At 32.4% G+C, this 144,179-nt stretch overlaps 10 protein-coding genes, 1 long non-coding RNA gene and 1 pseudogene across 18 annotated transcripts in view; 6 read left to right on the forward strand and 6 right to left on the reverse strand.

Moving 5' to 3' along the window:
• Positions 1–28,958: 28,958 nt before the first annotated feature.
• Positions 28,959–31,390, reverse strand: LOC114423513 (purine permease 21-like). Its single transcript, XM_028390301.1, has 2 exons — positions 31,123–31,390; positions 28,959–30,286 (listed from the first exon to the last, which is right to left on the reverse strand). Exons 1-2 carry the CDS (start codon positions 31,211–31,213, stop codon positions 29,130–29,132), a joined length of 1,248 nt encoding a protein of 415 aa, XP_028246102.1. The 5' UTR covers positions 31,214–31,390; the 3' UTR covers positions 28,959–29,129.
• A 5,773-nt stretch (positions 31,391–37,163) lies between these two features.
• LOC114423514 lies at positions 37,164–40,763 on the reverse strand. Of its 2 annotated transcripts, none has more exons than XR_003668848.1 (5): positions 39,825–40,763; positions 39,599–39,733; positions 39,058–39,159; positions 37,785–38,077; positions 37,164–37,527 (listed from the first exon to the last, which is right to left on the reverse strand). It is a non-coding gene; the product is annotated as an uncharacterized LOC114423514 (long non-coding RNA). The 2 variants fall into 2 exon arrangements; XR_003668847.1 differs by having other exon boundaries at positions 39,599–39,736; positions 39,825–40,761.
• A 4,007-nt stretch (positions 40,764–44,770) lies between these two features.
• On the forward strand, positions 44,771–45,946 carry LOC114423925. The gene has a single exon (XM_028390836.1). The coding sequence runs from the start codon at positions 44,836–44,838 to the stop codon at positions 45,619–45,621; it is 786 nt and encodes a 261-aa protein (XP_028246637.1). The 5' UTR covers positions 44,771–44,835; the 3' UTR covers positions 45,622–45,946.
• A 2,513-nt stretch (positions 45,947–48,459) lies between these two features.
• LOC114424224 lies at positions 48,460–51,247 on the forward strand (annotated as a pseudogene).
• A 1,141-nt stretch (positions 51,248–52,388) lies between these two features.
• LOC114424225 lies at positions 52,389–55,304 on the reverse strand. Its single transcript, XM_028391076.1, has 3 exons — positions 55,288–55,304; positions 54,116–54,569; positions 52,389–52,685 (listed from the first exon to the last, which is right to left on the reverse strand). The coding sequence occupies exons 1-3, from the start codon at positions 55,302–55,304 to the stop codon at positions 52,656–52,658; spliced, it is 501 nt and encodes a 166-aa protein (XP_028246877.1). The 3' UTR covers positions 52,389–52,655.
• A 10,689-nt stretch (positions 55,305–65,993) lies between these two features.
• Positions 65,994–74,525, reverse strand: LOC114423515 (disease resistance protein RPM1-like). Its single transcript, XM_028390302.1, has 5 exons — positions 74,027–74,525; positions 71,984–72,108; positions 66,783–69,026; positions 66,439–66,479; positions 65,994–66,329 (listed from the first exon to the last, which is right to left on the reverse strand). Exons 1-3 carry the CDS (start codon positions 74,464–74,466, stop codon positions 66,811–66,813), a joined length of 2,781 nt encoding a protein of 926 aa, XP_028246103.1. The 5' UTR covers positions 74,467–74,525; the 3' UTR covers positions 65,994–66,329; positions 66,439–66,479; positions 66,783–66,810.
• Positions 74,526–80,058: 5,533 nt separating this feature from the next.
• On the forward strand, positions 80,059–81,719 carry LOC114423517. The gene has a single exon (XM_028390303.1). The coding sequence runs from the start codon at positions 80,704–80,706 to the stop codon at positions 81,553–81,555; it is 852 nt and encodes a 283-aa protein (XP_028246104.1). The 5' UTR covers positions 80,059–80,703; the 3' UTR covers positions 81,556–81,719.
• A 3,359-nt stretch (positions 81,720–85,078) lies between these two features.
• LOC114423519 (AT-rich interactive domain-containing protein 4B-like) lies at positions 85,079–94,857 on the forward strand. 2 transcript variants are annotated; one of them, XM_028390311.1, is made up of 12 exons: positions 85,079–85,203; positions 87,459–88,562; positions 88,656–88,689; positions 89,608–89,687; positions 89,909–89,968; positions 90,140–90,250; positions 90,337–90,417; positions 90,542–90,622; positions 92,899–93,352; positions 93,603–93,712; positions 94,037–94,067; positions 94,385–94,857. In XM_028390311.1, the coding sequence occupies exons 2-12, from the start codon at positions 87,537–87,539 to the stop codon at positions 94,543–94,545; spliced, it is 2,229 nt and encodes a 742-aa protein (XP_028246112.1). In that variant the 5' UTR covers positions 85,079–85,203; positions 87,459–87,536; the 3' UTR covers positions 94,546–94,857. The 2 variants fall into 2 exon arrangements, with proteins under 2 accessions (XP_028246112.1, XP_028246113.1); XM_028390312.1 differs by having other exon boundaries at positions 93,606–93,712.
• Positions 94,858–100,379: 5,522 nt separating this feature from the next.
• On the forward strand, positions 100,380–116,236 carry LOC114423518 (DNA ligase 1-like). 6 transcript variants are annotated; one of them, XM_028390306.1, is made up of 13 exons: positions 100,386–100,513; positions 109,049–109,186; positions 109,331–110,468; positions 110,562–110,595; positions 111,549–111,628; positions 111,862–111,921; positions 112,059–112,169; positions 112,256–112,336; positions 112,455–112,535; positions 113,072–113,696; positions 113,949–114,058; positions 115,078–115,108; positions 115,747–116,236. In XM_028390306.1, the coding sequence occupies exons 3-13, from the start codon at positions 109,419–109,421 to the stop codon at positions 115,908–115,910; spliced, it is 2,427 nt and encodes an 808-aa protein (XP_028246107.1). In that variant the 5' UTR covers positions 100,386–100,513; positions 109,049–109,186; positions 109,331–109,418; the 3' UTR covers positions 115,911–116,236. The 6 variants fall into 6 exon arrangements, with proteins under 6 accessions (XP_028246106.1, XP_028246110.1, XP_028246111.1 ...); XM_028390307.1 differs by having other exon boundaries at positions 100,407–100,513; positions 109,076–109,186; XM_028390308.1 differs by lacking the exon at positions 109,049–109,186 and adding an exon at positions 108,286–108,342 and having other exon boundaries at positions 100,410–100,513.
• Positions 116,237–122,052: 5,816 nt separating this feature from the next.
• On the forward strand, positions 122,053–123,880 carry LOC114423521 (nuclear transcription factor Y subunit B-3-like). Its single transcript, XM_028390313.1, has 2 exons — positions 122,053–122,697; positions 122,846–123,880. The coding sequence occupies exon 2, from the start codon at positions 122,872–122,874 to the stop codon at positions 123,436–123,438; it is 567 nt and encodes a 188-aa protein (XP_028246114.1). The 5' UTR covers positions 122,053–122,697; positions 122,846–122,871; the 3' UTR covers positions 123,439–123,880.
• Positions 123,881–125,911: 2,031 nt separating this feature from the next.
• Positions 125,912–131,700, reverse strand: LOC114423522 (cleavage and polyadenylation specificity factor subunit CG7185-like). The gene is made up of 2 exons (XM_028390314.1): positions 129,241–131,700; positions 125,912–126,483 (listed from the first exon to the last, which is right to left on the reverse strand). Exon 1 carries the CDS (start codon positions 131,539–131,541, stop codon positions 129,430–129,432), a length of 2,112 nt encoding a protein of 703 aa, XP_028246115.1. The 5' UTR covers positions 131,542–131,700; the 3' UTR covers positions 125,912–126,483; positions 129,241–129,429.
• An 8,517-nt stretch (positions 131,701–140,217) lies between these two features.
• LOC114423523 (cleavage and polyadenylation specificity factor subunit CG7185-like) overlaps positions 140,218–144,179 on the reverse strand; it is a 6,163-nt gene continuing 2,201 nt past the window's right edge. Inside the window, exons 2-3 of the mRNA XM_028390315.1 lie at positions 143,850–144,179; positions 140,218–140,766 (exon numbers count right to left, since the gene is read on the reverse strand). The exon at positions 143,850–144,179 is cut by the window's right edge and continues 1,956 nt beyond it. Coding sequence (XP_028246116.1) covers positions 144,037–144,179 — 143 coding nt within the window. The 3' untranslated portion in view covers positions 140,218–140,766; positions 143,850–144,036. The remainder of the gene's footprint in view (positions 140,767–143,849) is intronic.

A 144,179-nucleotide genomic window follows, 5' to 3' on the forward strand; every position in this document is an offset into this window, starting at 1 on the left:
CTCATAGGTGTGAAAAACCTCCCAAGTCATATCGCTCACTACAGAACCAAAAAAGTTTCCAAAAAAGCTTTCACCTTTAGACACATGATAATTACAAGACCTGCTTACACAAGAATAGCTGAAATGTGTATGAGCCCCTAAGGCGTTAACATCTAGATCAGAAAGAGTATTAACCCCCTCTACAACCACTCTCACCAACCGAGGGTTGAAATATCCGTTGTGTCTTTCAGCAGTGAGCTCCATGTGAAGGCGTACGGGATGATCATGGCACAAAGTGTCTGCCAGTCTCAGTAGCACCTTTTCTGGTCTCACGCTCAAACGGAAAATGCTAAACTTTGATTTATCACTCACAGGAGTGTATTTCAGAGCTGTCTCTTGAGGAAATTCCTCACTTGACCATTTGTAACGCTCAGCCTCGAGATCACTGTATGTACCACCCATGTTGGATTGCCACACTCACGGATATTACATTATCAGGGGGACTAATAAGGGCTATAAATATGGCTAGCTAGCTTGTTGCTTGCAAGAGAATACTCATTATTCATCCAGCTTTTCATAAGATGATACGGAAAGAGCATTGATATTTGGACATCCCAATATTTTAGTCACCTCATTAATATTCACACTTTTTGTTTATTTCTATCCTTCTGTTTTCTTTTTTCTTGATCACTGTGTTAATACGAAATAGTTTCCATTAGAAGCCATCATCCATCTTTTGTTGGGATCCTTCCTTAATTGGAGAGGTTCTAGAAAATTCTGGAGCTTTTTGGAAAAGTGTAAAATTTTCTAGAACGTCCTGGAGAACTCTAGAGTAGTCTAAAACTCTCTAGAAGCTTGTGAAAGAATGTGGAAACCTCTAGAATATTCTAGAGATGTGTGGAACCTTCTGGAATCTTATGGAAGGATATGAAAAAGAGTAGAAGAGTGTAGAGACTCCTAGAATGTGTGGAGCATTCTAGAGAATTAATCTCCACCCTAGGATACAAGTAATCTCCACCATTCATTGTGGAGGTGGAGTAGTATAAATAAGGGTAGGAGCCTTCATTCCTATCCATCCAAGACAAAGAGTGAATCCACTTCTTAGAGTGAGAAAGAGCCTCTTTGAGAGAGAAGATAAATAGTTTGGGAAGTCTCTATCCTCAAGCTTGAGTGAGTCAATTTTGTAAACACATCCTTGTAATCCTATTATCACTTTGTATAGTGAAAGAATCTCCATATTAGAGAATTATAATCGTGTGCTCCCATTACTACCTTTAATTACTAAGTGTCTATCTTAACTTCACGAAGCGGGAAAGTCCAAGTTTTCCCAACATCTTTTATTGGGAATTACAAGGTAAATTGCTCTTAGGGGATTTCTTTTAATCAAGGTTTGATTTGAAATATTTTGCAAAGGGTTTTGTGTGAGTCTTTTATCGAGGTAAATGACGAAACACAGTGAAAATGGTGACTTACACCTATACACTCCCCTGAGTAAAACGCTCACATAAAACAGATTCACTTCTCAAAATGTTTCAAAACAAACCCTCACTGATAATTAGTTTTAAAAAAAAACCCTGAGATCAATTTGCCGGAATCACAAGCATACACGAAAAAAGTAATTTTCTCTTAATAATATTTAATATCCAAATATTAAGATTCAAAATTTAAATCACTTGACTAAAGGATATACACCGTTGTTACTTTTATCAACCGTTATTAATTCTTTCTCTTCTTGTTACATCCAATATTTACATTTATCACTTTTCTTTGTTATCTCTCTCTTATGTGGGGTTAAAAAAAAAGAATTCTCCATAAGGAAAAGATAGTTCGGTACCCCCATATATATCTCCACCAGTGACGGATCTAGGGGGCAAGGAGGGGTCTTGCCTCCCCTCTCAAGATCCTCTATGCTTATATGAGGAAAAAACGAAGAAAAAAAATATAAATATTACATACTTGCTAAATTTTTTTCTACCAATCAATTTTATCTTTAGTTTTACATATAAAATTAATAATAAATATTTTATTAAATTTATTATTTATTAAAATTTGATATTTAAATAATTATATAAAAAGAATTTAATATCTTTAATATACTTCTGAATCCGTCCTTGATGTCCACTGACATTTATCTTTTTCTCACTTATTTTTTTCATCTTTATCATATCATATTTAGCTTTTTTCTGTATGCAGTATTTAAATTTTTCTCTTTCTCTCTCACGCAGGGTTTAAATAGGCTGTTTGGGAGATAAAGAACAAATTTGTAAGGAAAATCATTTTTGAATAATAAATGGGTATTATATATGAACATCTCAATATTACACACACAAAACATGCATGTTATTTCTTTCCATTCACTTTTTTTATTAGATTATATCACTTATCATCCATATAAGTTTTTTATTTTTTATTTTTTTAGGTGTCAACTAGAATACGATTCTCTCCCATGAAAAGCCTGATCAAATTAATATCATATTCTCAACATTTTTTTCTCTAAACATCCACTTTAAAATGAAAACATTATTTTAATCAAATTTATTAAAGAATTAAAATCTAATAGTAATATGACGTCTGCAAAGAATCCATTTCTGGTGTCAGCTAATATAATGCACCATTTGGCAGAACAAAAAAGTTGTCTCTGTCATATATATATATATATATATAGAGAGAGAGAGAGAGAGAAACCGAAATAATAATAAAAAACAATAAAGAGATAACACTGGTAGAGATAAATTTTCCATGCATAAGGAAAGTGCTTTAGTATCACATCTGCATGTATTTTTCAGGGAGTTGGGTTTCGACATATGTGGGTTTGATTTTTAATTTTTCTGGTTGTTATGTAAGTGGGACACCATTTATTTGTTTGTGCATGGGTATTGTAATGAAATGGGGGTGAGTTTAATGGAAGTCACTGTTAGCCTTTTGTGCAGTTTGCTTATTGATGGGCATCTATGTATTGGGGTTATACTTTATTTATGCCATTTCAATATATTGCATTAATAATGTGTAACCTCTATTTCAGATGGGTGATCCTTCAATATTTATATATTACACTTGGGATCTCTAGTGCCGTATTTATTTATATAAATACATATATTTGCAGACCAAAAAAAAATCGCATCTGTATTTTGTACCAAGTGGCACAATGATACAAAGGTATGCATATAATATGATCGATGAGAGATCGGATCAATTATAATAATTAATAATGAAAATTACAACCCAAAAGTTTACGCAACAGTGGCATTTGGAAATATGCGTGCATTACAACTTGGCAACTTGACTTTTTAGTCTATATATGAGCATTCTTCCAGATTGCAAGAACACTGTTTCTAACACTACAATGTTCAGAAAAATTAAATATTTTATTTCAGATGATTGAGTGCATATATTAACCATTTGTATTCGAGAAACACAATTTTCTTCGGCTAAAAAACAAAATTGACTTTTCTGGTTCAAGAAAAACGACAAATGGGAGACAAAATTGGAACTGGCATCCTCCCCAGCAGCGTTTTGTCTCCAGCCTTCTCCTACTCTTTTGCAAGCCATTGGATGAATTAATCGAATGGTTAAGGTTGAATTAAAGATACAAGATTTTGAGTATAACATTCTCTCCGGCATGTTTAGGAGAAACATCGAACTATGGTCGTGCAGTTTTATAAGTTTAATTAGTTGATTAATTTAAAATAAGTTCTACTCTATCTCTTTTTAAGTTTGCATTTTATTTTTCAAAATTTTAGAAAATAATTTTTTTCTTGGGTACTTCAAATAAAAAAATACTACATTTAAGATATTAAAAACTTCAAATATTCTAATTTTGATGTAGTGTTTTTAACCCTTGATTTTAAATTATTTTTTATTAATAACATAAAAATGTATTCTAATTACAAATCATCCTTAATGTGATTTATTTTTCTTAATGATATATTAAACAAAAAATATTATTTTTTAACCACCTATAAAAATGTTTGTATTTTAATATGTCAAATGTTGTATTTCCCCCCTACATATTTAAAATTTATAGTTTAAAGTATTGAAGTTAACTACATCATATTTAAAATTTTGAAATTCTTACTATGAAATCCTCTATTTCGACATACTTATAATTAAAAATAGCATATAAAAATATGAAATTTTATTCAAATCACTTAAATAAATTCACGTGAATAAAATGATCTAATTCACTTCACTGTTATCAAATAAAACTTATTAAAAACATTTATGACTCAAAACAAGACCGTCCAAGTTTAAAAAGAGCTCAAGTTAAACAACAAAATAAAATAAAGTAAAATATATGTTTGGAACATCATACAATTAAAATAGAAATTATGTCCCAATATCACATCCTATCAAAGCATGATATCTATGTGTTTCTAACACGAGGTTCTTTACAGTCATCCACTTAGTCATCTGCTTCCACGAACACAAGGTTCGAGATCATCACAAGATCCAAACACAAAAACATATAAGGAGTGAGTTATCACATTTTAAAATAAAATACAGAAAAACAAAGATATAATCAAAATACATTATAGAAATATTTATAACACAACTCAACTTAATACAATTCATGTCACTTCACCACTTTATCATTTAAAATTCATTTTTCAATCACCAATCACATTACACATGAATCACCACTCGAGTCAAGACGTAACAACACTCAACAATTTCATAATAAACAATTCACAGGCGTTATGTAATAATTATACTAAGACTCAAACTTGTATGCAATGTGGTACCATGTCAGTGAAAAACCACATTGAGACGCTTAGGAATACATAACAAGACATACCACACAATGGGTGTGTCAGGTCACTCTCACTAAGTAAAATCATAAGGTAACCAATCAGGATCATTCAGTTTTGCGAGAATTTTCCAACTATATGGGATTAACATAAGCTTAAAGAAGCACTTAAATCTAGTGTATTTATCTCAAGGCCTAGACTTCGAAAAATTCATTAGGGTGTCACCTTCCTGATTCATGTCCAACCCCTAAAACAACTTTTGCATGCAGACACTGCTCATGAATTATAAAATACCCACAACCTCATACTTGTTCTCAAACACATTTAACACATTGTGCTATAATTTAACACTTAAAGTTCATAACTTAGAACCCTACATATTTCTTTTAATGCTTCACGCATAAACACTTTTCTCAAGATAATCACCAGTTGGGTTATTGTATAATTCATAATTCATAACACAAGTATTATTACATCAAGTATTAATCACACACTTTATTCACAATCATATCTCATGTCCACAATTTAACATCTCACAATGTCACAATCTACCATCACATGTTTATGTGTATCTCATAAATTAACACATGTTCAACTTTACACTTATACTCAATCTGAATAATAATGTTATCTCATAATTTATCATCTATTCAATTTATCACTTATTCACAAATTCAATCACAGTTTCATGATCCCAATATAAAAATTTATCATGCTAATCTAGTAAATTTTATTCAAAATATAAATAAATTATACAAAAATGTTTCTCCCAACATGGGGAATAAAACCCCTCAAATAATTTCACATAATCATATCAAAATCAAAGAAACAAAAAAGCATAAGTCAAAAATACGAAAACACCAAGAGCACTCAATTTTATCAACCAATTCGCATAAGGGCATCAATTGACATGTCAAATATAATAATCTCATAATTATAATCGTAAAGGAAAAATTATAATTCAACAAATGTCCTAAAATAAAATCCAATTTAATCTTCTAAGGATCTCTGCACATGTTCATTCTAACTCCAATTGCGATAAACTCATCCTTTACCTGTATGCAAGCTTACGTGTGTAGTTCGATAGTGATAGCAACGCCTCTAGCAGTTTCCTAAGATTCCTTAAGTTTTTCCTCTGAATGCTCTATTAGGGTTTTCAAATGTTAGAGAGAAGGAGAAAGAATTGAAGCCTCCATCAAGGAATGTTTCTCTCACCACTGACATTATTCTGCAAATCCCAACGGCAGTGATGTGCGAAAATAAGTTCCTAATTCGGTGTTCAAATTTCACGACGATCTAACAGTTAATAAGTTTGAGAATGTAGTTTTACTGAGGTAGGTTTGAATATATGCGAAAAAAAGAAGGATTTTGAGAGAGGAAATTTGAGAGGAAGAGAGAGCGTAGAGATGTAATGTATCGTAAATGTAAAATTGACATAATATGTCTCTATTTATAGTTAGGATACTCTAGTCTATTATTTACTCATTTTTCTTTATTTATTATTTTATAAAAAAAGAATTATATTTTACTCTCTATCAAATGAATAAATAAAACATCTTTTTTATTTTCTAAGAACACATATTTATTTTATTTACTTTAAAACTATTATTTTAATTAATAAAATTATTCTTTCTTATTTATTTAATTACAAAAACTTTATTATTTTCCTAAAACTCTATTAATTTTTAAATAAAATTCTTTTTTTTATGAAAAATGAGGTGTTACATTTACAATCTTAAATGTTGTATTTTTTTATAAAATATTTTTTATTTTCATTTATTTAAAGTGCCTAAGAGAAAAACAAGTTATTTGTTTTTATCTTTTTGAAAAAGAAAATTATACAAACTTAAAAATAGAGAACATAATTGTATTCTCAAAATCTGATAACTCTAATCTCAACCATTGGATTCATCCAATGGCTTACCAAAGTGCAAGAGAGGACTGGAGACAAAACATTGTGGGAGAGATTAGTGTTCAATTATTAGACAAATGGAGAAAGTATCTACACCACTTAGGGTATGTTTGTCTCTCTGTTTCAAATAGGTGTTTGTAGAAAACAAAAGTATTCATATCCTTTTTTTTTTTGTGTTCAGTTTGTATTAGTCCGTTAGATTTTGTCTCAAAATTCATGTACAGTAAGTTATATATATATATATATATATATATATGATCCTTTAAAAAAAATTAATAAAAGTTAACACACACCATGAACCAAGGGAGCATAACTTTATTACTTTTATATGTAATTTTAAAATGAATAAATATCTGTCATGATTGAAATTACGGCGGGATGGAGTCGAACCTCAGTATATTGGAAAAATTGAAAAAAAGTTAAATCCTTTTTTTAAATTTGAATAAATTACGTTACTCACTAAATTATTTTTTAGGATAGTAGTAGCCAAAAATCATTGAAGAATAACTTACTTTTAAATAGTTAAAAAAATAGGAAAAAAAATTTGTTGAGACAAAGACTATAATTTTAAAAGCAAATTATGATAAACATTTAGTATATCTTGATAACTAATTCGCCTTCCTAAGATTTACATAGCATGCTGGTCTGGATTCGTGCACTAAGATTGAAAGCACCTTAAAATCTTACCATGGTAACAATTAAAAACAAATATAAGACGATAAAAATAAAGAGATCGAATATAAGAAAATTTTGATAGAAAGATAGAATGTTTGTTGATGTGTTTCAAAATTTAAATTGTCAATCTTGTATATAGAGTTTAAGTTTGAGCCATTGACAAAGATTAATAAATTCATTTGATTATAAACTATAATTATTCATAACTTTTATAATAATAATAATAATAATAGTAATAATAATAATAATAATAATAATAAAAGAAAAACTATTTTAAAAAAATAATTCTCAAATATTTTATCTTAAAAAATTAAAAAATGAAATAATTGTAAAAAATATTACAAAAGAATAAAATATTTATTAAAATATAACAGTAATAGATAAAACTTATTATTTACATGGTTTGATTTTTAATTTAGTCTTCAAATTATTTTAAAATATTTAATTTGATGTCTAAATTTTTAAAAGATTTAATTTGATTTTTATTTTTTAAAATTACATTAATTAAGTCATTTCCATGAAATTAAGATTATAGCGTCAAATTACAAATTTAGGAAATTTTTGTTTACGATAACAGTATTTAGGTGTCACTATATTTATTATTAATTTCAATAAAACAAAAGGCATGATAATAGCCTGCATCTTGTACATCATAAACTTCCCCAAACATCCCAGCAGCTACAGAAACAAAAACATGAAACAACAACTCATTAAGTATCCTTTTCAACAAAAGAAAAAGGAAAGGTAAAACAAAGAATTCAACAATTATCCCATCTACGCTTGCTTATCAAAGGAAATAACTGGTTAACAACATCAATCACCATTCGATATATACAAACCCTACAATGAAACTCCGTAACTTTTAGTGCCTTAAAATTAAATCTTGAACCCTGCATCAATTAATCACCATGCACATCAGCCAACGTTTTAGTTCGTGCCTTTAGCAGCTTCGTAATTCATAACAATACTGCAATTTTGGTATTTAGAGCCATTACCGTTACCATGAAAATTTCCATCTGTATTAACAATGACTCTCGCTCCTTGCCCAGAAGCTTCTTCAGTGCTACCGTTCCCTTTCCCTTCATGTTGGGTTTTTGTAACAAGACTTAGGGTATACGAGTGAAGAACCTCCCAAGTAATTTTCTTATTCACAGAACCAATGTTTCCACTGATCATGTCTTCGTGCTCTCTTTCAGCAGTAGTGACCTCCAAGTTAAGTGGACGATCATGGCATGAAGAAGAGTCTACGAGACTCGATTCAGCTGGACTGACCCTTGAAGGACGATCATCTGAACTGCATATGTTACCCATGTAGGACGTGTGTATTTGTATTCTTCTAAGACGATTTTTCGAACTAACGACGTGAAAAGTGCGTTGTAAAAGCTTCTTTTTCTAGTGTTGTAATTATCATACACTCATGGATGCACGATCGGGTTTAAATATAGCTATACCTACAAAGCGTCTAGAATATTCATCGTGGATATTTTTGAGAAATAGTAATAAGGAAAAATAATTGTTGACTATTCTTCTTCTATAAAACTCACCAAACCATCGCGTGCATTTCCTTGTTGGACTTTTCTAATGCCAATCATAAGGTTTTCTTTTTTCATCGTATATCTGAAGCTTTCATGTCGGCTCAATTACTTAATTCAATAAAATTAAGAAAAATAATTAATTTAATTGATAATAATAAATTATCTTAAATTTATATTTTTTAAATAATCTTTATTATTAATATTTATATTTCTTCTAATGAGTTGTTTGTATATTTATTTTTAAGGAGAAATATTTCTAATATAAAAATAATTAATATAAGTATTATAAATTAAATCTTATAAAAAAATATCATATTAAACTTGGGTCTTATATAGGAATGGAAGAAATACATAATAATAATATTTTTCACCTCCCAACAAGAATATTTTTACTTTAAATTTTTTGCTAATGTCTTAAAAATACTAATTAATATTTATCAAATTATACTATAATATTATCTAAGAATCAGACTCAAAATTAAGCACGTATTACCAACTCATTACAACTATTGAATTGCACCGACAATTATAATTTTTTTTTCTACAAACAACAATTAGAATGTTGTTACTATTGGGTAGGAATGACAATTACAATGTTTAAGCACATGACCTACTTGAATGCAATGCATTAAATGCATTGTGGTCATAAATGCATCTAGGTAGCAGAATTTATGATCACACTTACATACTCAACCGTTTAAGCACATCCCACCATTTAATTTAACGTGCACATGCTACTACTTCTACAGTATTTTTTAATATATGTCGTTTAAGGTTTATTTTCAAAAGCTAAGTAGAGTGTTTGATTTGACTGTTTTTTGTTTTCATTTTTACTTGAAAACAGAAAATGGTGATGAAAATATATTTGTTTAAATTTTTGAAAATATTTTCAGTGAAAATGAAAATAAAAAACTATCAGAAAATAAAAATAATAAAATTTCGTTTTCAATATTTTAAGTTGAAAATAAGAAATTTTGGGTAAAATGAAAATGTGATGATAAGAAATATAATTTTAAATAAATTTAAAAATACAAAAAAAAATAAGAAGTCAATATATTATAAATTTTCAGTGTTTTTATTTCCTAAAAACAGAAAATAAGAAGTCAAACCAAACATATTTTTAGAATTCTAATTTTTTAAAAATAAAAACAATTTTCACAAAATAAAAACAAAAAATAAAAATACAAACCAAACGCATCCTAAAATTTTCATTAAACTTTTGATTTTGAATGAATTTGTAAATTCATTTCCTATTGTATGCGAGCTATTTTTTTCTCTCCGCTGTATACATTCATTCCCCCTGAGCATTGATTGCTCCTATTGCAATAAAATTCACTCATGGTTTCTCTCTCTCTTGAAATATATTACTCACTGTTTTTGGTGTAGAGAAAGGGTGGCTGGCCAAATAAATGCTGGAACTTTTTTCAACATATCCACCCACTTGACCAATAGATAATCAATCAACCCTTAAACTTTTCAATTATTTATTATTTAATTTTATAAAAAAAAATGCATCAAACAATTAATGGAAATAATAGTATAGTTGAAAATGTTACATGTTTACTCTGATTTCATATATAAGAAAAAAAACCACAATTTTTTTCTTAAATATAAAAAAAATTAATTAATTTTACCATTTTATAATGAATATTTTTTTTAAATAGTAAAAAAATATTATCTAAAATATTTTAAGGATAAAAAATAAAATAAATATATTTTATAAGCACTAAAAGAAAAAAAAAAGTTACAAAAACAAAAATGAAAAAAATTTAAAATTACAAGGATGAAAATATATATTTAAGTCTTTTAAAAATATATAAATATTTTATAAATAAATATTTAAATTTATATATAAAGAAGATGAAACTTAAAATTGTAAAAATAAATGGGTGGAAAAAGAAAAAAATAAAGATCAAATCACACAAATAAACAAAAATACGTACATACACTCAAAGCTCTTAATTATACAGCTGGAGAAGAAACGTTGACATTCAACTATTGTAGAAGTACACTAGAAAATGATGGTATGAGTAATTAAAATGTTAAAAATAATACTATAATCAATAATAAAATATAAGAAATCTAAAGAAAAGATGAAGATATACAGCAAGCATAAGAGAGAGACCTAATATCTGATACTCAACAAGTTCAACTTTTCCCAAAATTATTTTGTTAAGAAATTGTAAACTACCTTGGAACTTTTTTTTCTTGGGAACAAAAGATCCAGTACCACCTTGATCACTGTTGGAACACACACTCTTCCTCACTCAATTGCAAGAGATGCAATTCACTCCCTCACACATTCACTCATGTATCACTCACTGTTTTCTAAGCATAGAATTGCACAAAATTGCACACACACTAAGAATAGCAGTAGAGACTGAAAATGAGAGAATGAAAACAACCCTTTATTAAGATGTATGATTTCCCTTTTATACAAGCAAAACAAAGTAACAACCCTTTGTAATAATTCATGGTCATAACATTTTTGAAATTTTGTAACGCTCATCAGTTTTGAAAGCCATTTTTGAATGGTTGTTAATGGATGATAATGGCCAATAAAGAATTGTAACAGCCAATAATGAGTGGTAATGGCTGATAAATGCATTCTTGATGGTAGAATGCCTATATAAGCACATGAATTTGGTCCCTGAGCTCATCCCTTCGAATTCAGTCTTATACACCATCTAGAGAGTGGAAGAGAGAGAGCTTGGAAGAACCAAAACAAGAAACTCTTCATAGCAATGGCTGGAGGTATGTTTTGATCTATAATTTCCGCATTTTATTAATAACCTGTGTTTTTTTGTAGTTTGTAATATCACAGGTTAAAAGAGATTTGTTCTAACATTTGGTATCAGAGCAAGAATTGCCTCTGCCTTGTCCATTTTCGTTTTTCGGTATTTTCCGATTTGATTTTGTTTATGGTATGAAGGGCCTTGTTTCTTAAAAAATAAAATTAGAAATATGTATTTCGTTTGATTTCCTTAATTTTGGCTTTTGAATCGTGAAAAATGGTGTCCGAATGAATGAAAAACGAACGGGTCTGCGTATGGGTCGGGTTTGACCCGCTAAAGGTTGAAGATGATGAACAGTGTTTTAAAAAAAAAAAAAAAAAAAAAAAAAAAATCCTACGTTTTGTACTAGCTAGATGTCGAACCCTTAACTCCGAGAACACTAATGTATGTGCAGACCACTAAACCAGTAAGGCTTTTTTGATATGTTGTTGTTTTTAATACGTTATATACACATTGTGCTTTACAGTTTTTTGAATTTTGATTTAATTTATGCATGAATATATTCTAGAACATTTTATTCTATGCATATATATATGAAATCAAATGCATAATATTATATTTCAATTATAAAATTATATGAGAATCTTATTCATAATTATATTGTATCTTGATTTTGAAATGCAAAATACTATTTATTCTCATATAATAAATTTTTATGTCTAAGTGATCTTTATGATTTTGATTAATTATGGATTAGCCACAGCATCTATATTTGATTAAGATTATATATTAAGTTGGTTAAAGATCATATAAGGAATTAGACATAATATTGTAATTAATTATACTTATATAATGAATTTTATCTCACAAGAATTTTTATTATATCTGTATAATTAATTGGGATAAAATGACGTATTATTTTTCATGATTTACCCACAGGCATCATGATGTATGTATAATTTGTCGATTTTATCATAAAGTAAAAATTTACGATAGAAATTAAATTATTTTCATATTGTACCCGTAAAGCATGAATATTAAGCAAATAATTTGATTATTCTATCATAAGGTTTAATTGTTTCTTATTGAATTAAAAATTTAGCCCACAGGCAATTTTTATGTCACAAGATTCAATTTTATGGTATGTTTACATTGGTAAAAGATACAATTAAGATTAGTATGCCTCAAATTTTGACATAAGCCTTTGAATTTTGCAGCTTCTCAAACTATTAATTTTTCTGATATTCAATGTGATGTTCCCGAACTCAAAGGAGATAATTATAAGATATGGAAGGAGAGAATTCTTTTACAATTGGGGTGGATGGACATAGATTATGCTATAAGGAAAGACGAACCACCTGCAATCACAAATGAAAGTAGCCCAGCTGACGTTGCGCTATATGAGCGGTGGGAACGATCCAACCGGCTCAGCGTGATGTTCATTAAGACTAAAATCTCGGCTGGGATACGTGGTTCTGTTGACCAGCATGAAAAGGTCCGAGACTTGCTTAAGGCCATTGATGACCAGTTCATCACTTCAGATAAGACTTTAGCAAGCACCTTGATCATGAAGTTTTCTTCTCTTCGGCTCACCAGTGTGAAAGGTGTGCGTGAGTACATCATGAAAATGCGAGATATTTCAGCTCAACTTAAGAAACTAGAGGTTGATATGTCTGAGTCCTTCCTAGTGCATTTCATTTTGAACACCCTTCCGCATGAATATGGGCCATTTAAGATTTCCTACAACACACATAAAGATAAATGGTCTATCAATGAATTAATGACCATGTGTGTTCAGGAAGAAGAAAGGCTTGTAATGGAGATGGGTGAGAGTGCACTACTGACTACTGCTTATGGGAAGAACAAAGCAATTAAGTCTCAAGCTTATCAGAAGGGGAATGGTAAAATACCACCTCAAGCTGATATTAAGAAGGTGGCAAAGTGTTTCTTTTGCAAGAAGAAGGGACACATGAAAAAGAATTGCCCCGGATTCCAGAAATGGCTTGAGAAGAAAGGTAAATCAATCTCATTAGTATGTTATGAATCTAATATGGTTAGTGTTAATATTAACACCTGGTGGATTGATTCTGGATCTACTATTCATATTGCAAATTCTTTACAGGGTATGCAAAACCTAAGGAAACCAGTGGGAAGTGAGCAAAGCATTTTATCAGGCAATAAGCTAGGCTCACATGTGGAGGCCATTGGAACTTGCATTTTGACTTTAAGTAGTGGCTTTATTTTAAAATTAGAAAGGACTTTTTATGTACCAAGTTTTTCCCGAAACTTGATTTCTATTTCAAGGCTTGTACCGTTTGGATATTCCTTTAATTTCAAAGACACATCATTTGAGTTATTTTATAATTCTGAATGTGTTGGGAATGGTATATTGTCTGATGGTCTTTATCTTCTTGGTTTACAAAATAATGCCACTTATAGTTCTATGCATGTTCAAACTGGTATTAAAAGGTGTAATATTAATGAGAATTCCTCTATGTTATGGCACCGGAGATTAGGACATATCTCCATTGAGAGGATTAAAAGGTTAGTGAAAGATGGGGTACTCAATACTCTAGATTTTGCTGACTTTAAGACTTGTATGGACTGCGTTAAGGGTAAGCAGACCAACATGTCTAAGAAAGGTGCTAATAGGAGTTCAAGCATATTAGAAATAATTCATACTGATATTTGTTGTCCAGATATGGATGCACATGGTCAGAAATATTTTATCACCTTTATAGATGATTATTCACGATATATGAATGTTTATTTGCTTCATAACAAATACGAAGCATTGGATGCCTTCAAAGTCTTTAAGGCTGAAGTTGAGAACCAATGTGGCAAGCAAATAAAAATAGTGAGATCAGATAGAGGTGGAGAATACTATGGCAGGTATACTGAGAATGGACAAGCACCTGGTCCCTTTGCAAAGTTCCTTCAAGAACATGGGATTGTTGCCCAATACACTATGCCTGGTTCTCCGAATCAGAATGGTGTGGCAGAAAGAAGGAACCGAACATTATTGGACATGGTGCGGAGTATGCTTAGCAACTCCAATCTTCCTAAATCCTTGTGGGCTGAAGCACTAAAGACGGCAGCGTATATATTAAATCGTGTTCCAACCAAGGCTGTCCCAAAGACACCTTTTGAGTTATTTAAAGGTTGGAAACCGAGTTTGAAACATATGCGCGTTTGGGGTTGTCCGTCTGAGGTGAGAATATATAACCCACAAGAGAAGAAACTTGACCCGAGGACCATTAGTGGGTATTTCATTGGATATGCCGAAAGGTCTAAAGGTTATAGGTTTTATTGTCCACATCATATTACTAGGATTGTGGAATCAAGAAATGCCAAATTTATTGAAAATGATTTGATCAGTGGGAGTGATCAATTGAGGGACTTAGGTTCTGAAATTGATTATATAGAATCTCAACCTTCCACGTCAAATGAAAGATTGGTTGTAATTCATACCCCTCAAGTTCAAAGGGATGATGAACAACACATGATTGGCATTCCACAAACTGTTGTTGATAATCCAGTAGATCAAGTTGATCATCAAATTCATGAAAATGATGAACAACCAGTTGAACAACATGATCCCCAAGAAAATGTTGATGCAACATTAAGGAGGTCTACTAGAGTAAGAAAATCAGCTATTCCTAGTGATTATATTGTATATTTGCAAGAATCTGACTATAATATTGGAGCTGAAAATGATCCTGAAACTTTTGATCAAGCCATGAGTTGTAAAGAGTCAAATTTATGGTATGATGCCATGAAGGATGAGATGAGTTCCATGCAGAGTAACAAAGTTTGGAACCTTGTAGAGTTGCCTAATGGGGCGAAGGCCATTGGATGTAAATGGGTCTTTAAGACCAAAAAGGATTCATTAGGCAACATTGAGAGATACAAGGCAAGACTTGTTGCTAAGGGATTTACTCAAAAGGAAGGAATAGATTACAAAGAGACTTTTTCTCCAGTATCTAAGAAAGATTCACTTCGTATAATCTTGGCATTAGTTGCTCATTTTGACCTTGAATTGCAACAAATGGATGTGAAAACAGCTTTTCTTAATGGTGATTTAGAGGAGGAGGTTTATATGAAACAACCTGAAGGTTTCTCCTCTAATAGTGGTGAGCATTTGGTTTGCAAGCTTAATAAATCTATATATGGTTTAAAACAAGCTTCCCGTCAGTGGTACCTTAAGTTTCATGGGATAATTTCTTCATTTGGTTTTGATGAAAACCCCATGGATCAATGCATATACCACAAGGTTAGTGGGAGTAAAATATGCTTTCTTGTTTTATATGTAGATGATATTTTACTTGCAGCCAATGATCGGGGTTTGCTACATGAGGTGAAACAATTTCTCTCTAAGAATTTTGACATGAAGGATATGGGTGATGCATCTTATGTCATCGGCATTAAGATTCATAGAGATAGATCTCGAGGTATTTTGGGTCTATCACAGGAAACCTATATTAACAAAATTCTAGAGAGATTTCGGATGAAAGATTGTTCACCAAGTGTTGCTCCCATTGTGAAGGGTGATAGGTTTAATTTGAACCAATGTCCAAAGAATGACTTTGAGAGGGAACAAATGAAAAACATTCCTTATGCTTCAGTTGTTGGAAGCCTCATGTATGCTCAAGTATGCACAAGGCCTGACATTGCTTTTGCAGTTGGAATGTTAGGAAGATATCAGAGTAATCCAGGTATTGACCACTGGAGAGCTGCTAAGAAAGTGTTGAGGTACCTTCAAGGGACCAAAGATTACATGCTTATGTATAGACAGACAGACAATCTAGATGCGATTGGTTATTCAGACTCAGACTTTGCTGGTTGTGTTGACTCTCGTAGATCAACATCTGGGTACATTTTCATGATGGCTGGTGGAGCTATTTCATGGAGGAGTGTTAAGCAGTCTTTGACTGCTACTTCTACCATGGAAGCTGAGTTTGTCTCTTGTTTTGAGGCTACATCACATGGTGTATGGCTTAAAAGTTTCATTTCTGGGCTGAAGATAATTGATACTATTTCAAGGCCTTTAAGAATTTTTTGCGATAACTCAGCTGCTGTCTTTATGGCTAAGAATAACAAAAGTGGAAGTCGAAGTAAGCACATCGACATTAAGTACTTAGCCATTAGAGAAAGAGTAAAAGACAAGAAAGTGGTCATTGAGCATATAAGCACTGAGTTGATGATCGCTGATCCTTTAACTAAAGGCATGCCACCGTTTAAATTTAAGGATCATGTAGAAAGAATGGGACTTGGTTCCAATTTATGATTGTATACATATATGTAAAAATTGAAACTTTTATATTATGATATTTTCTCATATTTTGGTGCACATTGATTTATTTGAGAAAAATTATGTTTTGGACCAAGAATAAACATTGGGTTTATTCATGAAGTTTTATTACCACTTTAAGTATACTGCTTGGGAAATTGAGTATATTGTAATACATAGATGATATTACTCGTTATAAGAGGAACTATCACTATGATTCATATATTCATTTCTTAAGAAGATTGAGCATTAAGTCAAAATGTTTGGACCAAGTGGGAGAATGTAATAATTCATGGTCATAACATTTTTGAAATTTTGTAACGCTCATCAGTTTTGAAAGCCATTTTTGAATGGTTGTTAATGGATGATAATGGCCAATAAAGAATTGTAACAGCCAATAATGAGTGGTAATGGCTGATAAATGCATTCTTGATGGTAGAATGCCTATATAAGCACATGAATTTGGTCCCTGAGCTCATCCCTTCGAATTCAGTCTTATACACCATCTAGAGAGTGGAAGAGAGAGAGCTTGGAAGAACCAAAACAAGAAACTCTTCATAGCAATGGCTGGAGGTATGTTTTGATCTATAATTTCCGCATTTTATTAATAACCTGTGTTTTTTTGTAGTTTGTAATATCACAGGTTAAAAGAGATTTGTTCTAACACCCTTCACTCTTAGGCTAGCACTTATAACAGAATTTTAAAATTCTGTTACTCTCTCTTATATACAAAGCCAAAACAGAATTAAACTCTCACACCCTCCCTTAATTCTGATCTCCTAAGTCCATCAAGTCAATTCTGTCCCTTAACATTTTAAACCTCTCCCCTTTGAGGGGTTTGGTTAAAATATCAGCAAGTTGATCAAATGTGCAGCAGTACTCCACTTTCAATTTCTCTTTGTTCACTTGATCCCTAAGATAGTGAAACCTTGTTTCTATGTGTTTGCTTTTACCATGAGAGGTTGGATTCTTTGACAGGCTTATAGCTGACTTATTATCCACAAAAAGCTTCACTCCATCACTCTCCTTGATTTTTAATTCCTGTAGTAATGTGTACAACCAGATAGCTTGACAAGCACTCATTGCAGCTACAACATACTCAGCTTCACATGTTGATAGAGCCACTGTGGATTGCTTCTTAGAACACCACGATATTGGTGCTGCACCATACATGAATATGTAACCTGTAGTACTCTTTCTGTCATCTCTGTCTCCTCCCCAATCTGCATCAGTATATCCCATCAATTCCTCTGAGTTGCTATTGTCTTTATTTGGAAATAAAATTCCAGCATTGATGGTCCCTTTTATGAACCTTAGAATCCTCTTGGCAGCTAGGAGATGAGGAATTCTGGGTCCTTTCATATATCTACTTACCAGTCCAACAGCAAATTCCAAATCAGGTCTTGAATGACACAAGTACCTGAGAGAACCAACAATATGTTTGAACTCAGTTGCATCGACTTTGTCTTCCTTGCCCTCCTTTTCAAGTACAAGACCTGCCTCCGTTGGTGTTGCTGCTGAATTACATTCAACCATGTTGAATCTCTTCAATATTTCTGTTGCATACTTGCTCTGGTGCATCAAAATACCTCTCTCAGTCTTCTTGAATTCAAATCCAAGGAAATAGGATAGAATCCCCATATCAGTCATTTAAAACTCACTCGTCAATTCCCTTTTCAGTTCTGCTATCTCACTTTCATTACCACCAGTGATCAACAAATCATCCACATAGAGGCATATAATAATGATATTACCTACTGATTTGGATCTTACATAGACTCCAAACTCACAGCTACACTTATCAAAGCCAATTTTCATCATAAAACTGTCAATTTTCTTGTTCCAAGCTCTTGGGGCTTGCTTAAGTCCATAAAGAGCTTTTCTCAACCTGAGAACCTTTGACTCTTGGCCAGCTATAGAGAATCCAGGTGGCTGAGTCACATAGACCTCCTCATCAAGAGGACCATTTAAGAAAGCATACTTCACATCTAGTTGGTGCATTGTCCAATTCTTTAGGCTAGTAATTGCTACTACTGTTCTAATAGTCTCAATTCTAGCAACTGGTGCAAACACCTCTCTGTAGTCAATCCCAGCTTTCTGTAAAAATCCTCTAGCCACAAGTCTAGCTTTATACTTGACCACCTTGCCTTCTGGATTTGTCTTAATCTTATAGATCCACTTCACATCAATGGGCTTCTTTGATTTTGGTTGAGATACCAGCTCCCACACTTGATTTTTCTCAATAGATTTAAGCTCTTCTGTCATAGCTTCAACCCACCTTTGATCAGTCATAGCATCTTCAAAGTTTATTGGTTCTGCTTCAGAAAACAGAGCAAAATGTACAAGATTCCCATCTGCACTTACATCAGCATCAGACAACATCTCAAAACCTTGAAATCTAGCTGGTTTGGATGCATTTCTCTGGGGTCTCACTTCTCTTTGAGTGGTATTACCATTCCCTTCACTTGTTTCTTCCTCTTCTGACCTTATCATTATTGAAGGTCTCTTCATTTCAGTATTCTGCTCCCAGTTCCAGCTTCTAGATTCATCAAATACCACATCCCTACTGATTATTATCTGCTTACTCTTCGGATCAAACAGCTTATAGCCTCCAGTTGAGTGATATCCGAGTAAGATCATTTGTTCACCTTTATCATCTAGCTTCCTTCTTAACTGATCTGGGATATGCCTAAAACAAAGTGATCCAAAGATTCTAAAATGGCTCACATTTGGTTTAGCACCACTCCAAGCTTCTTCAGGTGTTATTCCTTCCAATCTCTTTGAAGGGCTCCTATTCAAAATGAAGACAGCTGTAGACACTGCCTCTCCCCACAAGTACTTGGGCAAACTCTTGCCTTTCAACATGCTCATTACCATATTCATTATGGTTCTATTTTTTCTTTCTGCAGCTCCATTATGTTGAGGTGTGTAGGGAGGAGTCACTTCATGAATTATGCCTTCTTGATCACAAAATTTCTTGAAATTCTGTAGAAACATATTCACCACCACCATCTGTTCTCAATATCTTGATCAATGAGCCACTTTGCTTTTCTGCCATATTTTTGAACTTCTCAAAGACTTCAAAGACATCACTCTTCCTTCTTATTAGGTAAACCCATACTTTTCTAGTCAATTCATCAATAAAGGATATGAAGTATTTGTTTCCACCCAGAGATTCAGTTTGCATAGGGCCACACACATCAGAGTAAATCACCTCAAGTTTCTCTTTTGCCCTGATTGGTACATTTTGTTTGAAAGTGCTTCTTGATTGCTTACACTATAAACAACCATCACATACTTCACTAGGAGGCTTGATCTGAGGCAAACCCATCACCATTTCTCTTGAGTTTAGCTTAATCAGATCTCTAAAATTTAAATGGCCAAATCTGTAATGCCATAATCACTCTTCACTGTTTACTGTAGTAGTAAAACACTTTTGTTCTATCACATCAATCTCAATTTTGAATGTTCTATTTTTTGAAAGAGGGGACTTCAAAATGAGCTTGTGATTTCTGTCAAACACTCTCAACATCTTGTTTTCAAGCTTAGTCATAAAGCCCTTTTTCTAATAATTGACCTAAGCTGAGTAGATTACTTTTCATACCTGGTACAAAGAGTACATCAGTGATGCAAGACTGACCTCCATCCTTTGTTTTGATAAGGACCTTCCCAATTCCTTCAGCAGTCAAGATTCTATCATCAGCAAATTTGACTTGGCTCTTCACAGATTGATCAAGGTTGAGAAACCACTCTCTTCTTCCTGTCATATGAGTGGAGCAACCTGTGTCTAGGTACCAACAATTATCACTTGCCCCTTCAATTTGAGTAGTTACCATTAGCAGTACCTGTTCAGTGTCATCATCTTCTTCCTGAGCCAATTTTGCATCATCACCTTTAGGTTCTCTTTTGTTATTGGGTTTGCTGTAACACTCATCAGCAAAATGCCCAAACTTTTGACAGTTAAAGCATTGAATACTTCTTTTGTCAAACTTCTTTCTATTTGAAGAGTTTTGGGAATTGGATTCCCCTCCTTTCTTGTGGTCTTTATCACTGTTCTGATTTCCCCTCCATTTATTGCTCTTCCCTTCAGTTTTGTCTTTCTTCCATCTATCACCATGCTTCTTTGGATTAGACCGTGCTTGCAAGGCTTGTTCACTTTTCTTCTCATTTATCCTTTCATTCATTCTCTGTTCATGAGATTCCAAAGATCCCTGCAATTCCTCTAGGCTAAGCTCTTCAAGATTTTTGGATTCCTCGATGGCTACCACAATATGGTCAAACTTGGGTGGCATGGTTCTAAGCACTTTCTCTACAACTGATTGCACAATTATCTTTTCTCCATAGCCCTTCATTGAATTCACCACTGTCTGCACTTTTGTGATGTACTCAGCAACTGATTCATTCTTTTCCATTTGTAGTAGTTCATATTGTCTCCTTAGAGTTTGCAGCTTGATCTTCTTGGTTTTTGTGGCTCCATCATGAGATTTCTGCAGAATGTCCCATGCTTCTTTGGAGGTTTGAGCCATTGCTATCTTTTCAAAGTTAGCAGCATCTACACTTTGGTGCAAAATGAAAAGTGCCTTGCAATCTTTCTTTTCTTTTTCTCTATCAGCAGCCTTTTGTTCCTCTGTTGCTCTCTCTCCCACAGGTATATAACCTTCTTCTACGAACTCCCAAACCCCTTGAAATCGCATCACCACCCTGATCTGAATCTTTCAATTTTCATAGTTCTTTCCTGTGAGAACTGGTAGATTTGCAAGAATTGAGCCAGATAATGCAGCCATCAAAGAACTCCTTCAAGAACACCTCCAAGAACCTTTCTTTAGCGATTCTTGCCCCTTCTATCGAAACCAATGCTCTAGATACCAATTGTTGGAACACACACTGTTCCTCACTCAATTGCAAGAGATGCAATTCACTCCCTCACACATTCACTCATGTATCACTCACTGTTTTCTAAGCATAGAATTGCACAGAATTGCACACACACTAAGAATAGCACTAGAGACTGAAAATGATTGAATGAAAACAACCCTTTATTAAGATGTATGATTTCCCTTTTATACAAGCAAAACAAAGTAACAACCCTTCACTCTTAGGCTAGCACTTATAACAGAATTTTAAAATTCTGTTACTCTCTCTTATATACAAAGCCAAAACAGAATTAAACTCTCACAATCAACACAAACATTACTATCACCTTGATCATTGCTGCCATTACCTTGAGAGCTGTTGGCACCACCATAGCGATCGCCGTCGCCACAACCGTCGGCAGCCACAACTTGCCCAGCTTCGTGCCTGTACCAGCTCCGTGGTGATTCATAAGAAAAATGCAAATGCAATTTTTGTACATGGAGCCATTACCATTAACACGAAAATATCCACCTGTATTAGCAATGATTCTCTCCCTCTCAATTGCATTAACAATAGATAGCTTTTGGGGACTTTCCATTGACCTTGCCTAGTATCGGTGAACGCTGAAACTGTAGATTGTTTTAGCAAACCCTAATTCAAAACCTATCGCAATGAAAAGAGCCTCTACACACTTCGCCCCAAGTCGTTTCACTTCATCACGTTATTTCAATTCTTTCAGAGAACCAATCTTTCCACTTTTACGCGTTAGGGCGTTATTTCAATTCTTTCACAGAATCAATCTTTCCACTTTTACGCGTTATTGCCTGACAAATAAAAAAAGATTTCCTTCCACGAAGATACCTGAAATGCTCTGTGCCGTACGTGAACCTTGTTCAAAAGTGTCATCTACACCGGGAGCTTCAACTAAATCTTTACTTGTAAGCATAATAAAATTTAATACATAAATCTAATGTGTAATATAAAAATACATATTTAATATTTTGAAGTTGTAATGTAAACACAAGATTGATAATAATAAAAACAATATTAAAATAAGTGTTTAAAAATTAGTGGAAATTAAATTTCTTTCTTCTTTCTCTAGAACTTTCCTCTTGAAAAAAAATTAATTCTTTTACTCTTGATTATTATTTTTCTCAACTAAATTTGACAACTACCCATAAATAAAGGAGAAAAATCATCTACACAATTATTGCAAATCAAAATTGATTTAGATTATAATCATTTACTTAAGCATAAATGTATGTGAACTCTCTTAACTAAAGAGAAAATTAGTGGTCAAATAATATATATATATATATATATATATATAATACTATTGCATACAAAATGGGCATTAAAGATCCACCATGCACAAATAAGTCAATAAATTGAGTCTGGAGAGTGGCAATATGAGGCCGCTGAGAATTCAAAGCAATTAAATTTGGAAGCACTTTTTTATTATAGTTGAAGAGAAAAATCTCTATTTTTTTACTCGGAAGTAGAAGAAAATTTATATGAGAAGTTTCCTATTAAAAATATAATCGATTTCTTTTTGTATAACTCATTTTTCTTTTTCTTTGAGGTTTGGGGTAGTAGGAGATACACATCTATGAATTGAAAGATTTGAATGATTTACTCTTTAATCAATTATTAGAATAAATAGATTTTCAAATTTTGTATTTGATAAGATGGAAATGCTTATTATTAAATGACAAAGATATACAAAGAAAAGGGGATCCAAATTTCCCATCCATCAATAAAGTGAGGGCATTCAGGATCTTCCCCACCCCTCTTTCCATTCTTCCTTCCCCTCTCACTCCCGCTCCCTAAGAAGGGGCCCCTCTCTCTGATAAGGAAAGGAAGGAAAGGGAAGAATCTCCATTTTATGACAAATCCGGTCCGATGGCTGTTCTCCACTAACCACTTACATAAATAATAATATAAGGATTTATGCTTCATAATAAAGTCATCAATCAATATCATATCACGATTCACAAAAATACTTCTAAAAACTCAAATTCTTGATCAATGGAGAAATCATATCATAATTTTCATTCAGTAATTAAGATACCAATGTGAATGATTGGTTCATTCCATTTTCATATATAAATGGGTTGAGAACATTAGCTGTATATATGTGAAATTAATATTAAATACTGATATAGGTCTGACCCTAAATAGCATTTGACTATCAAATATGTACGACCATACACAATTAAAGCCATCCCAGCCAGACTATCTATCATTCCCTTCAACTTCGGAAGTTATTAATTGCACTAAGGATTCATAGAGAACTGATGCTACTTCATAGAACAACTAGAACAGGTACGTACATGTTTTCTATACATAAAAAGAAATAACATTTTCGGGGGAAAAAAAAACAGAGCAGCTACGTTTTAGTTCGTGCCTTTACCAGCTTCGTATTTCATAACAATATTGCAATCTTTGTAATTAGAGCCATTACCATGACCATGAAAACTCCCGCTATTAAAAACATTGACTCTCTCACCTTGTTGTTGGAAAAGGATATATTCTTTTCCTGCAAACTCACTCTTAACAAAAGCACAAAAAGCCTTTTTTGGTTTTCCACTAACCTTGCACTGAATCAGTGAAGAACCTTCAGATTGTTTCAGCAAACCCTCTCTCAAAACCTGACCCTCGCACTTAAAAGGGCCTCTAAACTTGGCCCTAAGTCCTGTCACTTTATCACACTCAATGTTCACATAATATCTAACATGGGTTGTGAGACTTACGTTATAGGAGTGAAGAACCTCCCACGTAATCATTTGAGAACCAACGCTAACATTTCCACCTTTACGCATGACAGCAAAAAAGCAAGATTTCGTTCCACAAATATGGTCGAAATGCGCCTCGGTATCGCGAACTGTTTGTTCAGAAGTAATGCCATCTGCAACAACTCTCACAAGCCCTAAGTTGAATGATCCGTTGTTGTCTCTTTCAGCAGTGAGCTCCATGTGAAGTGATCGCACTGGATGATCATTGCACAAAGCGTCTGCGAGACTCAATAGAGCCCTTTCTGGATTGATGCTCAAACGAATAATGCTGAACTTAGATTTATCATTGAGGGAAGTGTATATGAGAGCGAACTTCTCAGGAAATTTCGCACTTGACCATTTGTAAAGGTCAATACTGCATGTATTACCCATGTTGATGGGTAGCTAGCTATACACTCCTGGATGCACGATCAGGGGTATAAAATAGAGCTAGCTTAGACACTATCCATCATATCACCGGACATAATCTAACTCTGATACCATGTTAAATTTCATCTTAAAATCAATTGACATTAAGTAAAGTTGTCCAATAGATATATAAGTTGCACTCGAAGGATTGAGACAATCAATGTGAAACTTAGAGTATTTTTCAATAAGGTCATGTAAAATTAAGAGGACGGGGGTTAATAGTGTAGTTGTGGAAATAAATAATAATTTGACAGAATGAGCAAATAATTTTTAAATAGTGTTACTTTGGGAATTTTGTTTTCTATTTTTGTCCCAAAAATATTCAGGTACAAAAAATCCAAGGTTGTTAGTTGTTGCACCAACTTGCGTAAATGCATGGTGATCATAAATGCATCCGCGTAGCTTGAAGCCAATGGAGCATAATTTGACCCTTTGTATAAAATTAATAGCCAAATTATGATCTGATTGTTATACAGTTATACTCAACTGTTTAAGCACATCACATTTAATCTAACGCGCATATGCTATTGGCCTTGCTCTAGCAGGTAGAACTTAGAAGTAGATTCATGTCGGTTGGTAAAAGTTAAATCAAGCAGCAAAACAACACTCCATTCCTTAACTATATGCTATTGCCAATACAGCTTGCACAGTTTTTTGATATAAACGTAAGTAATTTTTAATGGAATTTGAGTCCAGTAAGAAAATATATAGGCGATAAAGTTTTTTCTTACATACACTTCAACGACTTCTATTTAAACTGAATGAACCAACTTCGCGTCAATCGATCTCACTGATTATCTCCTCACTGATTATCTATATAACTTGCACAGTTGCACTCTGCACCAGTGGAACAAATAGCAGCACTGGCATTTTATTTTTCTTAGGCATTAAGTTCAGTGGTAATAAAATTTGTCTAGATTTTGTGTCAAGAAAAAATTGTCTAGATTTTTTTTTTATCAAAAACAATTAAAAGAACAATTGTCTAGATTTCAACTCTAGATCCCATTCTTTACAACGTCGTGCATGCCCAAATTATAGAAGTCTCTTTTGGCTACTGGTTGGTTGTGGTTGTGTGAGTGAGTCAAGGAGGAATAAATTTGGAAAGGGACCAACTTTTAAAGGATTAAATTAACAGAATATTTTATAATTAAATCAGTTTACAAGTTTGGCAGATTTCACTCTTTGAGTAGGTCGGAGGATTGCTAAATATATTTTAATTTGTTTGAAGGAAATAATAATTAATTCTCTTATGCATCAAGTCTTTTTGTGGTTACCCCTAATTTTTAGTTGAAGCTTCACCACTACAGAATAGACATGAATGGGTTACAAAAATAGAGAGCCAGTAAATTAACTTCAAGGGAGACAACTATTCTTACTAAATGTGTGTTGAGAAAAGAGATGTTATCATGGAGCTTCTGCAGAAAAAAGTTGAGGAAAACGCAGGGATATTCTCAAAGCTAATTCATACATTTTTTTTATTAGCAAATGTTAGTTTATTAATTTTTATTAGTAAAAAATTCAAACTCATGACTTGTGTCCCTTCCTCCTCCTTTCACTTTTTATCATTAAACTAATCTTATATCTCTACTAATTCATACCCTTATATCACCAATTATCCGGTGGTACAGATTTTTGTCAATTGGTGATTCTTTTGTCTCTATTTTATTAATAGAAAAAATGTGAAAACTAAGGTATGACAATGTGGGCATTATAACGGAAAGAAGATTTCAATTCCTTTAGAAACAAAATAAATATCAAATTAATAAGAATAAAGTTATACTCAACTACAAAACAAAAATAAGTTTCATTAATGGTTATGTCCATCACTTACTCAACCAAAACTTGTGTATTTTTTTTTGCTCAACTACACAATGGAAACTTGTTTATATACGTTGTTTAGTGGTTATACACAACAAAAACCTATTTCTGTTGCAATGGGCATTTCAGTCACTATGATCAATTACAACATTCAGGGGCACCATTAGCAATTGGGAGGGTTCCAATAGCAAAGCCCAACGGTTGCTTGCTAATTGGGAGGGCATTTCTTTTTGTATGACAAAATTGAATATATGTTGTCCAGTATCAATACTTGTATGATGAAATTCACTATATGAGTGTAATGAAATAAAATTAAGGTAAAGTTCTAATACCTTCGACATACCAAAAAAGGTTAAAGAGAGAAAATAAATGAAAAGGATTTAGAGAACAATGGAGATTGGGTATAGAGAATAGGGTGTTTTTGGTATTAAGGATATTTATGATAATAGAAATTAAAAGAAAAAGAAAAGGGAGGCATATCATAAAAGAGGGAGTGTATATATCAAAAGTGCTTTCAATGAAAATCTAGAGAATTAAGCCCGTAAAAATTGAAAACATGTTCGTACATTGTTAGGGGATTTGAATTTTGCACTTCCATATGTTCCCATATGTGCATCCTGCACTCCTTATTTTTGTTTGAAAATATTAAACTACTCTTTTTCAATCTCAACATCTTTTTCTTTGTGCAAATTACTCCCGCGACGACAACTTCTTCTCTTGCGCCCAAAACATGGTGTTTTCTACTATTATGGAATATCTTTTCCGGAAGCTATTCCAAAAATTAATTTTTTACTATTATGGAACACCTATTCCAAAAATTAATTTTTTACTATTATGGAACACCTATTCCAAAAGGCAGAAGAACAAGAGTCGTGACTTGTGAGGAGGGTGTCGAGGGAAGGAGGTAGTGCAGGACAAGGAGGAGTCGTCGCAGGAAGAATAAAAGTTGTCATGGGATGGAGAGGAGTCGTCACTGGTGGAAGCTGCTATTGCGGATTGAATGGTTTCTGAATGAGAAAGGTGTTAGGGTTGAGAATGGAGATACTAACTCATTCAAGGTAGTTTAATATTTCAAACTAAAATAAGGGGTGCATGATACACGAGGGCAAGATTCAAATCCTTCATTGATGATAAGTTAAATACAAAGGCTAGACCTAAGAAATGACTTTGTACGTCCTAGAGATTGGGCCGTTAATATAGTTGAGGCCTAAAATATTTTAGGATATAGTATTTTTTGATCATTTTTTTAAGATATAGTATAAGATGAATATATAAAATAGATAATGATTAAAAATAAAAATATGATTAAAATAATTAATTTATAAATAAAGAATTATAATTGTTTAAAAATTAAAATTATACTTTTAAATATATTTTTATCAGTAAAATAAAATTAAAATCTATATAAAAATATCATATACATATATTCATTTTTTTCATTTTATATTTTTCAGTTACTTTAATAAATAATTTTACCAAGTACTTGTGATTTAATAAGTTGGTTTAACAATTTTCAGCTACCCATTACAAGTTTTCAATAATTAGGTACAAATTTTCAGCTATCAATTAATTTTCAACTAGCTTTTCAAATAATTTTTACATAGCCGAAATTAGAACAAAAATGCTCATTATTATATAGAATATAATGGTATAATCATTTATTCAGTTATCCTAATAGTATATAGCTTTTTTTATTGGTGCAAAAAATAGTTATCAATTGATGACTAATTTTTGTAAAAAAAATATTTATCCTTCTTTTTTAGTAGCTCTCTTCTAATTACTTTTCTTCTTTTTTCCTCTCTATAAGATTCCAGCATAAAACCTTACTCGGATCATCTGCACATTGTTTGTTTTTTTTTAAAAAAAAATTATAGCCACATTGGTTAGGATTATATAGTTTACAAAAGTCAAAACATTATTTTTTGGACTTGCACAAACTGGTGGGTCCAGTCCATATCTAGTTAAAATATAAGTTCACCTGTTGAGAATTGAATTTAATTAGTATTTCAGGACATATGGTAAGGAGAATGGTTAGGCTTGGAGAAAGGACAAATAATCGGGGTGTAAGATTTCTATAAAATCTATCTTACTTGACCAATAGTTAAGACATATATTGAAGGAGAGTATTATAACTTTATAATAGAAGAATTGACATGGTTGAAGAATATAACTGGTTAGTTGACCTGCAATCTCAAATTCAATGGCAAGGTTGACATGGAAATTTCACAGCCTGCGAGCCAGATTTTATATTATAAATATAAATATAAATTGACAGACAAGATTGATGCTAAAAGTTCAATTACTAACATATGCATGTATGTAAAAGTGTTGTAAATTTGTAATACAAATATCAAATTGATAACTTAAAAGCCCACGTAACTCATCTATGAACCTCTTCTATAGGTGAAGAAGCTTTTGGAACATGACTAGTAGTGTTTCTGTTTTCGGACTTTGTATCATCCAAGTACTGTTGATACACATATGATACAATGCCCCAAATAGCTAACACCATAGAGATACCCTTAATGCCATCCATTTTGTCATGAAAGAACAACACTGCCAACATTGGAACAATAGGCACTCCCAAAGCGCTTATGGCATTAGAGAAGAGTGAAGAAACCTCACTAATAAGCCCCAAACAACCAATAGTAAAGACTTGCCAAAGTATGGCAGTGAAAGTGAGGTTCAACAAATATGAAGCCTTTCCCAACTCATACCCCTTCATTTCATCCTTCAAACCACTCCATTCTCCACTAGCAAAAAGTCCTACTAAGGTAACAAGGGTAGCTACAAGGGAAGGGTATAATATCATATCCAAGATCACTTTGAAAGTTTCTCTTTTTATGACCTTCTTGAACACAAGCTGTGTGATGGAAAGCCATAGTCCATACCCTGCAGATGCACCAACTGTGCATATGAATCCAATCACATACTTTTTCTTGGAGATTTTTGTGGAATCTGAATCATCGTCATCATCTGATGATGACTCATTTTGAAACACAAGGAGGGTTGAAGAAATGGTGAGAAGGACTAGAGAGTTGATTATGTAAGGTGTGAACTTGAGTGAGTTGAGGAAGTAGGAGAAGAAAGCATTGAAAGCCAATTGGGATGAGCAAATGAGTGAATAGGTAGAGACAGGAAGGTACCATAGTCCAACTGAATATAAATAACAATCTAATGCCACAAGTAGGCCAATTGAGACATAGATAAATGATAGCATTGAAACTGATGGTTGTTTTGGATGAATGCTATTATTTGTGGTGAGATTTTTGGGTGCTAAAAAGAAGTAAACAGGAAGCTGAATTGGGAAACCAGCAAGTTGAACAAGTGTTCCCATCCATTTGCTTTTTCCTCCCTTTTCATAGTACAATCTTCCGAGGAGTACTGCTGCTGATGCACACACCAACACAAGTGAAGAATGGATGGCTACTCTGAGCCAACGGTAGTATCTTTTTTTGTTACTCATTATTGACTCATTCATTGGACCACCAAAACTATTGTCCTCCAAGGAATTTGTTTCTTTGGCTCCGCTAGGTTCTGCAAAAAAAAAAAAAACAAAAAAAAACAACAACAAATGATTGATCATTATATCAACTTATAGATAACATGTCATTGATTGGACAAAGCTGTTATGTATACTTTCTGATATGTTTCAAAAGAACTCACTTGCTTGGAAGCAGAGTCATGTTTTCCTTTTATATGTAACTCATTTTCCTCTTATATTATTATTGTTGTTGTTTAGAAGTATCAGGGTGCTTGGGTTTGATGCTTCACCAGTTCACATTCACAAGAACTGTGCCTTGACATTCCCATAATGGTAAAGCAGAGATATAATAATATAATTGGAAGTCTTGCAACTCTATCCTGAAGCTAAGAGTCTCTTTATTACTATTAGAAAACATTTTTGTTTACTGTCTTCATGGATAATTACAAAATTATTACTTTTTCCTGTTTAGAAAGATTTGGGGTATAAAAAAAGTGGGGACAGAATTGCATATAGTAATTATTTATAAATAAAAAAATTGAAACCAAACAGTCCTCTTAGTATAATCAAAACTAAAAGTCACACCAAACAACAGATATTATTCCTTAACTTTTGTTTGTTTTAGGGAGTATTATATTCATACAACTCAGAAACTAGACCTCTACCAAAAAAAAAAGAATCCATCATCTGTACAAGCTGAGCTCAGCCAAGGTGGCTTCACTGTGGTTGGTCACATAGATTATCACAGAACCAAGGTTTTATGAAGTAACTGTAGGAATTAGGAAAGACAAGTAGACATGAACTTTTGCTCTTAAGACTGTGAGTCTTATAATTTCTAACAGAATTAAACTTTTTGTTTATGAATATAAAAGATGAAAAGTTGACTTACCAATTTTGCTAAGTTGCACTTCTTGAGGTTCTCCCATGTGGATGGTGAAACAAGTCTCAGGGGAGAGTTGCGGTTCTTGAGTTTCTCCCATGTGGAATGTGTTTTGAGAGGAGGGGACAATTGAAGAAGAGGGAATTGGAGATGGAGTTAATGAGAAGGGTCGCTGGAAAATGCAATTGAATCATATAATATACATGTTTAAATGTTCTCTATAAAATGAGAAATTGTAGCTGACGTATATGTCCTCCTAGAGTTTGCCTTAATTACACTTGGTACCTCTATGTTTGCAGGCCTACACACAGTGACACTCCTTATACTCAAATTTGCCTTGACTAATGGTTGTGTGATGTGTGAACACTGAACATGACATGCCACTTTTTACCCTGTGTTAAAAATGACAAAAACAAACCAGGGGTGTGTTCAACGTGGTGGTGACTAGGTCAACAGAGGAAGATGGTCATGGGTTCAATGGTTCATATGCTTTTCAATGATTAGGTACTAGGTAGCTTGAAATCTCATGGATCTATAATCTTGACTAATTTCTATATATGTGTAACATTTGATTAATTTTTAATTTATGAAAAATTAATATTTAACTATATGTCAAGTGGAGATTAATATATAGGAATTACATAGCCTCACATCATGAAATAATTTCTCATTTTGGAGTGATAGGAGGTTGGTGCGGTGGTGGAAGAAGATATTTTCTGGTTGTTGTTCTATAAATTCATTAATGGAGATAACAAGCACATATGAAATCAGGAGGATATGCCAGTCATTTAATATATTGTGGAAAATATATTGACTTATAGTGGGGAATATTTGCTATAGTGGGATGACAATGTAACAGGGTAACTATCGGATAATAAATACACGAGCCTATAATTCTCAAAACAACAGTACTTACAAGGTGCAATTTTTTTTTTCTTCCTCTTTTAATCAGCAAAAAATTTCATTAAGGGAGACAACATAGATACAAGATATACCTACTCTGATACAAACAAAACCAGAATCACAACACCACTAATCACAGTACATGTTATGATTTTCTCCACCCCATCCCAACTATCCAAACGAATGAACACTGCATTCAAATTAAAGTAGATTTTCTTTTAATTTTTATTAGTTATTTTTTTGTAATTAAAAAAATGAGAATATGAATTGTAAATGTATTTTATTAATCATTTAAACATTTTAAAGTTAAGAGAGAAATAAAATAAATACCATTTGCTATTAATTACAATTGAATTCATACCACTTTAGTATTGGTAGATTATATGCACGTTCTTTTTGCTTATTATTTTAATATCGTTTTAGAAAATTAACCCAACGAATAGCAACACTAAGACTAAAACACTTTTTGATGTATGCATTAGTCTAAAGTCTGTACATTATACTACTAATGTTTTTTAAGGTTCCAGTGCTTTATTGTTATCTAATTATCTAATAATGATGATGAAAACATTAAAACAGATACATTTATATACAGTGATATTTTTCCCTCGAAATAAGGTATTCACATAGTCAAAAGTCAAAAAATCAATGCTCAAGACATAAAAATTATCAAACTAATTTTTATTTTTTCCAACAACTTTTTTTTATACATACACTCATCAGATGTGAAAACAAAACCTTTGTTAACATATTTAAATAATTTACTTATCTATCAATTATGTTCAAATTTATTCATATATACAATGAAAGTAATTGACAAATACTGAATTCAAATTATCAAATTAATTTTGTACCAAAAAAAAGTATCAAATTAATTTCACATTTATAATAATTAACTTAATGCATATATAATGGTATATCTTTATCACTCAAGAAAACAAACTTGAACATAAATTAATTCTAGTAAAGTTTTTGTAGGAGTGTATAAAGGTTGAATTTGGCTTACATATTTTGATTTGGGTCAGGTCGATCAAGTTGGTGCATTTTTCTTGTAAAACTCAAACCTAACCAACATGGTTAATGATGGGTCAAGTTAGATCTATAGGGTCTAATAAATTAAATATTGTTTAAAATTTCCTAGAAATATTTTTAATATATATATATATATATATAATAATTAAAAAATGTCATGTCAACAGCTTGCATCATTGGATTCATAGGTTTAAAAATAAACAATCTCCACTCAAATTGGAGGTCATCATATTTGAACAAGTCTAGTTTGATTTGGATAATATCAAAATTCAATTTCTTTTTTAATATTAACATAGTGGAAGCCCAAAAAATTACATTAAGACTATCCTATGAAAGATAATCCCTAAAGAATCCAAAAAAACAACTGGCTAATAAAAGTCGGAAGTTGCTATACATCAAGAAAGGCAAAAACACCCGTTTGGGGTCCTTTTTCAAATTATTTATCAAAAGGGGGTTGTTTTTAAACTATTTATCAAGGGGGTCTGTTTTTATTTGCATTGCCCCAGAGGCAGGAGCGCAATTCAACAGGGAGCTGACATGTGGCATTGAAGTGTTGTGCTAAAAGCTTTGCGCAATGGGTTGCTACAACTGCAGTGACGCAACCACCTTTGGACAGACTATGTCGACATGTGTTGCTACAGCTGCAGTGGCACAACCACTTTGATTTTATTTTTTCTAGATCTTCACACTCAATTTCATCAAAGGAAATTAAGACATCTCATAATTTAGAATTCAACCTAAAAATAAGCAAGATGTGGTAAAAAAATTACTTAAAACTTAAATACTATCAGATAATTATATTGTAACTTCAATGCATTAATTACTTGTTGAAATTCTCTTGATTTTAAGTGAAATGAATAATATGTACACTAATATCATCTAACTACGTACACTAATAATTCTGTGACTGGATCATAATTTTTTTTGTCACTATTTTCTTAATTATTCAATCAATATTTGTTTTTAAAAAAATCAAATCATTGAATGCTACTTTCCTACTATTCGTGTAGAGGTTGTTCGTGCTAAATAGCAGCATTCATATTGTTAATGTGGAATGAATATCCATTAGTTTAATCAATTAGTAATTTTCAATCTAAATTTCATTTTACAAAAGATACATGTGCGAAGCATAGAAGAAAAATAGAGATTTCAATTTTCAAAGTGCAAGAAAAGTTACATGGTTGCACCACTGCAATTGTAACAACCCATTACGCAAAGTCTTTTGACACAACAGCTCAATATAACATGTCAACTCCATGTTAACTTGTGCTCCTGCCTTTGACGCAATGCAAATAAAAATAAACTCCCTCAATAAATAGTTTGAAAACAATCCTCTTTTAATAAATAATTTAAAAAAGGACCCCAAACCATCCTTTTGCCCATCAAGAAATCTTCCTACATCTCATGCGAAGCATTAACTAATCCGGACAAGCACATTAGTCTCCCTATAGATATGAATAAAATCAGGTCAAGTCATACATCAACTCAATTTATTTAGGTCAGGTGGGGTCGAATTGAATTGATAGATTACTTAAACTCATGAACAATCCTGTAATTTTGTGTAGTCCATGACCATCAAAGTCAACAATCAAATCAAGGTTAAAACTAATGCCAACCAATATTTTAAAAAGAGATATCCACGCTGATTTTCATGTAATGAAATCCATCAAACGATCCATGAATTTAAAACGAGTGATCTTAAGAGGCTACGCTTTATCAATCAACCATCCAATAAATTCCATTCGCTTTATTTGCCACATCGATGGATTTCATAATAAGGCTTCGTCATACATTCGTATAATATATGTATGTTTACATTTGCCAAGAATTTTTTGCTCTTTATGAAATATACTATATATCCATCCTTAAAAGTTAATTCGAACTTCTTCTTTTTTTAATTAAAGTGCACACACCATAAAGCGAATAGTCAAATAGGATAGCCAGCATTCAATTATAGTTAGAAAAGGGACAAATATTTTATCGGCTAAAAAGACCTAAACTGCATGCGTGTTAATTTTGTATGACATTTTTTAATGCATGTGTCATCTTCTGAATTGGACCCTCCCCACATGCACTATAGTATCATATCATTGAAATTTACATTAATCACGATGCAAGTTGTGGTGTTGTTGTTATCAGACGATTACTACGGAAGTTAATTGGGTGCGTGTCTCCCTCGTCATTTATGGTAGGAGGGACATCAAATTGATCTTGTAAATTTTTTGGAGATCAATTTAGATTTTTGAAATGTAAATTTAATTATGTCAATGTATAAACAATGTTATCTTTTAAATATTAAAAGACCAAATTAATGTGAAAAGATGGAAGACTCGAATGATTTGTTGTTCTGGCTACAAAGAAACCAATGTCATACCTTAATCACTACTAAAAAAAAATGTCATACATTAACGTCTAATTAGTGGATCGTTGGACATTAATTTCTAGTTTGCTACCGTTGTTATAAATACTATTCAATCCACACTTTGTTTTATAGGTTTGAAAACTGAAAGTCATAGTAATAATAGACAAGTTATAATTAGCTATTGGAGGTACTAATTCAAAATGCAAATGTAGCAAAAAATTAAGACTTTTATTTTTGTATCGGCAAAAGACAAATTATATTAAAACGCACCAGAGGTGCTAAAGTATTTGCAGCTGGAAAAAAAGATAGCAGCTCAAAGAGATTGGAAAAAACGAGGCCAAGGTCTAGGGAGTGACAGTATCCCTATTCCTACAGCCATGCAAAGTATATATTATCTGTAAATAGTGTATGTACTATCTGTACAAAAAGATTATTGTGGTCTAATTACAATTTATTGTGAATGGGTTTAATAATAATTATTTTAAAATTATATCTATTATATTTTTTTATTAGTCGATAATGTAAAAAATAATGATGTGTGCAAATGTTATGCTTCCAACTTCAAATTTAAATATTTGTATCATTAAATATATTTTTTTAAAAAGAAATGACAATTTAAAGTGTGTCTTTTCATTTATTTACACAAAGAAGTGATAATTATTTCTCACAATAAATCAAAATATAAAATTATAGGACTACACATATGTGAGTGACTCAATAAAGATATAATAGTAAATGATCTGATAAGTCCAGCAATAATCATTAAAATAGATTCTGATATTATGTTTCAAGATTTGAACAGATATGTTCATCTTTTCAAAATGGTGTTGTTGCTTTGCACCCTTTGCCTTTGAGACTTTGGGTTTGTTGGCCCTGTTTGTTTGCAGTGTTAGAAAATTAAAAATAAGCTAAATAAATGGTAAAATAAGGTGGAATTAATTTACACTTTTATATTTTACTTTAATTTAAAACTTTCATCTTAATTTACTTTGATTTCATTTTCATCTACCAAACACTCTATTAAAGTTAAAAGAGTTCACAAAATTTTAGCTATGAAGTGTTTTTTATTTTCTGATTTCTTGCATCTTGCTTTGGAGTTTTAGACTTTTAGGTTTAAAATTATGTATTTTTGTGATCATGAGAAGGCGATGGCATGTAGGGTCAATATATAAGGGCCGTCGATGGTACGGTGTTTTTAAGATTTTTAAATTTTATAATTGAATTGCTGTGTTAACTTCAAGAAAGACGTGTGAGAAACCATTTCAATTGTTCATCAGGGAAACAGACAAACGCACAAGAGAAATGGATAAGTCTGGGATATGTTTTATTTTTTGAGAACTTTCTTTTGTCGGATTCATTTCAATCAATTAAAATCAGTGTACTTTGGAAGATAGGATTCATTGAATGGAAAAAAAATTGATTTGATTATTTTAGTTTTTTATTATTTCATTGGTTTGATACTAAAATCAAATTCAATTTCAATCAATTTTATTCTGATTAGATTAGATTTGATTTTGAAAAAGCATCTAAAAATATTAGAATAAATAACAAAATCTACAAATTCATCCAATGAATTGCAATGAAGCTAAGTTCTATTCTCTTCTCCTACTCTCGAGGAAGTACAATTATTATTTTTTATCTAGTTCAGTGATATCTCTCTCCAGAAGCAACCACGCTGCCTTTGTTTTTGCATTCTCATGACTCATTTGGAAACATTGTCAACAAAAGAAGCCATCAACCAGAAAAATTATCAATCTACAGAATGCTATATATTGGCAGAATTTCATCATGGTATTATTAGTGAAGAAATAAACTGCCTCAACAAACAAAAATCTCTGTCACATCCAAGGTCTAATGGAGCATTTGAAGCTTGCAACATCTAGCATAGACTCATTATACATGCACAAATCAACACATCAAATAGATGTGACACTCAAGGAAAAATTTATCATTACAAGTTACAACATTTATCAACCACTCAGACCAGTCTCACACTACTTTTATCATAAGAACAAAAATAAAAATGCAACCACAAATATAATTCCCACATCCATTAATCCTAACAATCCTCACACTATATCTACCTCCAAGTGTCGAACCATCCTAGAAGAGGGGAACTGAAAAAATAAGGGGGGTTTAACATATAAGGTTTGTTCCTTTGAGCGAAAAGAAATTGAATTTGAAATGAAAATTTTAAATTAAAATAGAATTTAAAAAATAGATCCCACGTCATTTTACTAAATAAAAATAAAAAATATTTTCACCTGTGAACTTAATAAATAGGCCTGACAAGTCTATATAAAGTTGGCAAAAATCCAACTTTAGAAGGGTGGTAACTTGTAAAGCTTAAAAAGCACAAAACATTAAATGTTACCTCTCATATCCTTAGAACACGTAATGAATTGAGCTGGAATCTCACATCACTGGTCTTATATTTGCCGGACGTACTACTACGGGTAACAACTTCACATAGATAGAAAATGAAGGAGGCAATGCAATTTTTGCGAGTACTTAATGTCACAGCAATAAAGGCAAACATGAATTCATAGTTGAACAGATATTAATGCCATGGCTTGATAGGGACACAACTCTCTGGTTGAAGGCAACCTTCCAAAACACGGACACTTTAAGAACTTTTCCTGGATTTCTATTTAGCTTTGGAAGGTCCTGCCAAGTAAGGTGAACAAAAAAAGAATATCCTGTTATAAAAACATCTGAAAGTGAAGCAACACTACAATCTGGTAGTATATAGAAAATAACAAGATTAAATAAGAATCTATTCGAGTAAGTTTCTCTATTAGTACTTCTACGAAAATAAATTAAGAAGAAAAAAAATATTCTCCACAAGTTAAAATGAACTCTCCATTATCTAATTTATAGATATCTTTTCAACTTTTAGAGAAATTATGTGTGAAAAATTCTATAAATTAACTAATGAATAGCTCAATATAACTTATGGAAAAACTCATTTTCTTTTACTGTTCTTATTTTTTTCTCTTAGAAGTAGTTTTAGAAAAATGCATCCAAACAGACCCTAAGCAACACTATTTTGCAAGCATAGCTATCAATCCCAAATAGCAAGCAGTGCAGAAGGGCAAACCCTAAAACAACTATGGTGAGACTGCAGGGAGCAAGATGGCCGATATACTGAAGTTTTCGGGTACAAATTAAATAATTTGTACTGCACATATATTAATGCTCAAACTCAAAACTAAAGACATGTTCATAATTAACAGAGAACAGATTACTGAACAATGCATTTTGAAGGGACAAAAGGGATTTTGAGGAACAATGCAGTTATGCATTTCAATTAACAGAGAACGTGACATGATTTAAAAACTGTACAGCAAAGGGCCTTGGCATGGTTGACTATTCTGACTGTAAGTTAATCATCATATATTTGAGATTTAAGTAAAATTACGACTCATTAATGCATTAGAATCCTTTGTCCTTTATTATTTACAGTGTACTATTTGCTTTATCATTTCCCCCAGAAAATTAAGTTCATGTCATGTTCATGCACAAAAAATTCAAGGTCTTAACTCAATGACATGACTTCTTAATACTAATTTTAATGAAGCCCCACACAACAATAGAATATAAGACTGATAATTTGAGAGGTAACAGGAACATCAACTCAACCCTACTCTGAAATGCTTCCCATCCTGGTACTTGGTAGCAGGTCTTGATAGCCTGCTATATCTTATTCAATGCTTGGTATCCAGCCTATCTAAAACGGGGTTTACAAGCTGCAGAAATTAACAAAAGCAAGAACATATGAATATTCATAATAAGAATAATATGTATCCATTCAGTAAATGGAGAAGCAAGATCATGATACCATATCTTGTCTTGTTCATCAGTATACACAACAATTTCATAAACCTGAGCTAGATTTTCCAGGAAAGCATCAATACCAAGTCTCTTAAATGTTTGTCAGCCTGTATGTCTCGCTTTACATATTATATATTAAAATATAAAATACCCCAGCATTATCCACATAAATCTCTAACAAACAATCACAAGCAAACCAGTTAAAAACTTGAGTGACATAAAGTGTACAGAGAAAGTTGTTACTGAAAAAATATGAGTATATGACATTAAGAAATATAATTTTTTATTAAGATCTTTCACTTTTTCTCTATAAAAAAGTACATGGCATGACACAACTCATAGTTGGAGCCTTACCGTCCAGATATAGTGAATCAATCTCTCATTGAGATCTAAATCAAGTGTAGAAACATGTTGCTCCTGAGGAAGCAAATCTGGAAGGAGCTTGTCTGAGATTGGTTCAGTATAACTCGAAAATGAAGCAAGAGCAAACTACTAAAATAAAGGTAGAAAATAGATTAATAAGCAAAACAGATGTGAAACCAAAAGCCATAAAACACAAAGTTTGCACACAGCCACACACCTGAATTTGTTCTTCAATTAACCTTCTCACGTCACATTATCACACATATCTCACACTTGCAATTTTCACAAAATCAACTTGTAAGGTGAGAATTACTCCTCATCTATATAATTTATTTCGACACTATCTTTATTCGATGTGAGACTTTAATATGTCTCATTTTTCTCATGACTATCTGTTATGTGGGACTTTCAACACACCCCTCTATCTAGGTATCTATCTAGGTATGATCACACTTTGATTGACTAATTATATTACAAAGTATTTGTTGTAGGTAAGACTTAACAATTGACGTTTTCTAGGTGGAACCCCTACATTGTGGTGTCTTTATAGAACTACAGTGGATGAATAAAATAAAAAAGAACATCACACTTATCCACAAAGAGGGCCATTTCCCACCATAACCACAAATAATAAATATAGAAGCCATCCAAATGACCAACTCATCCATCCCTTCATATAACAATAATACTCCAAGGAAATAGAAAAGGATCTCAGAAAGACAAGAGGACTGATGAATTATTTAAAGGAGCAGAAAAATCAATACAAGACTAGTAGTGTACATAATATAGCTCAGGGAATCAACCTGTCGTTGATGTAGAGTATAGCAAACCTTGAAATTTCATAACATATAAAGATGTCAACATACCAATGTAGGGTCCTACAAAAATAGAGGCTGAAGAAGAAATTGTAACATATCATATCAACAAGGGGTAGAATCCAATAGAAAACTAAGAAAAAGTACAGGAGCTGAAGATGAGAGATCCTAATCTAACAACAGGACGGTATTAGAACTTTACTAAAATCATCCAGACATCCACCATAAGGTTAGTTCTTAAATTCTATATAGCAATGGGTAAGCTTAAAATGCAATCTAACAAACTAAAGCCATAAACAATGGTTAGACACTCTCAAGTCTGAATTACATTTTTTCTCCAAAATCCTTAGGAGCAAGACAAACTATATGCTGCCCAATTGGAGATAAAAGGTGGGTTGGATGACTAAGAAAGAAATGAAAGAGGAAAAAGATTCCGTGTTTGATCCTCCTACTAACAAAATCATCATTCTAACAAACTAAGATTTGCCGACATAATTTTAGCCGATTACCACATTTTAACACCAACAGCATTTTCAAGTAGCAAAATAATAGAACCTTATAAGATTCCATAATGAGATCCCAGTTAAAAAGGACAACTTGAGAAGAAAAAAAGACAGAAAAATTCTCAAAACGAGACCCCAAATGAAAGATTGCCAAAAGTAACAGCATAAATTTTGACATTCTATTCATGTCATATGCTCAAATTCAGAGAGACAGAAGAAAAATCAACGTTTTGTGACTTTCATGAACAAAACTTATAAACATTAAACACCCATATCATTGGGATTAAAATTTTAAAGAGTTGGCGTAACGGTCCAAGGTTCTGTTTCGTTCACATCGGTGAGAATAATGTGAGAAACCATGTCCGATTCTCGCCAAGTGCAAAAAAAATTTGGATCAACAATAGTCACGAATCAAAAACGAAATTAATCTCTCACACAAGGAGTTAAATGACACACATAACCTCTAACCCCAAAAAAAAAAGTTAACAAAAGCAAAAGATAGAAACAAAGAATTAGGATAGATTGAATGTCACGGAAAATTCAAAGTACTAGTACTCATATCAAGCGCAGTAGCTCCATCACCTGCACTGTACTTTGTCATTTATTTCATCCAAACTATAGTCTGCAAAATAAGCTCCAAATAATTTACCGAATAGAACCAGTGCACATTAAAATAAATCTCCATTTTTAATCAATTAAAACACAACTTGATTTGATAGCAATGTTAATCATAAAAAAATCTTCAGTCATTTCCAAGTCAATCTGATTCAGTAGCAACACCAAGCATATCAGCAAATATTAAAAAAAATCATTTTAAGACAATTTGAATCTTTTTTAGAACCAATCCAAAGCATATAAAATCGTTGCTCCGAATTTTTTAAAAAAAAATTAAAGCATACATGGAATTGTGGAGTGAAAGAGTGCATTAGAGTACGTCAGCAATTCTCTATATATACATTCCAAAAATATTTCTGTTTTTAACCATTTGCAAATCAACTTTCCATAGCAACACTAAAGACACAGATAGACTTCTTTATAAGTACTTATCCTAATGAATTAAGCTTCTTGGGCAAACTAAAATCAACTTATTCACTTAACTTTTACAGAAATTGAAATACATAAGTTGATTTTAACATGCGGAAATTTGACTTAAATATGTTTTTTATATTTGAGAAATATGTCGATTACTACCTAAAATTTATTTTTTTTCATTTAAGTACTTGAAAAAAAAATTGTTTTAAGGTACTACATGTTGTTAGTCTCATTCTATTAAATCAAAACGTAACAATGATGTGTCAATAATTAAGCTTAATAACATATACTTCATCTGTCACGTCATCATTTAATCAAATAAGACTGATACGTTGAAACATAAAACATTTTCAGGTATTTAGATGGAAAAATGAATTTTAGATAGTAATTTAAAAATATTTATTTTTCATATATGAAAAAACATATTTAAGTAAGAAAATTTAATTAATTTTTTTTTCTTATAAATTCTTACTTGAAGCAGAAGTTTATTATCCAAACAGGGCATAAGAACACTTTAAAAATTAAACATTTCCAACTCAATATTATAATGCTTGTTATTCAATTATTAAACTTAGAATTTGCTTTTGTTTTTTTTAAATTATATGGTTTAAAATTTTTTTTGAGGATGTAAATTTGATAATATAATAATATTTTCATATTTGTTATCATTTTTCTTCATGTTCTTAAAAGTAGTAATATATTGTTTTCTTTCTTTTTTATTTTTTATTTTAAAATATCTCTATTAGTATTAAAATGTAGTTAAATATATTTTTAACGTAATTCACAAATAATTTTTTAAAAATATCATTCTTTTATAATACAATATTACTCACACCAAGATCATTTCTAGTGATATTTTATTATTATTTTAAAATTCTTTTGTTTCAGTTACTTCGTCTTTTTTGTAATAAGGAGGTATTTGATATTTTTATTTCTTCTTTTTTCATCAAGTGTTCATTTTGAATAAAGTGATACATCTAATTTTGAATTTATACCAAAGTGGAGAATCGAATCTCATTAAGAAATCTAAGTGCCAAATCATTTATTTCTGATCATTTAAGCAACTCTTCTATGGTACAATTTTAAAAGGTTAATCAAATAAGTGTCAAATTACTAAACAAATGTCTTATAACATGGTTGTGCACTTGAAAATAAAAAATAAAAAATCACACATGAAATTATGACATGAATTTCTTAATAATTTGATGAAAATTCAAACATGCATTAAAACTCTGTCACATTCTCTTACATAAGTGGGTGGTTGATTTCAACTTCGGTCAATTAAAGAAATAGTAGTGACATTTATTATTTCGGATTACATCTTAGGATAGGTCCAATCCAATGGACTTGATCATAAAATGGGCTTCGCTGCCTAGTAAACCACACGTCAAATCCAAACCAGTTAAAAGTTTAACCGATGTCGTAAAATTTACATCGGTTAAACTTTTAACCAGTGCCATATGTTATTTTTGCGTTACTATAGTTTCATTTTATAGGGAACAATGTATCCCTAAACTTCGAGTATTAATTTAGGGGTTTTATCCTTAAGTAATTTTCTAAAATTTAGCCAAATTGATTTGATAGTGTTCAATTTCACTGGTTTCTATTTATTTTGCTTACTGTTCCAAAACAATCTTGAGTTTGTTTAAAATGGAATAGATAGGAACGCAACAAGATGATAGCTGGGCATTGATAACATGATAAATAAAGCCTGCGTGTACTCTTCTTTTCTTGCTGCAGTTACAACGTTTTGGTTAGGTATGGTGGAAAAAGAACATGATGAGGAACACCCGTTGCCACGATGTAAAGTGTGCATTACTTGGAATGTTGCTGCTGTGACAAACTGACAATAGGGTTAACAAATAACTAGCTTAGTTGCTGCTCAATTCCAAGGTAATCATGATAAGACTAACAGAAAAGAGTACCATATATCATTTTGTTATTATTATAGTAGCTTACATCTAAAGGCTCTCCGGTTCTAACATAACCAACCAAATTAGCAATGTCGCTTGGATTAATTCCTAAGCAAAATCCATTCATAGCTTTTTCACCTGCAGCATCAGAACTTTTAATCCTTAAAATAATTTGTCTGGTGGATATATATATATATATATATATATATATATATATATATATATATATATATATATATATATATATAGTTTGACTGTTGTGCCCCTGCACGCATGAATCCGACAATTGCATATTGAGCTATTGATTTGAATAAATTGTGTATACACTAATAATATACAAAAAAATATAACATTATTTAATTATAAGTTATTCTATATTATTAAATTTGATAACAATTATTTTAAAAATTATATCAATAATAATTTTTTATCAGTGCATAATGTGAAATATTTTACTCTAAAACTCATTAATCTTTAACTCTATTTAGGACTAGTGTGGAGTAGCATTGGATTGAAGGTGGCTTCCTTTTTCTCTTTCCTCCTCCAAGTCACTTCGATTTTGTCCTCTAACCCTCCACATGAAAGCCACTTTGGCATGTCAAGCTCAAAACTAGTGAACATGAATAACCCTTTGCCGATTTATGTGACAAATAGTAACTTCAAAATTGGCCATGTCCCATTGAAGTACCCATCATCATTTATTACAAAAGCCCTGAATAGAAGGTAAGTTTTGGGAGTTGGGATAACATCCAACTTATGCCACCTGCCATCATAATAATTTGCCAACCATGGGTATTTTTGGAAATTTAAAAAAAAACACTACAGTGATGTACCTATTCCCTAGTCCCAAGCATTATATAAGAGAGGCCCTCATGGCCTTAACACACAAACATTCCCATCTCATAACAACCTCCATTCAGAAACTCTCATTAGTTAGTTCCACTTCTTCCATTCTACATCGAAGTATGGATCATATTAAATCCCACAAAATAGAAGCTTTGATTCAAAGCACAAAATCCCACAACTACCTAATTAAGCTTATCCAATTGTTGGTCCCATTATCTTTATTTTCTTTCTTCGTTTCTCCATCTTCCTTGCTTGCTTTCCTCTACCACTTCAACCTCTACTTCTCTACATTTTCTTTGCAGCTATTTACTCACACCATAGACAAGAATTGCATGTTTCTCCTATGCAATGGACTCCTTGTATTTGTTGGCATAACAAGATCTTTATCTGGGTCTAGTGGTGTTGCTGAAAGTGAATCTTCTTCTAAGTATGTTGAAGATGGATCACAATCTCCATACTCAGATGTTGAGGCTAATGAGGCAATAATATTGGAGGAGAAGGAAGTCATAGAGAAAATTCATGAGCCTCATGGACAGAATACAGAAGCAGAACATGCAATAGAAATCAAGTACTCTAGTGAAGAAGGAGAAGAAGAAAGCATTGGAAACATAATTTTGGAAGGTGAAGAACAAGAAAAAGAAAAAGAGAATAAAGAATCAGTTTTGAAAGATGATAAGGAACCAGAAGGAGAAACTGCATCATTTGGGGCTGGAGAAGAAGACAAGGAGTCAGAAATTGATGAGTTTCTGATTGGAGAAAGTGTTGAAGAGGAAGAAGTTGTAGAAGAACCAAACTGGGTGTTAAGTACTGAGGAGTTGAACAGAAAATTTGATGACTTCATTAGAAAGATGAAGGAAGATTTGAGGATTGAAGCTCAAAGACAATTACTCATGGTTTGTTTTTGATTAGATACAATCATGATATTTTTCATATACCTTTTAATTTTTATTTTTATCTTATGATTTCGAGGCCTAGTCGTTAGCCCCCTCCCCTCTACTTTTCTAGTATTATAGTTGTATTCCATAAAATTTGTGGACTTACACCCTCCAAGATGAGGAGGGCACTTTAGAGTAACATTATAGAATTGTAATTATTAATGAGAAAACAGTGTAAGATTCTGTAGAATACAAACAGTCAAGTTTTTTTTTTTTTTTCCCATGCCACTACACGTTCAAGCGTTCAGTTAAAGGAAGATTCAGCTAATTTTTTAAGAAATATTTTTTTCAAACATGTTAGAATTTTGTACTCCTTATTTGTATCTATTCCTTTAGAGGATGAAAGTCTCAATAATAGAAATCATTTCTCTGTCTTTCTAACTTGTTCATAATCAAGGTTGTAAAGCAGGGTCTTGCTTTGAAATTTTGGAACTTTAGTTAAAACAATTAGAAAACTTTTTTATAGTCATTTTAATTTAAAATTAATTACATTTAATCACTTAATATTTTTTAATCATATTGGTCCTTTTTATAAGAATCAAATTAGAGACTTATTTTTTTTTTCATCATGACATTAACATAGAATATCAACCAATTTTAGTGATGACTAATCTTCTTTGGAAAATCTTGTTGCTACCTTTAATAAAATCTCTTATTCCAATCACGTTTTTATTTTTTATTCACAAAACTCAAATTTGAGATTTTACTTAAAGAAATTAAGTTTATTATCACTTGAACTAATGAGTTATTGGTAACTAAGTTTGATTTTATAAGAACTAATATAGAATATTTTCGTATTAATTAGTTTTTTTATAATAAAAAATACCTTTGATTATTGAGTTATTTTTTGAGTTCTATAACTAGTAGATACAAATAGATTAATGTCTTATGTTCTTTAAGAGTGTAGCAATGAAGAATTTTAAAGATATTTTATCCTCTGGTTTCAACCCAAAATTTGGTTTGAATTCTTGGTTAAAAAAAACTAAGTTGGGTTTCATTAATAAAGGGATAGGGGAAAAAAGCAACGAAGTTTCAATAATTTTAATCCCATCTAATTTGTTCATTAAAAAGAGGTTAATGTTGGATGTGGGAAAAGCTTTGCCGGTGAATGGGTTATTTATTTTTGCTGAGTCCTAATTATATAATTATTTTCCATTATATTTGGGTAGCGATAAATATGTAAAAGAAAATATATATTGATAAAGATTTTTTTTCCAAAATAAACAATTAAAACAATAAATATAATAATGATAAGAGAGATTAAAAGAATTAAATTCGATAAAATCATTTTAAAAAAGAATAAGAGTATTTTTTTGTAGCGTTGAGGATAATCTTGAAAAAAAAACATATAAATTTAGAAAAACTTAATATTATTAACTGAATTAATTAATTTTCTTAATTTTTTTGAATTCGTTAATTGAGTTCTATAAAAGAACCAAAGAGAATAAATAACTTGTTGGGTCTCAAAATGACTACGTACATTGCTAATTCATTTAATTATATATAAATGGGAGAACAGGTTACTAATATAATATATTTTCAACAATTAAAAAAGACTTAGTATTGGAGTATAATATAAATGGGAGAATTAAGTATCAAGAAGTATTATTTTTTATTCAAAAAAACAGATTCTATTAATTTAATTAGTATGCATCAACTGTATAAACTGTGTTTATAAGAAAAACTATGTTTATAAGAATTTATCCACGACCAATGATCACTATGTCAATAACGTAAATTCCTTTCAAAGAAATGTCAATAACGTAAATCAAACATGGGGATCATTTTGAAGCAGAAATCGTTTATATTGACTTTTCTTGGTGCATATTATAGCAACCATTTATTGCATAAGTTAGCAACACTCACTCGGCTGCCATGCATCACAGCAGAAATGATGGGAGTATTTGGCAAATTTATTTCTATGGTAATACCTATAATTGGTAGGTTGGATTGAAGGTTCTAGTTTTGATTCTTTTGTTTATCAAAAGAAATAACTATTCTAAAAACACACCATTTTGTTTTCCGAAAGTGGAAAGTATTTTCATATTAACTTTTAAAATTAAGAAAATTCAATATAATTAAGTTCTTATATAAGATGTTAGACTCTAAATTTAATTATGTAGTTATTTTACTTGTTAAAGGTATGTTAATATTATAACTCAAATTACATGATTTTTTAAATTTTAAACTAAAATGATTCGCATATTACACTTTTAAGAATTCTATTTTAATTTTTTTTTACTTTCATAGATTAATTGTAATATCATCATACACTTTCAGAACTAAAACTATATTTTACCTTTAGTTAAATGTAAATAAGTGATTTAGTAAGTCCTCACATTTAAGACTGTGGGTTAGTTTAATGTTCACAGATGACATGTTTTAATTAATCTATTTATAATATATAAAAATTAAGTTATTTCATATTATGTTGTCATGTCAGTTAAAATGATGATGTGGAAGAAGAAGAGTATTTCTATTGAGTGATACTCACAATCTTTCAAAACCCTATACAATACATTTCAATTGAGTGATACTCACCTTCAAATGCTCAGTCTTCTGTATTCCCTTCTATGTACTTGCTCTTCATCTCAAGGTTTTTCACATACAACTTCCTTCTCTCTCAGATCTTCGACGCAGAAGAACCTTCTTAAATTCGATCGCTTCATTCATTTGTGTTTCGCTTTCTTCAGATTTTCATCAATATTAGAAGTTCTACGTTCACGGTTATGATGATGATGTTATAGCAGCATTATTTTGTGAATCATATTCACATCAAAGACCGAATTGCACGACCTCCAATCACATATGGCAACCGACGATAACCTCAATCAGACGAATTTGGAATTGTGCGAGCCTCTTCGCATCAAATCCCGGATCGCACGACACTCCATGAAACCTCGATCAAACCCTCCAAATCGCACGACACTCGACGAAAACTCAGTCAAACGAATTTGGGGATGTATAAGCATCTTCACATGAAAGACTGAATCACAGGACACTCCCCCAATCACGAACACTCAATGAAACCTCGGTCAGACCCTCCGAATCGCATGACACTCGACAAAAACTCAATCAAAGGAATTTGGGGATGTGCAAGCATCTTCACATGAAAGACCAAATTGCAGGACACTCCCCCAATCACATACTGCATTGTATAGTGAGAGCCTCTCCACAATTGCATACTTCAAAGTTTTGGTCCTACACACATGCAAGACTTTTGATACTGAGTTTTGTTGATTTTTATTTTCACGATTATGACATTTTTTTTTCTAATGCATAGATTTTCCCGTTGTAAAAAATAATTCTGCTAAAAAATATTCAAAAGATAGATGCAAAAATATGAAAAGAGGATAGACATTGTAAAAGCACAATATAACTTGAAAAGAAGGAGATTAACAGAGAGGTGCATCCAAATGATGGTATGTAAACAATTTATATTTCTTCATATGCAAATTATTTTTTGTATTAAATTGAAATTGAAATTCAAATTAGGCATTGGAATTTAAATTCAAATCTAATAGACATAAGTGTTTGATTTATGTCCTCTTCTTTAATATTGACATTTTATAAGCCAAAAACCAAATACACAGACACGCACACACACTTGTGTGAAAGTTGAACTATTAGTGTTTTATATAATTTTAAGTAAATGTGAACTTTTGTCAGGCTTAATTAATTGGTTGGTGAATTTGTATCTTCAAAATGTTCCTTTGTTTAAATAATCACATTGCCTCACTTTAGGGATACATGTAGACATTTTAAAATATATTTTTAGTCCTTGGTTGACAGCAACAGAATATGGTCCTAGAGAAAAATAAGTATAAGAGTCACAGGTATAACTCAAAGGCATCATATCAACATTTGAAGGTGTATCACCCAAAAACTTAAAATGCTAATTTTAATAAATAAAGTCATTATATATTTTTGTTAATTTATTTATCTCCATATTTGTTTATGCAATTAAAGCTGTATGAAATAATGTGTTTCATGTTTTTAAGTCTTGATATTTGGAATAATATCCTTTATCTGCATTTTAGTTTTTAATTTACTAATATAGACTTTTTACATCTAAAGAAGGGTCTTTATTACTGATCCTTTTTTCCTAAAAGCATATGTAAAGGAGTCATTCATTTTGTGGTCACAGGATCCTGCAGCTCAAAGGCTAAAAGCAGTTAAGAAAGAATTTGGACCAGTTTGGATAAGTTTTTCTAGAAAAACTTCTAGGTGAAGAAAATAAAAGAAAATGAGATGAGATTTTTTATAAGTTAAAATAAGTTCTTCATTAATTAATTTATAGATATTCTTTCATTTTTTTTAGAGAAGTTATATGAAAGAACTTCTACAAATTAGCTAATGATTAACTAATGGAAAGTTCATTTTAGCTTATAGCACTCATCTTATTTTTATTTTTACTTTCTTCTCTTTGAATGTTTCTAAATAAGTTTATCCAAAAAGATCCTTATCTCCGTTGCAGAAGTGCTTCTCTTGCTGATCTTGCTCCTCCTAAGACAAATGGAAATGGATCAATTTCCATGTTCTAAGTCCCATCCATATTTGGGAAATAGAATCCAAGTTTTAGAGAAGTGATCGCATGCAGTTTATGTAGTTGTAGGTGTGGGATATGTAATCTTCTACCTTGTCAGGCACCAGAAGAAAATAGGCCATGTTCTTGATGCCATGTACTCTATAATTGTGACAATGAACCTTGGAAGAATTACACCACAAAAGCTAGCAGTAGTTGGAGAGCTCAAGACTTTATAAACCCTACACTAAAATTTGATACTTCAATGTGAGACTCGTCTCATTCCTTACGATTGGATTCTAACATCTTACCATGCTCCACAGACCCAGCGCTCACGCTGGCTAACTGTGTTGTCTCAAACACTACAATGTTGGTATCACCACCCATACCATTTGTTTACGGCTGATAAACAAAAAAAAAAAAAAAAAAAACAGACTATGATACCAATTGATTGGGAGAACTGAACCACAAAATTTAGTTCTTGTAGTTGGATAGTCTAAAGCCTTCACTGGAATAAGTAGAATCTCATACTTCCATTGTTAGACTAAGTCCCTCATACCTTACAATTCGATATTAACACCTGTGCTTTTGTTTTTCCTGGAATGGCATTGGTTGGACTAATCCTGACCTAAGCAAGTGAGATTACTTGATTGAGAGACAGGAACCGATTTAAGCTATTATGCACATGGACCAAAAAGTTGGTCCGACTGAAATTTTGAAGAGGTTTAGATCAATAAAACGAGACTCTTTATTTATTTTTTTCTAGCCGGCCTCTTTCCTTCTTTTGATTCTCATGTTACAGGGATAATTTTCTTGCTAACTGGGGTATGTTGATAGAAGGTTCTCAGCTACTCAAGCAAGGAGACTATTTATGGTGTGTTGGATATTGGCAGGTACTATTTGCTTGGCTCAGCTTTTTCTCTGCATTGCAAAGTAAAGTAACCAATTTAGATTTGGAGGCACAAGATTTTGATAAGGATGGAACTGTTGGATTATTTGAAGAGCTTGACATTGATCAGTCTGATTCACTGTCAGTCAACTTCTGATTTAACACTTGCTCAGTCATCTTAATCAGACCAACGCATTATATACAAAAAGTTGTTAAAGTAGTTTGCATTTTTTACTTCAATGATGAAATGCATACCAGATTTCTGAGGAACTGGAATGCCAAATTTGGTGGGCATTTATTGAACGGGTTCCACACCCAAATTTGGTTTCTCAGTTTCCCTAGCACTGGCTACATGCAGTGTAAAGGGAGAATGTCCAACATGTTAGATTTGCAGGATAACATTAATGGTAAGTAGTTAATCAAGTCACTCATCTAATTGATAAATATTTACTTATGTATCTTGATTAGTCACTTTCCATTGCTATATCTTCTGCAAAGATTGCATCCATGATTGTTTAACTTACTATGTTACTCCTACCATGGCAAGCTAGTCACAGTTCTCAAATTATTCATTCATTTTTCAAAAACTGAACCCAAGTAGTTTAAACATAGGCCTTAAAAGCAAGGATCCGGATTCCCACAATTGGCTTTTCCATGCTATTTACACATTCAGTAACTTCACCAACTTAACCGTTGAATGAAAATCGGACTACTCATTTTATCTCCATAAACCAAACTTAAAATACAATCTGCTAACAGCTAGCATGGCCAAAAAAAAAAATGACAGCACCGAATCCAGTTTCTAAAAGCACATGCTGCTTTTGGTATAAAAAAAATTGCAAGCAGGTGCAATAAGATGAAGGAAGAGTTCTGAGGAAAATCAAGTGCTGCCTATTTTGTTGCTTGTCACTAGAATGCTACAAAGTTTCTTGGCATACCTGATTGTGGTGATGATAAGTTAAATGATCGATAAATTTTATGGATAAAGACAATTGTGGTCAAAGGAGATGGATTTCAATACGAAGAGCTTTGAGCATAATTTTTTTGTGAGTGAAAAAGGAAAACTTCTGAGATTTAAATTTAAAAAAGAAAAGAAAAAGGAGTTTTATTTCTAAAAGTCAATTTTTATCTCCTTTTTTTCCTTTCCATTTCCTCTTCAATCAAAAAAAAAAATGTCAGCTATCTGTATTTTCTTTCCTTTCATCTAATTGTATCATTCCGGTAGGAGAATTAGAGAATAAATGTATGCGATTGTTCATGGTTGAGCAGCATTTACAGACATTACAAGGGAAGGGCAACAAGAATGAAGGTGGTATAGCTCAATTGAGTAAATCCAAAAAACCTACCAATTTATTAGATTGAAGTTAGAACAACCCTACAGGCAGGAGAATAAGAGAGAAAATATGTACTTTTACCATTCATGGTTGAGCAGCATTTATGGCCATTATAAAGAAAGGTAAAAAAAGTCCACAACACAACTGTGCTGGCTATGATATACTAATTTTAGTCTTTTAATCCCTTTATCTATAGTTGAGCAGCATCCTCAGTTACATGATATCTGTGATCTACTCTGGCCTATGCTATGCTATGCTAACACCATCTTCTCTTCACAATAATCACCTACAAAGACAAGAGTACAAACTGTGTAATTAGTTTTTATCTTCAACATTCAAATTCAAATTTTCCTGTAGATGCCTTGAAAAAATAGAGTACTAAGCACATGACAGTAATATTGTGCAACCAACATGGATGGCACATGGGGCACGTACGGTTAGATTATTAATTTCCTTCTCTGCATATAGTAGTATTTAATTATGAGTTAAATTTTGAACCAACACAGCAACAAGCACTAGAGGTATAAAAGGCATTAGGTTTTGGGATTATTGAGAAAATATATGTACGGTTTCAGAATAAGGGTTGAAAATTTGAATTGGAACGATAAATTTGTCCAGTAAAGAGAAAAATAAGGAAAGAGGTAAGAAAAATGAAAAAAAGATGTATGATAAAATAAATTGTATGAAAAATATTTCTATTTAGTGTTTATTAGTTTATGAAAGAATAGACAAAGGCATTGCCGACACTGCCACATTATGCGCGTGACCCTGCCAATGATGGCTCATCGGTGACCTAAGCCTTACCCTTGAAGATTGAACACACGGCTCAGTATCAGTGCTTTCAACTTCAAGTAATATAGACTTTTATATATACATCTTTTTATCGATTATTCTTTTCATTAGAGAATTTTTCAATCTTCGCTCACAATCACACACTGTCACTGTCGCAACCCCAGAACATTCCCATTTCCCATTAACTAAATCTATCCTGAGATACTCATTCAATTAAAAACTTAAAAACATTAAATCATTTTAAAAAATTCCAAATTCTAAAATCACATACATATAGCAGTCTTCTTTCCCATACTCAAATGATTTTTTTTAACTGTAAAAATTGAATAAGATACCAAGAGATAACACTGAGATACCATATCTATAACCCTTTGATTACTCATGAATGATTGAGGAACTGTTTAGTTATCTGCATAAATAATAAATCAGATAAAATTTTGAAATGGATAAAAGAAATGAAGGAAATAAAATTTTCAAATTTGAATTTTAAAAATTCAAAAGAAAAAATGATTTTTTTATTTTAAAAAATCCTTTTTTTTTTCCTTTTTTTTCTTTATTTTTATCCAATCAAACATAACATTAGTCTACACACGTTTGCCAAAAAAATATTTCTTTTCAAAAAACCTTTTTCTATCAGTTTGCTAATGCGTGTTTTTCATTTAATCTACATTAAATGATTATAATCAATTTTTAAGAAAATTGTTTCCCCCAATTCAATCTCAAGCAAATATGACAACAATGATAACATATTTTCCCCAATAAAAACTAGTACAGTTCTAAAACAAAACAACAATTAGTACATTACAATTACAGCAGCACTGATATTCAATTCACCCACTAATAATAGACAATAAATTAAATTTCAATAATACTAATAATTATGAGTATTAAAAAAGGTAATAAATTGAGGGTTTCAATTCTTACATAGACAGACATTCTCTCTCTGAATGGGGTCTCTAATCGGACTTGTGGGCGTCGAGTGGCGGGTTGTGATGGTGGCCGGCGACGAAGTCGAGGAGCTCCTCGGCGGGTTTGGGAATGGAAGCGTCGGAGTTGGGCGAAGTTTGCGTCTTGGCGAAGAAGAGAACGAGGGCGAGAAAAAGCGCGGTGGAGAGGAACAGTGGCCAGAAATAGGCGAGGATGTTGAGGAACCTCGGAGCGAGAAAAAGCACTGAGAAGATCGAAAGGGACACGAGGAGTGCCCCTCCGATGTGGTACCTGAACTTCAACAGTTGTTGTTGGATATCCATGGGAAGAAAGAAAGAAAGAAAGGAAAGAAGAGAGGGTGATGATTGTTATTGTGATTGTGATTGTGATTGTGATTGTGATGGGTTTGTGAGTGAGGGAGTGTGAAAAAAAGACGTTTAGTTTAGTACAACTTTATATTAATGTGGAGAGAGAGAAAAAGGTGAAAAAATATATTAAAAAGAAAACATTGTGGGTGTGTTGTTACTTGTTGCAGAGATTCTCTTTTACAGTAGACGTTTTCACTGTCGTGTATGTCTGTCGTTTGTTTTTTACTGGGGGTGATATTACCGGAATGACCTTTTCTTTTATGGGATTCGCATGCGCCGTGCGTGGACTCTAGTGACTAGTGAGGAAGGTTCAAGAATTCAAGTGTTCATTCCTTGACTTTGTTAAAAGTTTGTTTCAAGTTCTTTACTTTCATGGACCCTCAAAATAAAAAAAATGCTTCTTACCTTACTCTGGTTGGATTATTGAATAGTCAATGACAATCATGGTAAGGTGTAATGTAATGTAACACAAATGTTAAGCATAGTGTAATTTGGATATCCTATCTTTTTATAGGTTACTAACACGGTTCCAGACGTGTAATTGTGTATAGGTGACATGTCATAATAGTTTTTAATTAGTTTTAAACTAGTTTTAAGGGTTGAATCAGTTTTAAATTGATTTTTGAATTATTTTTTCAAATAAAAAAATTAAATAAAAATTAATTTAATTAATCAAACTGATTTTATAAAAATAATTCAATTAATCAAACTAATTTTATAAAATAATACAGTCATTTTTTTAACTAGTTAAAGAAAAAATTAATTTAATTTAACTTCCGTACAATTTGATTCAATTCAAACCTGTAATAGTCTGTCATCGTTTTGGATTCCGGCACATATGTATGAAAGTCTGTCACAAAAGTCATCCTCTTTAGGGGAAGTCGTCCTCACGGGAAGAGTCCTCAATGGGTCCTATACGGTCAATATATGCACAAATTTAATGAGAACTTTATAGATTTTTAACTCCTAACTCATGTGATGATATTCTTTTAATTCTTGTATAAACTCACTCGCTAAATCTACAAATGATGCATAGTACAAAAATAGAATAATAAATCAAACATAATTAACATTAATGTAAAAATTTATTTTATTATATACTTTCAAAAGGTTGTTGAGCATTTTATTTTATTTTTTGAAAGAAAGGTTGAGTATTGAAAAGTGCTCATAGAGAGAGAGATAAAGGATCATGCAGGCTGATGATAAGATTTGCAATATACATGCGGCCTTTCTTCTCATTGTGTTTCAGTCTCAATATTGGCTTCCATTATTTCCATGAACTTGAACTTCGTGTTCCAGATTTGCAAAGACCTTAGAACAAGAGAAAATTCAATAACACTTAATTATGATGACATGCCTAATTAAGAAACCAGCATGCCATCATCATCCAATAATTGGATCCCCCTTATCATCACACCACCACTACACAAATTCCTTATCGACATCAAGAGGACACACCTTCCTTATTCTCCACTTATACTTTCGGTAGAAGAAGAAATGAAAAGAAATCTTAGCCACCAAGCTTTCTTGGAAAATAAGAAACCCCAAAAGAAAAGAAGACTTGAATCCATCAATGGTTATCACAATAAAGAAGAAAAACAAACAAAAACCAAGGCTTGAACAAAGTTTGAGGCTGTCGACGTCAATGGTTGTTTAGGTGGGGGAAGAAAGTGTACCAAAAGGGGGAAAATTAAGTTGTACTACATCAACTATGTGGGTAGCACCAGCAATGCCTCATGGTGGTAATTACTAGCAAAAAATAAATTTAACGACAAAATAATTAATATGTAATTATGAAAAAGTATTTTTTCTGTGACTAAATTTAGTCACTAATTTATTAATTTTTAGTGATATAAGAAAAGTTTGTTAGTGTATTGAGTAACAAAAATTGTGTTTTTTTTTATTTCATTTGTGCCTACCGACCATCTTTGCCAAAATCATACATGTAATAACTGCATTTGTGCAAATCAAACGAATTGGGTCTTCCCATCTCAGACATTGGACTGATCTTGTCTATATTAATTGAACGAAGATAATGGGATGCACGAGCATCCTTTGTCGCCTTATAAAAACCGTTGGCTAGAGTGGGTAAGTAAGTCTGGGTCTATGGAGGGGCTCATGGATCCCACGGTTTGCAAGGATAATGAATCAATTTTTTTAAAATAATTTATGATTATGCATTATTTTGGATTTGTCCCGCTTAATCCGTCGGATGTGCAGGTTTAGTTCGCAGATTGATCAATAAACCCGTTTATTAAGTCTAAATATACATTTTTAATTAAAGATCGAGAATGTCAACATTGTTGTGCATATTAAATAAGACAAAAACTTAGATAAATTTTTTTTACTAAAGTAACTTTTAAGTGTTATTTGTATTTTTTTAAATTAGAACTAATAAAGTTTTATCTTGAAAATATATATAATCTTTTAATATAAATTTTTATTACACAAATTAGTAAGTACAACTTCAATTTTAATTAAAAAATAATTCAAACATTACTTGAGAATCTTTATTGTAAGAGATGTATCAATATCATTTTGTAGCACACATTAATTGTAGTATAAGTACATCTTTAAGACTCATTAATTCATACATTGTATGTGATACAAAGTTTACTTCAATTCAATTATAAAATCATTTGTTGATGGAGATGTTTAAATTTCATATTTTAGATTTATTTTTTAGATTTTTTTTGTTAAAACATTATTTATTTTATTAATGGAATGGACTAATTATTAAGATTTTATTAGGTTCATGGACCCGCCCGTTTAACCTGCGAGACGGGACGGGGCGGAACAATTTATCAGGTAAAAAATACAGGGCGGTCTGGTCCGTTACCAATGCGTGTTAGAATTTATGTCTCATGTGAGAGGCATGTGACTTATGTAGGGACTAATAAGTAAATAATTAACGATTAAGGACTAAATTATAATTGGGCTTAATAGGAGAAGTTTTTAGGGTTGACTGTTACTTGATGGGAGTAGTGGTTATAAAAGGGGCTTAATACCCACTAACGTAAAATAAGGTCCCCTTCCTGACCAGAAAATGTTCTTTCTCACTCATAGCCATCACGAACGGAGAGAGGCAGAAAAGAAAGGCCAAAGGAAGTGAAATCTTATTTCTCGATTTCCAAGGAAATCAAAGTATACTAGACAGAAGTTCCTATGGAGAAAGATACTAGTCTTCCTATGGAGAAAGGTACACATCATTATCTATTGTTGTTTATTGATTGTTTGTGAGAACCATAGGTTTCAAGATCTTGTTGTTTCCTATCATTGATAGTCTAGGAAACCCCTTAAGAATTTTTACATGTGGTATCAGAGCATGTGTTATGAAATTTATGATTCTCCAAGAATAATTTAATTTCTCTCAATTATGTATGAACCCTAATTATGAAATTTAGGGATAATTTAATTTCTCTCAATTATGTATGAACCCTAATTATGAAATTTAGGGATAATTTAATTTCTCCCTATTATGCATAAATCCTAATTATGAAATTTAGGAATTTTATTTTCCGCTGCATGTATTGTTTTATTGGTAATATTTTATTATTGTTGAATACCAATTTTTGGAGAAAGTATAAATATTATGTAAATTTGGAGAAAACCATTCTGGCTGCCACTATCTATTTATAATGGAAAAAGAAAGCGTGAGTTGCAATTCCAATTCATGGAAAAGCTATGGCTGCTACACGTAGGTTAGTAAGTGAAGGAATTCTGAAAAGCTGCGCGCTGCGCAGGTATGTTTGTTCCTATAAGAAATTTTGGAAATTGCTATTTGCAACCTTATGTTTGCTATTTCCAATCCCACTTGATTTTTTTTTCTGAAAAATTATTGTTGAATGTGATTAAAGGATTGAAAATTTATGTTCTGTAATTAAATTAATGTGAATGTTTTGCAATTATTGGTAGCAGTAAATATATGTATATGCTACATATTTGCTTGAACGTGTTAGAATGTAAAAACACAAATAAATGCAAATATTATTTTATGGTCTGGAATGAAATTAATAGAATGGCTATGAATTGTTAATAGCAATAAGTATGTGCAGGCCATACATATTTGGTTGGAATTAAATGTATGTTGAATTTGTTAGTCACCAAAGTGGTCAAATTTGTAAGGTTATTTAATTCCAAATTAATGATTATTTTAATTATACTTGGTTGGAATTAAATGTATGTTGAATTTGTTAGTCACCAAAGTGACCAAATTTGTAAGGTTATTTAATTCCAACTTAATGATTATTCCAATTACTCATAGAATAATGAATGCTAAATTATATGATTATTGGTTTATGGGTAATTGAAATTCATTGTTATAAGGCATTTATGGATCGCCCAAAGGTTGATTAGTTGTTCTTATAATTAATGAATATAATTGTAGGCAATTTATGTGTATCATTAGTTTTATTTATATGCCCAAAGGAAATAGATATTACTAATTGGTGCATATTTAATTGTCAAATAATGTTAAAATTTTATTAGCATCATTATGTTTGTATGTTGTGTGTTGGTGTATCACCCAAAGGAGAACATCAATATACATTAACCGTTATCTGAATGAATCATATGTGTGACATGTATTTTATGTCTCAAAACACTCATGTGAACTTTATTATGTAATACATGTTTTGAATTCATTGGATTCTTATGTATCACCTGAGCCAATTTTAATGGGCTTAACTTCTCTGACTGAAATGAGCAAGTCCAATTTCACCTTAGTGTTTTGGATCATGATCTTGCTATGTTGGAAGAGAAGTTTGTTACTTTTATTGATGCTAGTAGCAATGAAGAGAAAGTCCATTATAAAACTTGGGAAAAATCTAACAGACTCAGCCTAATGTTGATGAGAATGACTGTTGCAAACAGTATTAAGACAACTCTCCCTAAAATCGAAAGTGCTAAAAAGTTTATGTGATTAGTGGGAGAGTGCTCTCAAACAGCTGATAAGTCTGTTGCTGGGACATTAATGAGTACATTGACCACCATGAAATTTGATGGTTCACGTACTATGTATGAACATGTCATTGAGATGACAAACATTGCAGCAAGACTTAAGACCTTGGGAATATAATGGCTGTGAATGAGAACTTTCTTGTTCAGTTTGTTCTAAACTCATTACCGTCTGAGTTTGGCCCGTTCTAAATGAACTATAATACCATGAAAGATAAATGGAATGTGCATGGATTGCACAGTATGTTAGTTCAGGAAAAAAATAAGGCTTAAGAATCAAGGAAGTCACTCAGTTCATTATGTAAGCCACCAAGGAAATCAAGGAGCTTGAAAAGAAATTTATGAAGAAGCATGATAAAGGCAAAGGGTCATTAAAAAACAATGACGACTCTTTGCAAATCCAAAGGAAGGTATCAAAGGGAAATAATTGTTAATTTTGTAGGAAATCCGAACATTTCCAAAAGGATTACCTAAAGTGCAAGTCTTGGTTCGAAAAGAAAAGTGAGCTTAATGCTCGTGTATGTTTTGAATCAAACTTAACTAAAGTTTTCCATGATACATGATAGATTAATTCTGGATGTATGACTCATGTTTCTAACATTATGCAGAGATTTCTTACAATCCAAACCATAAGCCCAAATGAGAAGTTCATTTTCATGGGGAATAGAGTGAAACTCCAGTGTAAGCAGTCGAGACTTATTGCGTAAAACTCGACACTGGACATCATTTAGATTTACTGGAAACTCTTTATGTACCTAGTTTATCTAGTAATTTAGTTTCATTATCTAAACTTGATGTTACTGGATACTCTTTTAATTTGGTAATGAATGTTTCAATTTATTTAAGCATAATCATCTCATTGGTACTGGTATTCTTGTGATGGTTTATATAAATTGGAAATAAACAGTTTGTATGCTGAAACTGTTTTAACTCTGCATCATAATGTTGGCACTAAGCATAGTTTATTGAATGAACGATCTGCTTTCTTGTGGCATAAACGTTTAGGTCACATTTCTAGAGAAAGGATGGAAAAATTAATAAAAAAATGAAATTCTTCCTTATCTAGATTTTACGGATCTAAATATTTGTGTGGGTTGTATTAAAGGAAAACAAACAAAACATACAAAGAAATGAGCTACAAGAAGCACTCAGCTTCTTGAAATTGTGCATACTGATATTTGTGGACCTTTTGATGTTAGTTCTTTCGGAAAGGAATGATACTTTATCACCATTATTGATGATTATTCACGTTACAGTTATGTCTACTTACTGCCCGAGATTTCTTAAGCAATGGATGCCTTAGAAATTTACTACAATGAAGTAAAAGGGCAATTAGACATAAATGTGAAAATTATTAGATATGATAGAGGTAATGAGTATTACGGAAGATATGATGAAACTGGGCAACACCCAGGTCCATTTGCTAAGCTTGTTCAGAAACGTGCATTTGTGTGCAATACACAATTCCCGGTACACCACAACAAAATGGTGTATCAGAAAGGCGGAATAGAACTTTAATGGATATGGTTAGGAGCATGTTAATCAATTAGACTTTATCCGTATCCTTGTGGATATATACCTTGAAAACTGCCATGTAGTTGTTGAACAGGGTTCCTAGTAAGGTAATTCCAAAGACACCTTTTGAACTGTGGACAAATAGGATACCTAGTATAAGGAACCTGCATGTTTGGGGTTGCCAGGCAGAAATAAGGATTTATAATCCGCAAGAAAGAAAATTGGATGCAAGAACAATCAGTGGATATTTCATTGGTTATCCAGAAAAGTTAAAAGGGTATATATTTTATTGTTCTAATCATAGTATGAGAATTGTCAAAACTGGAAATGCAAGGTTCATTGGAAATGATGAAATCAGTGGGAGTACAGTTCCACGAGAAATGGAAATTAAAGAAGTTAGAGTGTAAGTCCTTTTAGCTAATGCCTCTAACAGTAAGGTGATTGCTCCTTCAGTTATTGCTACAAAATTAATGAAGAGGAGCAACACAATAATGAACACATGATGCATAATGAACCTATTATGGAAGAACCACAAGAAGTAGCATTAAAGAGGTCTCAAAGAGAAAGGAGACCAGCTATTTCGAATGATTATGTGGTATACCTACATGAGACAAAAACAAACTTAAGCATTAATGATAATGATCCAGTTTTGTTTTCACAAGCTATAAGTTGTGATAATTCTGAGAAGTGGTTAAATGTCATGAAAGAAGAGATAAATTCCATGGAACATAATAGAGTTTGGGACCTTGTAGGATTACCAAAGGGTTGTAAGAGAGTTGGTTGTAAGTGGGTCTTCAAGACTAAACGTGACTCTCATGGCAATCTTGAACGTTACAAGGCTAGACTTGTTGCTAAGGAATTTACTCAGAAAGATGACATTGATTATAAAGAGACACTTTACCGGTCTCACGAAAGGATTCTTTCAGGATTATTATGGCATTAGTAGCCCATTATGACTTGGAGCTACATCAAATGGATGTGAAAACTGCCTTTCTTAATGGAGATTTAGAGAAGAATGTTTGTATGGACCAACCAATGGGGTTCTCAGTTGAAGGAAATGAACACATGGTGTGCATACTAAAGAAATCAATATACAGTCTTAAAGCAAGCTTCCCGCCAATGGTATTTGTGGTTTAATGATACCATTATTTCCTTTAGATTTAAGGAAAATACTGTTTATCGATGTATGTATCTGAAGGTCAGTGGGAGTAAGGTTATTTTCTAATTCTGTATATTGATGATATCTTGCTTGCAGCTAACGATCTTGGTCTTCTTCATGAGACTAAGAAATTTCTCTCTAGAAACTTTGAAGTGAAAGATATGGGTGAGGTAAGCTATGTGATAGGGATAAAAATATTCCATAATAGATCACAAGGATTGTTAGGCTTATCTCAGAAAGTATATATATCGATAAAGTGCTAGAGAGATTCAAGATGGAAAGGTGTTTAACATCGCCTATTCTAATTTAGAAATGAGACAGAGTTAGTCTCACACAATGTCCTAGAAATGATATGGAACGAAAACAAATGAAAGTAATTTTGTATGCATTAGTTGTTGTTGCATCTGAGAGTTGAATTTGTAGTATGTTTTGAGGCTACAATTCAGGCTAATTGGCTGCGGAACTTTATTTCAGGGCTTGGAATTGTCGACAGTATTGCTAGGCCGCTGAAAATGTATTGTGATAACCTCGCAGCAATATTTTTTGTAAGAACGACAAGTACTCTAAGGGTGCTAAGCATATGAAATTGAGGTACTTTGTCGTGAAGGAAGAAGTTCAGAAACAAAGAGTGCCAATAGAACATATTAGCACAAACCTTATGATAGTTGACCCTTTGAATAAGGGATTGTTGCCCAAGACATTATAGAACATGTTGAAAGTATGGGCATTATTGTTATTGATGATCATTAAGTGTAATTTACCTTATGTAATTTTGCTGACACTCTGAGCTCAATTATGATATGTTTCTGATTACCTGTTCTCTATGTTTGCATGCATGTTTGTGTTAGAGTAATGTTAACAGGTTTTGTCTTGAATGAAGACATTAGGTTGGACCAATTATGTACTCCTAACTAATGATCACATTAAGGAGAAGACTAATTTGTAGTACATGGAAGGGACTATGTCGATTAGATGATGTACAACCGCCATGACTCAAATTGGTTCCTATTCTTAATCATGAAATTATGATGTACCCAATGTATAGAACAATTTAGTCAATTTTAATGCGCATTATGTTAGTTAATCTATTTATTTATTTAGTCCATAATGTTTATTAATGTCACATGAGCCAAGTGGGAGAATATTAAAATTTATGTCTCATGTGAGAGGCATGTGACTTATGTAGGGACTAATAAGTAAATAATTAACGATTAAGGACTAAATTATAATTGGGCTTAATAGGAGAAGTTTTTAGGGTTGACTGTTACTTGATGGGAGTAGTGGTTATAAAAGGGGCTTAATACCCACTAACGTAAAATAAGGCCCCCTTCCTGACCAGAAAGTGTTCTTTCTCACTCATAGTCATCACGAACGGAAAGAGGCAAAAAAGAAAGGCCAAAGGAAGTGAAATCTTATTTCTCTCATTTTCCAAGGAAATCAAAGTACACTAGACAGAAGTTCCTATGGAGAAAGATACTAGTCTTCCTATGGAGAAAGGTACACATCATTATCTATTGTTGTTTATTGATTGTTTGTGAGAATCATAGGTTTCAAGATCCTGTTGTTTCCTATCATTGATAGTCTAGGAAACCCCTTAAGAATTTTTACAATGCGGGCTTACATGAGCATACCGATCCGCTTATCCACCCTAGTTACTAGTAGTATTTTGTCACTTTTAGGTTTTCTAAGAAATTAGCTAGCTTTTGCATTTAAAAAAATAGCTTTTTTATTAAAAAAAAACGAGTTAGCTTTTAACTTTTTTTTTTTGTTGAAACAAGTTAAATTGTAATTGCGTTTCAGCCGAAAGAAACAGAAAGAAAGGGGGGGAAAACGTGTAATGGAGTAATGGACAAAACATATAAGCACGCAGTTTTTGTTAGCCAGTGTTGAAGATAAGGTCCAACACATGCATGAGTCATGACTAATGATGAAGCGGTTATCGCCCACGCAAGAATTCACGTCCCAGTATGTATAACGTGGGTTCCATCTGAACATATATAAAAAGAGAATTTCTCTCACTGAAAACTTTATTTTTCACAAACATTAGAAGATTTTCAACTATTGGATCAATCTCACTAAACTACAAGAAGAAAAATTCAAAACTACACAAGACGAGAAGTATATATATATATATATATATATATATATATAACTTTTACACCAATAATACATATAAAAAATATCGTGTACACAACTATTTAGCAATAAATTAGTCTTTATTGGTATTTTTTATCTAATAAAAATTAAAATGTTACTATAAACATTGTGAATTTATATAAATATTATAAATCATTTTATTATCCAACAACTTTTGTTAAAATATAAATTATTTCAATTAGAAATAATTTTAAGAGTTATTTCTCATTTTTGTCATATATTTTCTTTGACTTAATTATTGTTTTAGTCCATAAATTTAAAATATATTTTTTTAGTCTCTGAAATTTAAAAATACTTCTTTTAATCTTTGAATTAAAAAAAAACAAATTTAGTCCCTAATCTAATAAATTGACATTTTATGTCAACTTTTAATAATTTATAACAGTTTTAAAATGAAAATTTAAAAAATGAATAATATTATGACTTAATTTAAAAAATCAATCCATTTTCTTGTTAAACTAGTTTCAATAAATTTTAAAATAAAAAAAATTATCTTTGGAATCAAAACTAATTTTAAACAAGGTTTAATTATTGTTTTAGTCTCTAAATTTGAGATATGTACTTTTTTTAGTTCCTAAAACTTAAATTTTTTTTGTTCTTAAAATTTGACAAAATACTATTTTTAGTTTCTAGTATAATAAATTGATACTTTCTCACAATTTTTAATTTTCCTGAAATCATCATAAAGTATAAATTTTTTGTGTCAAGAACTAAAAAAAGCAAATTATTCAAATTCAGGGGTTAAAAAAATATTTTTAAATTTCAAGAACTAAAAAAATATATCCCCAAATTTAGAAATTAAAATAGTAATTAAACCATTTTCTTTTAATCTAATGATTGAAAGAATTACGAAAAAAAAATCATATTACATGAAGATTAATTTTCTGCGTATTTTACATGAAAAAATCGTAGGAAATGAATTTCTTGCAAATTTTGATCCCTAGGTAAGTCGTCCTTGGATAACAAGTGTCGGTGGATTTAAAATTTACAGAAAGATTACCTATTATTTTTCTGCAGGAATTGGAACTTCCCTTAAAAAACTTTTAACTATTTTACCTAGCTATTATCTAATCTAAAATTTACTTTTAACTTCACACAAATTTAAATATTCTACATAAAATTCACTCTAATATTAAAATTGTTGAAATGGGTGATTAACTTAATTTTGTGGGCTTAAAAAAATATTTTATTTATAATATAAATTTGTTAAATTACGATATTTATATAAACAACATCATATATGATATCTGCTCCAATAAAAAAATTTAAATAACATTACTTAAAATTAAACAAATCATGTAAGGACTCCCATTAAAGATTCTCTTATATACAATACTTCGATCTCACGAGTTCTAACAAAATTTCATAAACCAAAATACAGCAATTCCATATATTTTAATAAGCTAAATACTTGCGGGTCAGGATCCTGTCTCCGTTTATTAATGGGTATGGATGTATCTATTTAAATTATTTTTTAAGTATATCCACTTAATAACTATTTATCTTCATTCCCATGCAGATTTTATCCACAAGAATAAATATTTTTGTCATCCCTGAATATATAATGGCTGTCGTGTTTGCCAGTAATGTACTAAATTATGTATTATTCTTCTATGCACATATCTTCATTTCCCTTTATATATATATTCTATAGTAATATACCGAATTAAGATCTTTCTGTTAAAAAATTTAACCGATATAATAACATTTTTCAATAATATAAAGATATCAATATACTTTTTAGTTTTTATTTATACAAAAGAATATTCTCCTCCAAAATTCAGCCATGCAGCACACATATCATGCAAGTTCTAGTTCAATAAGTAAATGTCAAAGTGTGTAACAAATTAAGAGCTTGAAAATGAGTCATTCTTTAGAGCCTAAAAAAAAGAATGACCGGATCAATACATTATTCGAACTAATGAAATAAAACATGGCAAATTGACAACACATGCGGATTTGGTTTAGGCTCAAGAGGACATGCATGCCCCTCGCAAGCACATAAAGAACCTTTAGAGAAATTTTCCAGCTACCACTTTTGCAGAGAAAGTATCCCCTAAAATTTGATTAAAACACAAATTAAGTATATCATATAAACATAAATGTTTAAAATTAAATCATATATAATCTCATTGAAACACAATCCTATTATGATGCTAGCTTACCATTTTTTTTCTAGATTGAAAGGTCAAGTCATTATTCCCACCTACAGAACATTAAAGCAAAATTATAAGAAAATACTGTCAATTCTAAAATCTTTCACTGGCTACTTTTTAGATCTACCTTTATTTTGTTTAAAAAAAGGTAATTAAGTGAGATTTGTTTGAATTTATTTTCCAAAATAGGCATAGAAATTGCATTCTAAATATAGGCATTGGACTTCTTCACAAATTAATAAACATGACAAATTGGTTTAATATCCCAGTTCAGTTCATGATAGTATAAAATGGTGATTAATCCAACAATAAAAAGACATACAACAACAATTAAATTGTGTTTCAGGACTTACCGGTTACAACTAAGTTCATCTTTCAAGATCAGTATAATGAAAAATGGTCATCTTTGGAGTATTCCACAAGAGGTATTTTGTTAATAATCTTGTAGTCTTCACTTTGAGTATCAACCATTCGATTAATATATTGTTCATGCATATCATAGAGATAAAGCTTTTGAAGACTTGTCAAGTTCTGTATATCTCTGGGAACCTTCACCATTTCATGGCATTTCCCTATCTTCAACTCTGCAAGAAGAGGAATTGCTCCTTCATCAATCTTTATGGTCTTCAACTTTGGCAAGGACTCAAGGCACAAAACCTTTAGTCTCTTCAACCATCCATTCTTGAAATGCAACTCATCACCACCATAAGCATCATAGAACTCAAGGTACGACAATTCTGACAAGTCTTTAAGGTAAGGCAATGGATCTTCCTTTAGAATAGACCACCTCAAGCATAATCTGATAAGATTTGGAACTTTTGATATCCAACTTGGAAGCCTTTCTAAACGCCCATATAGGTAAAGGCGTTGAAGGGACGATGGAGGATTCCTTATAGATTTCAACTGAAGCATGCCATGATTGCCATCATCATTTCCCATAGCCCCAATGCTTAAGGAACATAGATGATCCATTTTCTCAATAACCTTGCATAATTCTTCACCATATTCTTCTCTTAGCTTTATAATCCCCAGCTTCCTTAATTTCTCTAGTTGTTTCAGTTCCTCTATTACGCTACCATCAGTTGCATCCAAAAAAGAAAGTTTCTGCAATGATGTTAGATTTTTAAGCCCTTCATTTACCTTCACTCCTTGTAAGCGGTCCAAACCGGAATTTTGATTATATATAAAATAAGCAAGGAGATGACGCAACTTGACAAGGTTCTTAATCTTCTTTGGTAGTACATCCACTTGAGTTCGCTTTAGGTCTAGAGTTTGCAACCTCTCTAGGTTGCCAATGGATTCTGGAATTGACTTGATGTTGGTGTTCCTCAGGCTCAAGTATTTCAAGTTGAATAGATTCCCAACTTTTTTAGGAAGATTATCAAGGCGTGCATTAGACAAGTCTAATTGACTCAAAAGCTCAAAACTTGAGAATAATTCTTTTGTCACCAGCCACTTCTTGGCATCATCAAAAACAAAACAAGACCGAACCTTCTCCCACTTTTCAGCTCTTTTCATGGCAGCAGCATCCCAGCTTTTTATTATTGATAAGCGTCTAGGAAGTGATGAATCCAAGTTGGAGTTAGATGATGATGGTGCGGTTTTATCTTTCATTACTTGACAAAACATTTGCTCCTCACAAATCCTGGCTATTAACTTATGCATGAGGTCATACACGTGACAACTTTTGGGTCTTCCATCAAAATCGACCCTTGAAAGATGAACCAAGCATCTACGGATAAGCTCAGTTAAGTATTCTTTTGCCAATTCCTCCATTGATGTATCATCTCTTTTCTCTACAAAACCCTCAGCTACCCACAAACGAACGAGTCTCATGCAACTAATGGAGTAGCCCTCAGGGAAAATGCCAAAGTACAAGAAACACCTCTTGAGGTGGGAAGGAAGATCATGGTAACTTTCTAACATCACTTCTTTCATACTGTCAAAAAGAGAGTTTCTTTGTAATAGTGAGTCGAGTTTGTTGAGTACCATTCTCCATTTAGTGGTAGTTTTACTCGTTGTTGCTAGGAGACCAGCAAAAGTCACAATAGCCACTGGCACCCCATCACTTTTCTCCACAAACTCTTGGGACAAAGCATTCAATTCAGGGTTTTCTACTTTCTCAGATTGAAATACCTTGTGACAAAAGAGCTTCAAAGCATCACTTTGAGACAGAGGTTCTACTTTATATACATCATCACTTCCAATAAATTTTGCAACATTTTCATCTCGTGTAGTGATAATAACCTTACTGCTTTTGCTTCTGTTTGGAGTTAGGGCATGCTTGATAACATTCCAAAATTTTGAACTATGCACATCATCAAACACAATGAGGTACCTCTTATCTTTTAAGTATTCTCTTACTTTTCTTATAAGAGAGTGTATAGCTGTTGTTTCCTTCTGCAATGTAGCTGATGCACCGGGGTCCTTCTCGAGTATATTTTCTATAATCTGCCTTATTATCAGCATATTATGATCATCAACTTGAGGCCCAGACATGGTTATCCATGCACAAAACTCGAAATAGCTTGTTCCCTTCTTCTGAAGGCTTACCTGCTCTTGCATGTTGTACACATTCTTCACAATTGCCGTTTTACCTTGATAAACATTATTCGAAATGTTATTGAACTATATATGAACAGAATTTTTCACACTCTTCTGATAAAAAAGAAAAAAAGAAAAAGAAGAAATCTTCACACTCTGATTTACTTTTGTGTATACATGCAGACATAACTAGGATTGGAGGCTGGAAATGAGTAGAATTTGACTCAAGACTTGATAAGAATTCACTTAATTCGAAGTTTGACTTAAATTTAATATGAATTTTATCTTTTGGTTTGAACTCGATTAAATTTAAGTTCGTGAATAATTTGATTCAGCTAGTTAATTCAACTTGATTTAAAATTATAATTATTTTATATATTATTATTTATTTATTTATGTATAAATAAATTAAATATGGAAATAATTAAAAAATTATAACAATTTAACAATATAAAATATATTATTTAATATGTATAATTATTTCACATGCTTTTATTTATTCATTCAATTCAAAAAGTTAATATTATATTAATTTAAAATAACTGTCAATTTAAGCATCTAAAATATTTACTATATACATAAATTGATAGTAAAGATAGATATAGATCAAGTTGATTTATGAACCAATTGATTTGAGTTATATATTGTTTGAGTCCAATTCATTTATTTAACAAGTTTAACTTTTAACTCAAGTTTAACAAGTTATTTGTCGAATCAGGTCTCAAACTATACATTCAAATTGGTTCAATTTATTAGCATTCCAATGCATAACGATCTAATGTAGCATCGTGAGGTAGGTTTTTGTTTTGCATATTTTTAGGGTTTTTTGTTTTGTTAATTTTGGGATAAGGGTGAGTATATGGAATTGAGTATGCGGATTGGTCCGCAAAGTCCGTGGTCCGTGTGGATTATGAGTCTAAAATTTTGGAGTCCATCTAATTGCAAAAGATTTATGGGCCAACCTATGAAACTCATAAAATTTATTGACTTAACCTATGAAGCTCGTGAACTATGTGTGTAATAAAAAAAATATTTTTAACTTTAATCACTTCACACTTAAGTATATGATGTTTTAAAACTTTGATGTTTTGTTATTAGGTATATATTAGTCTTCAAAATATTTGATGTTTTATTTACATTGAATGTTTAATATTTATATTTATATTTTTTTATTAGGTAGTCTTGCAAATGTTTGATATTTTAGAGTTAAATATTTAATATTTAATTGAATGTTTATAATTATATTTATTTTTTAATGTATTCTTATTCTCTACCTTGGCTTAAAGAAAAAAGAAATCCCAATTTCTTTTATTTGACAAATGTACCTTTTCAAAAAAATGAATTTTTAAAGTTTTTTTTAATAGGTTTACAGGCCGATCATTTTAACCATGGGCTGGACCCAAAATAAAAAATGTAATCCATTTAATTTCACAAACCAGACTTATTGGATAGGTGAAAATACAAATTTCACAAGTCGTGTGTTAAATGATCCGGATAAGTCCTTATAGTCACCCTTATTTTGGGGTGCTTTAAGTAAGCCTAGGGAAATAAAAAGTAAATCACTAAGTGATCATTTTAAACTTCCACAAAGTAGGATGATGAGATGTGAATATTTTCTAATATCGTCAACCCAATTTAGATGATAAAACCAATTGAATCAATTTTAAAGGATTAAATGGAACCTAAAGAAATAAATTAAAGAACAAAAATAATAATTTAGTCTATTTGAAAACACACTTATTCGATTTTGTAGCTCAAATTCTACAATTTTTTTAAAAAATCACATGCTAATTAACTATTTCCCAAAATAAAATTATTAACATGTTATTATATTGTATGTTCATTAGAGATGAAATTAGTCTTGTTCAATTTTATTTTTTATAAAGTCTTGTTCAATGTATCTAATAGCATATTTACTTCTATAAAAAAAAGATATATTAATTTGACGAGAAATTCTTGCAATACTTTTTACAACTTTTTTTAAATATTTTTCTTTCTATTACATCACACATTTATTTTTCATTTTCCTCTCTTATCTTTTCATTCATTTCCTTTGCGGTAAAATACTAGTATGTTGTAAGATTTTGTTATGTGAATATAAGATTTCTTTTCTTTGAAATTGAACCATATCTTTATGTGTCTTCGTTTTTTTTTCTGCTGGGTCAAGATTCCAGTATCCATCAACCTACTAGAAATGTGTTGTTATAGCTAACTTAAGAGAATATAAGATTAATCTCACCTACAATTTATAATTATCATTGATCCAAGAGAATTTTACATACGATAGGAATGAAATATAAATTCTCTCGTTAAATAAATGTATTGTTATTTTTGTTTTTTTATTTATGGAAATCAAAGACATATATTAGAAAGTTTATAACAACCTACACACTTTCTTCAATCAACTAAGTTAAGCCCTCTTAATATATCTTTATTTGTTAATTTTTGTTGATCATGATATTGATATAAAAAAAATTTCACTAAAAGTAATGATTAATATTTGTGAGAGATTGTAAGTGTAAATAAGATGAGTATTTTTCTCTCAACATAATTTATTTAATATCTTAGAATTAACCAAAATTTAAACCATAAACCACTTAATTAAAAAAAAACCACTATCACTTTTATCATCATCTTGTTGTTGATTATATCATTAGGTATCTATTTATTTGAATACAATGGAGTACAATAATTAAAAATGATGAACTCTCTTGCTCTCTGCTGCATGTTAAAGTAGTTGTAAGACCATTTATAAAGATTAATTATAAAGTATCTCTACCAAAATTTAAGGCAAGTATTGTTAAGGAAAACTCAAGATTAAGTTGGAAGAGTCTCCTACTAACTAACATACAATGGATGATTAATTGCATGTTTTAATTTTGTTCTTTGATTAATAATTTTCAATTTATTTCATAAAACAAAAGAAACGCTTATTAATAATTTATAGGAAATAGAAGTTGGAAGAAAATTACTCCAATTTCTATTCCCTAGGGAGTAATATGTATATTACCTATCCCTCCTGGGCCAACCACCACCTTCACTGGACCCTCCTTTTCTGTTAGCCAATTTGTGAGCTCTCGCTTCTTACGATCAATACCAACAAGTTGAGATTCCTCGACAAAATAAGCATCTAACCTGAATAGTAATACATCAAGCCTCTAAAATTAGTATAAAAAAAAATTAAAGAAAAAAGTTTCTTTTTCTAAATTTAAGCTAGGATCCCAAACATCCACCTTATTTTGGAAACAGCTTATTTTCTATATAAAAAAAACGGCTAAAGTTTTTATTATAACAGGATATTTGGTTTGGTTATTTTTCTGATTTCATTTTTACTAGAAATAGAAAATGGTGATGGAAATGTATTTGGTTGGATTTCTGTTTTCATTTTCAGTGAAGATATTTTTTCAAACGAACCAAAAGCTAGAAACAATACAATCTCATTTTCAGTTGAAATCAGGAACCTCATTTTAGGTAAAATGAAAATGCGGCGACAAAGAATGTAATTTTAAGTAAATCTAAAAATACATTTCCTGTTGAAAACGCATTTTCAGTATTTTTATTTCTTGAAAGCAAAAAACAAGAAGTCAAACCAAACATATTTTCAGAATTCTAATCTTTTAAAAATGAAAATAATTTTCAGAAAATAAAAACACAAAATAAAAACAGAAAATGAAAGTATAAACCAAACACACCCGAACACCCTAATCAGTTTAGATCTTAAAATAATAGAATATTATTTTAATCCTTCAATTGTTTAATGGCGCTTATATTTAAGTTTTTGCTGAATAATGGCGCTTGTATTTATACCTAACATTATTAAACTATAGTTATTTTAATTCCTAAAATTATAGTAACAAAAACTAAAATAACTATAATTTTGTAGCTTTAAAAACTAAAACAATATTTTATAAATTTAGAGATTAAATTGATTGATACTCTTAAAAATAAAGGGCTCATTAACTTTAGAGAAACCCTTGTCTTTTTTCACTATTAATTATAGACAGTGTAATAGCTACAACGTAAAATAGTTTTTTATTGTTATTAATTATAAATAATTGTGTTATGATCTTTATGGTCCTATTTGGGGTGGTTTTTAATTTTGAGTTTTAATTTTTTTTTAAAAAAAATCTTTTAGTTTCCAAAATTTAATTTTATTTTTTTTTTCAATTTTTTGTTTCAAAATAAATTTATTTTAAAATTTTTTTATCTTATTAAAATTAGTTTAAAAGTATTTTTATGTGGTGGTTGTAGTGATAATGATTATGACAATGACATCATGGTGGAGCCAAATATCAAATGTGGTGACGAGGATGATAATAATGTCAGTGACATGATGATAATTATGCTAGCGGTGTAGATAACGATAACAATAATGGTGACAACAATAATAACATCAACGATAATAATAGTGCCTATGTTGATGATAATGGTGATGGTAGTTAGCATTGTCGATGGTGGGTGTCAATAGTAAATCCATAAATTTTTGTTAGTGGAATCACAAATAACTTATAATATTTTTATACTTTCAAAATGTTTTATGATTTTTTTCATTCTCAATACTACCACCAAAATTAAAAGGATAAAGTAATAAAATTAGTATCAATTTATTCTATTCTTTTATTTTTTTTATATTTTTTACATTCATTCTAGACAAAAAAAAATTATCATGTGAAGATAACATCTAATTTTTATGAAACCAAATTTTTTATTACGTATACAGATAAGAATAAAAACCTTGTATGAACAATTGCTCTCACATTCTATAAGGTGCATCTAGTGGTGGTGGTAGTGGTGTGGCAATGGAAATGATTCATTTTCAAATGTAGGAAGTGTGGTTTTTTTCTAAAACTAAATTAAATTTACAGAATTTTTTTTCTTGATTTTGAAAATAAGTTAAAAATAATTTGTTTCATTTTTTTTCAAACATGTTTTATTTTAAAAATTACATATTGACAATGCATAATTTGAATTTTTTCTTAATTAAAAGTAAAACTAGAAAATGAAAACGAGAAATGAAATAGAAGATGAAAAAAATAGTTTAGACGTGTAGGACCTTAGAGTTGCATGATTAGGAGCACTAGCAGATAGTTGGAGTCCCAAGCCTTTTCTGAGACTGCAGAGATTATCTAGAGTTTCTCTTACATGTTTAATCTCAGATGCAATATCATGACGATGTGTTACAGTTTTGAACTTCTCCTTGACTTCAGTAACTACACCAAAAGCCCCATCTCTTTGACCACGCTCTGCCACTTTGAGCAAATAGTGATCAACCACATCCTCCATGCGAAACGCCACTTTCCTCAATCGATTCAACCATTCTTTGACATCATGTTTCTGCTGCTTCTTTTCTGCATCCCTTATGTAAGAGTTTATTAGGCTTAGCTGATCCTTGATGCCCTCAACCTCCTTGTGCACATTTTTTAAGATTGTTGTTTCCTCACTCAGTAACTTCACCAAATGGTCGAATAGAAGGGACACTGCAGTTTCAGCCATATATTTCTTCCCCTTCTTATGAATCCACCACACTCACACACCATGCATATGTATAAAACAAGGTGCCTCTCACATTGCCGTACGTTACCCGGGACCATATGATATTTTACTTAAAATAAACTACTTGTGAATTTTTAAATTGAGGGGCCCATGACCTTAATAATGTGGTCCTGCCGCCAATGCGGACCAACAACCGTGGACCAAAACATAATTAAAAAATCGTGTCAACTCAAATATTAAAATTCACAAAGGACAAGAAGAGGTTTTTTTATTTATTTTTAATCATGTATTGGTACCAAGTTGTTTCTAGACAATTTGATTTATTATATACCTAAGATCAATCAGGATTCATTAGAGAGGTTTCGGACTTGAAAAAAAAATCTTACATATGCACTGATCTATTTGGAAGAGAGAAGTCATTTTTTGATAAATTAAAAATAAAATAATACCAACTAGGGTTTGATTTATGATCATATGGTATATATGTATAATTTTTTCTATTTATGATCTTAAGTTGATACGATTTCACATGTAAAAAAAAATGTTGAGAGAATTGGTCTCACTTTGTCATGAATGCATGTTTTCATATATATCTATCTCTTTTAGTAAAACGTATACATGATTTTAGATTATTATTTTTCAAAATAAAGGCCATATAACTTGCAAGTTACTATAGTCGTCAGGTCCTGCTCTTTACGACAGGATTAGAATAGAAACTTAAAAGCTTTGTCCAAAAAATAGCTTTCGTTCCCAATGTGACATACGAGTTACGACGAATAGACGAATAGTAAAAGCAAACAACTTGGAATATGTGCATGCATGAGTGGGCCTCTGTTTAGAATTATCGAAAAAAAGCAGCGTAATCTGATTTTTCTTCGCCAACACACGTAAAGGATCGACCTAGACTTTTATATTGTTTCGTTAGTGGGAAATTACAGGGGGGTAGTGCGGGTGGGTGGGTGAAATAAGAAAATAAAGAGGTAAAAATCTCCTTTTACTCTTTTACTTTCCTTTGTTTAATTTCTGAACATTATTTTCTTACATTCCGTTTATGTTTAGAAGAATTAGAAATGGAGGAGAAATACTTGAAATGTTTAAACAAACTTAATTAATTATGATTAACTTAAACAAACGAGCTTATAAATGATTATATTTGCTTGTATGAGAATAAATTGTTTCTTATTTCTTTTTCCTCTGACAAATTAAATAAGGTATGTTTCCTCAAAATTCCTCCACGTACTCTTCTCTTTAGAACCGCTTTTTAATTTTTTAAATTCCTCCACGTACTCTTCTTGCACAGGTCAACCATATACCTTGTGCTGAAAACTAAACATTGTTTTAAGAAGAATGGGAGCAACAATGATCAAACTCCTCACTACTTGGTCATAGAGGCTTTGATATCATACCAAGAACCAATTCTCCTAAAAGCATAAGGTATTAAGTGAAGGCACATAAATGGCTTTATATCTTACAAACATAGAAAGATGGAATCAAACCATCATCAATAAATAATAAATAAATATATACAGACAAAGGAATGAAAAATATGGCTTTTAAAAAATTTCAAGTAAACCAACAGAAGTCTCTATGTTGATATTTATGGAAAAAAGAACACGGTGATCCTTCCCCGATATATTATGCCCCTGCCATTCAGAACAAATTAAGCTAACATAGAATATGCATACATAACCTACAAACTTCAATGCATACAAATCTATAATATACCAACAACCTCCTTGCTTGAGTAACCACAATTTACACTGGCCTATCAATTATATTTTTTGTTTGATTACACATCTTTAGCTCTTTGCTCATGTCACAAAACCATGAATACCGCTCTCCTAATCTATGTGTCATAGGTATTGGCAAAGGCTTTCCCCAGTCACAGATTTCATATCCTGCAGAATTTCCTAAGCAAGAGATTTAATTGAAAGCTCTACATCCTCAACCAGTTCATCGAGGAAGGGGATTATTTCAGCTATGAACACTAGATACTCTTCTTTCAAGTTCTCCACAAAATATTTAACAATTCCGAGGCCTAATATTTTAGCTCGCAGTTTTGAACTACCTATTTATAATTTATCTATTGGAGAATTTTCTGCATTAAGGTTGGAAACCATGAAAAAAGCCCTAAAAGGGATTTCAAGTTACAACTAAATAAAATTAGGATTTAAATAAACACAACTCTCAAGGACAACAAATTCATATTATCATAAACACCAAGCATGCATCAATCAAAACAGAGGCTTATTGAGGACAAAAACAACAACAAACTTGCGCATCAAAACAATGTACTTACGGCACGAATGTGGACGTGAAGAACAACAAAGTTGTGCCTGGCTATGGAGACTTACACAGGCAAGGTTGCGGTGGAGTGAAGGTTGCGGCGGAGTGAAGGAATGAAGGAGGTATGACCCAAGGATAAAGTCGCCATTTAAATACCAAAATTTCAATGGCCATGGTTAAAAGAAAACCGTAGTAAGCTGTAAACATACCAAGGCGATTTTTATAAAACCGTAACATTAACATCAAAGATGGTTTGTGAGCATCTCTCAGCACATGATTCCAAGCAACATTGTGAAACCTCCACATGTCGAAATTATTGCAATTAATTAAGGGTGCAGACTGTTACATTCATCTTCTTCTGGCAGCAATATTGCATTGCTTGAGTCTGAGTCACCCGATGGAAACATATAACCTTCAGCCCAAGCAAGTTTCAAATCAAATATAATCGCCGACAGCTCTGCAGCAATGATCAAGCTATCACCAATTAATGTTGGTTTGAAATCCGCATAAAAACATACCATTGTGGTCACGAAGGATCCCACCTCCAGCAGCAATGATGATAATGACTTATGGTAATTATATATATATATATATATACCGGACAAAATGTGTATGAAAAGTGATTTAATCATAATAGTTATAGTTATAGTGAAGTTGTAGAATATCATTCACAAATTATGTTTAGAAAAATATTAATTTGAGTTTTTTATTATTTTTTTTTCAATCCTTAAGCAACTTATTAGTATTAGTATTAAGAGATTGTTTACGTGTGATTATAGAAAAACTAACTGTCTATCCACGCAATTTAAAATTTATCTAATCAATCTTTATTATTATTATTATTATTAACCAATACAATATATTATTATACTAACATTTCTACAAAAGATTATAATAATCTAATATATTTTAAAATAATTTAATGTATTTTTTTATTTTATTAAAAAATATATTTAAATAGTTTTTATCTAAATAATTATTGAATAATTTTTAGAATGCTATAAATAAGAACTAAAGCAAACTTTTGATAAAGATTTTGTTTACTTTAAACGGGAGAATCTCTCTTTCAGTGTGTCAATGTGCTGAGCATTGTTTGATGTTATTGCATTTTATTTTTGGCATTGTTTGGTGTTATTGCATATTGCATGTCCTGATAAATTTGTTATGCTTATTAGGTTTAATTACCAATTACAACTGTGATAATAATCTTTAACGTTAATTTTACGTATCCAGTTAATTAATTTAGGTCCTTAAACAAATTCTGGTATTGTTTTACCTTTTACTTTTGTTGAGTGAGATTTTTTTTAAGTTTTATTGAATTCAAAAGGCAGATTTTAACAAATAATTGCAATGCTAAAAAAAGTTAAAAAGTTTATTTTAAAAAAAATATTTAATTTGTTGGGCTACAAATAAAAAAAAGACAATTAGAACTAAAATTTGGAAAAAATAAATATTTCATATTTCAAAATAGATATTTCATATTACTAATCCAAAAATATATTCTAAAATATAAAAACAATTATTATGGAATAGGGTGACAAGATCTTGGGTATTGGTTCAACATAACATCCCCCTCCCCTTCTTCTCCAACACTCTCACAAAGTCTCTCATTTTCCCCTCTTTGTAACTTCATACATCATCCTTGCATCTTCCGCCCTTCCTGAATCACAAAGACCAAAGACCATTTTACAAACATTTATACGTGACAAGATAGGCTGCACATTTTGTTCCCTCATCTTCTCCTTGAAGCCAAAAGCTTCCTCTAAATCAGCAAGGGTGGAGGATGCGAGGATGATGATGATGTGTGTGTGTGTGTGGAGTTTGCAGAGAGAACAAAGAATGGGGTTTCATCCTTAAGGTGGAGTCACCAGTAGTTGCGATGTCATTGATGACATTGTTGTGGATTCAGTGGAGGATCAGACCTCGCTTGAAAAAGAGAAGGACCAGGGAAGAGGAGGTGCTAATGGAGAGTAGCTGACAATGTTACGAAGTGATCTTTTACAAGGTTTCTTTTGCCGCAGACAATAGAAAATGGGTCATCATTACTTCCGACACTGCTCTATATCTTCTTTTAAATATAACTTTTTATAAATCTTGCCAATAGTTTATTTAAGAAGCATTAAATAAAAAAAAATAGGCATTCTTTATTTTCTTATTTAACAAATAAGAGGATTATTAAGGAAATGTTGCAAGAAGATTTAAAATTATTGTTTTAGTTCTTTCAATTCTCTAAAAGTAGCGTGAGCAAAGTTGTTGACTGTCCTTAATTGTTGCAAAAGGTTGTCATTGATTTTAAGGGTATTTATTATGTATTAGTTGACATCTTGTCGGAAAAAAAAAAGTCATAAAAGTGCTCAGCTTGTGCTTGATTCCAGGGAAAAATATTTGCACACTTTTGAGGGGGGGGGGGGGGGGGGAAGTGATCTTTTGAGAAATTTGTTTTTGCCAATTTCAGCATGATGATATTTTATAGTGCATAGAGTGTTTATAATGAGAGCTATTTTAAAAAAAATATTATTTTAATGTATTATAAGTGATTTTGATTTGTTTAAAATTAAAGATAATTATTTATATAAGTAATTATTGATCGTGAGTTATTTAACTTCGTATTAAATATAAGAGAAAGAAAAAAAACAATTATGAGTTAAGCAACTTTTAATAAAAATTTCAATTGGGAGAAAATTAATTGAATTGTTTAAGCTTAGAGTGACATAATAAATTAAGTTGCTTATATAAAAATAATGAAAGATGTTCTAATTGGATGAGTATTTGTAAAATTAATTTTGAATAAAATTAATTCTTATGAGAAATGATTTTGTAATGAAATGATTTATGTTTAGATATTTTTATTCTAAAATTAAGTCAATAGATAAATCTAATATAATTTTTTAATCTAATATAAAAATTACCTAAAATTGTTTTAATTCAATCAATTCTAGATTTAAAATAAACTTTTTAATATAAAATTAAAACATGTGATTATGTTAATATTTACTTAAAATTATGTTAACTTATATTTAATATGATTTTAAATGCCAGTAAAAAAATGATTTTAAATTATTCAATGTCAAATCAAACACACAAATAAATAACTTATTTTATTAATGAAGTCTAGTTTTATTGATCGAAAAGAATGTGTAAATTATTGTAAATCTCTTGATATTTATTTTTTATTCTTATAAATAAAAAAAATAGATAACTTAGTTTTGGTTGGGGATAAAGGAGAGAAAAAATGAAGATCCTAAGTACATTATCGTTTTCCCTCACTTAAATTTGTTTAAAAATGTCTGATAGAGTGCCATGTGGGTGGTCAGATATGTTTGGCACATGCTCTCAGCAACTTCAAGACTTCGAGTTTGTAAATATTGGTGCAAAACAAAACAGCTTTTCTACCTCCAAGAGAATCAATTGCGGATAATAATGATAACAAAAGGTCTGGTCAGAAACCAATAGTAGTATCAGTTGTGTAGTGCAGTTGCAGATAAGATTGCTCAGTAGTGCAAGCAAATTGATGAGCTTTCAACAATGACAACACAAAATCTCACCCATTTCAGGTAATGGTGAATTAGAGACAATTTGGTTTGGAGCTGAAGTGATGATGATAAGAGTTTCCTTGTCACATTGATGAGGTAAAACTTTCCCTCCCTAGCTACCACCTTTTTGACATTTTGGCAACCATTTACAAATTGAGCATAGAGGAAAGAGCTGAAATTGTCAACTTTTTTCCTAAAAGGTTCCTTTGGCTTCCCACCCTACAAAATACCCTTTTAGTTTATGAAAACTCTTCTAACTTGCCATGTCACAATCTGTAGTTTATGACACAAAAAAGTGCAGATTGAACAAAACTTGAGGTATTTGACTGAAGTTTTTCGCATAGATCTAAGTATCTTCTTTCATCAGTTCTTGCATATATTTTTGGCCTTGAAGCAGTAAGTATATTCTGAGTCAGTGATGATGGAGAAAGCATATAAGCATCAAATTTGTTCCAAGCTGTGTGCCAATTTCAGCACTTTCCCACCAATCATTATTGTTCTTCTTCTGGTCTCATTTTATTTTTTCTTTTCAATTTCTAAATCCTTCCCTTTCCTTCTTACAATACCAATTGCTCTTCTATCCACCATGTTTCTTGTCGCACTGACAAAGAAAAAAGGGTATCAAGATGAGAAGCAGAAAGAGGAGCTACACCCTTCACTAGAAGTTACTCATACTGAGGTAAACCAACAAAGTGAACCTGATGAGAATCTTGAACAGCAAGCGGAAGCACATTCAGACTATTCATTTCCAACTGATAGTGAAAGCTGCAATTTTTCTATCATGGATGAAACTTTTGAGCTCAATGTTCAAGAGCATAGGCTGCAAGAAGATATGCAGTCAGATTATTCACTTCCATCAGATAGTGAAAGCAGTGATGACTCAATAATGGGGGAAAGTTTTGAGATGGATCACATTGGAAATCAAAATGAGGATATTATTTCTGAAAGCTTGAATTCTGATGATGATTATGAGGAGGATGAGGATGAGGAGGAAGAGGATACCTTGATTGAAATTAACCTTCCAAGCAGCCACTTTCCTGACTTGATTGAAGATCCTAAGCAAAAATTGCAAACCAAGTTGCCAGATTTCCTGCCAGATTCCATTTTCAAGCAGCAAGGCCTAATGGAGCTCTTAGAAGAAATCAATGACATGAATGAGGATGAAAACTTAATTGAGATTGATATTTCCATGGGATCTATCAATAATCCAGATTTCAGATTGAAGCAGGAGTTGGCATATTTTCAAGATGAATGTGTTCTTAGTGATTGATGTATTTTAACTCCTTTTCTTCTTGATGTTGAGGAAGATTTTGTGCTCACCAATATTAACTTGCCATTTTGATTCAATGGACTTGCTAATGGCAAGACTATGTTTGTGTTCCTTATCATTCTCAAGTCCAAATTAAACTACAGCCAATCTAATTTAGCATATGCTAGCCTCAAGTGCTATTGTTAAATATTCTGCACATAACATTTGTTTATATATTTAGGCTCGGTTTAATTATTAATTATTAGTTGGATTCAAATATGCTAAACCATTCCTGATACATCACTTAACATTAGCCGGCCAAATATTTAATAATCTAATGTTTTGATGGTAATCACTAATTACCACTATAGTAAAACTAAATAATTGAATAAATGACTCGACGTAAAATAACAGAAGGTACATAACGAATAGGTTGAAAAATTAACAGGGCTTAAATCAAGATTTGCGATAATAAGAAGAATCTAATACATATATTGGATGCCCAAGAGTGAAGAATAAGGTGATATATTTAATATTTTAAACGCCTTTAAACACGGCCTGGGAATCCATAAAGGAGCCTTTTTTAAAGTGCTAGTCATGAATTTGTTTGTTCTTTTCTTTTTCAAATCTTCCTTCCAACTTTATTTAGACAGATAAAATATAAAGAATATATTGAGTTGCTATGTCAAATAATGGCATTAATAATAGCCTGAGGCTTTCCTATTGATGTGCTAGCTAGTATAGCTATGCAGTTTGCAGAAAACAGAACAAACAAAGTGCATTTTTAACCTTAAGAAGAAGACAAATGTATATTTTATAAAGTTAATTTTTGAATTTTTCACCCCCAATAATAATAATAAAAATTACTCAAATAATACAATTCAAAAATTATTTACTTAAATGATACAAATCACTATTTAAGATAATAAATGATACAAATCACTATTTAAGATAAGAAATTGATTTCCCACAAACTAATTTCTCACCTTTCTTTTTTTCATTTTTACGTTAGAAATTAATTCCAATAATATTTTTTTTTTGTATTGTGGAGTTTAACGTCGGTCAAACTTACGTAAAATACCTATATTAGATTATAAAAAAATAAACAATTATTTATTTTATTTAAAAAATATTTTTAAAAACATAAGTATTTTTTTCATTCATACCTATTTTGTTAATCTTTATTTCAATTTTTTGTTAAAATTATAAAATATAAGTACAAAAATGAAAAATATATTATAATTACAAAGTTTATAATGAAATAAAATTACAAAGTAAAAGGTTAAACAATGATTGAACAGTTGTAATGGTTTTTGTAATTTTTCTTATTTTGCGTCAGCTTAACTAACACTAAATGAAAAAAGAAACATATATTGTGAAATTGGTTCAGGAACAAATTTTACAATTTGCATGACGTAAAAAAAGTGAAGGTGAAAAATCAGTTTGGGAAGAACTGATTTATTACCTTAAATAGTTATTTTTATCATTGGTGTAAATAATTTTTTTGTTGTATTATTTGAATAATTTTTTAATTTTTTTGTATTATTGGGTGAAAAATTCGTTAATTTTTGGCCCCAGCTATAATCAAAGTATGGCGGAGCTCTTTTTCATTGTTTACTCCTATTCAATGTATCGGTGACAAAAGGAAATTATCTCGAAAAATTTGTTGGGTTAGAAGTCATTTCCTTGAATTATTCCAATATTTTGAAAAATATATGTTCAGAATTCAGATTTTCTATGTTTGTTTAGAAACCAATAAAAATAAGATATTTAGAGTCCATTACTCCATTTGTTTTAAAGTTAAGTATAATTAATTTCAATAAAATAACTTTGAACAATTAAACGTAATTGAAAGAGAAAAAAATGATACTCCTTTGATGAATGAAGCTTAGCCCAAGAAAGAAAGAAAAGTTCTTAATACCTTGATGAAACTGTTGAGCAAGAAGTAAATAGTGCATAAATAAAAACAATTAATCTATTAATTAATATTCACGTGTTAGTACAATAGATATATAAATACATGAATTTAACTGTCATGCATTTTACACTATCAATTAATAAAAAAATATTATTAATATAATTTTTAAGATAATTATTATTATAAAAATTAATAAAGTTATTTATAATTAGGTGATAATATAAATTTTGCGTTTACATTCATACATAACTTTTTTTCTCTCTAGATGCAATGTCCGTAAAACAAAAAATGCAACTAACTTGGTTGTTATAACCACTTCAAATTTCATGACAATTGCCTCCAATAAAGGCATGAAACATATTTCATTTTTTCTAGAGAAAATAAATATGTTTGATAAAAGGATTTAATTCAATGATTTGTAGCTTTTTTTGAAATATTACTTCATATAGCATTTAAACTTATAAACTCCTAATTTATTGTTTTTATTTTTACTACCTTTTATATTGGAAAATCCTTAACACTTTATTTTTACAACAATGAAAATGAAGCTTTGAACCTAGGGTATAGTCATATCCATTTTATCAATGATTAATCTCACAATTGATTTTTTTAAGTGAATCTTTCTTCTTAACTACTTAATTTTCACTCACAAGACATAAATATAAGACATTATTTAATAATTCCTGAGCTAGTATTAACACGTTGATAATTTTCTTTTTTCTTTTTTAAAAGAAAGCATGTTAGTAACCTAGGACCTCATATAAGCCAGCTACCTCAACTTACACCACTAGATTGGTCCTAATGGATCAATACTTTCTTGTTATCATTATCGGATATAATTTTTATAATGCAAAATTATAATATAAATCCATTTATTTTTATTATTTTCATAAAAATATTTAAAATTAGAAGTAAAAAAATGACTATTCTAATTTTTAAGATAAAATAATAATCATTTAAAATATGTATAGTAACCAATTCTGGAATTCAGTAAAATAAGTAAATATCTTTTCATTTCATTTTATATTTATAAACTATTAAATTTTAAATTATCATCAAACTTATCTACTAATTTAAAAGAAAATTCGATCAGTAATTTTAAAATTTTGCATTATAAATCGAGGAGCAATGTTCTTGCGTCGGCATGTTCAATTATTCATTACAAGCATAATACTTCAACTCCTTGAAAAATAATTTCTAACTAGTTATGATTAATAGTTTCGGATACACAACCCTAAGGGTAATAATAGTTATAAATCACAAACTCCACATACATGAACATGACACAGGCACTTTTGAACAAAACACAAAGAAAAGTGGTGATGTAAGATTTATGTTTAGAAGAATAATTTATTAACGGAAATCATGTACAATTTTCACGGTGTAAAATTATCTTACCACAATCAAATAAAGCAAACGAGATTAACTCCTAATCCAAATCTAGTGGATTTGAGACACCGTCATTTCTGACTTCTGACTTATAAAAAAAAAAAAAAGGAATTTTGAACCACAACCGTTGATCATGCACGTACCCCATGAAAACCCCATCCGAGCCGTTGGATCCGAATTTCAGCATCTTACGTGGCAATTAAACTGCATTTAAAATCCGCATTTGAAGTCCGAACTATAAATTCTCCAAAATAACCCTCACGCACTTAGTTACTGACAGTGGCAGAGAGAGAAAGACGTGCAGAGTGTGAGTGAAGCTCTCTGTTCTGTTCTAATGTTCTTCTCTTGCAACCTCTGAATCTGTAAGCTTCTTCTCTTCCAATTTTCCTTCTCACGCACCGTTTTCGGTTGAAAATTTTGTATCTTTATGTTCTCTGGAGTTAATTGTTGCATGGGGTGGGGGAATTTGGGTTGAGGAATTTTTAGGGCTTTGAATTGAAAAAAGTACTTAAAATTGGGATTTTACTTTGATTTGATACTTTTGGTTATGTTTGGCTTCAAAAGTTCTCACTGGGTGTAATTAAGAAGAAAAAAATTGATATTTTTTAAGTTTGCCACCCTGGCTCTGCTGTGCTCTGGTGAGAATTTTGTTGTTGGAATTGCTTGAATAGGGTTACCCTTTTGATGGAGTGATGTGATTTTCTCTGGAAATGGTGCAAAATGAATATTCGAAGATTTATAATTTTTAAAATTTTATTATTCCTCTTCCCATGCTGGACAGTGTTGAGTATTGTCATGTTGACTTTTTGTTTATTAACTGCATTCCTTTGTTGGTTTTATGAGGGGGGGGGGGGGGGGCTAATTTACATGTTCATTGTAATTAATTGACATTTGGTAAATATAATCATTTTTTTTTCTTTATTGTTAGTATAATTTTGTTGTTGCTATGACTGAAAAATATAATTTGGCTCCACTGTGGTTCAATCATAGTTATCAGTGCTGCATGGCAGTGCGTAGCAGCCAACCCTAAACACCCTATAGCGAGATGGATGCTTTATTTTTTTTATACAGATATATAATCAATATTCAATATTATACATAATTACATATTTAATCTAAAAATTCATGACATATTCATAATTATCAATTAAAAGTCATAATATAGGTCTAGAGAAAAAGCATACAAGTAGTAGCAGAAGTGTTGGAAACTGTAATAGAAAAGAAGGCTGCTTCGTTGCAGTTGCGAGAAAACAGCCAGAGAAAGGGTCCTCTCTGGAGAAGAGTAAGAGAGAAAAAGGCTATGTTTGGCTCCTCGTAGAACATGGTTGTGGCTGATTTAGGGGGCAGGGGGATAGTTTTTTTTTTTCTTTTCTGTCTAACTATTTGATTGCCAAATTGAGATTCAAATCATGAATTGGAAGGCCTATTTCTCGAATTATGAATTCAACTATATTGTGAATCGTAAGATTCAGGGTCAATAGTTAAAATTAATATATTCAGCTAACGAATTCATGATCAGTAACTAAAAAGGCTTAAATCTGACAGCATTTTAACATGAAGAAACACATCAAAATGCCTATATATTGGCACTTTGAAGTCAAATACCTCAAGGTATAACTAATAAAGTAATATTAATCTCCTTTTTTATGTGACCCATTCTTCACCCAAACTGAACAAAGCCCAAAATAGTATAAAGGCGGCAGCAAAGAGGAGAGACAACAAGTATAAAAAATACCAAAATAGAGGCAGGATACCCAATACCACCAACCAGCAAAATCTTCAATAGTAGGAGACAAAGAATATATGAAGCACATGTAGCACTGTAGTGTGTGGGGAGGGGCAGAGAGAGGAGAAAACAAAAATAGGGTTTCTTTCTAAAGTATTTTCAGATTTTGTGTGGATATTGGATAACATTGGAGTGTTTAGATAGGCTGTTTCCCTCCCTTTTGGCAGTTTTCTTTTTTAAGACAGCATTTTTTAGAATTTTTCAGAACTTGGTCATGTATGATCCCACCCAATTATATGTGCAACCTGGTCTCAAACAGAATCGTGCAATGCTGAAATTTAGCACGATTTTAGAACAATTCAGGCGATTCAAGGTGAAATTCAGGACCCTAAACAATTTACCTACCAATCTATATTGCTGAAACTGAGAATCACACTGAATCGCATGATTCTTTGTCAAAAAGCCCTAAATAACACTGAATCACACTCCGTATAACACTTCCTACAATTTAATAACACTGCTAACCAAGGGTAAAATCTTATTTTTAGACCTCAAAAAGCCCTAAATGACACTGGAGCAAGGCCAAAATGGGTTTTTTACAAAGTAGATACTCATCATCATCATGGCACTATAGAACACAGGTTGTGATTCAGCTGTGACCATGAAAACTCCCTTTGATAGCAGCTTTGTTGAGGCTAATCGCCACTCTGCTGCTATAGCACCACTAAAGCATGCTATCAATAACCCTGAGTTTAATTTTAAAATGTTTTCCTTTTTGAAATGTGCTTCCACTGTAGCTAGATTTTATCAATTAGTTTTCCCTCCTTTCTTGAACTTTGCTGTTTGAGTCTTTGTCATACTTGTACTAAATGTTTTTTTTTCAATCTCCAGGTAGGCTTCAGTTGTGCAATTTAACAGAGTGTGCTTAAGAAATAGTAATTTTGTATATTTACTGTAAATAAGATCAGTATGGGTGAGGAAGAACCAGCGAATGAAGTTTCTAAGATTGACTCAGATGAAAAGAGCTTGCAGGAGAATACTTTGGATGAAATTACTGAGAAAAAGGACTTGGAAACTGATGGAGGAAAAGTCTTGGAGAACAATGGAATCAAAGAGTTGAAAGAAAATATTGTAAAAGAAATTGAAGATAAGCAAGCTGATAGTATGGAAAAGGTAGAAGAGAGCAAGAAAGTTGATGTTGTGGAAGAAGCAAAAGAGGATAAGAAAGAAGATGGAGTGGAAGAAGCAAAAGAGGATAAGAAAGATGGGGTGGAAGAAGTAAACAAGGATATGAAAGAAGATGGGGTGGGAGAAGTAAAAGAGGATAAGGAAGTTGATGGTGTAGAAGTAAAGGAGGGTAAGGAAGTTGATGGTGTGAAAGAAGTCAAGGAGGATACAGAAATTGATGGTGTGAAAGAGGTCAAGGAGGATAAGGAACTTGGTGGTGTATCTGGTGTGAAAGAAGTCGAGGAGGATAAGGAAGTTGATGGTGTGAAAAAAGTAGAAGATAAAAAAGGTGATGAGTTGAAAGAAATAGAAGAGGATAAGAAAGATGATCATATATCTGAGAATGATAAAATGGATGAAGACACCGAGGTTAAGGAAACAATTGAAGGTAAACAAGAAAATGAAAAAGTGCAAGCTGAGAAACCAGAAGTAGATGCTATGGAAGTAGAGGGTGGCATTCAGGAGGAGGAGAGTGATGAAAAGGAGAAAAAAGATGTGGCGATGGAGGAGGATGAAGATGAGGATAAGGACAATATTGATAAGTCAAAAGAAGAAGAGAAGACAGAAGATAGTAAGGGTAAGAAAGGATCAAAAAAACGTGGGAGAGGGAAAATCGATGGGGAGAAAGTGAAAGAAAAAAGAAAGGAACCAAAGAAAACAGAGCCAAGGACTCCTACTATTGATCGCCCTGTGCGGGAAAGGAAGTCAGTGGAGAGGTTGGTAGCATCAATTGATAAAGATGCAACCAAAGAATTTCACATTGAAAAGGTATTTGTTTTCAGTTTCATATTTGAAATATTTACCCTTAATTAGGCATTTATTTTAACTTAATTTGCTTACAGCTTCTCTTTCAAATTGTAGGGTCGTGGTACACCTTTAAAAAATATACCAAATGGTATGGTGCTTTCCTTTTTTGAATTCTTGTTCAATAATGGTGTTTTAATTCCCTTCTGTGTATGCTCAAGCCAACAGAAGTTGATATAATGCATAATGTACTTACACAAGCATTCCACATTCTTCCTGGGTTGATGACAAAATCTTGATAAAAGTGTATGAATTGAATTTAACATAAATATCAGGCAAGAATTTGCCAGATATATTTTGTTTCTATACTTTCCCAATTATGGTCAAGGATGTGCCATTTGTAGAGATGGTTGATTGAAGGTTTTCAAATTATAGGGTTATTGTGACGCTTCAATTCAATGATTATGTGAGCCAAGGACATATGCTTAACTACATCTTTCCCCCCAAAATATTGAGCCCCTCACCCTGCAGATTTTCAAGAGTTGATGTTCCTTACAACATTAGCTGTTACTTTGATAATGCTGTTTGCAAAATCTATTAGCGTATACTGATTTGATTCTCTTGTGAAGTATAATCTATTTATAAAATAGTTACTTTTTGCTTTCCTTCTTTTCCTATTAAAAGGGGAAAATATTTATGTATATTTCCTTTTCCCTCTTACTGTATCTTCAATGACAATAATAATGACTCAAACTTAGAAATATCTGAGCTCCTTCCTTTTTAATGGCAAATGAGATTATCAGCTAATTATAGTTTATCCATGTTATTTAATGTCATTTAACTGTTGGGTCTATGGAATCTTTAGCACTCAAGATAATGGGAGAGTGTTAGCAGTAATAGGAAAGGTTCCTGTTATCAATATATAAATAAACTTGACACGATATATGGGGGATTTATTTATTTTTTGTTCTTATATACATTGATTACATTCGTTATGCTATGAAGCACGAATGCTCATTTGTTCTTCAGAACAACTAAAACTTAATGACTCTTGCATTTTCTGCTTTAGTGGCATTTAAGTTATCTAGAAGGAAGACTGATGATACCTTCAAATTGCTCCATACAATTCTCTTTGGAAGGAGAGGGAAGGTATGTCTTACTTCATTAATTATCTGTATTTTTTGTTACTGTTGTTATACCACCTCCATTGACATTTGTTTTTTTAGTTTTTGTATTATGCCACCTCTATAGTTCAGGATATGGGGTATTGGTTGCCTAGATTGTTAAAAAGTTAACACTCAACTTACCCAGTGTTAAAATGTCATGCTGATGTTATTAAGCTTTATTGTGCTCTTTTTACACTTCTGCAGGCAGTTGAGATCAAGAGTAATATATTAAGGTTTTCTGGTTTCGTGTGGCGTGACAATGAGGTAATTATAACCTTTATATATAAAGAAAATTGGTACTCATAACATGCAGCTATATCATATGTTACAACCATAGGGTTTTGTTTATAGTGAGTTCTTTTACTGATTTCTTGTTTTTCTGATTGAAGTCCTTTGTCTGCCAAAGGTTCTAAAGTCCAAATATTGTTACTGCAGGAAAAGCAAATGATTAAAGTAAAAGAAAAACTTGACAAGTGTAATAAAGAGAAGTTACTGGAATTCTGTGATGTGCTTGACATAACAATTAACAAGGCAACATCGAGGAAGGTGTGTTGGTTAAGCATTATTGATGTGTTTTGACTAATACCTTTTAACACAGCCCTATTATTGCTTATAGATTTCTACTCATGCAGGAAGATATTATTGCTAAGCTTATAGATTTTTTAGTTGCCCCTCATGCAACCACAACTGTGTTACTTGCAGAAAAAGAGAAGGTTTTCTTTATTCTTTGGTGTTTCCTTTTTTTATCCTTGTTAATTGTTATGGTAATTTCTTTCTACCTAGGCAACTATGTTCTGATCACAATATTCATATTATTTATGCTTTAACTATTATCAGCCCAGTAAGGGAACAAAGCGCAAGCGTGTTGTAAAATGGGGTTCATCAAGATCTGGGACAACTTCAAGACGTTCTGTGAAGGTAATATCTCTCCTTTAACTGCTGGAATGTGACATGTGATTTAAGCAAAGAACTACAATTTGTGTTTCATGTGGTAGAATATCAGTCTTGCATTCCTTTGGATTATGCATGTTTATCTCACTTTTGCTTGTTTATGCTCTCTACATTGCAAGTTTGCAACTCTTGCTATCACGGAATTGTTCTTGTCCAAGTGAATGACTAGTTGTTCTTATCCCATGTCAATAAGGGTGTGTTTGATTCACTAAATAGCGGAGAGGACAGCACTAAAAACACTTGTTACAAGTTGTATTATTAGCATAAAAATATGATAATATAACTAACTAATACATGCAATAATACCTCAAGAATTTTGATATTTGTTTTGTTATTGTTATTAATTAGGCTGAATTGTAATTTTGGTTCCCCTAGTTTTCGAAATCCATGATTTTGGTCCCCTTGATTTTTATTTGTAACATTTGGTCCTCCTAGTTTTATAAGTTTGTGATTTTGGTCCCCTAATAGATTATTAACTAATAATTGTGATTATTAGAGATTTTAAAATAATTATAAATTAAATAAAAATTATTAATCATTAAAAAAACTTTAATTAAAGACTGTTAACCCTAATGTGGTGCTACTGCTAGTGGAGTCATGTGCGGGAGTCATGTGCGACAGTGGAGTTAGAAGAGGTGTTTGTGGATAAGAGAAAAGCAGTGTTGTAGAAAATTAGGATTAATAGTTTTTTATTCAATCTTTTAATAATTAATGATTTTGATTAATTTATAATTAACTTAATAACTCTATTAATCATAATTATTTGTTAATAATCTATCAGGAGGACCAAAATCACCAATTTATAAGACTAGGGGGACCAAATGTTACAATTAAAATCCAGGGAGACCAAAATCATGGATTTGAGAAACTAGGGGGACCAAAATCGCAATTCAGCCTATTAATTATTAATGTCTCAATTATTTTATATTTGATAATGATTATGAAATCAAATGAAAAAATAAGTTAGGCCATTATATTTCAAATGAAGGCCCAAAAGAGAAGCCCATGGGTGTCCCCCCACATAAAAAAAGAGCCACAAGTGTTGCAAAGCAAGCCATTTTGATAAATAAAATTCATGGTATCCTTATTTCTAATAACACTTATAAAAAAAATAATAGTAAGGCTGCGTACAATATCCCTCCCCCATACCTTCGCATAGTGAAGAGCCTCTGGGCAATGGGGTACGAAGTTTTTTTTTATCCAGAATTAGAGAAAAAAAGAAATATATTTGATAGAAAATATTTAGTAACTACATTTTTTTAAAATCTAATAAGTAAATTTTCAAAAAAATTAGTATCAAACTTGAGTTTTGAAGCACTTTCTTTATTTCCAGAACATGAACAAGTCAAAATTAATTATGAAGAAGAAAAAAAACAAATAATAAAAATATTATTTGATGCAATTAGAACTGCAACTAGCTTGAACATGAATAACTCCCTTTGGTATTTTACAAGTATGCTTACGCGAACCAATACGTACATAGGATTAGAGAGTAAAGTTTCCTGTTCAAAAAGAGAACAGAAGCTGTAGTGGCATAGAGAGCCAGAGGGGTCAAACCATTCATGAGATCTTAAAGAGAAAAGGGAGATCGAGTGTTTTGGAGAGGCTGAGACAACTTGGATTTAGGGATTCAGGTTCTGAAATCACTGGTTGTGGATCAAGTGAGGTCAGCTCAGACCAGAGGACAGATCAGACCACTAAATAGGCTGCCAGCAACAGGAAGCTCTGGTCTGGTAGGGAGATAGGAGGCAAAATGGTTGGGAGAGTGTTGCACAACCCTGAAGAAAATCTTGGTCTTTACTTTTGAGTTGCACCACCCGATCCAAGAGTGGGTCCGAAGCTTGAATTAGTTTTCTAATTTGATGGACCCACAAGCAATCCTGGTGATCCTACTCAAATTCCAGGACTAAGGATCCTTGGTGTAAACAAACATGGAAGAAGCTAGAATCTTGTGGGATCATACGATCTTATTAGTAGAATTGTGATTTTGACAACATTGGTCTTAGGTCCAAATCTCTGTTGCTATGATGGCCCCCCAAAAAATATTTGTATTGGGATGAGTTCTTGATAGTACTACTACTTTAGTACTTAATTGTTTGTTGGTCATGTTAGTCTAATCCCATATTATCCAAAATATAGTATCAACACAACTACACAAGTGATATGTGCAGTTTTAGTTTGTTTTATTGGGAGCTTCTCATTAGTTATTTGGTTTGCTCAACATTTTGGCATGTATTTTTCAGAGTCAGAAGAAAAATGAAGATTCTACCGTAGTGCGGAGAAAGAGTGCATCTGACACAGATGAGTCAGAGGAAGACAAGAAAGATGAAGAAAACGAGGAAAATGAAAATGGTGTTGCTGACAAATCTGAGGATGAAACACCAGAGAAATCTGAAAGTGAAGACAAAAGTGATTCTGGGAGTGAATCTGAAGATATAAAAGAAAAGAAAAAACATTCTAAAACATCATCCACAAAGAAAGAATCTGCTAAGAAAAGTAAAATTGAGAAAATTGCAGTTCCTAATAAATCTCGCTCACCACCAAAAAGAGCACCTAAGAAACCATCATTCAACCTCTCAAAGTCTGATGAGGATAGTGATGAAAGTCCAAAGGTATTTTCAAGGAAGAAGAAAAATGAGAAAGGAGGAAAGCAAAAGACGTCAACACCGACTAAGTATGCCTCCGAAGAGAAAACTGGTAGATATCTTGAGCTCTCCTTTGTTGTCATTATTTCATTTGAAAATGTTCTGATATGAATGCCTGCTGTGTTCTAGTAAAAATAATTTTTAGCTGAAATCAAACATTCAGGTATTACTAGTCAGCACTTTTGTTTTTCCTTTTTAATTAGTTTAAATGCGAATGTTTTTAATTGAAAAACTGATAATGATTTTGGTATTAATCATCTTCATCCCATGTACATTATAAAACATCTTTCTGTTGTATCAAGCAGAAAAGGTTACTAGAGGAAAAGGCAAGAAGAAAGAGAAGTCGAGGCCCAGTGATAATCAGTTGCGTGATGCGATATGTGAAATTCTTAAAGAAGTTGACTTCAATACGGTAAGATTTTGGAATAAATTTTACATAATTCAGCAACTAGTTGAAATTTTAGTTTAATACATAGGCACATAGCTAAATCTAGTGGAACTGAATGGAACTGCGATAATGTATAATGTTAAATGTTACTATGTTAGGCAGTAAAAAGTCAACAAAAGAATATACTCAAAGTAGTAGAGATGAGAATGATGCATTGAATGTGTTGACATACTAGATACAATAGATAGTCTCTATGGCCATGAACCAGACGAGGTCAATAATTTATTCAATGTTTACTGAATATTCTGTCTTATCTAAAATTAAAAGCCATTTTTTCTCTTTTTGCAGGCCACATTTACCGACATTCTGAAGAAACTTGGTATGGATCTTTTTTACTTTTTTACTCAAATACATAATTATAGTTATACCTTTTCTCCGTTGCAATTATGAGAGTAAGTGCTACTTTTGTGCCTTTGAGAACAAGTGGCTTGTATTATCCTCAAATCTGAATTACAATTCACAAGAGGTCTTTCCCTTGAATGATCCTAGGATTTTAATTTTAAGGATGTACAGCTTATGTAGTCTTATCATTTACAAATATGAACAATTGTAGGAATTTGACAATCGTGAAAATGAAAAATAGTAGATCATAACTCAAAATTAAACGCCTAACAAAACTGCTCTTCGTTTTTTCAGCTAAACAATTTGACATGGATCTCACTCCGAGAAAGGCATCTATAAAATTCATGATTCAGGAAGAGCTGACAAAACTAGCTGATGAAGCAAATGACGAGGACGGAGAAGAGGATGCTGAGAAAGATGAAGCCCCATCTACAGGCCGAGAGGTTGAAGCCTGATTGAAGAGTAGACTTGACTGCTTGGAGATAGGTTTAGCTATGTATACTATAACCCTAGTTATGCATGCTTCATCTGTACACTTGTTAAGTGGAAGTGGCTATAACTTACTCTTAGCATCCATCCAATCTGGAGAGAACAAACTTGTATTTATCAATTTAGGCTTTTGGTGGGCTTCCAATGTGTAGCTTCTTTTTTATATATCAACAGAATCTGTAGGGTTTTATACTGTTCATGAATACTACTGACCAAAACTGCACCAGTCTCAAGAATCTGTCTCTAGATTAATAAACATTTTACCTTTGAGGTTGCCACCTTTCCGTGCATATTGATAACTACTGCCGTTGTTGGTTGATGAAAGTAATTATCTCGGATGACAAAAGTATGTGCAATAAATGTTGTGCAGGAGTGATGATGATCCCGTAGCTCTAATCAATCCATGTTATATGCTGCTGAGTTACAATTTCGAAAGTGAACACCAAATTAGTCCTTGAGCAATGTCAAAAGTAGGATACATTAGTCTAATACAAAAGCAAACTTTACATTAGTCTTTAAAATTTACAAATATTTATCATATATTAATTTTTTAGAGTTTAATTTATATATACTATCCGTTTGGTGCTCCGGATATAATAGAAATATAAGATAAGATAGAATAACTATCAAATTTTATTGTAATTCATTGTTTATCGAATGTGATAATATTATTCATCTCTCATCATATTCTAGAAGAGTTGGTTTAGAAAGCAATAGAAAAAAATAATCTCTCTCTCTATATATATATATGACCAAAATATAATTTTTATACGACATATTTATATGTTTATAATAATTTTGACGTGTAAATTTAAATTATATTATTAAATCAAATATTTAAAATAAATAATTGTTTGTTCAAACAATTTTTAAAGAAAAATATTTGAATAATAATTATAATGTTTTTAAAAAGTAACCACATAAATAAAATATAATTTTGTCTAATTTAGTCAAAATTATGATTTTTTTTAGGTTAAATGACTTTTTTTTGTTCCTATCGGTCCTTTATTTTTGAAAAAGTTCATCTTCATCTTTTATCTTTTTTAAATGATTTAAAATGATCATTCCATTAGTTTAATGTTAACACCATTAATTAAAATTTAAATATTAGTGGTTAAAAACGGCCACAAAATATATTGATCATGGTTATCTTTAAATTACCCTTAAAGTCGTAATTCCTTTCTATCGCTTCGTCTTTGACACCCAAGGTCAACTTCATTTCAATGTTGTGCTTTCTCTCTCTATTTTCCATTACCTGGTTGGTTTTGATTCGATTTTCAACATCCCAATTAAGTGTTATTGTGATTCTCTCTCTTGTGTGTGTGTAGTATCACCATTTTGTCGTTCGGAAGATGTTTGTGGAAATGTTTTCTAGCTAAGTCCTAAAAATTGGACTTTTTTTCTTCTTATTTTAATACAATCTTTTTTGGGTGCAAAGTACAATTAATTTTGTAACACTTGAATTGGGTTTTGGTTTCAAGCTTCATGTTTATCAAATTTGAAAGCTTTTTGGCTTTTGACAGAACTTGGAACATGCAGAACAAAAGGTTGCCAGCATGTTAGTAAACTTTGGAGGTGTTTATAAGAATGGTAAATTAGTTTTTTTTTCACTTTCTTTGTCTTCCTTATTTTGAATTATTTAAAAAAGATAAAGAACCAAAATAATTTTTAAAAAAAATAAAGGATCAAGTAAATAGAAAAAAATAAGAACCAAAAAGGTCATTTAGCCTTTTTTGGTTAACTTTCATAATTAAAAGTTAGCTTTTAGAAGACAAAAATATGTAATTTTAACAAAATAGTAACTTTTGTCATTTGAACATAATTTAATTATATTCTATAACTATCTAGTTTGTAATATGATTTACACTAAACATTTGATATAATTAAAACTTATCATATTCTTATTATATCAAATTTTTATCTTCTTCTCATATCCACCAAATGAGTCATTAAAGTAAATGTTGTATACAAACACATAATAAGACTTTATCATTATATTATCAAATAAGATTTGACAATATAAATCTTTAAGCACAAATGCATTAGTTTTTTAAAAGGTCCAATATAATTCACATTTGTAATTTTTAGATATGAAGGTTGGACTCTTGTAAATGAATTTGGTAGGTGTTCTTACAAGTTGTTTTGTATATCTTGTTTAGTTCTAATTCCAAGATAGTTTCTTGGTTAAGATTAGGATGTCAAAATGGGTCCCACTCACATGGGTTGAGAGTTAAATGGGTCGAGTCAACTTGGGCCGGCCCACCACGGGTTGGTGGGTTAGCTTACCAAATTATCAAAATAAAAAATAAAGTAAAAACAAAAACAAATACGTTTTTTATCTTTTTAAAAAAATGACATTTTTCCATCAAAAACATTCAAATGATTGAAATACATATACGACTAATAGGAAAATGTCTCAAATAATCATTCAAGCATATAACATTATCGTTAAAGTAATCATTCAAATGTCTCAAATTCATAAATATCCTTCAAGAGTCTTAAAATAATATACAATAATCTAAACATAAATCATAGTTCAACAACATTAAAGTCATAAAATTAAAAATATCAAAATTATTTTCACTACTTACTCTGTTATATTTTTAAGTGGATTAGGTGGGTCAACCTAGCTTGAACCTATCTGACCTGCAAGTTAAGTGAGTCAGGTTAAGTTTTAGTCAATATTGTGAAACTTTGAATTTTTTTTGCCTAACACAACCCAAGTCCATGGTGAGTTAGGTTGGCTCAATGAATTTAGACTCACTTTGACACTCATCCCTAGTTAAGATATATGAAGTTGTCTTAGTTTTATAGTAGTGATTCTATAACCATTGAAGGAGAGAAAGTTACTAAAATATTCAAAGAATTTTGGTAAGTTGAGCACCTCATGTCCCATCATGAGTGATGTATGTTGAAGTAGGAGATCTAACAAGGATCCTTTGTATTCTAAAGATGGTGGAAGTGCTTGTCGGGACTTTCCTAATTTGGCGGGTTTGTTTCTTGGTCTTCATTGGTTATGGAATTATCTAATTAAGTTGTAGCATGGCAGGTACAAAGTCTTGGAAGTTGCGAGCACCTTGTGTGCAAAGTAGCTTGACTGGGTAGACTAATTGAGTCATATCATGAATGAGTACATAGTCTCAGAACTCGTAAGCACCTTATGTGAAGTGGCTTGAGTAAGTCAATCGACTAAGTCATATCATAGCCGATTACACTGTCTTAGAAGTCACAAACATCGTATGTTCAAAATGGTTTGAGTGTCAATCAATCGAGCAATATCATGGGCGAGTTTATGTGTTGTGTGGTTGTTGTTTGAATTGGAACTTGTAACTATGGTTATGATTAATGATTTGGGTGGCTACTTTAGATATTTGGTGGCAATGGTTATGATTTGGTTTGACTTGATCTGCACCTTTGTGAAGATCACCATTGATATGGATTGTGTTATCATTTTCAATTGAGTTCACATCATTGGAGGATCCACCTTAGGAGGTGTGGGGCAACAATATTCCCCACAAGATTTTTTGTTTTACTTTAATATATTTTATAATTTTTATTGTTGTCCCCATAAAAATTAGTATTTCCCCATGGAATAATTTTGATTTTTTAATTAATGTAAAATATTATATAAGATAAAAGATAATAATTTGGTATTAAAATTACAACTTTACTTTTTATTTTTTATTTTATTTTATTGACTATGAAAAAGTATATGACATTTTTAAAATATGAAAATACATAAAGAACAATTATAATTTGTATGAGTAAGTATTTTGGATTTTTTTGTCATGACATTATATATTTTGTGAAAGCTTGCAATATTTTTTTAAAAAAATTATTTATTATTTCTTGCCCACAGTAAAAAGTATTTATCATGGATCCGCCACTAGTTCACACATACCATTCTTTGCTTTGTTAGCTTGTTTCTCATTGTTATGGAGCGAGCGGTTGGGAATATGAAAGTGTTAAGTGGAGTTAGTAGTCATGTTGAGGTTGGGGGTGTTTAGGAGATTCCGATGAGGGTTACCAATGATTAATGACTCTATAGTAGCGGAGTTGTTGGAGAAGACATTGTGGTTGGATGTGACACTTTGGTAAATGTTTCAATGACAATGGAGTCAAGACTAGAAGTACCATTTTACCCCATAATAGGCCAATCCAATGAGAGTTGGATTGGTTGGATGTTAAATAAAAAGCTCCATATACCTCTTGGTCACATGCAAAAAAAAAAAAGAAGAAAATTTCAATGGGACAAATAGAAGTTAATGATAGGAGAGCAACTTTGAGATTACTTGGGTTGAGTGAAAGAAAAGGAAATGGAGAAAAGTCTTGTCGACGGGTAAGAAAAGGAAATGGAGAAAAGGAAGTTAAAGGGTTACAAGGAACTAGACAAAAGATTTGGAGGAAGGAGAGTTTAATTTATTAGTCATTCCTAGGTAGTTGATGATGTGAAGAAGATTTTGTTAGTGCATGAGTTTGCTAAGAGTTTAACTATTTTTAAGAAAGGTAGGAAGTTATGTTAGTTAGAGATAAAAGAAATTTAAAGTGTTTACCCTATAGTGAGAGTGATGGTGTGGTTATGAGGCTATCAAGTCTAATAGAGATTGATTAAAGGTAGGAATTTATGTTGGTTAGAGATAAGAGGAATTTAAAGTGTTTACCCTATAGTGAGAGTGATCATGTGTTTTTGAGGCTATCAAGTCTAATAAAAAGATTGACTTTTTATATGGTTAGGACTACTTGTTTAACCAATTTGGAGTAAGGGTGTTCTTTTTTTTTTTTATGATTTTTATATTTAAATATGTTAGTTAACTAGTTTGAAACATTTTATAAAATGTTACTTCCAACATTGTTTGAGCTTGTAATCTCTTAACTTATTGCTTTTTTTTTTTAACTATCTTACTAGAATTTTTTTATATTTTATATATTAATAAAAAAGTTTAATGTTCATACACTGATAATATAAAATAGTTTTACACTGTTATCTAATCACGAATCACCATTTCAATTATTTTAAAATATTTATTTTAAAAATTAACAAACTTAACATTTGTTTGTAATTGAAATGTAACCCTTAACTCTTTCTTTTTCTCTTAAATATAACCCTTAATTGTTTCTCTAACCCTCTAGTTTTATTATCAAATATTATTTTTACAATATAAAATTATTAAAATTATAATATAAATTCATTTACATATTTGAATTCATAATAAAGTTAAAAATAAAAAAAAATTACAGTTATAATTTTCAAGAAAAGAAACTATTTAATATAAATTAAAAAATATTTCCTTTAAAAAATATGTAAATAACCAATTTTCAAACTATATTCAAATATTCAAATATATTTTCATTTCATTCTACATTAATAAACTACTGTTAAGTTTTGGATTATCATGAGATTTATTCACTAATTTTAAAATTTTCTTTTTGGTAGATCACTAATTTTAACCTTTTGCATCATATCTTTTTGATTTACGATATTAACACAGTTCCCTCAACGAGCTGGGCTATACCACTTTGTTACCTGTGCATCATAATTTCATAAAGAGGAACAGTACTCTTACATTGGCACATTCAATTATTCATTACTCACAGAAAAAAAAATAAAAATCGACCCAGTTATAATTAATAATTTCAGATATGTAATCTTACATATAATCTAAGAAATACAACAGGAAATGCATGACACAAAGGAATTTCAAACCACAACCGTTGATCTTGTACGTACCCCATCAGAGCCATTGCACCCGAATTTCGGAGTCTTACATGACAATTTAACTGCATTTAAAATCCACATTTGAAGTCCGAACTTTAAATTCTCCGAAATAACCCCACTCACACACTAACATAGTTACTGACAGTGCCAGAGAGAGAAAGACGTGTGAAGTGTGAGTGAAGAAGCTCTTGATGTTTTCTCTTGCAACCTCTGAATCTGTAAGCTTCTTCCCTTCCAATTTCCCTTCTCACGCGTCGTTTTAGGTTTAGAAGTTTGCATCTTTATGTTCTCCGGTGTCAATTGTTGCATGGGGTGGGGGAATTTGGGGTGAGGAATTTTTAGGGCTTTGAATGGAAAACATGAATTACTCAAGACTTTACTTTGATTTGATTGTTTGGGCTATGGTTGAGATCAAAGGTTCTCTCTGGGTGTATTTAAGAAGAAGAAAAATTGATTTTTTCAAGCTTTTTCAATTCTCACCATGGCTCTGCTGTGCTCTGGGGAGAATTTTGTTTTTGAAATTGCATGAATAGGGTTACCCTTTTGATGGGGTGATGTGATTTTCTCTGGAAATGGTGCAAAATTAATAATCAAGGATTGGTGTTTTTTTTATGTTAATTTGTTATTCGCCCTCCCATGCTGGATAGTGTTGGGTATTATCATGTTGGCTTTTTGTTTGTCATCAACTGCATTCCTTTTTTGGTTTTACCAGGGGGTCTAATTTTTGTTTTTTATGCTTTCGTTGCAATTAATTGACATGGGATAGATATATTCATAGTTATTATCAATGTTGGGATAACAGCGTGTGGCAACCAACCCTGAAAGCACTATTGTGTGATGGCTGCTATTTTAATTTTTTTAATACAGATATGTAATCTATACTATATGCATGATATGCATTTAATATTCAAGTTTACTCAAAATTCGTGACATATTCTTAGTTATCATTGAAAAGTCAAAATATAGGTCAAAAGACAAATATACAAGTAACAAATGAGTGTAGAAAACAGTAATAGAGCAGACTGAAAACAGCTGGAGAAGAGAAAAAGAAGGCTGCTCAATTTCAGTAGCGGTAAAACCACCAGAGAAGAGGTGGTCTCTGGAGAAGAGTTAGAGAGAAGAAGGCTTGTGTTTGGCTCCTTCTAGAACATAATTGTGGCTGATTTTTGTTCTTTTTGGGGTAGGTTTTTTTTTTTTTCTTTTTGGTCTAACCATTAGGTTGTCAAATTGTGATTCAAATCATGAATCGGAAGGCCTATTTCTTGAATTGTGAATTAAAAGATTAATTATCAATAGTTAAAAACAGTATATCCAGCAATTAATGATCAATAGCTAAAAAGGCGTAAATCTGAGCATTTTAACATGAAAGCAACAAAGAGGAGAGACAACAAGTATACAAATACCAAAATAGAGGCAGGATATCACTGACCAGCAAGACCTTAAATAGTGATTGCAACCAGCAATATCATAATAGGCAACATAGAATATTTGAAGCGCATGTAGCACTGTAGCACAATAGTGTGTGGCTCACATTGGGTTTGGATTGACAGAGAAAGCATAAAAGAAAAATAGGGTTTCTTTCTAAAATATTTTATGTGGGTCACATTGGAGGGTTTGGATTGGCTGTTTTGCTCCCGTTTGGCACAGTTTTTTCAGAACCGGGTCATGTATGACCCTACCCAATTACATGTTTTGCCCATCCTTGATAATAGATATAGACAGTTAGTTAGTTAGCAGCTGAGTCATTGTTGACTAAGTATAACAGTTAGTCAGTTATACAGACAGGTAGTTAGTTAGACTAACTGTTATGTAGTTAGAATTCTCTATTATCAAGGGTGTGTATTCAATTGTAACTAACCAATTTCATAATACAATAACAGTTTCTTAGCTTTCAGTTTTATCTCTTTCTCTCTCACTGATATGTATTTCTTCATGGTATCCAGAGCTTCCTAAAGCCTTCAATGGCAGTTTGATCCTAATTTGTTTTTTGCTTCCACCGACATATTCTATTCAGTTTGTTATTTTTGTTCATGTGATTCAAGCGAATCCACGATTTTTCATTCTGTTTGGCGTTCCAATTACTGTGTCTTCTTCGATCGAGTTTTAATCCTGTTCGGATGCGGTTTTTGGTTTGCGATTCTGTTTCTTCGTTGATCACGATTTCCTTTGGCGTGTTCGTCACACTCCTTTGATCTCCATCTTTGATTGTGCGTGACTTGTGTTTGTGTTCCTTAATTGCGTTTTTCTCAGATCACGATCTCAGCGTTGAAGTGTTGAAGTTTTGCTTCTTGTAATCTCCATATTAGGTTCACAGTTGTGTTTTTCTTGTTTCTGTTAAATTTCGCATCCTGCGTTTGCTATGCCGTCATTGCTGATCAATGCTGTTCCGGTGACTGGGGGTCTAGTCAACTCCTCCTTTGGTGTTGTCAATAATTTTGCATATTATGTTACGGCTAAACTTACGGATGATAATTTTTTGCTTTGGAAGCAGCAAATTGAACCAGTTCTAAAGGTTCATCATCTTCAGCGTGTTGTTGTCAGTCTTCTTATTCCTCCAAAGTATCTTATACAAGAAGATGCAGACATGAATATAGACAGTTAGTTAGTTAGCATCCTTGATAATAGATATAGACAGTTAGTTAGTTAGCAGCTGAGTCATTGTTGACTCAGCATAACAGTTAGTCAGTTATACAGACAGGTAGTTAGTTAGACTAACTGTTATGCAGTTAGAATTCTCTATTATCAAGGATGTGTATTCAGTTGTAACTAACTAATTTCATAATACAATAACAGTTTCTTAGCTTTCAGTTTTATCTCTTTTTCTCTCACTGATATGGATTTCTTCATGGTATCTAGAGCTTCCTAAAGCCTTCAATGACAGTTTGATCCTATTTTTTTTTTTGCTTCTGCCGACATATTCTATTCAGTTCGCTATTTTTGTTCGTGTGATTCGAGCGGATCCACAATTTTTCGTTCTGTTTGGCGTTCCGATTACTGTGTCTTCTTCGGTCGAGTTTTAATCCTGTTTGGATGCGGTTTTTGGTTTGCGATTCTGTTTCTTCGTTGACCGTGATTTTTTTTTTGCGTGTTCGTCACACTCCTTTGATCTCCATCTTTGATCGTGCGTGACTTGTGTTTGTGTTCCTTAATCGCGTTTTTCTCAGATCATGATCTTAGCGTTGAAGTGTTGAAGTTTCTCGTAATCTCCATATTAGGTTCACAGTATTGTTTTTCTTTTTTCTGTTCAATTTTGCATCCTACATTTGCTATGTTGTCATTGCCGATCAATGCTGTTCCGATGACCGGGGGTCTAGTCAACTCCTCCTCTGGTGTTGTCAATAATTTTGCGTATCATGTTATGGCTAAACTTACGGATGATAGTTTTTTGCTTTGGAAGCAGCAAATTGAACCTGTTCTAAAGGTTCATCATCTTCAGCGTTTTGTTGTCAGTCCTCTTATTCCTCCAATGTATATTACACAAGAAGATGCAGACATGGATAAAGAAAATCCAGCTTATGCAACCTGGGAATATCAAGACCAGTCACTGCTTGTTTGGCTTCAGTTGTCCTTATTTGAGGCAATTCTGTTAAAAGTTGTTGGCTGTGTTCATGCACATCAAGTATGGGAAAAGATACATACATAATCACTTTCATGCTAAAACAAAAGCAAAATCTAGATATCTTCGCACGGAACTTAGGAATACCAGAAAAGGGGAATGCTCCATAGGTGAATTTCTCACTCGTATAAAGACAATTGTTGATTCTTTACTAGCCATTGGACAGCCTGTTTCTGTTCAGGAACAGATAGATGTTATTCTTGAAGGTTTGCCAAGTGAATATGGTGGAGGAAAAGGTAGAGTGAATATGATTGAGGAGATCCAATCTCTTCCTTTGGCTCAAGAACAGAGGCTTGAAAAGTAAAGAGAAAATGCTATTGCTCCTGCACTGAATTTAACTCGAGCTCAAACAGCAAAGGTAGAGGATACTGATTAAGATTCAGCATCTCAAGTGCAATTTACTCAACACAATGATGGAGGCAGATCCTCTAATTCCAGAGGAAGAGGTGGCAGGTCTGGCTATGGGTATAGAGGAGACAGGAATTGTGGTAACAATGATAACAAAAACTATGGAAATAACGAGAACAAGGTTTTTGGAAATGGTGACCACAGGAATTATGGAAATACTGATAGGTATAAAATACAGTGTTAAGTCTGCTACAAGTTTGACCATGATGCAGCTGATTGCTATCACAGGTTTAATCCAAATTATGTAGCTCAGCAGTATAATCAGAATCAGTCGTTGAATCAGCACAGAAACTACTCTTATCAGAGGTCTAATTGTCAGGCTCTGAACAATAAGTCTCAGTCACAGCAAAATGCACAAGCTCCTCAGGCGTACTTAGCCAATGCTAATCCTACTCAGCAATCACAGAATTGGTACATTAACTATGGAGCAACTCATCATGTCACTGCATCTCCTCAGAACTTGATGAATGAAGTTCCAACCTCGGGCAATGAGCAAGTTTTCCTTGGCAATGGTCAAGGTTTGCCTATTACTGGTTCAACAGTTTTTAATTCTCCTTTTGCCTCTAATGTTAAATTAACTCTAAATAATCTTTTGCATGTCCCTCACATAACTAAGAACTTAGTTAGTGTGAGTTAGTTTGCCAAAGATAATGTCTTTTTTGAGTTTCACTCATCTCATTGTGTTGTCAAATCTCAGGTTGATGGTTCCATCCTTCTTAGAGGTGCTCTTAGTCAAGATGGCCTCTATGTCTTCTCAAATCTTCTGAACTCTTCTTTCAAGTTCACTGTTGGAAAGGCTGCTGCCAATGTTCATATGTCTTCCCTTTCAGATTTGTCTTCTCATTGTAATAATGTCAGTACTAGTGCACTCAATACTAGTAATTATAGTTTAGTTTCCCTTTGGCATAACAGACTAGGTCATCCTAGTTCTGCTGTTGTAACTCATGTTCTTAGGACCTGTAATATACCTTGTTCCAATAAAATGACAGAAGAATTGTATACTGCCTGTTGTATTGGCAAATCTCACAGACTTCCTTCTCATCCTTCTGATTTTGTCTATTGTGCTCCTCTTGAGTTAATATTCTGTGATCTATGGGGACCTGCACCTATGCTTTCTTCTATGGGTTTCAATTATTATGTCTCATTTGTTGATGCTTATAGCCGTTACACTTGTATTTATTTTTTAAAACATAAATCTGAAACTCTTTCTGACAGTTTAGGAGTCTTGCTGAGTTACAGTTAAACCAGAAAATTAAAAGTGTTCAAACTGATTGGGGGGTGGGGGTGGGGGGGTGAGTTTAGATCTTTTACTCAATATTTTAATCAATTAGGTATTCATCATAGGTTTATCTATCCTCATACTCACCATCAAAATGGTGTAGTGGAAAGAAAACACAGGTACATTGTTGAAATGGGTTTAACTCTTTTGTCACAGGCTTCCATGCCTCTTTCTTATTGGGATCATGCGTTTCATACAGCAGTTTATCTCATTAATAGACTTCCTTCTGCCTATCACAAAAATACTATCCCTTATGAGATGATTTTTAACAAATATCCTGATTATTCTTTTCTAAAAGTGTTTGGGTGTATGTGCTTTCCTCATCTAAGGTCCTTTAATAACCATAAACTTGATTTCAGGTCCAGTCCTTGTACTTTTTTGGGGTATTCACCTCATCATAAAAGATATAAATGTCTTGATTCAAAGGGCAAGATTTTTCTGTCTCATGATGTTATTTTCAATGAATCCAGCTTCCCTTTTTCTGTTGCTAAGGCTCATGTTTCATCCCCCCCTTCTAGTGTTCCTTCTCAATTACTTCCTCTTGGTGTCCTTCCTATACCTACTGCTCATCCTAATCCTCCTTCTCATTCTATAGAGTCTATAGAGTCACTTGGTTCATTGTCTCAATCTGTTGAGTTGAATTCTCCTTAGCTTGTTCCCACTGAACAAGCTGCATCCTCTACTCCAGTGAATGATGAGTCTTCTCACTCTACTGCTTTATCCTCTCATCCTCCTTCTCAACCTCCAAATACACATCCCATGCAAACTAGATCAAAGTTAGGTATTGTCTGCCCTCGGTTACATCCTACTTTACTTCTAACTACTGCTGAATCTACTTCTGTTAAACATGCTCTCTCATCTCTTGAGTGGAAGGAAGCTATGCAGCAAGAGTACAGTACTCTTATGGCCAATAACACTTGGTCTCTGGTCCCCTTACCCTCAGGCAGAAAAGCCATTGGCTGCAAGTGGGCTTTCAGGGTAAAACAGAATCCTGGTGGCTCTATCTTGAAGTATAAAGCTTGGTTGGTGGCCAAGGGGTTTAATCAAATTCCTGGTCAGGATTATTCAGAAACTTTTTCACCTGTTGTGAAACCTGTCACAATCAGAATCAAGCTGACTATAGCTCTTACTCATCACTGGTCTATCCTGCAAATTGATGTGAACAATGCTTTTTCTTAATGAGTATTTGGAAGAAGAGGTCTACATGACACAGCCACCTGGGTTTGCTGGTTCTGATAAAAGTATGGTCTGCAAACTCAAGAAAGCTATCTATGGCTTAAAACAGGCACCTAGGGCCTGGTATGAAAGGTTAAGCAAAACACTTCTGATTTTTGGCTTTGTTCAAAGCAAGTGTGATCCATCCCTTCTAGTGTTCAAAACTGTTTTTGACTGCCTTTATCTGTTGATATATGTTGATGATATTACCATCACAGGGTCATCTTCTGTTCTTATTCTAAAATTAATTACCAAACTACATGCTGTCTTTGCCCTTAAACAACTAGGTAATTTGGATTATTTTCTGGGTATTGAAGTAAAACATTTGAGTAATGGTTCTTTGTTGTTATCTCAAGCTAAATACATTCGTGATCTACTTGAAAAGGCTAAGATGGTTGGATGCCAAACCTATCCTCACTGCTCTGCCCTCTGATCTTAAGTTAACTAAACATGGCACAACCAAGATTGTTTTAGTCCCTGTTGCTGATGCTATTCTCTATCGGTCAATTTTTGGGGCACTTTAGTACATCACTGTAACTAGGCCAGAACTAAGTTACAGTGTAAACAAGGTCTGTCAGTTTATGTCAGAACCCATGGAGGAACATTGGAAGGCTGCCATGCGTATTTTAAGGTATCTGAAGTTTACTATAGACTATGGGTTGTCTTTAAAATCTGCTCCTCAAGGAGAACCTATACTTTAGAAGCTTTTTGTGATTCTGATTGGCGAATGGATATGGTTGACAGAAGATCAATTTCAGGGGGCTGTATTTTCTTTGGTCCTAATCCTGTTTCTTGGTGGTCAAAGAAGCAAACTTCTGTTGCTCGATCAACGATAGAAGCTGAATATCGAAGCCTGACTGTTACTGCATCAGAACTTCTATGGATTCAATCCTTACTAAGAGAACTCTGTATTAAAATCACTACTCCAGCTGTCTACTGTGATAATCTCAGCACTGTTGCCTTGAGTCATAATCCTGTTCTTCATTCAAGGACAAAACACATGGAACTAGACATATTTTATGTGAGAGAAAAAGTTTTGGATAAATCCCTGCTGGTGTGTCATGTGCCTGCCTATGCTCAACTAGCTGATGTGTTGACAAAGCCTCTTGCCAAGCAATCTTTTCTGGATTTGAGGTCCAAACTCAGAGTGCTTTATTTCACTGCGTTTCAGAGCACTCTGTGTTTGAGGGGTGAATAACAGATATAGACAGTTAGTTAGTTAGCAGCTGAGTCATTATTGACGCAGCATAACAGTTAATCAGTTATACAGACAGTTAGTTAGCAGCGGAGTCATTCCAGAATCAGCATAATAGTTAGTTAGTTAGACTAACTGTTATGTAGTTAGAATTCTCTATAAATACACTGTTGTGTATTCTGTTGTAACTAACCAATTTCATAATACAGTAACAGTTTCTTAGCTTTCAGTTTTATCACTTTCTCTCTCACTGATATGGATTTCTTCACTTGAACAGAATCTTGCGATACAGAAAATTGTTGTGATCCAAGTCATTTGATTCAGGTGATTCAAGGTGGGACTCAGCACCCAAAACAATTCCTGTACCCATCTATATTGCTGAATATGAGAATCACGTTGAATCACACGTATTGTATTTGTATCACGTTTTTTGTGAATCTATTGACGCTGTTAACCAAGGGTAAAGTCTCATTTTTAGCACTCAAAAAGTGTCAAAACGATGCTGGAGCAGGGGCAAAATGGGCTTTTTTGAAACCCATCATCACCATGGTGCCAGGGTTTTAAATAGCGTGCTATAGTACCTTATCAATGTGGAGCACCCCCTACCTGCCATAGGGGAGGCCATAGTGGACCATATAGCAGGTTGAATAGCAGACATAGCAGCGCTATGTGTTTATTCAAAAAACCTCTGATGGAGACATTAGGGCTTTTGTGGGGCTATTTTTGGGATTTCAATATCCAAAAATAAAATCTACAGCTGTAATAGTGGTGAAAATGATAAAGAAAACTTGGATTTGGAAGATGATGATGAATCCTATCTAGGAAACTTGTATTTGACTTTTGTTGATATTTACTTGTATGATTTGTTTAAGACACATGACTTTTTATTTTTAACATGAATGTCATTAATTTTGAGTAATTTTTACCATTTATGAGAATTTATATATACTATACATTATGTAAACTATGTAAAAAATTTAAAAATTGTGGCTATGCCACTAGAGCATTTTTTAAGCCAGCCGTTATTCACTGCTATCCAGGATTTAAAACATTGCATTGTGCTATAGCATGCAGCCTGCAACTCATCCACGACCATGACCATGAGAACTCCCCTTGACGGCTGCTTTGTAGAGTCCAACTGCTGCTGTGCTGCTATAGCATCCTATCAATAACCTTGGGTTCAATTTTAAAATATTTGCCTTCTCAGAATGCCCTTCCATTGTAGCTAGTTTTTATCGTTTATTTTCCCCTCTTTATTTGCACTTTGCTGTTTGAGTGTTTGTCATACCTATACTAAATGATGTGTTTTTTTAATTTTCCAGGTAGGCTTCAGTTGTGCTATTTAACAGTGTAGGGCACTGCGTGTTTACGAAATAATAAGTTTGTATAATTACTGTAATTAATATCAGTATGGGTGAGGAAGAACCAGCGAATGAAGTTTCCAAGACTGATTCAAATGGAAAGAGCTTGCAGGAGAAAACTTTGGATGAAACTACTGAGAAAAAGGACTTGGAAACTGATGGAGGAAAAGTCTTGGAGAACAATGGAATCAAAGAGAATATTGTAAAAGAAATTGAAGATAAGAAAGCTGATGGTGTGGAAAAGGTAGAAGAGGACAAGAAAATTGTTGTTGTGAAAGAAGCAAAAGAGGATAAGAAAGAAGATGGGGTGAAAGAAGCTAAAGAGGATAAGATAGAAGAAGGGGTGGAAGAAGTAAAAAAGGATAACAAAGAAGATGGAGTGGAAGAAGCAAAAGAGGATACGAAAGAATATGGGGTTGAAGAAGTAAAGGAGGATAAAAAAGATGGGGTGGAAGCAGTAAATGAGGATAAGAAACAAGATAGGGTGGAAGAAGTAGAAGAGGATAAGGAAGTTGATGGTGTGAAAGAAGTCATAGAGGATAAGGAAGTTGATGATGTGAAAGAAGTCAAGGAGGATAAGGAAATTGATGGTGTGAAAGAAGTAGTAGAAGATAAAAAAGGTGATGAGTTGAAAGAAATAGAAGAGGATAAGAAAGATGATCATATATCTGAGACTGATAAAATGGATGAAGACACCAAGGTTAAGGAAACAATTAAAGGTAAACAAGAAAATGAAAAAGTGCAAGCTGAGAAACCAGAAGTAGATGCTATGGAAGTAGAGGGTGGCATTCAGGAGGAGGAGAGCGATGAAAAGGAGAAAAAAGACGTGGCGATGGAGGAGGATGAAGATGAGGATAAGGATAATATTGATAAGTCAAAAGAAGAAGAGAAGGCAGAAGATAGTAAGGGTAAGAAAGGATCAAAAAAACGTGGGATAGGGAAGATCGATGGGGAGAAAGTGAAAGAAAAAAGAAAGGAACCAAAGAAAACAGAGCCAAGGACTCCTACTATTGAACGCCCTGTGCGGGAAAGGAAGTCAGTGGAGAGGTTGGTAGCATCAATTGATAAAGATGCAACCAAAGAATTTCTCATTGAAAAGGTATTTGTTTTCAGTATCACATTTGAAATATTTACCCTTAAATATGCATTTATTTTAACTTAATTTGCTTACAGCTTCTCTTTCAAATTGTAGGGTCGTGGTACACCTTTAAAAAATATACCAAATGGTATGGTGCTTTCCTTTTTTGAATTCTTGTTCGATAATGGTGTTTTAATTCCCTTCTGTATATACTCAAGCAACAGAAGTTAATATAATGCATAATGTTCTTGCATAAGTATTCCACATTCTTCTTGGGTTTATGACAAAATCTTGATAAAATTGTATGAATTGAATTTAACATTTAACATAAATATCAGGCAAGAAATGTGCCAGATATATTGTTTCTATACTTATCCATTTATGGTCAAGAATGTGATTTGTAGAGATGGCTGATTGAAGATTTTGAAATTATAGGGTTATTGTGACACTTCAATTCAATGATTATGTGAACCAAGGAGATATGCTTAACTACATATTTCCCCCCAAAATATTGAGCCCCTCACCCTGCAGATTGTCATGAGTTGATGTTCCTTACTTACAACATTAGCTGTTACATTGATAATGCTATTGTCAAAATCCATTAGTGTATACTGATTTGAATTTCTTGTGAACTTTAATCCATTAATAAAATTGTCAACTTTTTGCTTGCCTTCTTTTCCTATTAAAAGGGAAAAATGTTTGTGTATGTATATTCCTTTTTCCCTCCTATTGTACCTTAAATGTCAATAATAATGACACAAACTTTGGGAATATCCAATCTCCTTCCTTTCACTCTTAATGGCAAATGAATTATCAGCTAATTATAGTTTATCTTATTTAATGTCATTTAACTATTGGGTCTATGGAATCTTTAGCACTCGAGATAATGGGAGAACATAGTGAACTATTTAATTGACCATAATTTAGCAGTAACAGAAAAGGTTCCTGTTATGAATATTTAAATAAAGTTGACTTGATATATGGGGGATTTATTAATTTTTGTTCTTATATACATTCATTATGTTGTGAAGTGTGGATGCATGTTTCTTCTTCTTTAGAACAGCTAAAACTTTATGACTCTTGTTGCATTTTCTGCTTTAGTGGCATTTAAGTTATCTAGAAGGAAGACTGAAGATACGTTCAAATTGCTCCATACAATTCTCTTTGGAAGGAGAGGAAAGGTATGTCTTACTTCATTTACTATCTGTGTTTTTTGATACAGCTGTTATGCCACCTCCATTGACTTTTATTTTAGTTTTTGACTTTTTGTATTATGCCACCTCTATAGTTCATGATATGGGGTAGTGGCTGCCAAGATTGTTAAAATGTTAAACACTCAAAACTTACCTGGTGTTAAAATGTCACACTAATGTTATTATGCTTTCATGTGAATCCTCTTTTTACTCTTTCTCAGGCAGTTGAGATCAAGAGTAATATATCAAGGTTTTCTGGTTTCGTGTGGCGTGACAATGAGGTAATTATTACCTTTGTATATTAAGAGTTACAATCATAGGGTTTTGTTGATAGTAAGTTCTTTTACTGATTTCTTGCTTTTCTGATTGAAGTCCTTCATCTGCTGAAGTTTCTAACGTCCAAATATTGTTACTGCAGGAAAAGCAAAGGATTAAAGTAAAAGAAAAACTTGACAAGTGTAATAAAGAGAAGTTACTGGAATTCTGTGATGTGCTTGACATAACAATTAACAAGGCAACATCAAGGAAGGTGTGTTGGTCAAGCATTATTGATGTGTTTTGACTAATACCATTTAACACAGCCCTATTATTGCTTATAGATTTCTACTTATGCAGGAAGATATTATTGCTAAGCTTATAGATTTTTTAGTTGCCCCTCATGCAACCACAACTGTGTTACTTGCGGAAAAAGACAAGGTTTTCTTTATTCTTTTGTGTTTCAATTTTTTTTCCGTATGTTGTGGTAATTTCTTTTTACCTAGATAACTATATTTTGGTCACAATATTCATATTATTTATTTTTAACTATTATCAGCCCAGTAAGGGAACAAAGCGCAAGCGTGTTGTAAAACGGGGTTCATCAAGATCTGCGACAACTTCAAGACGTTCTGTGAAGGTAATAGCTCACTCCTTTAACTGCAGGAATTTGAAATGTGATTTTAACAAAAAGAAAAAGACTACCAACTTCCCCTCTATTGAGGAAAATAGTTTTTCTATTTTTATCTTTTATGTTCTAACAAATCTATTTAGCCCGTTTGGATAAACTTCTCCCTAAGCACTTATAGGAAAAGTAAATAAGGTAAAATGAATTAAGCTTTTAGAAAATTTAAATAGTTGTGGTTTGACAAAACTGTTCTTAGTTTCAATTTTATGTTTCTATTATACCCCCCCCCCCCCCTCCCCCCCACAATATTGTTGTATTGGGATGGGCTTGTGGTATAGTACTACTATACTAGTGCTTAATTGCTTGTTGGTATAATTTAGTATCAGTGCTGTGTGTTATATTGCTTTTTCATGTTAATCTAATCCCATATTATTCAGAATATAGTATCAACATAAGTGATCTTGGCAGTTTTAGTTCGTTTTTACTGGGATCTTCTCCTTTGTTATTTGGTTTTCTTTTGCTTAACTTTTTTGGCATGTATTTTTCAGAGTCAGAAGAAAAATGAAGATTCTTCAGTAGTGCGGAGAAAGAGTACAAGTGACGCAGAAGATGAGTCAGAGGAAGAAGAGAGAGATGAAGAAAATGAGGAGGAAAATGAAAATGGTGTTCCTAACAAATCTGAGGATGAAACACCAGAGAAATCTGAAAGTGAAGACAAAAGTGATTCTGGGAGTGAATCTGAAGATACAAAAGAAAAGAAAAAACCTTCTAAAACATCATCCACTAAGAAAGAATCTGCTAAGAAAAGTAAAATTGAGAAAATTACAGTTGCAACTAAAACTCGATCACCACATAAAAGAACACCTAAGAAAGCATCATTCAACCTCTCAAAGTCTGATGATGACAGTGATGAAAGTCCAAATCCAAAGGTCTTTTCAAGGAAGAAGAAAAATGAGAAAGGAGGAAAGCATAAGACTGATGATGATAGTGATGAAAGTCCAAATCCAAAGGTATTTTCAAGGAAGAAGAAAAATGAGAAAGGAGGAAAGCAGAAGATTGATGATGATAGTGATGAAAGTCCAAATCCAAAGGTCTTTTCAAGGAAGAAAAATGAGAAAGGAGGAAAGCAGAAGAGGTCAACACCAACAAAGTCTACATCCAAAGAGAAAACTGGTAGATATCTTGAGTTCTCCTTTGCTATTGCCATTATTTCATTTGAAAATGTTCTGATTTGAATAACTGTTGTGTTCTAGTAAAAAGTATTTTTTAGCTGAAACTAAATATTAAGGCATTGGTAGTCTGCACATTTATTTTTCCATTTCCATCAGTTTAAATGCAAATGTTTTTTAATTGAAAAACTTATAATGATTTTTGTGTAATTATCTTCATCCCATGTACATTATAAAATATCTCTGTTGTATCAAGCAGAAAAAGTCACTAAAGGAAAAGGCAAGAAGAAAGAGAAGTCAAGCCCTAGTGATAATCAGTTACGTGATGCGATATGTAAAATTCTTAAAGAAGTTGACTTCAATACGGTAAGATGTTGAAAACTTGAAATAAAATTTACATAATTCAGTGACTAGTTGAATTTTATGTTTACATAGCTAAAGATAGTGGAACTCAATGTAGTAGAGATGAGAATATTGCATTGAATGTGTGGACAAATTAGATGTGATAGGATTAGGAATGATTGCATTAGAGAAAAGGTTGAAAGTAGAAACTTGTATTAGGTGGTTTGGGCATGTGGTGAGAAGACTTGTAAAAGCTCCAACAAAGAGAGTAAATCAGATGGAGGGTTGCCCAATTGCTAGGGGCAGAGGGAGATCAAACTATCAGTGAAACGATTAAGGGTTTAAAGGTCAATAATTATAAACATGATTTATGACAAAACATTATGCAATTGTTTGATTTAGGTAGCTGAGCCCAGTTAGGGGGTGTAAAGGCTTTGTTGCTGTTTGTAATACATAGATGAAGCATTGCAAAACTATTTATAGGCTTATTGTTCTACTTCATATTGTATCTTAACTGAGATACTGTCAAAATCCTCCTTGAAAGCTTGACAAATAACCCTAGGTTAAGGTAAATTGGCCTTTTCTCTGTCAATGCTACTAGAACAATTAAGATATTTATTTACCTTTCAACCAACTTATGTATGGATAATTGGATACGGCATGACCCAGTAATCGATGCTTTAGTCATTGACATAATCTGTCAAGTCAGAGAGATGGATTATTAAACATGTGCAGTACATGCCTGGAAGGCTGGAATGTGGCAGCAGATTTGCTACATATCAAACCTTGTAATATTGTTGGCATCTATACAATTCCTTCATATTGCAAGTGGAATTTGTAGAATTCTTAGATCTAATATTGAATATTGCATTTATGATGCTGTTGCTGAAGTGGACTACTTTGTCATTGTTGCAGGCCATCTTATTGCTATAAAAAGATGGTGTTTATGGCCACGAACCAGACAATGTTAATGTTGTATTTAGTGTCTCTACTTTATATTCTGTCTTTTCTAAAATTAAAACATTTTTTTTTCTGTTTTGCAGGCAACATTTACTGACATTCTGAAGCAACTTGGTATGGATCCTTATTACTTTTTTTTTTTTGCTCAAATTTATAATTTATACCTTTTCTCAGTAAGTGCTACTTTTGTGCCTTTGAGAACAAGTTCTTTTGTATGCATCTGTTTCTGGATATTGAATTATCAAGTGAATTGTATTATCCTCAAAATCTGGATGACATAATTCACAAGAGCTCTTTCCCATGAATGATCAAGGATATTTAATTTTAGGCTGTGTTTATTTGAGGGGAGGGGGAGAGAAATAGGGGAGAAATAATATTGGTTTTATGTGGGTCCTCCTGCACCTTTTACACTCTACTTTTAATTCAAATATTTTTCTTCTATTTCCATCCTCTAAATCAAACACGACATTAAGGATGTATAGTTTGCTTTGTATAATCTTAATACTATATAAGGGGAGGGGGAGAGAAATAGGGGAGAAATAATGTTGGTTTGATGTGGGTCCTCCTGCACCTTTTACACTCTACTTTTAATTCAAATATTTTTCTTTTATTTCCATCCTCTAAATCAAACACGACATTGAGGATGTATAGTTTGCTGTGTATAGTCTTAATACTATTTACAAATAAAAATGAAAAATATAAGACCATAACTTTAAATTAGGTGCCTAACAAAGTTGCTCCTCATTTTTCAGCTAAGCAATTTGATATGGATCTCACTCCTAAAAAGGCATCTATAAAGCTGATGATTCAGGAAGAACTGACAAAACTAGCTGATGAAGCAGATGACGAGGAGGACGGAGAAGAGGATGCTGAGAAAGATGAAGCCCCATCTACAGGCCAGGAGGTTAAAGCCTGATTGAGGAGTAGACCTGACTGCTTAGCAATGCATACTATAACCCTTGTTATGCATGCTTCATCTGTACACTTTGTTGGGTGGAAGTGGCTGTAACTTATTCTTAGCATCCATCCAATCTGAAGAAACTTGTATTTTGTCAATTTAAGCTTTTGGTGGGCTGCCAGTGTGCAGCTTTTTGTTTACATACACCTCAACAAAATCTGTAGGGTTTTATACTGTTCGTGAATAGTGCTGACCACATCTACAGCTGTTTCAACAATCTGTCTAGTTAAATAAATATTTTACCTTTGTAGTTGTCTCCTTTCTGTGCATGTTGAGTTTTTGATAACTAGCACCGTTGTTGGTTGGTCAAGTCTTTATCTTTCTGATCTTAATTTTTTTTTTTGCTATATTATTTTTCATAGTTGTCATTTGGTGTGACAAGATGACGGCTTCATTAGCAGTAGTTGCAATGAAATACATGCAGTGCAGGAGTGATGATCCCATTTCTCACGTGTCTTACAAATACCTCTAATCATTCCAAGTTATATGGTTACAATTTCACAAGAGTGAACCCCGAATTTGTCCTTGAGCATTGTAAGGTAGGATAGATTGGTCCAATAATTTAAAATTTTCACACTAGTTTTCAAAATTTACATATCTCGGTCATTTCAATCTTAAAGTAGGGACCAATATGATTCACATTTGTAAGTTTTAACGACTAGAGTAGGACTTTCATATGCTTAAAGGATTATTGTGTCTATAGTCAAATTTCTTAGGAATGAATTTGGTAGGTTACTTCAATTTCAGTATCATCCCTATATTTTGTAAGTTGGGTTTAATTCTTTTTAACATGCATGCCTATGCCATTTTGGTTTTAAAAGGGTTGTTTGCTGAATGAAATGTGACTGGTGGTAGTGAAGATTGAAGAACACACTCAAGGAATAATGTATTTGGTCAGGTCTAACGTAAATTGTTGGAGGGCCTCAAATGTAAGTGGAAGAAGTCAAAAAGGTTCCTGGTTAGAAGCCTTCTCCACTAAGACTAGTGGAACACCAGGAAAATCTAATTATAGTGATAAGTGCAATTTATATAATGATTTTCATAAAGATTTAAGGTGTCTAGTTGACCAGGTGGGGACATTTAGAGGGAGAATTATTTTACACCCATTTGGTTCATTAAAGTTGACATGGTTGAAAATAAAATATCATTCATACTTTTGCCCGACAAATCATTTACTAACATGTATGCACCGGAATAAAAGTTAAAATAAAAATTATATTTTTTATCAAAGAAACTCTTTCTGTTTTCAGTGTCTTTCCTTTTTTCAACCAAACACAAGTTGGCCATTTGCTAGCAGAGGATGACACACAATATTAGTTCGGTTAACTTTTCTAGTTGGTTTCTTCAGGATTGCTTGGTTTAGATTTTACCGAAATTGATTTTAAAATAAGTTAATTTAAAAGAATTGATTTTCGTTTATGGATGACATTTTAAAAGTTAATATACATATTTCTGCTTAGATAAAATAAACCAAAATTTTAAATAAATACTAAAAATTACAAACTTGACAATTCCATGAATAAGAAAAAGGGATGTAAATAGTAAACCGTTTGGCTTTACATGGTATATAAAGAGAGGCAAGAAATACTATAAGAAAAGAAAAATAGATGGACAAAAGATGTGTACACACAACTAATAAACTCTAGCTTAGTTAATTTAACATGTGTGAGTTGTTATAAATCTCTAATACTTATCTTTGATTCCTACCAATAAAATACATGTTTACCTGCGATGAGTGTTAGAGAATTTTATGCGTGGATCTCATTGATAGTATATGAGAAGGACTTGGATCCTCTGTAACACTCCTCTTTGAGTCCCTTTTCGGCTCCTTTATCTCCAATGTTATTTTTATCTCTATTATTCTTTGGCTTCCTCTCTTCATTGTTTCTGTATTTCGACTTTCGTTCTTATATTTTGCTGTGGATGCTGAAGAGGATCTAATTTGATAGGAGAATGAGTGAATTTTCAGTTTTTGAGATTTTAGAGTAACAAAAAGATATTTACGTGCAATGAATGACTTATATTTTTTTTGCATGCCACAGGGATAAATTATTAGCTGCTTTTGAACTATTGTATTTTGATTAATCTTCTTATGATATTAAGTGTTATTAATTCTTCTTCTAAAAAAAGTGTTATTAATTCTCTATAATAACTATAAAAAAATTATTCTGTCAAAAAGAACAACTTAAAATTTTTAAATGTATCACATAGAGATTGGTTAAGATGATAAATATTTGATGCATCAAAATCACCTAATAAATTCTCCTATTCAATAGTAGTGAGTAAATTCAGTTTAAGTAACCTATTTGTCCACAAATATTTAACTTTTGTATTCATAACGTCTTAGTTATAACCTTTGCACTTAACTAACCCACCAGAATGAATCTTATTTTCCGAAAATTTTGTAACCAAACGTTTTTAATCATAAAAAAATATTTCACAATTCAACATATGATTACGGGTATACTTGAGTGAATAGTGAATATTTATAAAAAAATAATTTTGACTTAAAGTGAGTTTGAAGTAAAAAAAAAAAAAGAATAAAAACTACACTAACATTTTCTGAAATTTCGTCAAATTTTTATCAATGTGTCTTTTTTTACCGCTACAGTAATGCTCTTTTAATTATTTTAAAAGCATTACATTGACACTTTTTATACATTATACTAATCCTTTAATTATTTGAAAAATAAAATATTATATTGTATACTTCCTATAAGAGAAGTTGTTGTACATGTTGAAAAAAATAGAAAGATCGTGTGTAATTAAAAAAAACGTTGGGAGATATTTGTAATTTAGTCGATTATTTATATTTAAAATAGATCCTATATAGTTATGAAACATCCTTTATTTTCTTTGCTGAAGTACGTTATGAGAGTCATGTTTGATATTACGAAAAAGTTGGTTAAAGAAAACCAAAGAGAGAGATCAAGAGAAAACGAAAAGTCATTCCCACATCACATCATCGACATTAGAAAATTAAAACAATGGTCCATAGTCGGTGACCCACTTAGCAACCCTAATAATGTTTATAGGGGTACTGTTGGCACCATTCAAGTTGCTTACGTGCAAAGTTACAATGCATGTGACCACTGACTATACCTAGAGCCTCCAATTTAAACACTTGAAAACCACAATTATTAATTAATTATTTGTGATGATATTTTCTTCTTCATTGTTTATTCAAGCTGTCCACCAATGGTTGATTCAGTTTATTGTACGAGGTCGGTAACAATTTGTGCAAAAAAGAGTGTTAAACCATCTCAAAGTTTATTTCAATCAATCAATGAATTAAAACACCCAAAAATCATGTAATGTTATTAGGGACTACATTACTATTATTTATTTTGCACCTTCTTATGGTAGATATAATGTATAAGTTTTTCGGCCAATTGGAAAAACAAAATTAAAAGCCATGCATGTATTTGATCTTAAAAAGGTTCTTATGTATACGTTCTTAGTTCTTACACGAAAACAAGGAAAGGGCATACAAATGAATTCGTTTGACATAGAATCACGCAATACCGACACAATAAGAATAGATACAAGAATTGTGAGAAGTAAATTATGATTCTATTCCTAATTACTTATTAGATATTAATTAATCTTACTCAAGTTGATAGTTTTCTTAGAGTGGAGCCTCCGCGTCCACCCAAAAAATAATAAATGAAAACTAAAAACAAAAGCTAAAAAAAAAGTTGAGCTCTTTTTCAAAAAGTTCGGCCATGTTTTTTTTTTTTTATCAATGAGTTATATTATTTAAGTAAATACCATTTTATAATAGTTTTTACAACACTATTTTTCATATTTTTTATTACATTAATTATCTTAGTTATTACATATTTTTCTTTCTTTTCTTCTTATTTTTTTCTCTCTTTTTCATAAAACAAATATTACAAATTTATTGCAAAAAAAAAATTCCTTTTGTCAAATAATATACTAGTTGTTTTTTGTTTAGAAGTAAAGCACACGTTCCTGTTATGAACAGTAAAAAATAGTGAAATGGTCCTACTCTCCCTCTACCTCTAGGGCATCAGTCTCACCATCAAATCTTCATGTACCTCCAATATTCTCATTCTTGAATAACAAATGTTAACATGCACCCAATCTCATATCTCAAAAATTGATGTTAATTTTAACTGGTTTGTGCCCAAATCTTCTTCCACACCACCTAATTAATGACAAGCAAAACAACTCCACCTGTAGCTGCAATGTGAATCTTATGATTAGTAATGGACTAATGACTAAAAAAAAAGAACAAGCCAATTCCACAGCAAACTTCCCATGCATTTTGTTTTAGTGTGCTATTGTTATTATCAATGCCATGTATATTGCATGCCATCCAATTGATTTATAACTATCTAGTTATTAATTTATTATTGAATCGAGATTGATATGTGTACTAGGGATAAATTTTGTTCTAAAAGGAAAATTGATGATCAGTGTATTATCAGTTATCAGCTAATTATATATCTCCATAGACTCCGCCCTACAATAAACAGATCATAAGCTTCGCTTTTGTTATGAAGAGATGATTGGAAATATAGAGAGAATTTGAAAGTATGAAGTATGAACATGCAAAAGTAAATAATAATAATAATATGATTCTATAAAATCATTCTGAATATAATTTTTAAAGTAATTATTAGAAAAATCAATAAATTTTAATTATATGACTTTATAATTGAATAAAAAATTTATATTATCAATATATTTCAAATAAATTCATAAAAAAACTATAATCAAATGATCACATATGTTAAGCTATTTTAATTTTAATATTACATATTCAGCAAATGAATATATAGTTATGAAGAACTGTGACAAGATAAATTACAAAAGCTTTGCTTTGGTGACTTGCAATGCGCATTTTAAATTTGATTAAGTTTAATTTAAAACATAAATTAAGAAGGAAAATATTTTTAAAATGCTTAAAATTATAAAAAAAGAACAATGTATCATTACTTTATATGGAATGTAAAATGTACAAGTTTAAACCTAACAGGAATCACTCAACCGTGATTCTAAGCAAACACTATTTGCAAAGACATTCAAATTCTAGTAGTCACTTAGAAAAATCACAGCCACCACCCCGGAAATAAATATCATAACTATGATGAAATATTATTTAGTCATCAAAGACAAAAACTTTATAGAATAAATTAAAATCTTTTCGATATTATATTGAAAAGAATTCATGCAAGTGGGGTTTATGTCACATGTGAGTATTAGCTTTTTCTTCCCAACAAATTTACTCTCGCTTAATATATTCTTATTGGTTTTATGTATGTTAGTTTTTTTATTTAAAATTATCAAGTTCAATAAAAAAAAAAAATCAGCAATGTTGTGGTAGACGTATCATCAGAAGTATTGCAAAGGATTTTTTTAACCAATCAAGGTTTATGAGTGAAGAGGGAAAAAATATTTTAAAAGATAAATTTCACCAAAACCATTTCATATTACATTGCATTTTTCATTAAATTTTTACTGATAATTCATTTGATTTAATTAAAGTAATAAAACATTGATTTTAAAAATGAACGGACAAAAATTAAACTTTTTAATAATAGAGATTAAAATAAACTAAATAAATATATAATTAAAAAGCAATTTAGTCTATCTTTTTTAACAGTATGTTAACTACTCTTATTTTTAAAATTTTAAATAAAATAATTCAAACTTCAATTATGCATTTTAATTATATATTTATTTCAATATAAATTAAATATTTAATATTTTTCTACATTTATTATAATTATGAATAATAAATAATAAATTTGAAAAAAAATTCAAAATTTAATTAAAATTCCAGGCATATTTGTTTTCATTAAACATAAATAATAAAATGTTTCTTTGAACATTTCTTAAAAAGTATGAACATAAATTTAAATTATTATTTTATATTAAATGCACTTATGTTAATTTATTTGTCTTGCATACACATTTAATGTTATCCTTCTTTATATCTATATTAAACTATATATATAAAGAAAAGATTTTGAAATTTGAATAAGATAAGAGTGTCCAGGTCAGAGGCGAGCACGTGCCAGATACCAAAGCAACGGTCCAGATCATGGAGCACTCACCAAATCCAAGGGCTCCAATTCGTCCGTGGACACTCACACTTATCGACTAACAACGGTCCACAAATCGCCACGTGTCCTCAAGATAAAGCGTTATTAACCCTTCTGATCCAACGGATCCTGCTCATTACCTCCCAAACAAACCCCTCCGTTCCGTTTCACCTTTCCCCTTCCCGCCGGAGCCGCCGTCACCGGTCGCTGGCCACCGTATCCGACCCTCCCAATACACCCTTTCCGAGTCCCACACAAAATTGCACGATTCTGTGATTTCAATTTTCAGGTCTCGAGGATTTCGTTTCAGAAGCGCTTCCATTTGACGCAGAACCACCGACTCAAACCGATTCGCGCCGAGTTCGTGACTCGAATTTTCAACTTCTCATTCATATTCCAAATCGAATTTGAAACTCCGAAGAAAAATTCACCGAACACTGAATCTCAGTTTCCAAGGAGCTTCTTCTACGAAGAGCGCTTCAATTCCACGCAGAACCACCAAGTCAAGCCGGTTCGTGACTCGGATTCTCAATTCCTCGTTCATTCCCGAACGAATTTTAAATTTCGAAGAAAACCGCACCGAACACTGAATTTCAGATTCTGAACAAGTTTCTTCCGCGAAACAGCACAGCACTTCAATTTCACGTGGAACAGAGACAAAGGGATTCGTGGTTCGAATTCTCAATCGATTTTCAAATTCCGAACAGCGAACAGTACTTCAATTTCACGTCGAACTAGTCAAAGCGATTCAAATCGATTTCGCGAACTCGTCCGATATTTTCCCTGCACTGACTTAGTGATTCGTTTCATCTTTCTCAGCGCGTCTTCGATTTTTCCGTTAGTCGATGGCGGACTCCGACAACGACTCCGGCGGCGCGCACAACGGCGGCAAGGGGAGCGAGATGTCACCGCGGGAGCAGGACCGGTTTCTCCCGATCGCGAACGTGAGCCGCATCATGAAGAAGGCGCTGCCGGCGAACGCGAAGATCTCGAAGGACGCGAAGGAGACGGTGCAGGAGTGCGTGTCAGAGTTCATCAGCTTCATCACCGGCGAGGCCTCCGACAAGTGCCAGCGCGAGAAGCGCAAGACGATCAACGGCGACGACCTGCTCTGGGCGATGACCACTCTGGGCTTCGAGGACTACGTGGAGCCTCTCAAAGGCTACCTCCAGCGCTTCCGAGAAATGGAAGGAGAGAAGACCGTGGCGGCGCGTGACAAGGACGCGCCTCCTCTTACGAATGCTACCAACAGTGCCTACGAGAGTGCTAATTATGCTGCTGTTCCTGGTGGAATCATGATGCATCAGGGACACGTGTACGGTTCTGCCGGCTTCCATCAAGTGGCTGGCGGGGCTATAAAGGGTGGGCCTGCTTATCCTGGGCCTGGATCCAATGCCGGTAGGCCCAGATAAATGTGCCTATTATTATTAGTAGTAAGTTAAAAAGAAAAATGTGATATAGTGGTGATTAGACTGAACTAGTTTCAACAAGGTCTAATTTGATTGGTAAAGAATGATGCATCACCTCTTCATCTCTATTCGATTCTTATTGATAAAAAAAAAATTAGAGTGAACTAGTATAATAATTCTGAGAGAGTTGGTTTGTATTCTGATGATGATATTATTATTGTTGATTGCGATATGTATAGTATGACACACTTCTAGGTTCAAAGGCCAACCATCTGTTACTGATTAACTGTTGTATCATAGAAAATAGTGTTGCCTAGTATTGTACCTCTTCTGCTATTTTGTACCCAAATGGTGTCAAGTTTCCCTTTTTTACTTATTGGTCATGTACATCAGTTTAACTCTTTTAGCTTTATGATAAAAAGGAATTCATGCTATGATTCATGCATTGATGTTTGTTTGTTCATTAATAGGAAAACAATAGCAATCTTTCTTTTTTATTCATATAATGTTTTGGTTTTCTGTCAACATTGGTAAACCATGAATAATTGTGACGGTTGTGTCATGAGATTTAATGTTACTTTTATTTATGCTGCGCGGTAAACAAATATGGTGGAAAGATCTTTGCTAAGATTGAGCATTGCATACATAAACACAAGGAAATATTGTTCGCCACATGAATGGTATGAGAATATTTTGGGAGACTAGAAAGAAACACGGATGAGACTTGCTACATCTTTTTTATCATCTAAATGTATATAATGCTTTACTCTTCTTGGCACAAGCATGGGAAACTAAAGATTGGTTGCTTCTTGTTCCTTTGCCCTTTTTCTATGTGTATCTTGTTCAACAATAATTTTATACATTATCCGGACGTAAGAATAAAGTAATTTTGATCATAACAAACCTGACTCCACACCCAGTCGTATAGGAATTTATTCCTTTACATTGAACAAATGTAGAAAATGAAAAAAATTAACATTGCATCTACCATTGATTTAAAATTATAAGATCCTTTAATTTTATTTTTTCACTTTGCATACCAAGTCTATCGGTTCTTATATATACAAACTCAGCGGAACTTAATTAAACACAAAGAAGGCATCACAACTAATTGAAAATAGGCTGATAACTGATGCATGAAATGTATACCTACCTAGCTTTAACGTACGGGATTGTGTTGAGGGGTTACATTATTTTCTCTATCCCCTTTCTTCTGTATCCAAGTCGTTCAAGATACAAAGTTGGTATGTATCTAAACAGAACATACTTTGTTCTTCAAGTTTAAACCCTTACATTATAAGACTAGAATAGGTTTCACAAAAATAAAAAAAGATGGGGTGAAAACCAAAACAAGTATAACTCAGTCAACTTGCAAAGGAAACGTTCAATCTCGGGAACATCGGAAAGGGAAACAGAATAATAATATAAGGACAGAGAAAACCCCAATCTTGGAGAATATATACCAGTAAACATATCTGACAGAAAATAAATCATTTGATCAAATCAATCATACTAGATTACCACTATTACTTCCATGGGCAACAATAAAAATAGAAGGCTGCTAATGGAATTGAATAAGCAATCTCCTTCAAAGTAATCAAAAGCTCTCTTAAAGCTAAAACCTACTTAAATGACACAGATCCTACACAACCGTATGAAGAAAACAAAAACTATCATACTAGAGGCATAAACAGAGCTAATGGTATAATTAGGGGCATAAATTGACCACTTTTAAATGGAAATAACTAGCACATTCAAATTATATTTTTTATTTTATTTTATAAGAATCAATTGATATTTTGGAAGTAAAATAGGATAGAAGAAAAAATAACACATAAAAACTGTAAACTAAGCAAGAGTTGGAAGTAAAAAAGGATTAAAAAAAAAATCTAGTGTCAATTTTAACAAAATAAAAGATTGTGTATATCTGTCTTCTAGTACGCATAAAACAAACCCTAGGAAACAGATGTCTCAAAAAATTAAACAATATTTGAACATGACGTCCTGTCATATAAAAAAGGATTATTCCAAGGAACATCATTTTATTTCAGCAGTTTCTAGAACAAGTTCAATACATACTTTCCGAAGTAAAATAAGCAATGGAAAAGGAAGTTAATCTAACATAAGTGCTTGCAACACACTCTTTCTCAACACTCTTACATGTCTATTTATTAAAAACTAAAGATTCAACAAATAAGGACTGAGACCCTCCCAATTTTAAGATTTTCAACAAATTTCAATTAATAGTATAAAGTATGTAAGAAAAATGTGTTGGAGAGTGTATTGCTATCATTTCACTTTATATAATATATGAAACTTTTATAATAAACATTATATCTTTGAAAAGTGAAAAGACTAAGCATCTTCCTCTCTATTAAAAGCATTCAAAAAACAGAGAACAGAAATCAATACTATATGGCCCTCCAATCCTCAACAGTTGGATTCCATTAGACTAGATATAAAAAAGACAAGACCATAAAACAAAACTGGATCTGGATTCGACCTTTATCAGCAAAGTTAATATCAATATATACACGAAAACATGTACAACCCAGCTTTGAATGATTACAGTGATCAAATGGTTAGCTCTCTACATACACAATATTTGCATGCTACACCGCTGCCATGCTAACAAAATGTGAGGGAGAAAACAACAAAAAAGAAGTGGGGGAAAAATGATACAACAGCCAGCCAAAAGGTGGGGGGGAAAAGATACAACAGCCACCCAATAAGAAACGGCACATTATCAGCATCCTCTGCTAAATCCTAGTACATATTTCAAACAATAAGTTCTAAATAATCTGACACATTTCAGACTTCAGCAAGTTAAACCCATTACATCAACACTGATGGTTTAATTAATCATGTGCTAATAACTGAAACATAAATTCAAATCAAAAGCTAATACTTCATAGCAAGAGTTCCACTTCTCAATGTATGAATGTAAGAAAAGGATTGTCATGACTTGAATCTCCATCATTGAAGAGGCTTGATCCCCATCACAACCCAGAGTTTGAATGAACAGTTTCCTTTCTCAAAACAATTGTCCTACACAAAACAGAAACCCATAACAATGACAATTGTTTGCAATTCAGAAAGCATCAACAGAAAGAAGAAAAAGCACGTATAAATCATACAAAAAGGGGGAAAAAATACTTCAAACCAAGGGTTTTAGACCATACAAATGCATATAACTACAAATTTTATTAGAAATATTGATGTTCGAATATCTAAAAGTTTTTGCCTCAGAAGGAGGAAATGATGCATGATACATTATAGGACAATTGTGTTAACTTATTGTTGGGGATCTTTTCTTGTTAGAGACTGGGCATTTTATCTAATCTGTAGTAAATAATTTGTTCCCGCAATACAATTAAGCAGGTTAAGTACTGATTCCAACTATATAGAGGTTAGTGCTTTGTCTTTGACATCATCTAAAAGAATTAATTGAAAGTCACCCTACTTTCTTTTTCCTCCTTCCATGCCTAAACCTTATACTTTTAAGTTTTAACATGGCAAATACCATCCTCCATAACCTAAAAGCCATTATTTTTCCACTTGCAAATTCCAAGAAAAACAAAATTTTGAACTCCCAAGTTTGGTATACACAGTTTTCAACAACCAACAATAACAAACGCTTTTCTTTTAAGGTTGGGTCAACTACATGGATTGTTGAACAATGTCATTGTGTTATGTCAATAACCAGTTCCTCAGAGATGATACCTAGGTCTAGTCCGTTTTTAATAGTTATACATTATACTTAGTTTTTCTTGTCCTTCCTCCACCTATAATTTTATTTCATTTCCCTTTGGCCATGCACAAATTCCAGGCAACAAACCCATATATTTTCTTCCACCTATGCTACTTTCTCTCTCCTCCCACAACTGACCATATCATATTAACACATAAAGAGTGGGTTTCAGCTCCAACTGACCCTACTATCATTCTTGCCAATCCCAACTTGGCACAATACTAGAAGGTCACTATTGCCAAAGCTACTACAACCCACCAAACAATGTACTAGGGTTAAAATATCTACAAAATACCTTAGCAGAAGAGAATGAAGCATAACACATTAGAATTGTGTTAGCTTGTTTTTAGGGATCTAATGTTGATAAACTTAAACTTATTCTTAAGGATTTTTTCTTATCTTTAGTATGACATTTGTTCACCATTTGCACAGTTAAAAGTCAAACACTTGACTTGTCTCCTTTATAAATAGGGGTTGACTGAGTGCTTTGTCTACTGTATAGCCTAGTCCATATTATTAATTATTAATCTAATTACATATTTAAGATATAGGCAAAATTCTCCTTTATCTCTTTTTTCCCTTCCCTTCCTAAAACCCACAATTTCAACAATGCAAATCATTCAAGAATGGCCCTAATTTCTCAACCCTTTTAATATCCATGTCCAAAGATCCTACTACAGCTTAGGCTAGGTATTTTTAAGGGAACAACTTGTGAAAACTATATCTCAAACAAATACCTCGACAAGTGTTAAAAATATAGTCTAAGGAAGGAAGTTAAGCAGTGTTCTTGGTAATTTAAAAATTTCAAGGGAAAAACTATATTTGGGCATTCAGCAAATCCAGAAAGTCATGCAATTACAGACCATTTGAAGCTTCAATGTTTACATATTATATGCTCATCCCAATATCATAATTTATTACTCTAGAAACATGTAGCCATGGATCCATATGTAAAGACATACATTACCAAATATAGAACTTTGATATACAGCAATCCAAGTGTAGATATACCACTTATTAGACATAAGGGAAGGGTACTGAACAGCCAGGGAAACTAGTTACTAATATGCACAATGAGAAGCTGCATAGCTGACTCCTTTAGTTTACTTTACATAATTAGCCCAACAAAATAAAAATAAAAAATCATGACCGTAAAGTGTTTAGCAGACAACATATACATTTCCATTTCATCCAGAATCCATAGTCAAACAGCCACCTGGTCCAGAAGCAGAGAGGTATGAAAGTGATACAGCATCATACCGGGGATCACAGAGAAAGAAAAAAGCTTCAAATGCATTTGGTGGAACTCATGCAGAATTTTAAGCAATGATGATAAATAGAATAAAGTGCACAGATAAACAAAAGAAATACAACAATTAAACATTAACTAGACAATGGAAGAAAGGAAATTTTAAATTAAAAAATAATAAGAATTTATTTAGATAGATAAAGAGTTAAAGACGTTAGTGTTAGATAAGAGGGAAATAAAAAAGTAGATAAGAAGTTTTCCAAAAGAAACCACAAAGCAGAAGGAAAAGAAAAAGGAAACTCCTCACATAGAAAACCACAAAACAAATAAGGGGAAAACAAAAGGACTCCCAAACCCTCTATCTATGAAACACCCACAACAAAAGCAAAACACAGATACCAAAAACAATATCATGATAATATTTAAAACTAAAAGTTTCTTATTGAACCTTATGATACATATTGATAGGCTTCTCATTTGTTGGCTATAGTTTAGTACTTTAGTTGTAGCCATCTAGGATGCCTGAGCTTATACTTCTGGGCTCAGTTTTGAAAAGAAAAAAAAATGCAAAAATTAAAAGGCTTGATCTCAATCATGCTAATTCCTCCTTTGGCCTGGGCCCTGCAGAAATCTACTAGTTAAAAACTCTAAACAGTCAAGCAGTAATCTTCTCTAGATTGTTGTCATGTCATCTATGGTTAAAATAATCTCAGCTCCCAACTGGTTCTATAACAGGCAGTGAGCTCATATCACAAATCGAGATGTAATAACACAAGCAGGCTAAGAATTGAAGTCGCAAACTAACCTTTCTCAGAGAAGAAAGAAACCATGCTCCTAACAAGAAGCAAATAGAACAAGTGATTGAAATAAAACAGCTGCTCAACAACATCTGGGCCCCAGACAATCTAAGCAAATGACAAATCCTGACTTTTTGGACACTGTTGTTTCCTTCCTCAGTGGAAGTGTTCAGAGAAATAACAGCCAGCAAACATAGTTATTCAGAGGTAAGCCTCCGCCTCTTCCCATAATCAGCATCTCTTGGCCTAGAATGGTGTTCTTCCTCTTGTGATAATCGTGACTTGCTGTGCATCCTTGATGATCGTCCCCTCTCCCACTCATCATCATGCTCTGCCTCCCGGTCTCTGTACCTATGATGATCTGCATACTTGTCCCTATCTTCTCTGTGCCTGTCACGCTCACGGTGATCCCTTTCGCGGTCACGATCACGGTCTCGAGATCGTTCACGGTCACGATCACGAGATCGTTCTCGGCCCGTTTCTCTATCATCACGATGCCTTCTTTCAGACCATTCATGGTCATGGCCCATGTCTTTTTCTTTAGGTGCATCTCTTTCATATCCTTGATCTCTATCATCTCTGTACCTTCTCTCAGAAGTACCAGACCAGTCTCTTTCCGAGCCTCTATCTTTCTCCCTCATAGGCCACCCAGCTCTATCATGACTCACCTCACCATACTGATGGTCAGATGCAGCTTCCTCCCCATAACTGGACTCTCCAGCCTTCCCACCACCAGGCTCTTCACCACCCCATCCACCCATATTTGGATCTGACCACATTCCCATATTAGGACCATCCATGCCTGATCCGGGCATCATCCCCATACCATTAACAGGCATCCCTCTTCCGAAAAAGGCTGGATTAACATGAGGTGCCACTCCAGGCAAACCAACACCTCCAACACCAGGGAATGAAGGCAAAATCCCAGAAAATGGAGGCGTCGGAGCACCGGGAAAGCCTCCATAGCCACCCATTCTACCCATGGGACCACCAAATGCAGGATCAAAACCCTGATTCATCATTGACTGAGGATGCAACATTGGAGGGGTACCACCCATACCCTGTCCAAATCCGTTTCCACCATGGCCCATTATACCTCTACCACCCATCCCACCACCTCTATTCCTCATTGGATTAACAGGCCCTCTATTCCCCATACCAGGATTGTTCCCTCTCCCCCAGTTACCTCCTCCTCTTCCATAACCTCTATTCCCTTCTCCACCTTGGTAATTACCAACTGTCGAAATATTACTCCCGCCAGGCTTAGCCCCTGCATCAGCAGGCCCCCTCCTTCCCTGAGGAACAGCAGAAGGGTTCATCTGCTGATTCCTATTTATCTGAGCCTCCCCCATTTTCTTAACTGTAAAAGGCGATGCAAACGCAACAACACACGGCCTCCCATTAAAAACATGCCCATTCATCCCTTCCTTACAAGCAGTGGCAGCAGAAGGGTCAAAAAACTCAACCTGACAATACCCCTTCGACTTCCCACTCGCCTTCTCATCGAAAAACTTCACCTCCTTAACAGGCCCATACTTACTAAGCTCAGTTTCAAGCTCAGCATCAGTAGTCCACCAATGCAAATCACCCACAAACAATATAGTACCACCAGAACCACCAGCAGCACCACCACCACCACCACCTCCAACTCCTCCAGTATTAACACCACTAACAGCACTCACACTGTTCCCAACACCATTTCCACCAACCCTAATAACATTCCCTCCTCCTCCACTACCACCACCACCACCTTGACATTGTCTCACCAAACCCTCATTTCCCACACTCCCAACAACCACACCAGGTGGTTGCTGCCCAATCCCCTGCACTGCAGCACCATCATTCCCACCCTGATCCTCAATTTCAGTCAGTTTCCCAGATTGGTTCCCTAATTCAACCCTAATCCCACCTTTGGAACCCACATCGTTCCCTCTAAACCCTTGATTCTGAAACCCATCAACCCTCCCAGAAACCCTAGATTCCACAACCCCGCTTCCACCACCACCGACACCCTCTCCACCGCCACCGACACCCGGTATCGAGACCCCAGCGGCATCCGGAACCGCCGGCGGCGGCGGCGGAGGCTTCTTTTCCTCGACGTCGTCGTTTCGAAACCCCGAATCGTCGTTCTTGCGCAACGATTGAAGAAACCCTTCGCCGACGTTGACGTCGTTGTAAAGATCCTCGTAATCGTCGTCTTCTTCCTCGCCCAAGAAACCGTCGTCGGCGACGGCGGATATAGCTTCGTTACGGTGGAACTGATCCATGGGATCGCCGCTCTCACCGTAGCCTCCCTCGGCCTCGTCCATTTTTGGGTCTCTTTCCTTTAGCTTCTTCAAATTAGGGTTTGCAGTGAGGAGTGAGACAAAGAATGGAGTGCAAGCATGTGAAAATGTAAACGCAGCGTAGAGAAGAGAGATATGCGATTTGTTTAAGAACTAATGTAATCAAATCTAATCACAATCTAGATAATGCATTTCATATACACTTCTATAGCCATTAGGCACACACCCCCAATACATCTTACTTAGACACACCAACCAATGCTACAATGACACATGGCATAGCTCGTCTCGCTAACTAATAATGAAAAGACACGTGTAGAATATAAAATAACCATAACCTTATTTTTGGATATAACAAAAAATCGACAACAATTACAACATCTCATATTTGTTGTGAACTTATATATTCAATGAAAATGAATGTGGAAAGATTACCATGCGAGAATCATAGAACTATTACTTTATTCCATGGAAGTCTTGTGTGTTCCTCAATAGCTAAGAATATCCCCATTGGAGTTTCTTCTCGAATATAATGCAAGGTTGAGGTTTGTTTTAGAATTGCATTTTTCATCCACAAATCTATGCTTCTTGCACTTTACCCCTATATATCAACAATTGAAGCATTATTGTGTCATTGTCATTCAAACACATTGAGAAATCAACAACCGTGTATTGATTCACTTGAGTCTAAGGGTGGAACTTGAAAATGGTTATTTATATGTCATTGTAGGGAAATGGCAGATCTTAGTATGACTTTCACATCTGCCAATTTTGACCAAAACTTCTACAGATATAGTAGGTATTACAGGATAAGTTGCTTTATTCATGCTCATACATTGTTTAAGTTTAACTAATTCAACTTCCCCTTCCATTGATGGCAAGTTCATGATGTAATTAGATGCAACTTCTTTTAGTGGTATTAAGATGAAGTAGATGATGAAAAATGATCTTATAATAAGACAAAGAAGAAATATGGTTCTACTTCAAAGTTTCTTAGGCAATAACAGAAAATGAAATAAGCTCTTTTTGGTTAGTTGAGTTTTTGCTTGTGATGAATGTAAGTGTGACAATGATATGATTATTAGGCAAAAATGTTCATGCAAGTGTTATGTATTTGCAGTAATGCTTCAATGAATTGAAAAACAATTTAAAGCCAAATCTCATGATCGATAAAAGAAATTTTAAACAAGTGAATTGATCCAAGACCATATAGCCTTTCATGGACATTCCACACAACTATCAAAAGAAGGAAAGAAAAGGAAATAAGTGGTTGCGTCTCTATGGTCCTAAAAGATATGTTTAAATAAAGACTAATAATTGGTTAACTAAATCCTACCCCAAAATATAGGTCCTAATTAGCCCAATTACAAATTAATTCCACAAAATCTAGTTAAGTTGCAAAGTAAAACCTTCATGGTCGTGTTATTCTAGCCAAAGGAGAAAAACCTCTTAGAGTTGAGGATATCCGATCTAAGCTAAGCAAGTTGTGGAAACCTCTGAAGCAGTGGAAGGTGATACCTCTTGGAAGAGGGTTCTACGAATTTGGGTTCTCCTCTCAAGGGTTGTATGGGTTGCTGGTACATGGAATTTGCAACCAGATTCTAATCCTAACAATATGAAACAAACCCATACTCAGTGTTGGGTTAGAATTCATGACTTGCCTCAAGAATATTTGAGATCGCAACAAGCCCAGGCACTTCAATAGTTCTTGATGAGGCCACCCACAGCAAGAATTTTGGACATTTTGCTCGAATTCTTGTAGATGTAGATCTGGCAGAAAAACTTAATATTGAGATTCTTGTTGAAAGATAAAGATTACGCGTTCTATGTTGGAGTAGAGTACGAAAGACTGCCAATGTTTTGTGATCAATGTCATGTTGCAAACAATCGAATAGAGGAAATCAATAGAAATATGCTCTATTCAGGCATGTGGCTCAACAACAGAAGGCTATTTATCCTTCTCTGGTAGCTAATGTTAATGATGATGGCCATTTAATTGATGGAAGCAATCGTCATTTTGCCTTAGAAGATGTCGACAATGACTCTGGTAGTCATCATTCTGTAACTCAGAGTCTTGTTGTTGATTCTCAAGCAACCGAAATCTAGGAGTACCCCCAGCTACAAACTGCTCTTATCCCAGCAAATTCTGCATATATGGAAGATTTAAATCTTTGGCCTATTTAAGTACAACGGGATTTCAAGCTTCTCTCTAAATTTTGGACATATAATGTGGATGAAAACATAATAGAGGAGCCTAGGGAAAAGGAGTTCTCCACTGTCACTTCTAAGGGAAACAAGAAAAAGATGAATGTTAAGCAAAAGGCTTCATCCTCCAACTAGACTGCCAGAAACCGTTTTTTGGTCGGAAAGAAACTACTTTGACATTAGGTTGATCTTATAACATTTTGGTGCTTTTGGTAATCCTGTAATCTTTTTGTACATGATAGACCAGCTTTATCCTTTTCAAGTCTAGGCTATGTTCCGCTTTTTCTTGCCTCCTGGGTTTGGTTTTGCCCCCCTCCCCCCATGGCTTTTGCTTCCTCTTTCCTTCTTTTTATGAATTCGGTCCTTCGTGTTTAAAGAAACAAGGAGGAAAGGTCAAAATAATTAAAATCCAAAAACTAACTAAAATTTACATTAAAACCCAATATGTCAACCAAAATCTTAGGTTACATGAAATAACTAACTAACCAAAATAATATACTCAAACTAGACTTATATTTGTTACATAAAATCTTAGGTTTCTTGTGAAAATAAAAAATTTGAATTTGGTTGGAAGGAGACACCATATAATAGGTGATCAATCAAGTTCTCTAATGAAAACGAGTTTTCGACAAAATCAATGAATATTTAACAAAAATACCATAATGATTCAAAGATATAACTAAAAATTAACTATAAAAGTACAAATATATAAAAAAAAATGTTAATGTATATTTTACCAATATACAAAGTCAAATAATATTTCGTATCAATGTCATAGTGAGTTCATTAATTCACCAAATTTCTTTTTCACAAGATTTTGAGGGAAAAATGTTACATTAGTGTTTTGGTCCTCTAATTTATTATTTATGTTCGATTTGATCCTTTATTTTTTATTCAATTTAATCCTTTAATTTTTAAAATTGATTTAATATGGTCTTGCCATCTAAATTAAACTAACCGTATTAGAAAATGTGTATTTTGTGGCGGTTTAAAATTACTTAGTGGTGATAAAACTGCCACAAAGTATAATTGCATAAGATTGTTGACCCAATTTAGATGATAAGACTAAATTGAATGGATTTTAAGAATTAGATAACCAAATTAAAAAAATAAAACAAAAATTAGACAACCAAATTAATTCTAAAATATAAATTAGAGGAAAAAATTAACTTAACAAAAAAATGTTCACATTGTTATTTCTTCCCTTTAAATATAGTAAATAAAAGTTAGAGATAAAGAAATGATTTCTCATGGAATAAGTTAGCTTTCATTCTTATGCTAATGCTAGGGAATAGTCATGATCCTTCAAATTTACATCTACATGATTGATTAAGTCAAATATTTGAGAAATGGCACCTGCAACAACATAAGCAGAAACATGATCAATATTTAAGCAAATCAAATAATTTTTATACAAAGAGTAATGAATTCTCATTTAATAACTAAAGTTTAATGTTAGTTTCATACGAGGACTAAAACATAAAACTTATTTTAGTATCTAATATATTGTATATCACATAAGACTTCTATTGCATGCGTCAACATTCATTTAGTCCAATTATAACATAGTCAAACAATAGGGACAAAATGTTAATTTCTTATAAGGATCAAAATTTAGAATTTTCTGATTCAGATATTAACTCAATCTCATAAATGTGTCAACTATAAAAATCAAATGATTAATTTAACCTAAGTATAATATATCATAATCTAACATAATTCATGGTCAATTACTATCTTTTTATCCAATTTAATAGTTAATTTTAGTTGTGTTGAATGCCATATCATCTTTTTACTATTTTTTTCAAAGACATAAATGAGGCTAATTGACCAAACAAGAGAATTTTTATAATGAATATAAAAATAAGACTTTTTTTTAAACCTAAATATGTTTATCATATCTAAAAAATAGATCATTTTCAATTTACTACTTAAAATTAACTTTTGGTCATCTATGTACCTGAAATTTATTTTTATTTAGCACCTTTTGTTAGTGTCATTTTGTTAAGTGATAACATGACAGATAGAGTGTCACGCCATCAAGTATAATCACTGACGCATCAGTGCCACATCATTTTTTATTATTTAAAAAATTCAATTTTCCTTCTTCCCCTTCTTCCTTCACCTCCCCCCACCCCCAACTTTCGCTATGTCATCGTCTCCCCCTTTGACAAAGTCTTCGGTGAGGGCTACCTCTACGCCCAAGGCACCACTGCTGCAGAGGTCCAAGTCGTCAACACCGTCGACGAACTTTGCGGTGGTGCCACCGCAAACCTCAAAATGGAGCTTAGCGACTGCCATAGTGACCACAACGTCGTCTGTGATATGCTCCAGGTTCTTCTTCACCTTTCTTCTTCTATTTGTCACCAAACCCACATGTGTGTGTTACAATTACAATGTTGTTGTTTCTCACAAATATGATGTTCTGTTGTTGGGCTCTAGTTTGTGTTTTGTAGTTGAATGATCCTACCTTGTGTGTGAAACCAAACTAAGGAGGGGTCAAAAGGGTTATGATTGGAATATGAGGCATCCCTTGCAACATCTCCATGGCAATGTTGTGGTGGTGTGGGGTCAGACGACGGTGGTGGTGCAGGGTTGTTTTTTGTTGGAGAAGGGGAAGAAGGATAATGGGAAGTCACGTTTTTTTTAATAATTAAATAATAAATAATAACATGACTTCAATTTGACTATGTGTTAAGTGATTAGACTTGGTGACGTGACACTTTGATTATTATGTCATCACTTAACAGAATGAGATTAACAACGAATATTACATTAAAACATAAAAAAATCAGGTACGTAGAAGGCCAAAAATGAATTTTAGGTAGCAACTTGAAAATGACCTATTTTTTAGATATGAAAAACATATTTAAGCATTTTTTATCAATGAAAATCAAAGATAAATATATTAAACTCCCTTAGTAAAAAAGAGTTGAGGAATGTTAGCATCACTCTCTATGTCACTCTCCCTCAAATATTTTCTTTATGATTAGTTGGAATTATTGAAAATCGTCAATTTTATTAAATTTTTATACTCATCTCTCTATTAATTTTTTTATCATTATAACCTCTCATTTAATTAGAGATATTTTAGTCTACAAATAATTAATGCAAGAGACATTATGAATTGAGTATTATAAAAAATATGAAACACCACTTTTAATTTGGATCTTATAGATAGAACCACATTAAATATTACTTATGTGAGCCATTTTTTACCTAGTCAAAAGGTCAACTTGTAATCAAATTTATGAATTTCGTACTAAATGAAAGTCAAAGGTTAACTCACCAATCACATTGGCCTCACGTGACATGTGATAAGCGTTATCCATACGTTATTTGTATACTGAAATCACATAGCAATTATCTCATTTTCTTCTCTTTTATTGTTTATTTTATGTTAAAACAATAAGAACTTATGAATTTAATACTAAATGAAAGTCAAAGGTCAACTCACCAATCACATTGGCCTCACGTGACATGTGATAAGTGTTATGCATATGTTATTTGTATACTAAAATCACATAGTAATTATCTCATTTTCTTCTCTTTTATTGCTTATTTTGTATTAAAACTATAGGAACTTAGCTTCTTTTGAGTTTTTATCCAGAAGATGCTAAAGTTAATGATTTTTATAGTAATTATTGTTATATTTTATAGAGTTGTAACAAAGGCCTAGAAGAGGATTCATGAATTGAAATGTCGCGCTCAGCGAGTCAGAACCGCTTAGCCCAAGCAAGTCGCTTAACACAAGAAGCCACATTGAAAGACAACTGTCACAAGCAAGCATTCTAAGCGCGCATCCAGCACTTAGCGCGCAGCCACTTGATCCAACTGTACAAATGTGCTCAGCGCAAGTGTTGCGTTAAATGCACAAAAGAGTTCTAATTGGTCAATCAGTTGGTGAAGCATATAAAAAGGAAATGAAACATTTGTTTCCTTAACAACGAAGTAACAAAGAAGTAGAGGAAAGCAAATAAGCCAGTGCAAGGAAAATCCATTTCTGGAGCTCTGGTTGATCCATTTCTCTTCCCTTTCATCTCACTTTTATATTTGTAAGTCTCTCATAACACTAAGAGACTAAAACCACTCGTTGCTAGAAGCTCTACAAACTAATCTCTCTTTGATGTAATGATTCTAAACCATCTTTTAATATAATGTTATTATTATTCATCCATGTACTTATTCACATACTTATGGCTTGATCATCCATCTTTATATACTGTTTTAGGATATAAATATTGGGAAATATTTGTATGCTAAGAACTTGAAAAGAATATTTAAAGGGAGTCATATATAGGGATAGAGTGGTCTTTTTTAGTTTATTCATGCATCTTTGCTCTTAATGTAAATCATTTAGTAATCAATTATCAAGGGATCGAAAACGATATTAAGTGATTTAGGTTCTTTCACTTAAGGGATCTTAGTTAGAATAGACTAATAGATGTGGGAAATCTATTAAGATTACATCAAGAGTAATTTTGGTAAGCAGAGCCCCCAATACGTTCCTTAACTCATCATAACACCATCTCACAACTTCGAGCATTTGTGTTTCTTAACCTTCATCTTCCTTACTTTGTAGTTAATTCCTTTTAGTTTATACTTGTAGTTAATCAATCGATTTGAATCACTAATTATTTAATTGTTAGATATACATATAACTTTGAGTACAAGTATAGTCCTTGTGGGATTCGATACTTGATCTTACCGTTTTATACTCTTTGTATAACTTGATACACTTGTCAAAGAGACAACAACATGCCACTATGCAAGAATTAATAACAATATACAAAGCAAATCGCCACATAGAGAGAGAAAGAGAGAGAGAGGTTAGCTTTCACGTTAGGATTTGAGTTGAGGGGTTATGAGATTAACACCTCTATATCCCATTTCTTCTTTGTATCTAAAGTCGTTCTAGATAGAAAGGTTGGTGTGTATCTAGCATAACATACTTTGTCCTTTAAATATAAATTGTTCCCTTATAAGACTAGATGGGGGTGATTACCAAAATAAGTGTCAAGTAAACTCACAAAAGAAACGTTCAATTTCGGGAACATCAGAAAGGGGTTTCATTATGGCGGATGTATCTATTACTGCGTTTTCTTGCGGATTCTAGTGTTCTTTTGGGGGGTTTCCCTTTCATCAAAAAAATAAATTCGAAAGGGGTTTAATAATAAAGAACATAGATAACCCAATCTTGGAGAACATATACTTGTAAAGTAATGTATAGACCGAAAATAAATCAATAAACAATCATCATGCATTAACAATCATGGGAAACAACAAAATAAAAAGTGCTAATGGAATTTAATAGGCAGTCTCCTTCAAAGCATTCAAGGCTCTCACAAAACTAAATTAAACATAGTAATTAAATGATAAATAAAGAAAAGTAACTCTTACAGAGATAATTGTATTCACTACTTCATAAAAGCACACAGTTCCTACACAATCGTATAATTTAAACACAAACTATCATACAAGGGGCATAAGCAAAGCAAATGGTATAACAGGTAGAGGCATAAACTGACCACTTTTAAATGATTAACAGACACATTCAAATTATATTATTATGTGAGTAAAAAAGGATACGAGAAAAAAAAAAAAACTATATAACTATTCTAAGGAGGAGTTGGAAGCAAAGAATAAGGATATCATCCCATGTCAAATTTAACATCTAAAATCGTATTCAGATTGTGTCTATCTGTCTTCAAATAGACATAAAATAAACCCTAAAAAATAGATTTAATGTCTATCAGAAATTAGACACAATATTTGAACATGACCTGTCCCACAAATAAAAAGATTATTCCCTGGAACATAAATTCATTTCAGAAATTTCTACATTTAATATATACTTTTGGAAGTAAAATAAGGTGCGGGGAAAAGAAGCCAATATAATATAAATCAAAGAGGACTAGAAACATACTTCTTCAAACACACACCCTTTATTTATTACAAATTACAAAATTGCTACGAATAATCATTAAATATAATATAAAAACTCACAATTTTATTTTTAATAAATTTTAATCAATAAAAGAAAATGTATTCAAAAGAATGTGAGAAAAATGTTCCTACTATTTTTCATAAGACAAATGCCAGCAACACACTAACACTATTCAGTATTTTCAACACTCTTAATGTGCAATTCACTAAAAAAAATACAAAATTATAAATGGTATTCATTAAATAAGAAATGAAACCACACAAATTTTAAATTTTTTAACAAATTTCAGTGATCATAGAGTGCTTAAAAAAAGTGTCAAGAGAATGTCAATATCATTTCTCTAAATATAATATATGAAAATTTAATATAAACTTTGTTTCTTCATAAAGTGAAAAATCTGGCTCCCTCCTCTGTATTAGAAGCATTCAAGATACAAAGAGAGACAAATGAATACACTATGACCCTCCAATTCTCAACTGTTGGATTCTATTAGACTAGATATATAAACATGACAAGACCATAAAACAAAACTGGAGCTGGATTCTACCTTTATCAGTAAAGTTAATATCATTATATACATGAAAACATGTACAATTCTCCAGCTTTGAATGATTACAGTGATCAAATGGTTAGCTCTCTACATCATACACAATATTTGCATGCTACACCGCTGCTATGCTAACAAAATGTGAGGGAGAAAACAACAAAAAAGAAGTGGGGAAAAAATGATACAACAGAAAGCCAAAAGGTGGGGAAAAAAGATACAACAGCCACCCAACAAGAAACGGCACATTATCAACATCCTCTGCTAAATCCTAGTACATATTTCAAACAATAAGTTCTAAATAAGCTGCCACATTTCAGACTTCACCAAGTTAAACCCATTACATCAGCATTGATGGTTTAATTAATCATGTGCTAGTAACTGAAACATAAATACAAATCAAAAGCTAATACTTCATAGCAAAAGTTCCACTTCTCAATGTAAGAATGTAAGAAAAGGATTGTCATGGCTTGAATCTCCAACATTGTAGAGGCTTGATCCCCATCACAACCCAGAGTTTGAATGAACAGTTTCCTTTCTCAAAACAATTGTCCTAAACAAAACAGAAACCCATAACAATGATAATTGTTTGCAATTCAGAAAGCAGCTACAGAAATAAGAAAAAGCAGGCATAATTAAAATGGAAAAAGAAATAATTCCTCAATTCCGTTAAACAACACATAAATTTAATTGATGTATAGGTGTGAGAATAAAATATATTGACCCCAAAAGCAAACACAATTTTTAATCTTTGGAAAGCTGCAAACCAATGGTTTCAGACCATAGAAATGCATATAACATACAAAAATAGAAATATTGATGTTAGAATATCTATAAAAAAATTGCCTCAAAAGGAGGAAATGATGCATAATAGATTAGGACAATTGTGTTAACTTATTGTTGGGGATCTTTTCTTGTTAGGAAATGATGCATAATAGATTAGGACAATTGTGAGATTCTCCTTAATCTCTTTTTGCACTTTCCTTCCTAAAACCCACAATTTCAGTTTCAACAATACAAATCATTCAAGAACAGCCCTAATTTCTCAACCCTTTTCATATCCATGTCCAAAGATCCTACTACAGCCTAGGCTAGGTATTTTTAAGGGAACAACTTCCGAAAACTATATCTCAAACAAATACCTCAACAAAAGGGTTCAAAAATATAGTCCATGTAGGAGGTTAAGCAGTGTTCTTAGTAATTTTGAATTTTTGAGGGAGAAACTACATTCAGCAAATCCAGAAAGTCATGCAATTACAGATTATCTGAAGCTTCAATGTTTAAAATCATAAAAACTAGATTAAAAAATTCCAGAAAGTCTTGCTTAAATGTTTATATAGTATATGCTCATAATCCCAAAATCATAATTTCTTTTCTAAAATTATGTAGCCATAATATATAAAGCATCCACTTTTGAATATAGAACTTTGATATAACCACATATTCAAGTGTAGATATACATTATACCACTTATTAGAACATAATCTTTAACAGTTATACCACCAATTGCAAGGGGGGAGGGGGATGATAACTGTACTGAACTTCATGGTAAACTAGTTACTAGTATGCACACATAAAAGCTACAAAACCAGAATGGTATATACATACATAGCTGAGTCCAGATTATAAACTCCCTTTTGAATAATTATCCTAACAATAAAAAAATGAATAATTATAACCATAAAGTCCTTAGCAGACAACATAGAGATTTCCATTACATCCAGAATCCATAGTCAAACATTCACCTGGTCCAAATGCTGAGACGTATGAAAACAATATGCATCACACTGGGAATAACAATGAAACAATCTGGGAAGATAGATGGATTTGCAATGAACAATCTTTAGCTGAAAAGTATCCTAGGTTATACTTAATTTCGTCTCAACAACAGCAGCTCATTGGTCAAATGGGGGAGCACATAAATTCAACATGGGAGTGGCGTTTTAGCTGGAGAAGATCGCTATTTGATAGTGAAATTGACCTGGCCATTACTTTCCTTTCTGAAGTTGAAGGCCAATCTATTCACCATCACGGAGCTGATAGTTGGGAATGGGTAGCAGATCAGTCGAGCATTTATTCCACTCAAAGTGCTTATGAAGTTTTATTGGAGGAGGCAGCAGTGGAGAGTATAGAGGAATGTTTTGAGGTGTTATGGAAAATTAGGATTCCAAGTAAGGTAGCAGTTTTTGCATGGAGACTTCTCAGGGATAGGTTACCTACAAAATCAAACTTGAGGGATAGACAAGTACAGATTTTGGATATGACCTGTCCCTTTTGTAGAAGGGTAGAGGAGGATGCATCTCACCTTTTTATCCATTGCAGTAAGATCCAACCTTTATGGTGGGACTCAATGTCGTGGATAAATCTTAAAGGTGCTTTGCCATTGAGTACAAAGCACCTATTCATGCAATACTCCTTTTTGCAGGATGCAAGTAGTAGGAATAGGCGGTGGCAATATTGGTGGCTGGCTATCACTTGGTCCACTTGGCAACTTCGAAATAAAATTCTGTTCTCAGGAGCGACCTTTGATGGAATCAAATTGGTTGAAGACGCGACTTTCTTAATGTGGACTTGGCTCCATAATTTGGAGAAGGACTTTACATTACATTTTAATCAATGGTCTAGTAATTTCAGACATCATTTTTTGCAGCAGTAGGGTTTCATTAGGGAGTAGGGATCAATACATGTATACTTTGCTTTCCATATTTTGGTTCCCAATCAGACTTATGCTGTCTGGCTGTGGAACCATTTTTATGGTGACTAACTCTGTAATCAGTACCTCTGGTACTTCTAGTTTTTATATAAATATAATTTATCTTTGCTGATAAAAAAAAAACAATGAAAAAAAAAAGATTCAAATGCATTTGATGGAACTCTAAGAATTTTAAGCACGGGTGATTACTAGAATAAAGAAGTGTGCACATGAACAAAAGAAATATTACATTGAAATATTAACTAGACAATGGAAGAAAAGAAGTTCAAATTTTTTGAAAAAATTCAGATAGACAGACATTTTTATTAGATAGGAACGGGAAAATACAAAAGTGGACAAGGTGTTCTCCAAAAGAAAACACAAAGCAGAAGGAAAAGAAAAGGCAAAATCCTCGGATAGAAAACTACAAAAATGTGTCAGAAGGGGGCAGGGTGAAGAAAGTAAAGGACTCCAGAACCCTCTACAGAACATCCACAACAAAAACAAAACACTGATACAAAAAACAAAAATCAGTTCCTTATTCAACTTCGTTAAATATCAATATGCTTCTGATTTGTTGGCTATAGTTTAGTTCTTGGATGCCTGAGCTTATACTACAAGGTTTAGTTTTGAGGATTTACAAGGCTTGATCTCAAACATGTTAATTCTTCCTTGGAGTAGGAAGATAGAATATTTTAAAGCCTGCAGAAATCTACCAGCAAAAAACTCTAAAACAGTCAACAATAGTATTCTCTAAATTGATGTTATGTCATCTATGGTTAAAATTAAATCTCAGCTTACAATTGGTTCTATATCAATGGGAAAGTTCATGAAAAGGCAGAGGCATCTAGTATTATTCATCATAATGAACATAGCAGCCAGTAAGCTCATAAAAAATCGAGATCCAATAACACTAGAAGGCTAGATTGAAGTCTGAAACTAACCTTTCTCAAAGAAGAAAGAAACCATGCTCCTAAAAAGAAGCAATTAGAACAAGTGATGAAATAAAACAGCTGCTCAACAACTTCTGGCCCCAGAGAATTCAAGCAAATGACAAATCGTGATTTTCAGTTACTGTTTTTTCCTTCCAAAGTGGAAAGCATTCAGAGAAATAACAGGCAGCATACAAAGTTATTCAGAAGTAAGCCGCCGCCTCTTCCCATAATCAGCATCTCTTGGCCTAGAATGGTGTTCCTCCTCTTGCGATAACCGTGACTTACTGTGAGGCTTTGATGATCGTCCCCTCTCCCACTCATCATCGTGTTCTGCTTCCC

This window comes from Glycine soja, chromosome 8 (genome assembly GCF_004193775.1).
Source record: "Glycine soja cultivar W05 chromosome 8, ASM419377v2, whole genome shotgun sequence".
Classification (NCBI taxonomy): domain Eukaryota; kingdom Viridiplantae; phylum Streptophyta; class Magnoliopsida; order Fabales; family Fabaceae; genus Glycine; species Glycine soja.

What these genes read in the sequence shown, in the direction of transcription:
- LOC114423513 (XM_028390301.1), bottom strand. Translation starts at nt 31,213, where the DNA reads ATGGGAGAAACTCAAGAACCGCAACTCTCCCCTGAGACTTGTTTCACC. An exon ending in AGTGCAACTTAGCAAAATTG is followed by an intron (nt 30,287 to 31,122) that starts GTAAGTCAACTT and finishes TTTTTTTTGCAG; the next exon opens with AACCTAGCGGAGCCAAAGAA.
- LOC114423925 (XM_028390836.1), top strand. Translation starts at nt 44,836, where the DNA reads ATGGATCATATTAAATCCCACAAAATAGAAGCTTTGATTCAAAGCACA.
- LOC114424225 (XM_028391076.1), bottom strand. An exon ending in GAGAGAGAATGTCTGTCTAT is followed by an intron (nt 52,686 to 54,115) that starts GTAAGAATTGAA and finishes TTGTCTTTGTAG; the next exon opens with GTGATTATTGTGAAGAGAAG.
- LOC114423515 (XM_028390302.1), bottom strand. Translation starts at nt 74,466, where the DNA reads ATGGCTGAAACTGCAGTGTCCCTTCTATTCGACCATTTGGTGAAGTTA. An exon ending in CCTAATCATGCAACTCTAAG is followed by an intron (nt 72,109 to 74,026) that starts GTCCTACACGTC and finishes ATTACTATTCAG; the next exon opens with GTTAGATGCTTATTTTGTCG. An exon ending in GGTTGGCCCAGGAGGGATAG is followed by an intron (nt 69,027 to 71,983) that starts GTAATATACATA and finishes ATGTTTATCAAG; the next exon opens with GTAAAACGGCAATTGTGAAG.
- LOC114423517 (XM_028390303.1), top strand. Translation starts at nt 80,704, where the DNA reads ATGATGGAGAAAGCATATAAGCATCAAATTTGTTCCAAGCTGTGTGCC.
- LOC114423519 (XM_028390311.1), top strand. Translation starts at nt 87,537, where the DNA reads ATGGGTGAGGAAGAACCAGCGAATGAAGTTTCTAAGATTGACTCAGAT. An exon ending in AAGAATTTCACATTGAAAAG is followed by an intron (nt 88,563 to 88,655) that starts GTATTTGTTTTC and finishes TTCAAATTGTAG; the next exon opens with GGTCGTGGTACACCTTTAAA. An exon ending in CGACATTCTGAAGAAACTTG is followed by an intron (nt 94,068 to 94,384) that starts GTATGGATCTTT and finishes TCGTTTTTTCAG; the next exon opens with CTAAACAATTTGACATGGAT.
- LOC114423518 (XM_028390305.1), top strand. Translation starts at nt 109,419, where the DNA reads ATGGGTGAGGAAGAACCAGCGAATGAAGTTTCCAAGACTGATTCAAAT. An exon ending in TTTAAAAAATATACCAAATG is followed by an intron (nt 110,596 to 111,548) that starts GTATGGTGCTTT and finishes TTTCTGCTTTAG; the next exon opens with TGGCATTTAAGTTATCTAGA. An exon ending in TCTTTGGAAGGAGAGGAAAG is followed by an intron (nt 111,629 to 111,861) that starts GTATGTCTTACT and finishes ACTCTTTCTCAG; the next exon opens with GCAGTTGAGATCAAGAGTAA.
- LOC114423521 (XM_028390313.1), top strand. Translation starts at nt 122,872, where the DNA reads ATGGCGGACTCCGACAACGACTCCGGCGGCGCGCACAACGGCGGCAAG.
- LOC114423522 (XM_028390314.1), bottom strand. Translation starts at nt 131,541, where the DNA reads ATGGACGAGGCCGAGGGAGGCTACGGTGAGAGCGGCGATCCCATGGAT.